We start from the raw sequence: 142,818 nt of genomic DNA, 5'->3' as shown, positions 1-142,818 counted from the left end.
GCTACATGGATGTAGAGGTGATGGAACTGGGTGGCAGACTCCATCTTGGGAGAGGGGTCATATCCGCACCTCCATGTCTGCCTTCTCTTCCTGTGACACTGGGCTTGGAGAGGTGGCAGGAGGAGGAGTGGTCTGGGTAGATCAGCTGCTGGCTGAGCTGCCTGGGGTTCACTGGTTGGTCAGGACCATGCTGAAGCGCCTTGGGAATGCCCAGTCTGGCCTGAGCCAGGCTGATAGAGTAACAGCCAGGGCAGCTGAACCAGTTAAAATGCGGACGTAAATGTTGCATGTAATTGCATAAATGTTAACAATTTGGTGAATAGCCACAGTATCCCCCAGTATCCCATCGCTACCCCGACTTCCTTCATTGCTCCTTTGGGGCTTCCTGGACCTACCCACAATCCAGTAATGAAAGATTTTTGGCACAGCAGGGGTCTCTGGGACTCTCAACCCCACAGCTATTCTATCTAGTCCTCACTTACGCTGTGGTGTTGATAAGTATTTTTACTATCCCCGACAAAGACTTCTTTATGCAGTAGATTAAGTTTGTATTAGATGCCAGGTATACTGGCTCCAGAAACCCCAAAATAAAACATGGGCCCTACTTTCAGAAAGTTCCCCATTTAGTAGTGAAGATGAATTGGTTAGAAAGTCAGGAAGCATATCTGCAATAAACAGACGTCAGTACAGGGTGATTTCAAGCTGGGCTCTGAAGGATGAATAGGGGTTTTTCAAGAACCCCAACCTTGACCGAACTTTGCTTGCTTTTGCAGACACTGGAAAAGTTGTCTTACCAAGCTCCTGCCCTGTTTCCTGGAGCATGGCATGGGAACGGGTGAGGACGCCCCCAAAGCTGCCAGAAATGGGCCTTTGCAGGGCCCTGGTATATCACCACTGCGTCCTGTGGAGGTCAGCAAGACCATTCTCTGGCCAGAGAGCATAAGCGTGGTGCGGTGTGTGGAGCTGTCGGAGGCGCCGGAGGAGAGGGAGGAGGAAGTGGAGGGAGACAAAAGGAGCTTCTGCCCATCATCCCACAACAGCGGGGGCAGCTTCCTGGAGGGCAGAGAGGGAATTGCAGCCCGGCTGACAGAGAACCTGTTCCTAGATCTTCTGGGAGGTGAGGATGGGGACTTTCACCCGCAGGGCCTGGAGGGGTCCTGCCTTCCTCCCTCTTCAGGAACTGTGAGTGCTCAGATGCCGTGGACGGGGGTTCCCAGGGAGGGGCCCCAGGAGACCTGCCAGAGCGAGGGGCCTGAGTCAGATCTGTGGGCCGCTCGGCCCCAGCGCCCAGCCAGCCCGACTTTCACAGAGATGCCCACCGTCGTCACGGACAACCCCGCCTACCGCAGCTTCAGCCCCTTCCCCAGCCCGCCCTCGGGTCCTGGTGTGCCCAACCCAGACCCCCAGCCGTCTGTGTGCCATGGGGGAGTGGGCCATGGCACCCCCTCTGCCCAGCAGCCCTCGGAGCCACTCCCCACACTCCATCCAGAGCCGGAAACCTGGGAGCAGATCCTTCGCCAGAGTGTCCTCCAGCACAGGATGGCCGCTGCCCCCACCCCCCTCAGCGACTACCGGGAGTTTCTGCGGGCAGTGGAGCAGGGCGGCACCCAGGATGGTCAGGGGGCAGGCTGCGGCCCCACCCGAGAGACGGGCTATAAGGCCTTCTCCAGCCTGCTCGCCAGCAGTGCCATCTGCCCAGGGACATCGGGGGAGGAGGGGAGCAGTGGGGACAGCGCCTACAAGCCCCTCCAGAGCCTTGCTCCTGGCTGCCCTGAGGCCTCTGCCCCAGTCTCTCGCCCTCTGCTCACCTTTGGACTGGACATGGAGCCACCTCATAGTCCTCAGCACTCACTCCCCCCAGGCAGCTACCCAGAGTGCACCCAGCTGGAGCCTGTGGACAAAGGGGAGGACAGACAGAAGCCCCTGTGTGCCCTGGAGCAGGCCACAGACCCCCTCCAGGATGACCTGGGCAGCGGCATCATCTACTCAGCCCTCACCTGTCACCTGTGCGGCCACCTGAAGCAGTGTCACAGCCAGGACGAGCAGGGTGACACCCACGTAGTGGCCACTCCCTGCTGTGGCTGCTGCTGTGGGGACAGGTCCTCACCCCCAGTGAGCCCCCTGAGAACCCTAGACTTCCTGCCAAGTGGGGTTCCTCTGGAGGCTAGCCTCTCTTCTGACTCCCTGGCACCCTTGGGTGTCTCAGAGGAGGCTAAGCCTTCCTTGCTCTGCCAGCCTGCCCCAGGCAATGCTCAGAGCTCCAGCCAGACCCCCAAAATGGTGGCAGTGCTCTCCACCAGGCCCGCCTGCATGACCACCTCCTAAGTGTGTGCCTTCGTGTTGCTGAGGCCTGCAGGTGAGCACCAGGCCTCACCCATGCCTGCGAAATGCATCGACTGCATTGGCAGCCAGGCTGGCAGATTTCCAAGACTTGGGGGACCCTGGTATAAAGTCCCGCTGGGGCTGCAGAGACCAGATACCCCTACTCCCCACATTGGCCTGGACTCCTCACATCCCGTGTGAGTGGAGGTTGCTGGGCAGCTGTGCCCACAGCAGGTGCTGGGAGAGCCGGAAGTTCCTGGGCACCTTGGCTTGTTCATCCGATCACAGCTTCTCCTGTGTGCCATCACTGTCACGCCTGCCCAAGGCGTGACTTGTTATCTAATCACTGTTGCCTGTGTGTAACCAGTCCTGGGTTCACTGCGCCATGTTACTGGATTGGATGCTGAGCCAAGAACCAGCCACATCAACCAGGAGCAACTCAGGAGGCTTTTGGGAAGCCAGTGGGAAGCCGAGGTCATCCACCCGGAGAGGCCCATTTACTCAGATGGAGCTTTGTGAGGCTACCACTATTGGAGGCAGGATCTGGGCGGTGGAGGGTGCTGAGTCAAGAGGATGCGAAAAAGAGTGACTTCCAACCAGTGAAATTTGCTGTCAGGTTCCCCCCTCAAATGTAAGACTTGGGTTCTTGTTACACTTGGGATCCCCATAATAAACTTGCCCAGCTGCCTTGGGATTTGTGCCCCCACGGACACCGTGACTGGAGCCACAGGAGACCAGAGGAAGTGGTTTTTCCCAGGATCCAGCCGGGCCAGGCCCTCTAGCCGGTGACGCGGTGACAGTGAGGGCTGTAGCCTGCGCATAGGCCGGACCTCAAGTTGAGTAACACTTGTTTGCTTTTCTAAGATTGTCTTATCACCTGGCATTTGTGTTTGCTGAGGATGTGGAATGGGAGGGGAGGAGGTTTTGTATCCTCAAAGGCTCTTTATCTCCTTCCCCCCTCATTCATTAAACACACACTTCCAGGCCCTGTTGTGAGTGCTTTGTCCCTGTTAACTCGGTGGAGCCCTCCACCAAGAAACCAGGCATAAGACGTTCAGTCATTGGCATTGTCTCGGTTCCCCCAGAGTCTCTAGTGCATCGAGTTGATTTAGGAGATGATCCCGGGAAACCCCACTGGGGGAGCAGGGAAGTGAGACTGGGAAATGCCGCGCAAGCGATCAAAGAGGCGTTACTGAACATGCCCATGTGGGCAACCGGCCTTCTATCCCACCAGGTTGCTGCGCACAGCACATGCTTGGAGGTACCCCGCAGAGGGGGGAGCTGGAGTGTCTGTCCACTGACTCCTGTGTGTCTGATCGAGGACAGCTTGCAGCTGCTCTAGGAAGAAGGTTCTCGGGACAAGGGGTGCCGAGGTTTTATGCTTTTGGAGGAGCAAGGAGATGTGGACAGGGCTCTGAGGGCAACCTCTACCTTTTACCAAGGTCACCGCTAGCCAGGGGCAGGCAGAGCTGAGCCCAGGCTCCCGAGGTGACCTGTGTTTGACATCCAGGCAGGAAGTGTTGCTCCAGCCCGACTCCCTCCACCCTGCAGAGAGGAGGTCCTGTCAGCAGCGACTGGGGAGTGTAGCATGAGTAAGGCACAGAGCAGGATCTCTGTGAGCCAGGCGGATGGAAAAGAGAGTCCTGGAGCCCTCAATGGCTTTCTCAGGATTTTATTGAGCTTTTTACACCTTTTGTAGTGCAGCACCCAGGTACACAGCAGGTAGGGGCTGGGAGCCCAGGTGGGTAGCAGGCCTCCCGGGCCCCTGGGGAGTCTTCACTCTTTCTGGGCTCTCTGGCCTTCTCTCTTGGTCTCTGCTTTTCCTTTGCTACTTTGCTGGTGTCCCTGTGATGGCGTCCTTATAAGCCCAGTCTCTCAGCCTAGATGTGCCCACCTATGCATGCCCACACCCTACTCCAGGTGTCTTCCATCAGGCACATGTGTAGGAAGGACTGCATGGGCCTGTCATTAATGCTAATGGCAGGAGGGTGGAAAATGCTGATAATTTTCACTTACCCTGCAGGTAGTTAGGATCATCTTTGCAGAAATTCTCACTCAGGAGCCCCAGGGATAAGCAGCTTTGCCTGGGGGGATGGGTGGTTGCCACAGACTTCCTTGGAGGGTTTTTCTTGGCTAAAAGACTTTCCAAAGTTCCCTTGAAATTTGGTCCTTGGGGCCTCCCCTGGCGGCGCAGGCGGTTGAGCGCTGCACTGTGAAGCTGTCCGCAGCCTCTGCAGTGCGGGTTTAATCCCGGCTGACTGCTCCCCTCAGCAGTGTACTTCGGTCCTTCTGCCTGTTCTGTTCCCCGCTCTGGCTCTGGCGAATTCTCTCACCCTCCCGCGCTTCTGGCCTGTACCCTGGTTCTTGTATAAATAAATTTAAAATAAAAAAAACTTTAAAAAAATTTTAAAAATAAAAAATAAATTTGGTCCTTGGCTCCCAAGGCATCATCTCCAAAGTAGGCAGGAACCTCGAGGGTGCATTCATTTCTCATCTATAAACAAGGGAGGATACAAAATGTGTGTTGTCGGCCCTGAAGATAGCCGACAACACCCCATTATCACCCCATTATCTGTCAAGTTTCCTCCGGCCTGCCTGGGGCACAGGAGAGAGAGGTAAAAGCTACAAACAGCTTAGAATCTGCAATCCTCAACCCCACTCACTGCTCTGGCTGCCTCCAAAGCTTCCTGATTCCTGCTACCTCCTGCTGCCTCTGATTCCCCTGACCTGGGAGCACCAGGAGGTGGGGAGAGAGAGAGGAGAGAGAAAGAATTTTGTGTGCGTGCGTGCGTGCGTGTGTGTGTGTGTGTGTGTGTGTGTGTGTGTGAGAGAGAGAGAGAGAGGATTTTCCGAGAGAGAGAGAGAGAGAGAGAGAGAGAGAGAGAGAGAGAGAGAGAGAGAGAGAGAGAGAGAGGATTTTCCGCCCTCCCGCCATTAGTATTAATGATAGACACCTGTGTTCTTGTACATGTGCCCGATGGCGGACATCTGGAGTAGGGTGTGGACATGTGTAAATGGGTGCAGCTGGGCTGAGAGACTGGGCGTATAAGGGCGGTATCAAGGGGACATCAGCAGTGGTCGATGCAGCAGCAGTAGCAGAGAAGCAGAGATGAGCCGGCAAGAGAAGGCCAGAGAGCCCAGAAAGAGCGAAGACCCGCCGCCCCCCGACCCCCTGCCTGCCGTGTACCTGGATGCCGCACTGTGAAGGATGTAAAAAACTCAATAAAAGCTTGAAAAGCCACCGAGGGCTCCAGAAGTCTCCTTTACCCGTGTGCCCGGATCATTGAGAAGCTGCTCTGTGCCTTGCTGGCACCAGAAGAGCCCTGCCCTAGGGAACTCTGTGCTGTGGTGGGGAGGCCTCCAGCTGTCCAGCACACCCTGACCGCTAACCACTGTGGCTGTGCAGCACATGAAATGTGGGTAGTATGACCAAGGAACTGATTTTTAAATTTTATTGAATTAATTAGCATTTAAATTTCAAAACCCACATGTGGCCAGCGCTTATGGTGTTGGCCAGAGCAGGACTAGCGGATCATTCTAGTTGTTGCTTTAGTGTGGAGGAGAGAGGAGGTCTAGAAAGATGAATGGAAGAGGAGCCGACAGCACCCAAAGCTTGTGCCAAGAGCCACGAGGGGCAGAGTCTAGTGGATGAAGTGGGCCCCGCTCAGGGCCGCCCCACCAGGAGCTGGAAATTGGGGGCTTTAAACACAACCCTTGATGCTGGTGGGAGTTTCCCAGGGACCCCTCTTGGGGCTGAACAGGGTAGGGTGGCTTAAGCGTGCGGGGTGCAGGGGGTGAGGAGGTAGGGCCGGGGCCTGGCTAGGAGTGCGGGCTGGAGAGGCTTGGCACCTCCACAAGAAGACCCTGGGAAACTGGCAAAGGCTCTGATTTCAGGGTCCTGCAGCCCCAACCCCACATGCAGTCCCAAATGCCACGTTTACAAAGACTTTTCCCAGGGATGGCGGGCGATCGGTGTGTCTGCTTTAATTTTTTTTTTAATTAAAAAAATGCTTTTTTCTGATTCTAAATTGGCACGTGTTTCCAATTCAGAGAAAACCTAAAGGTATAAGGAGGAAAGTGAAAACCACCGGAAAACCCATCCCCGCCCCAGCACCTGGTACCTTGTGGGTGGTCACAGAATGAATGTTTGTTTTTGAAGGTAAAGCTCCCTTAACATCCTGTTGAATAAACTTTCTGACATTGTTTTCCCACGAAAGTTATTGAGAGGGAGGGGGAAATAGGTATTTTAGAGCCCACTGCATGGAAGACTGACCTCCGGCTGCCCTCCCAGCCTAAGGGGGACGCTGTATAGGACTTGACCTGTGCGTCCTGACCCCCACCTGTACCCCATGTGCCCAAGTCTTCTCCACTTTCCAAAGACAAGAACATTGAGACTCAGCGAAGCAAGGGCCTGCACTCAGCCTGCATCAGCTTTGAACCTACCTTACCCCATGGAGCTTTGTGACCCTGGACAGGGACTTGACCACGCCAGGCTCAAGTTTCCTGGTTGATAAGAGAAGTCGTTTAAAGTGGGGTGAGCAGATGTCACAGTGGGGTTTGTGCCCAGCTGCTCTAACGTGTCTGAAATAACTGCCAGCAGCAGACACTGCCGGTTCTTCCTCAAAACTCCACCCTTTTCCATTTTACTTTTTACCAAGCAAGAAGCACCTGGCCAAGGAGGACCGACCTGGCCACATCAGTTTGGCTGGTAGCCAGCTCCTTGGCCCCTGCTGCCCCCTGGTGGCCCATGCTGGCCCTTGCGCCTGTCTAGTACCAGGGGCTCAGGCTCCAGGTCTAAATCCCGGGAGGTGCCACCAACAGAAAAGTAGGACTGGGAGACTCCCACCCCTCACTCCTACTCCCCACTCTTCTCAGCATTTCACCCACATCCTCCCCAGTACCTGGCTGAAGCGTCAACATACATTAGGAACCCAGGATGCTCCCATACCTGCTGTGTGGCCTGAGGTCAGTCATGCAACCTCTCTGTGCTTGCATGCTCATGTGTAAAATGGGAACAGTAGTACCTACCGCGGGGAGCTGCTCTTAGACCTAAGTATGTGAATGCAGCGAGGATTAGCACATAGGTAATATCCGGGTGTTTGCTAATGTTGCTACCACACAGATTGGGCCCCTGGGAGTTGTGGAGGTGAGGGTAGACGACAGCATAGAGGAAACCATGACATTGTGATTTCAGTGTTACATGATCACGGAAAGTGTTATAGGGCAGCCCCGATATTGAACGGGTTCCTGGCTGTGGGTCCTCACCCGCGCGCTTACAAGGGACTTAATACTCCACTACAGGCACACACAAAAGGTTCATAAAAGGTTTATTTACAAGGGAAAGGGAAATAAGGAAATGTACAACTCAGGGAGAAAATAGGGAAATAAAGTCTTTAATGCGTCCTACCCGATCCGCCGACCTGGAAACCCAAAGGCACTCTCAGAGCTGGCTGGACGCTGCGAGCTGGCTGAGAGTCAAAATGGGGGACCCCTCCAAAGCCCACGTGTCTGGCTTTATACCAACCTGGCTGCTTAACCCACCCTCAGGTCCCAGCCACCTTCCCTTGGGTGGTGATGGGATGTGGAGTTCCCAGTGTGTTTGGCTTTGGCCTGGGGTGGGGGTGGAGTCCACAAAGCCTGTATGGAATTAGCTTTAGGACATCCTTTTCCCCCTAACAAAAGGACTGAACGGACATTAGACATCCAAGACAAAGATGCTCCCAATGGCATCGTGCCCTCAACGCATGACTGTATCTGTCTGTCACTCCCTCCCCTGTCCCACCAGTTACAATAGCCTTTTCCTCTTTCCCCTTACTTTCTTCCATACCTTTCCTCACAGGTCCTTGCCCAGACTCTGCTTCTCTCTTCCCCTTAAACCCAAGAGGAAAGCGGATAGATGAGGGCGGGGAGAGAACCAACCTCTGATCCCAGCTCCTGCTGGATGCCTGGCCCCAGTGAGCTCAGCTACATTGATTCCTGACCGTGTGGGCCTATGCATGCTCCTGACTGCAGACTAACCCCAAGCCCTGGCCAAAAAATAGTCTTGATTCCAGCCACAGACTGATCTCTGATTCTGGCCATCCAGACTCTCCCTCCTACATGTACACTGACAATTCACACCACCCATGAACTGGTATTTCCTGGTATTTCTAGCTGGTAAATTCAGTTAGAATTTGTCAACATATTTAGTATGTCTGCCCTTCCTCTCTGCAATGAGACTGCAAGGCAAGCTACTAGTTCTCCTTTCTAATAAAGAGACCAGCATTAGGAGAAAGTCCCTTTGCCATTTTCCTTTCTGCTTTACATGTGATGGCAGGTGTTTGGCAGCCATCTTGTGATCAGGCGGGAACAAGCCTGCAGATGAAAGGATAGTTTTTTTAATATAGCAGAGCTGAAGAAGAAAAGAGTCTGGGTCCTTGATTATATTGTTATAGAGCAGCCCTGATATTAAATGGGTTCCTGGCTGTGGGTCCTCACCCGTGTGCTTAAAAGGGGCTTATGAATACTCCACTACAGACACACACCAAAGGTTAATAAAAGGTTTATTTACAAGGGAAAAGGAAATAAGGAAAATGTACAACTCAGGGAGAAAATAGGGAAATAAAGTCTTTAATGCGTCCTACCCGATCCGACGACCTGGAAACCCAAAGTCACTCTCAGAGTTGGCCGGACGCTGCGAGCTGGCGGAGAGCCAAAATGGGGAGATTTCCCCCCAAAGCCCACGTGTCTGCCTTTTATATCCACCTGGCTGCTTAACCCCACCCTCAGGTCCCAGCCACCTTCCCTTTGGTGGGGATGGGATTTGGAGTTCCCAGTGTCTTTGGCTTTGGCCTGGGGTGGGGGTGGAGTCCACAAAGCCTGTATGGAATTAGCTTTAGGACATCCTTTTCCCCCTAACAGAACTGCAGCGGGTAAACCCTCAGTTTGTCTGGGCAGTGAGTCTGGGTGGCTTAGCACCCGTGCTTGCCACTTTGGACCTGCATTTTCTTTCTAACAGTCTTCAAAGGCTCTCCCCATGTGACCAGGGCAATTTCTCTGACCTTGTCCTTTTCCTGCTCACTGTGCCTCTTGGTTCCCATTAGTCAAAAGTGTATGACACACGCCCTGGGTCCCTACGATGACTTTAGGTGGCACATGGATGTCAAAAGGTCATCAAAGTGAGAAAGTGATTCTGTAACAGGGTGGTCCCCAGGAAAGGGGGAGATTCCCTGCCCCACCCAAGGGAGGGTGGAGCTGAGCAGGAAGAGGAGAAGCTGCAGAGGAGACTGAGGGAGGAAGCAGGATGGAGCCAGAAGGAGACCTGGAGGAGGCGCGTGGAGCCTAGAGACACATGAAGAAACTGCACTTGTCTTTTGGTCGTGGACTGGGTGACACAGATGTGGGTGAGACCCGTGGGGAGGTGACAATGGCAGCTTTTATCTTGATGTTGATTTTGCTCTTTTCCTTCCGGGCTTGTCTTGTTGTTTCTGGCCCTTTTCTGTGGGTCCCCACTGGAAGATGCTTTAGACTCGTGGCAGGCTTTGGGGCCTTGCTCTGGGCCATTCCCATATGGATGGACTTTTACCCACAAGGGGATGGGTCACTTTGGGTGCTTGATTTAGAAACTAGACTCTTTGCCTCACCTTTATTGTTTCCTAGTTTTATTAAAGTTCCTTCCCATCAAAGTCTCCTATGTTTTGTGTTGATGCGGCGGATGGCAGAACCCATTTAGAATAGGCAGGTTTGAGGGGTTTGGGCTGCCCCTCTCCCTGCCCAATAACAATTCCTTTCTCAATTTGTTGTAGAGCAACCCCGATACAAAACGGGGTGCCTGACTGTGGGTCCTCACCCGCGCGCTTAAAAGGACTTATCAATGCTCTACTGCAGGCACACGTGAAAGGTTAATAAAAGGAAGGCCGGAAGGAAACTGAAAGAACTCAGGCTAGGGATGAAACTGTATAGGCTCATGGTTGAGGCCATATTTGAGTCAAAACACACCCACAAGGGCTGTACGCACAGGGAAAAAAACAGACTTTTCAGGACTAGAGACAAATATTATACTGCTAGTCCTGCAGAACTAGTGCGCTTATGGTGACCAATGCAAGGAATGTTACTTTGGGCTGGTCAACCGCGGGTGTAACTTGGAAACCACGCTGGGCGCCAAACTGTTGTAGAGCAACCCCGATACAAAACGGGGTGCCTGACTGTGGGTCCTCACCCGCGCGCTTAAAAGGACTTATCCATGCTCTACTGCAGGCACACGTGAAAGGTTAATAGAAGGTTTATTTACAAGGGAAGGGGAAATGAGGAAATGTACAGCTCAGGGAGAAAAGCGGGAGACAAAGTTTTAAATGAGTCCTACCCGATCCGCCGATCAGGAATCCCAAAATGGCGCTCTGAGAGCTGGCCGCCAGCCAGGAGCCGTGAAGCCGGGAGGCGAGCGATCGCGAGCCAGAGAGAGAGCCCAAGGCCCACGTGTTTGGTTTTTTATATCCAACCTGGCTGCCCAACTCCACCCTCAGGTCCCAGCCACCCTCCCCTTGGTGGTGATGGGATTTGTCTTCCCCAATGTCCTGATGGTTTTAGTCTGGAGTGGGGGTGGAGTCCACAAAGCCTGTATGGGATTAACTCAGGACATCACTTCCCCCTAACAAATTCTCTTTCTCTTCCTCTGACAAGCCTTCCACTGGCAATAACTTTAGCTAGAATTTAATAATTCAGTTTTGATTTCATTGTTTATGTTTTTACATAAACGTCTATTTGTGATAAAGGATGCTGGGTTTTTGCTCAGAGTGGTGACATTTCTTTTAAAAATCAGGTTATTTTACCACCCCCACCCCAAGCGACAAGCGCTGGAGATGTCAATTGGTACGACCAGTTCACCTCAGAAAATTAATCCCGTGTGACCGAGCAATCCCACTCGTGGGCTTCCAGTCACAGAATGTGAAACCATTAACACAAAACTATGTGCTAAGAAGATGTGGTTATCCACACTATGGAGTACTATTCAGCCGTAAGGAAAGATGAAATACAGCCATTTTCAGCTCAGTGGAGGGAGTCTGAGGGAGTTATGTGCAGTAAACTAGTTCGAATGACAAAAACAAATCCTGGACATTTCCACAGCAGATGATGTAACAAAGTAAAATACTTACAAAGCCAGCAGACATTAATAAATACCAGGAGATCTCTGAGGTTAAGAGGGAGGGGTGGAAGAAACAAGAACACACAAAGGGGTGTGAAAGGTCCATGCAGGAGGCCAGAATGCAAAAGCCTACCCGGAAGCCCACCTGGGGGGGGGGGCAGGAATGCGGATACCTGCCTGGAGGACTCAGACAATGAGCCTCCCCCCTCCCCATACAGTCTCTTCTCAGACAAAGAACCTCTACCTGCCCCAGGAACCTTTTCCCACCCTACAAACTTTTCCCGCCATATGAACCCAACTTCCCACCTGACCTCTCCTCACCCTATAAAACTCTGCTTCCCCCTAACAACGTGCGCGGCTTCACGGACCCCCACCTTGGGTGCGTGAGGTCCGCCCGGGGTGCAATAAACTTTCCCTCCCTTTGAGAAATGTAGCCTGGCTCTCCTCTCCTTTACCGCGCTGAACCTTTCAGGGTGGTGGTGGAGAAAATAAAAAATAAAGACAAACAAACTTGACGTTCTATTATTAAAAGAATGATTATTTCAGGGCATCGTGCAATCCTTGCCACAAGGAAGGACGTGACCCAGGGGGACAAAAAGGTCTTTTAATAAAATATTTAATAATGATGGCAAAAAAAATATAAACATGGAAGTGTTAGGGGGAAATGATGTCCTGAGCTGATCGCATACAGGCTTTGTGGGCCCCACCCCCACTCCAGACTAAAGCATCAGGACATTGGGAAAGACAAATCCCGTCACCACCAAAGGGAGGGTGGCTGAGACCTGAGGGTGGAGTTGAGCAGCCAGGTTGGATATAAAAACCAAACACGTGGGCCTTGGGGGCTCTGGCGATCGCTCACCTCCTGGCTTCACGGCTCCTGGCTGGCGGCGAACTCTGAGAGAGCCATTTTGGGATTCCTGATCGGCGGATCGGGTAGGACTCATTTAAAACTTTGTCTCCCACTTTTCTCCCTGAGCTGTACATTTCCTCATTTCCCCTTCCCTTGTAAATAAACCTTCTATTAACCTTTCACGTGTGCCTGCAGTAGAGCATTGATAAGTCCTTTTAAGCGCGCGGGTGAGGACCCACAGTCAGGCACCCCGTTTTGTATGGGGGTTGCTCTACAACAGTTGAAGTAACTCATAGAAGTGTGCAGGAAAGGAGGCAAGTCTGGGAGACACCACGGGCCAGAGTCCAGTCCCTTCGCATCCTACTTCCTGGCTCTTGCCTTCTCATTCCTTCAGCCCATACCACTTCCCATGTTGGGAGAATAAATTCAAGGCTTTTACCGGGGTAGGGGAAGAACAAGCGGTGCTTCAGGAATGGTGAGATCAGGAGAAGCTTAATCACTCATGCATGAGGTCCCAGACCTGGGCAGTCCCCGTAAGGTCTGAGCACGGCCCAGAGACAAAGGATTTCTTTTATACGTAACCATATTGCATTGATAACGTTGGGCAGTGATGTAAAAGTTCTTGACAGAAGGGGAAATATCCGAGGATGGCCTGGGAGATCAATCAGCCTGGCCCGTGGTCCGAGTGTTAGAGTGTTCTCTCCTTTAGATATGCTTATTAGGGAAGCAAACTTGTTATTTACAATTGCACTGGATTATTTACTGTACCAGGCCTAAGACCCTTTAGCAGGAAACAGGAAAAATTTATTTGCTTAGCAGTTCCTTTTTACCCAGACACTGAACATGCCACAATCCATGACCTAGGCACCCCAAGAATCCATGACCTGGGCACCCCTAGAATCCATGACCTGGGCTCCCCTACACACCATTACCTGATGTTTATTACCATCTCTAGTAAGAAATACAAATTGGGTCCCTCTTTCTGATGCAGATCTAAAACCCTTGGAATTTCCACAGCAAAGAGAACAGTAAGTACCTTTTGTTGTGTTAATGAGCTGATCATTGGGAAGCCCCTAGGTAAAGGTGGTTGCCAGGGGAACCAACCACAGGACTAGAGGGGGCTGGAGGTTGAGTCCAAACACTAATGGCCAATGATTTCATCAGTCTTGCCCGGGCTATGAAGTTTCCATAAAAACAAAGGGTGGGGTCTGGGGAGCTTCCCGGCTATTGAACACGTGGAGGTGCAGGGAGGGTGGTGTACCTGAGAAGGCCGGAAGTCTGCTGCTCACCCTGCACTTGCCTATACACCCCTTCCATTTATCTGTCCTTGTAACAGGGTGGTCCCCAGGAAAGGGGGAGGTTCCCTGCCCCACCCAAGGGAGGGTGGAGCTGAGCAGGAAGAGGAGAAGCTGCAGAAGAGACTGAGGAAGGAAGCAGGATGGAGCCTAGAGACACGTGAAGAAACTGCGCTTGTCTTTTGGTCGTGGACTGGGTGACACAGATGTGGGTGAGACCCGTGGAGAGGTGACCATGGCAGCTTTTATCTTGATGTTGATTTTGCTCTTTTCCTTCCGGGCTTGTTTGGTTGTTTGTGATCCTTTTCTGTGGGTCCCCACTGGAAGATGCTTTAGACTTGTAGCAGGCTTTGGGGCCTTGCTCTGGGCCTATCCCATTTGGATGGAGTTTTACCCAAGAGGGGACGGGTAACTTTGGGTGCTTCATTTAGCAACTAGACTCTTTGCCTTACCTGTATTGTTTCCTAGTTTTATTAAAGTTCCTTCCCATTAAAGTCTCATATGTTTTGTGTTGATGCGGCGGATGGCAGAACCCATTTAGAATAGGCAGGTTTGCGGGGTTTGGGCTGCCCCTCTCCCTGTCCTATAACATCCTGAGTTATCTCCTGTCATAATAAACCGGTGATCTGGAAAGCAAAATGGTTCTGGGGTCCTTGGAAATGGTGGCAAAAAGTGAAAGGGGGGAATTGTTAGGGGAAAAGGCTGTCCTAAAGCTAATTCCATACAGGCTTTGTGGACTCCACCCCCACCCCAGGCCAAAGCCAAAGACCCTGGGAACTCCAAATCCCATCCCCACCAAAGGGAAGGTGGCTGGGACCTGAGGGTGGGGTTCAGCAGCCAGGTTGGTATAAAGCCAGACACGTGGGCTTTGGAGGGGTCCCCCATTTTGGCTCCCCGCCAGCTCACAGCGTCCAGCCAGCTCTGAGAGTGCCTTTGGGTTTCCAGGTCGTTGAATCAGGTAGGACGCATTAAAGGCTTTATTTCCCTATTTTCTCCCTGAGTTGTACATTTTCCTTATTTCCTTTTCCCTTGTCAATAAGCCTTTTATTAACCTTTTGTGTGTGCCTGTAGTGGAGTATTAATAAGTCCCTTTTAAGTGTGCAGGTGAGGACCCACAGCCAGGCAACCCGTTCAATATCGGGGCTGTCCTATAACAAAGTGCCTAAGAACTGTGACCGTCAAGTGCCCAAGAACCATGACCTGACACTCTCAGACACTATGACCCGTCACTCCTAGCCATGATGACCTCTCATCCCTAGACATCATGACCTGATGCCCCCTAGTCACCATGCCCTGTCACCCCTAGACACCATGACTGTCACCCCAGACACAATGACTATCACCTCAGACACAATGACTGTCACCCCAGACACAATGACTGTCACCCCTAGACATCACGACCTGACAACCCCTAGTCAACAAGACCTGTCACCCTAGACACTATGACCTGTCACCCCAGACACCATGACCTGTCACTCCTAGTCACCATGACCTGGTCACTACACCCAGACCACACTTTACAACTGTCCTTCCCTCTACGCCATGCCCCACCCCTCACATCTCCATCAGGCACCTCCTTCCTCAGGCAGAAGGACTCCGTTCTGCCCACCCGGAGTCCATTCCCTCATCCTCTGGAAACAGCACCTGGTCTCCTTGAGGACACTGTCCCTTTCTTAGTTGATGCCATTTCCAGAAACTGGTCTCACTCCCAGCTCTTCAGGAGGGTACATGACGCAGACTAGGTCAATGGAACCTTCCTTCCCTGTTCATACAGCGATTGGTTCCAAGACAGGCACATGATTAAAACTGACCAATGAGAGCATTCTCGCTATGATCCTTGGAACCACTAGAAAAAGATCCATTTTTTCCTTTGTGCTTCCTAAACTGGTAGGTCATAAACCTGTACGTCTGAGAGCCATTTTATCTTTTGAATCTCACTTAGCCTGTTTGAGAATGAAGGCAACACAAAAGAAAACAGATCCCAGAGATGGAGCCTTCTGATCTGAAGGAATCTTGGGAGCACCTCAGTCCATCCATGCCTGAACCAATTATGAGACCTAAAAACTGTTTATGAGCCATTTTAAAAAGCTAGTCCTGTCCCTTGCAACCACAAGTCTCCTAGTTGAAGCAATTTGTTTTTTAAGCGCCATAGGTTTTACATAACAAAATTCTCCATTTTAATCATTAAAAAATATACAACTCAGTGGGTTTCAGTATATTTACAATGTTGTACACCATTACCACTGCCTGATTCCATCACCTCTCTCCGCAAAAAAAACCCTGACCCATTAGTAGTCACTCCCAGGGCCCTCTCCCCGGTGCCCCAGCAACCACCAAGGAAATGTCATCTTTTAACACCCGGTGACTGTGGGCATTTTCACTGTGAACCGGTCCCCAAACACAAAATAATTGTCAGCTTTATTTTTTATTTCAAACACAGAAATTGCTATTCCTGCATCCCCTCTTTCTGGACTCTTTGAGGGCAGGAATTTTAGTCTATCTCTTCTTGTGTCTCTCAAACTTCAGATGAAGTGATAGGTGAAAAAAACAAGCAAACAACAACAACAAAAATTATAGAGTGAGGGAAGCTCACGCTAAACATCCTAGCCTCAAGTCAGCAAGACAAATGTGAGAGGGACGTCGTTGGTAAATGCTCCACGAGGAGACCAGGCTCTGGCTTTGTTTGCTTGTAAAAGGTGGTGGGGAGTGTGCTCAGGGGAAGGATCACTTCCCACACTCTGACATTTACTTAAACCCAAAACTAAACTTAGAGTTAGATGCAGTGTCTGGGTACCCCCTAAAATTTCCCCAAGCCACACCCACTTCAGATGTCCAGGAGTAGCATGGTGGGGAGCCAGGATGTGATGATGGGTATGTTGACTTGTCTCATTGCTATAGGCAACCCCGATATTAAACGGGTTCCTGGCTGTGGGTCCTCACCCGCGCTTTAAAGGGACTTATGAATACTCTACTACAGACACACGCAAAAGGGTTAATAAAAGGTTTATTTACAAGAGAAAAAGAAATAAGGAAAATGTACAACTCAGGGAGAAGATAGGGAAATAAAGTCTTGAATGCGTCCTACCCGATCCGATGACCTGGAAACCCAAAGTCACTCTCAGAGCTGACCGGACGCTCCGAGCTGGCTGAGAGCCCAAAAATGGAGAGACCCCAAAGCCCACGTGTCTGCCTTTTGTATCCACCTGGCTGCTTAACCCCACCCTCAGGTCCCAGCCACCTTCCCTTTGGTGGTGATGGGATTTGGAGTTCCCAGTGTGTTTGGCTTTGGCCTGGGGTGGGGGTGGAGTCCACAAAGCCTGTATGGAATTTGCTTTGGGACATCCTTTTCCCCCTAACATCATCTCAATTGCCTCAGCTACACAATGGGGTTAAAAATAGGAAGCACCTCAGAGAGTCATTTGAGGATTTCATGAATGAAGACTCAAGCAGGACTTAGGTAGTGCTGGCTCATTTATGAAGTCTGTTCAGCAGAATGCTTTTCGCTAAGCCATTGCACAGGTTATTTCCTCGGCTTGGAAATTACTCTTTTTCTACCCCATACTCACTGCCTCACTGTTTCATCTTAGATGCTACTTCCTCCAGGAAGTCCTCCTGCTTCCCATGCCTCAGGCATCTCTCTCTGGGCTCCTGTGTTTCCCCATCAGTACAGGTGGGGATGGTTTGAAACACCCTGGGGTGGCCAGTGTCTAGCACAGGGTGGGAAAGGACAAATCAGAACATGCATGGAAAGATGGACATGTACCTGTGTTCTTGTCCCTGATTTTTCTGAGCGTTTTCTTTCTTTCAAATTTAATCTTTTAAATTTACTTTTAATTAATTATTCGTATATAAAATACAATTGACTCTTGTATATTACTTTCTTGTCACTGATATTGCTAACCTGAGAGTATCTTTTCTAACATTTTTTTTCCTACCACCATCCTTCCTCCCTCTTTTTGTTTAAAAGATTTATTTATTTATGCAAGAACTGGGGTATAGGCCAGATGCACGGGAGGGTGAGAGGATTCACCAGAGACAGAGCGGGGAACAGAACAGGCAGACTGACGAAATACACTGCTGAGGGGAGCAGCGGGCGAGACAGGAGAGGTCTACTGTGCCATGTGGGATTCTCGCCGGCTGGCTGGGATCGAACCCGCACTGCAGAGGCTGCGGACAGCTTCACAGTGCGGCGCTCAACCACCTGCGCCACCAGGGAGGCTCCCTTCCTCCCTCTTAACTTTAAAGTCCTCACAGAGTTTATTGATATCCACTGATTTCTGAAAGTGTTTTTATGTTATTGAATTATCTACTTTGTAAACGTCCAATATTTGTTTTTATTGCTCTGACCTGCTTTACTACACATAATTCTCTCACATTCCCTCCATTTTGCCGGATATGGCTTCATTTCAGCCTTTCCTGTGGCTCTATAGCACTCCATGGTGTGGCTGTAACACAACTTCTTGATCAATCTGTGCATCAATGGACATTTAAGCTGCTTCCATGTCCTAGCTATTGTAAAAAAATGCTGCTATGAGCACTGTGGAGTATCTGGACTTTTGTATTGATGGCTTCATACTCTGTGGATAGATGCCCAAGTGTGGGCTTTCTGAATTCTATGGTATTTCCATTTTCAGTTTTTTAAGGTAAATGCAGGTGAATTTTCTTAATGGCTGACCACAGTGCAGTGCACTAGGGTCCCTTTCTGCCTGCGTCCTCTCCAGCACTTGTTGGTGGTTGTCTTTTTAATATGTACCATCTGTTGGGGGTGAGAAGGCATCTCACCATGGTTTTAGCTTGCATCTCTCTTACTGGAAGTGACAGTAAACATTTTTTTTTCATGTTTTCTGGATAGCCTCTTAGATAATTCGTCTGTTCATGTCTGCTTCCCATTTATTAATTGGCTTGTTTATTTTGTTATTGTTGAATTGTATGGGATTTTTCTATGTCTTGGATAGTAGTCCTTTCCTGAGACTCTTGCCTTGTCCTGGGCACCAAGGCTCTGACTTGGTCTTCCACATGTCCCTGGGAAGAGCAGGCTGGGGTCGTGGTGTGCTGAGCCTGGCATGCACCAGCTCCTGAGCATTTTTTCTCAGTCTGGGTCCCCTGACATTGCATCTGTGGCTTGAAATTGGCCATGAAGGGCAAATGGACACCCTGAAAAGCAGTATTCATACCAGGTTTTTGTTCGTTGGCTCACCAGCACACTGCCAGTTGTGAAATGGAAGCCACCAGAATGCTTGTTTCAGTCTGACCAGGGTGTGTGCTTCCACACCCAGGTTTTGTGCTGCAGCTCCCTCTGCCTAGACTGTGATGCCCCCTCCCCATGCCTAACCTCAGCGTCTTCATGACCTTTTTCAGGACAAGCCTGTGCTTATCCCTCCTCTCTTTTCTCCACACCCCCTACCCTACCCATCTTTGCAAGTTCCCGCTATCAGCAAATGCTTGTTGATTGACTGCTGGACAGCTCTTGGTAAATATTTTTGTGAGTTTGTCGTTTCCCCTATGTAAATGCGGGAAACCACAGCAGCCTGAACTTTCAGTAAAGAGGAGCCTCTTTGAGGAAGGGACTCTTTGCAGAAACTCAGCACAGCTGCCTGGAAGCCGAGTCATTGCAGCCCCTCCTCCCTGTGTGTGCTGCCTCCTGTGGGAGACCAGACGACTTGGGGCCATGGCTCCCTCAGGTGAAGATGGGGAAAGAGAAGAGGTGGAGGACTTAGGAATGGAGGCTCTTGATGTGCGGGAGACCGGGGGAGTGCTGAGGGTCTTTCCCACACGTGCACACCCATGAGCACACAAAGAGGTGTACACGTGTCCAGAAATGCACGTGGTATTTAGCACCTGGATCATGGTCTAGTCCCAGGGGTATTGATGGAGGTTCAGGATCCTCAGACCACAGGGCTGCTGAAAATAACACTGATCTCTGTGTCCCAAGCCCCTCTACCCTGCCAACACCCAACTTATGCCTCATGGCTCCTGCAGAGAGGGAAGTGCATATATGCACATAGGTGCTTGTCATGACAGTGGGGATGGTGCTCCCAGGGCCACCTAACACACGGGAGGGCTTAGTCCTGCTTCTGACCATAGTGGGCACTTGATGACCAGGACGTGCCTGATCTGACCACTGCGCACACTTGTCTGTGCATGCGTGTGCCTCTGCTACATTATATGCACTGGGAAGGTAGAAACTGTTTTCTTCCCCACTAAATCCCCGGCAGTGCCTGGCATAAAGTAAATACCTGTTCATCTGTAAGTGCACACTTGCACACTCATACATGCCTGAGCTTGCATAGTAACGTGCGTGTGTGCTTGCACTCATGGGAATGTGGGTGGATGGGAGTGTTGCATGCTCTCTGTGCAAATGTGTGAGCAGGGATATGAATGCAACATATGAATGTGCACCAAGAGTACGTGTGAGCAAGCAAACTCTTAGTGGGGTCATTTCCTGTGATCATACATGGTGAATCTCATGCTCCATGGAGGTCTGTGTTTATGCTCTTCAGTTGCACAGGTACATGGGTGCATGAGGGCTGTGGTCTCCTGTGCGTGTGTGTGGGTTATTCATAGGTACAACGGGAACTTGTGTGGACACTTGTGAGGAAGATGAGGGTGTGCAGTTTGCAGCTCAGGCTCTGAAGCCAGCCTGCCCAATTCAAACTCCAGTTCCATTTCTTCCTGTCTGTGTGGGTGTGAACAAGGTACTGAAACACTTGGTGCCTCAGCTTCTTCATCTGTGAAAACACCTGCCTCCTAATGCTGTTTTGGGAAATGAGATCTCGTGTCTGGCACACAGCGAGTGCTTCGCCATGACAGCTGCTGTCCTTTGAGTCCACATCCCTGTACATGTATGTCTTTCTCTCCCCACGCCCCCATGCAAGCCCTAGAGAGAGAAGTGCCCTCTCTGATGTGCACCAGGATTCACACACGGGGTCCATGAGAAAGAGATTTATTTCTCACAGTTCTGGAGGCTGGAAGCCCAAGGACACGGAACTGGCTGAGTTCTCAGTGAGATCTGGCTTCCTCGCCTACAGAAGGTTGCTTGCCTGCTGTGTCCTGTGTCCACGTAGAGAGAGGGCCAATGCTTGTGCCTCTTCTCACAAGGACCTAATCTGGATTTTAATGACTCCCTTCAACATCTCCACATACAGCCCCCCCCGGGGGTTACGCTTCAACATACTTTGGGCTATTGCTACTGGGAAGAGGTGCTGTTGCCTCCAGCGGGTGAAGGCCTGGATACTGCAAACGCTATCCCCTGTCCCACAGCAAAGAATTCTGCAGCCCAAAAGGCAGAGGCACTAAGGGTAAGCCACTGGCTCCCCTGAACTTCCAGGGCCTTCCCAGACACCACTCAAGGGAGCGAGCCTGCCAAGGTGTTTCTCCATGACAGATAGAGCTGGTTCCTGGAAAACTGCATTTAGCATCTGTGTGACTTTTTTTCACCTTTTCAATCAGCCCTGTCACCTGGGCCGCAGCCCCTGATCTGCAGACAGAGTCTGAGGGCCAATGACATGTCCCCAGACCATTACCTTGCTGAGAGCCTTCCCTGGCACCCATTACCCCTGAAGTGGGATCTTGGTCCTGTGGGGCAGGGTCCTGCCCCGTTCCTCTCCAAGGAAGGGCTTTGGGTTTTGGGCACCACCTTCCTCTCCAGTCTGTGGTCTCACCACTTCCCTCTTGGTCTCTGGCCTCCTCTGTCCGGTATCCCCCCAACCCCACAAGGGCACTCTTTCCCAGAACTGTCAGTGCAGTCAAGCCCCAGCTGGTTCACAAACAACCCACTTAAACGCCCTAGGGCATGTTTCCTTCCCTTTTCGGTCTGTTTTCTTTATTATTTCCCTTCTTTTACTCTCTTCTGTGTTTATTTCAATGCTCTTTTTCTAACTTCTTGACAGGGATGTTTAGAAGATAGTGTAGTTCTTTCCTTTCTTCCCTTTTATGAACTATAAGGCTACAAATGTTCCTCTAAGTATTATTCTAGCTGCAACCCACAAGTTTTGATAGGCAGTGTTTATATCATTCAGTTCAAATGTTTTCTAGTTTTTCCATTGTGACTTTTCTCATTGCCCTTTTGGTTATTTAGAAGCAAGTGTCTTGATATTTGGAAAGTTTTAGAATGATATCTCTATCTTTTAGCATCTTCCTCCTTCCAACTCCGGTTCAAGTGGCTCCTTCCTGTGTGAAGCCTCCCCTGGACGCCCGACACCCCCTCCACCCCACTCAGTAACACAAACAGTAGTTGCCTGCTTCTGCTCCTGTGGTATTTCACACAAGTGAACCTCATTGTAGCCCTTCGAAGGACACAGTAAAGGATCTGCCAAAATCCTTTCAATTTCAGGTGAAAGGAAACAGAACCTTTCTGGCTGAAACCAAAAGGAAACTGTCTCATTGCACTAAAAACCCTGGCTTCAGGCACACAAGGATCTAGAGATTCTGATTCCTGATGACTCAGTTCATGTCTTATTTCACTTCCTATATGCTGGCTCCACTCTGAGGCAGACTCTCCGACTGTGGTCTCGAGATATCGATAGTAGCTTCAGATAGTTCGCCCTTTACATTTCCAGTCTGGAATCCTTGCTCAGTTGTCGCCTCACACGTTCCAGGACATTTTATTGGTTTTGATTGTGTCTCATATTCCAAAAGAACCCACTCATATGGCCTGGCGAATACAGTGGATTACGACAGGACATGTGGTTCCCTGGGGAAAGAGACTGAGCCCATATGGAGGAGGGTGAATTCCCAGGAAAAATCCGACTACAATTACCAGGAAAAGAGTAGTAAGCTTGGGAGCTGGAAAGCCAAAACATGCAAACACAGCTACTAATAATGACAACTCTAAGTTGCTCATAAAAAAGGTTTGAGGGATACAAAATACAATAATAAGTATCAACACCGAACAAAAATGCAGTAAGTAAAAGGCCTCCGTGGTGGTGCAGGCGGTTGAGTGCCGCACTGTGAAGCTGTCCGCAGCCTCTGCAGCACCGGTTCGATCCCGGCCGGCCAGCAAGGGTCCCACATGGCGTGGCAGACCTCTCCTGTCTCGCCTGCTGCTCCCCTCAGCAGTGTTTTCGGTCTGTCTGCCTGTTCTGGTCTCCACTCTGTCTCTGGTGAATCCTCTCACCCTCCCATGCATCTGGCCTGTACCCCGGTTCTTGTATAAAAATAAATAAATCTTTTTAAAAAAGGCAATCAGTAAAACAATTCTATAGAAAAAAAATAAGTCACTTATACATGCCACATGCCACTAGCCCAAGTGCTTTACTTTTCATCCTGTGTGTCCCTGCTGCATTGGACTGGAGACCACAGAGAAGGCCTAAGGTCTTCAGAAGATTGAAGAAAAGTCTGTTCCACTAATCAAGACAAATGAGGCCACAGTAGAAGAAGGAGTAGAGCAGATCCTCCTCTGCACTCGTTACTGCTCAGGACCTCGGATGCTAGCGCCCCAATACTGAGGCCAGGGCTTCAGATACAGGACTTATCAGAGGAAGCTGGCAGAGGTGTTGGCTACAGTCTCTCTGTGTCTTACTCAGCTTGAGTTGCTGTAACAAGATACCACAGAGAAGGAAGCTTCAACAAAAGACATTTATTTCTCACAGTTCTGAAGCTTGAAGTCCAAGGAGACAGAACTGGCTGAGTCCTCTGTGAGAATCGGCCTCCTCACCTACGGATAGTCTCTTGCCTGCTGCGTCCTCCTATCGCCTTTCCTCCATCCACATGGAAAGAGAGGGCCCACATGGAAAGAAAGAGGCACTGGTGCCTCTTCCTGCAAGGACACTCCTCTGGCTCTTAACAACTCCCTTCTACATGTCCACAAACAGCCACCCTGGGGGGCTTATATTTCAGCATATGAATTTTTGGTGGGACATGAATATCAGTCCCTAATACTCCCCTCCCAGAGTAAGCCCTAAACCCATCTTTCCAAAAATCAGAGTCACAACGACACTCAGCATGAAAGGAGCCCATACAGCCCTGTGGTCCAACCACACCCTCAATCAATCCGCTGACACCCACATCAATGAGTGGCCCAGCCTTGTTTGCATATCATCAGAGCCAGGAAATACATCATCTACTCCAATTAGGCAACTTTGACTCACTGATCTGCACGTAAAGGTCAGCTCTCACCCCCAACTCTGAATCTTCTGTACGTCAAACTAAATACCATTGCTCGCTCATGGTTTTCAGGCCTTTTCCACAACACTCCCTGACCTTCCTGATTGCGTCTTCCGGTATTTTTTACCAATATTCAAAGAAAGGCCGGAACTGGCTACATACTGCAAGTATGGCCACAGCGGTGAGCCTACCCTCCCTTGTTCTGGGTACCACACCTCTGTTAATGCAGCCTTCGGGAGCTTCAAGTTTCTCTTGGCCATGACACACCTTGACTTAGGGAAAAACTCTCAAGTTCATGTTGCCACAGTGGTTCTAATTTCATACACGTGAAATTGGCTGTTTGATCTGAAGGAAAGAACATGACATTTGCTCTTGATCAGTGTGTCTGGAAGAACTATTTCTCACATCTCTATAGATTTTTAATACTTTTTTTTTTTTTGGCTGATCCCCGTCCTCAGCATGCTGATGCTTTGTGAACTTTTTTTGAATTTCCAAAATGGAAATAGCTTTATTTTTCCCCCCAAATTCTAGAAGTAAAATACCATTAAAAAAAAAATCAATTCAGAAATGTACAAAAAATAAATAAAAATCCTTACCTTGCACCTTGGAGCTAGACAGCCCAGTTTCAAATCCCAACTCCACCACTTACTAGCTCTGCAACTATAGGCGTGTTGCTTCATCTTCTGCACTTCCCGTTGCTCGTGTCTAAAATGCAGAGATTATAAAGTGATTGTTTTAACTCAGAACAGAGCCTGCTAGACGCCAAGTTCCTTAAAAATGTAAATAATTTTATTAATAATTGTACTTCTCTGGAGAACTCTAACAGAAATAAATCTGTCTTAGCCTGCTCAGGCTGCATTTTAAAGCAAAATATAGGCTGGACGGCTTATGGCATTTTCTCACTGTTCTGGAAATCTAAGTTCTAGATGTCAGCATGGAGGTTTTCTGGTGAGGACTCTCTTCCTGGATTGCACACATCCACATTCTTGCTGGGTCCTCACATGGACAAGGTGGAGAAAGACAACTCTGGCCTCTCTTTCTCTCCTTATAAGACCAAAGGGCTTCACCATTATGACCTCATTTAACTTGAATTACCTTCTAAAGTTCTTGTCTCCAAATAAGGATGTTAGGACTTCACCATATGAACTTGGGGAAGGGGACACAGTTCACTCTTTAGCAATAATATCAGTATATGTAGTGGCTATTGTCTCGGCACAGCACGCCCCTTAACCTGCTCCCCTCCAGCCTGTTCTTTTGTGATAACCACAGGAATAGGTTATTCGTTTATTGATCAAATACCTCTGGGCCACTGTGACTGGTCCTGGTATTGCCAGGGTATGCATCACTGACCCCAGCGGGTTGTACCTGGTGATTCAGTCCAAGCCAATACAAAGCATTCCTGGGACTTTTCTAGCCGGAGTCCATGGGGACAGTACCTTTCTGCTCCACAGAGCAGACCCTCACCCATAGGCACTCAAGTCTCCAACAAGGTGCTCTTCCTTGGTGCGTTGGGAGTTCACAGTTTCCAGATGTTGCACCGAGAAAGCCCAACTGCAGGAGAGGATGTGGCTAGGAGACAGGGAACTGGGGGCCAGAGGCAGGAATAGACAAGGGGCTCCTCTTAGCCTCCTGAGCAGCTCCATCATTTCTGGACTTTGACTACTTGATGCAATAAATTCCCATTTTTCCTAAGCTTTCTTGATTTGATTTTCTACATCTGCAACTGAAAGACTAGTGTTACTACTGGGCCCTGAACATTAAAATTCATATTACATTGTTTTCTGAGATTGTGACAGAGATTGTTAGTTGTCTCCCAGTATCATTTTTATCCTTCCCCCTCAGTGACAAGCTCCTGATAGCCATTGATCCACCCATCAGATTATATCTACATGTCTATATCTACTTCTGTGTCTGAGTCCACATCCATTCCTCGAACTGTATCTATGAGTATTAGCACAAATTCAGTTTCAACTGCATATAATAAGACTCCAGATTGACAGTGGCTGAAATAATGGTTGTTTCTCTCACCTGCCACCATGTGGAGGCTGGTATCCAGGACTGAGTGGTGCTCCACAAGGTCATCCAGGGATCCAGGCTCTGTCCACCTTGCTGCTCTGCCATCCCTGGGATATTGGCCATGTGTGCATTTCCACCACCAGCCCCACACCCTAGGTTACAGAAAGAAGGAAAGGGGTGGTAGGAAGTTATACTTTACTATTTTTTTTCAGTAGTTTAGAACAATCATTTTGTCATCATCATGGATTCTGTAGTTCAGGCATTTGGACGGGATGATCCATCTCTTCAATGGTCTGTGACCTCAGCTGGGGAGAATTGAAGGTTGGGAGTCACTTAACAGCCAGGAACTAGAATCATCTGAACACCTTTTCACCTTCAGGTCTGGACCTGGGTGGGCGTGATTCAGAGGCAAGGCCAGATGACCAGAGAAGCTTCCTATGACTTCCTATGCAGCTTGGCTCCCTCACAACATGGCTGCGTCAGGGTTCTGGGACTTCCTGCAAAGCAGCTCAGTGTTCCAGTGCTATTTAAAAAAAAAAACAAAAAAACTTAAAAAAAATTACAACGTATAAGAGCCCTCTATATAAAGTTATGACCCTGAAATCATACGTAACACTCCCACTACATCGTTTGATTTTCTCACTGAATTTATGATATATTTTGGTTTAAAATAATGTAGGACATCTTTTTCTATAGTACCTGTATTAATATATAAATCAATCATTCCTTTTTAATATCTAGAGGGTATTCTATTTTATGGCTATTTTATAAATTATTCAACCTCTTCTTCATGGTTCATTTAAACTCTATCAGAATTTTCCATGTACCTAGGATAAATGCTTCGCCAGTTTGGGTATACAAATAAGCCCATTTTCCTTTTTTGATAGTCACTCAACCTCCTTGTGTGGTTGAAAGTTACACACAGATACTACAATAGAGACCAGCCATGATGGCTGAAATACTTAAGAGCTTATCTTCTTGTATAATACGAAGCCTGGAGGCAAGTGGCTGCTGACATTGGTTCAGGGCACATGATATCAGAGCCAAGACCTCTGATTCTCTTGATCTTTCCCTCTGGTTTCAAGTGGCTGCTTGGTTTCAGCAGCCATCACAGGTACAATTTAGGCTGGGAAAAGGAAGAAGGGCCAAAGGGTGCTGCAGAAGCTCCTCTGGACAACCCCTTTGCTAGCTGCAATGAAGGCTAGACAGTGGTCTGCTAGCTGGGTCTGTCGCTGTCCAAAATTACACTGTGATTGCAGTGCAAGGAAGGACAGGATGGAGGCTGGGATTCAACGGCGGTCGCTGTCATTTGCCCCGTAGCAGATGTTGGAGCCTCAACCTAGGCTGTATACACCAGTTCCCATGCATGCCTGCCACCCTGCCTGAGACCTTGGTTTTTGCTGTAGGTACCAGCTGGGCAGCTAGACACACTAGACACTTATGCCCATGGAGATGGGGTCATAGTGAAGAAACACCCCAGCTGGGGCTTTTTGGGGGAATGCTCAACACTGTCTCCCAGAGGTCCTCAGTGGGATTAAGCCCCAGTTACCCACAGCAGTAACCTGGTCCTTAAACACTCTTAATGGTTCCCTCCCCTTTCCTGCCTCAGTTCCCTGTTCACTGACAGTGTTTCTTGGGATCACCTTCCAAACCTACTGCCAGTATTTGAACCCCTGTCTTCAACATTACTTCTGAGGGAACCCAGCTGAGACACTCCTCAATGCCTCTAGCAGCAATCATGTGATGATCATGGCTGGGGACCTGGTCAGCCCACCAGAGAGGCTGATATTTACAAACTCTGAGACTTTTTTTTTAATTTTTGCATAGAAGAACTGGGGTATAGGCCAGAGGTGTGGGGGGTGAGAGGATTCACCAGAGACAGAGTAGGGAGCAGAACAGACAGATCTACTGAAATACACTGCTGAGGGGAGCAGCGAGCGAGACAGGCGAGGTCTGCTGCACCATGTGTGTAGCTCTCTGGCCGGGGATTGAACTCAGGCCATAGGAGTGATAGCGCTGAGACTTATCCTTTACGTCAGCAGGGGGGCCTGTGAGAGATTCTTATGCCTATTTGAATGATATCCTCATTGGTCCAGAGCCTGATATAAACTAAGGTGCTTCTTGAAAGTAGGATAATCATATCCTCTGTGATACTCAGAATGGAGACACTATTCCTTAGTTTTCACTTTATGTTCAGCCATTGCTCTTGAAACTGACCCACCGAATCAGGAGAGCTGAGTGTAAAGGGGGTTTCCGATCTCAGCCTCATGCATCAACCCAACCCCCCTCCATGACCCCACAACATAGCCTGCCTTTGTGGTGAGTCTCCAGAGAGACACCCCCACCCTTCTTGGCTGTGACTCTCAGCAGGTCATTTTGTCCCCAATATGTTGGGGCTGCAAGAGGGATGGCATGCGGAAAGGGATTCCTGAGCGAAAAGTTAAAAGATCTCAATGATGTTGAGTTAGTCTATGTGCATGGGTCGAAAGACTCAATGTTTTTAAAATAGCAAAGCTCCACAAACCGATTTATAGATTCAACACAATCCTCGTTAAAATCCCAGTGGGTATTTTTGCAGAAATTAGCAAGGATACTAAAATTTATATGGAAATGCAGGATGACCCAGGATCACCCAAACAATTGTGAAAAAGCAGAATAAAGTTGGATGACTTTCATTTCCCGATTTCTAAACTTACTACAAAGTTACTGTAATCAAGGCGGCGGGGGGCTGACATGGGTGGACATGCAAAGCAACGGAACAAAATTGAGAATCCAGAAATAAACCCACACGATTATAGTCTACTGGTCTTTCAAAGTAGATGCTAAAATAATCCAGTAGGAAATGGTTATTATCTTTTCAACGTATCAATGCTAAAGATATCCAATGCAAAAAGATAAATTTAGATCAGTATTTCACACCATATAAAAATTAACTCAAAGTGAATCATAGCTCTCCATTGAACAATTAAAACAGTAAAACTTCTAGAGGAAAACCTTGTCACCCAGGTTAGTGCTCTTGGATGTGGTGCCCAAAGTGTGAGCTGCTCTTTTCACATCTCTGAAGTTTCTAGTGAAATATCCATGATCATCTTATGGGGTTTTCCTTGTTCTTTGCCACTTTTAAGATTCTCTTTTTAACTTTTTGCCGTTTGGTTATAATGTGACTTGGTGTAGATCTCTTGTGGTTCTCTTATTTGGAATTCTCTGGGCTTTTTGTTCCTGTATGTCTATTTCCCTCCCCAGATGATGGACATTTTGGGCCATTATTTCCTCAAATAATTTTTCTGGCTATTGTCTTTCTTCTCCTCCTTGGATTCCAATAGCGTGAATATTATTCCTCTTGATGTTGCCCGGAGGTCCCTTAAGGTGTCTTCACTTTTTAAAATTCTCTTTTTCATTTTGCTGTTCTGTCTGCAAAATTTCTATTGCTTTGTGATGAATTCTCCTCCAGTCTTTGACCAGGGGCATTTTTAAGTCTTTTGTCAGGATAGACAGTTATTATTTGACCCTGCGAAAGTGTTCTTCTTTATAATGAAGATCCATTTGCTTTCACGTGGGAGGGACAACAAAGGAATTTTCCAGTGCTGCCCCAAAGCTACCACACAGCCCATGGTACATCATGAAATGGCCCCTGAAACCTCTCCCTGCTCCCTTCCCCCACATCATTACATGAGTGATGAATGTTAACGTGTAAAGACTTGTCTCTGCTGCAGGACACACTGTAGGCTTTGCAGGAAGCTCTGCCAGGGAGAGGAAGGGGCGGTGAATCTACAGAAAAGCCCAAGCCCACGGGAGTAGTTTGGTTGGGTAAGACATGCGTGCCCCAGAAGCTGTATGTACCTGATAAGGCACAAGCCTACCCAACCCCGAGAAAGTGACAGAGATGCAAGGTTTTGTAGGGGTTGGGATTTTGGAGGACTTTAACCCCTGCCTGGCACAGTGCCTTGTCCCTGTGACGCTGGTGGAGAAAGAGCACATGTGAGGTTGGGGATCAGAACACCAGGCCGCACTTGAGGAGAAGGTACTCGCAAAACAGATGAAGGCTCAGGGCATTTGCCAAGCAGGGTGGCCATTTGAATTAAATATGTCTGTGACCCGGGAGGTGTGGGCCAGGCACTGTGACAGAGACAGGGCGGGGAATTCCCTGAGATTTTGGTCCCTGCTTTGGAAGGGGCCAGAATCCAGATAAACCCCCATAAGCAACAGCTCCTTGCACTGTCCTTGGCGGCCCCCTGGAGGAACTCTTTAGGAGGCGTCAAACCGATAGGCCAGTGGGTTGAACTCTAGCGGTTTGGCTGGCGACCACTCCGGGGCCCTGGCATTCACCCTTTTCACTGACAGTTAGGCTGTTTTAGAGAGATTAGCCCTATGGCTTGGACAGTGGGAACTGTGCAAGGGGTGCATGGCATAAATAATCCTTTGAGGGACAGGACTTGTGAAAAGAACTTTGGGTTCGCCTGCCAGAGCCTGAGGCAGTTCTTGCTGTTTTCCACGACCCAGCCCAAAAGGTGCCCACACTCCCTGGCAAAAAGGAAGCTGGTGCCCAACCTGGATATGACCATTCAGTGGATGCAGCAGATCGGGTGCACAGAGAGAGCAGCTACTTCTGTGCCCGGCAGGCATGGCACCTTGCCAAGGATGTGGATGCCTTTGAAATACAGCCACTTGACCAATGCAGTAACAGCTTGTCCTGTGTGTTCTCAACAATGCCCAAGGCAGATAACAAAGGAATCTGGGTCCGTTCACCAGCATTCCCCACCAGGGAGAGACTGGCAAATTGATGCTATTGCCCCTGCCTTCTGGGTGAGGTTCTAACTGTGCCCTGGTTTGTATGGACGCTGCATCTGACCTGAGCTGTGCAGAGTTAACAGGGTCGGCAGCAAGGACAATGGAGATTAAAGCAGCAGATTGAATTACTACAGGTAACACCTCTTGGCTGGTGGACTGAAATACTGTCCCAGGCTTTAGGACATCTGAGTCAGGAACCAGTAAGGCCGATGGCCCCACTCAGGCACCCACACGGTGAGGGTATGGAAATGACAGGAAACAGCACTGCCCCGATTCTCACAGTGGATCAACAGGCTGTGTCAATGAGAACACACCCAACCCCTCACGCCTTGAAACAGCATCATCTACTGGAACTTGCACTGAGATGTCCCACCGGGATGGGTAAGTTGCTTTGCACCCCTGGGTGAGGGGGAACTAACTACCCTGTCCACTCTGGTATTCCATTGTCCTGTTGCAACGTGGACCTGTTGAAATGCACTGTGCCTGGAATAGAACATAAACCACTGAGAAAGGGGAGGGGGAGGGATGGAGGCGGGGTCCTGACCAGCCTTGCCCCCCAGTTCATCTCCAAACAGAATGTTGTGTATATTCACACCTGCTGAGCCTGCTGAGGCATCTTTATTAAATCAAGCAAGACACAGGTGAATGCCCTGAGTGATCTGACCCCCAGCCCAGCTTACTTAGTAAAGAAGTGATTACAGTGCAGGGGTCCTTAGGAGGAGCAGTGGTCACTGAGTTTTGGGGAATCATGGCCTTAACCCCTGTTTTCTCTTCCATGAGCCTGAATTTTTGCTATGGCATCTGCTTCCCACACAGCCAGGGAGCAGCCAAGGGAGCAACCTCCCTGCTAGCACAGCCCCATGCCATTGTCTGGGGCACACTGCGAAAGAGGGGGCATGAGATTGTTAGAGCCCGGAGGAGGACCATCAAGAGGACTTGACTGTCTATTGATTTAAGAGTTAGAGGTCAGCAATTGCAGCTCAAGGCTCCAGCAGATCCAGTATCTGGGTAGCGTCTGCCTCCTGGTTCTGAGATTGCCGAGTCTTCACAAGGTAGAGGGGGCAAGTTCTCTCTCTGGGTCTCTTTTGTAAGAGACTTAATCACCTCTCAGAGGCTCTGCCCTCAGAATACCATCACATTGAGGGTTCGGATTTCAGCATATGAATTTGGGAGAGAAGAGTCCCAGACATTCAGTCCTTACCACAACCCAATTTAAACATCACAAAGAACTTGAATTAGACATTTCTGCAAGAAGTTAAACAAATGACTACTAAGTATATATACAGATACTCAGCACCCTTAGTCATCGGGGAAATGCAATGCAAAACCACAGAGAGCGATTGCTTAGTGCCTGCTGGGACAGCTGTAAGAAAATAAATGGAGAATAGCAAGTGTTGGCAAGGATGTGGGGAAGTTGGAATTTGCGTTCATTGCTGGTGGGAATATGAAATGGTGCAGATGCTGCCAAAAACATGTGTCCCTTGCTCAATAAGTTAAGCACAGAATTTCTATATGACCCAGCAACCCACTTCTGGACATCGACTCAAAAGAAATGCACGTCTACACAAAGACTGACATGGAAATGTTCACAGCAGTGGTATTCATAAAAAAGAGAAAATGAACACCACCCAAATATCCATTGGCTGATGAACATGACATATCCATCCAATGGAATATTATTCAGCAATAAAAAAGAGAGAAGTATATGCTACAACCTGGATGAACCCCAAACACAATATGTGAAGTAAAAGAAATCAGACACAAAAGACCACATGTCCTAGAGTTCCATTTATACACCACACCCAGCAAAGAAAAAGGAAAATCAGCAGAGACAGAAGGCAGATCAGGGTTGCTGGAAGTAGAATGGGGCTTACAGTAACCCAACAGAGAGGTCTTTTTGAAAATATTCTTAAAATCAGATTGTGGCGATGGCTGTACAACTCAGTAAACTTTTGAAAAACCACTGAACTTGCAGCATTTGTAATGCTGAAGGTCATGCTCTGTAAGTTATGCCTCGGTAAACTGTTAAAATAAAAACAAAAAAGAGGAAATGGGTTGAAAGAGAGGTTGTCTCAATTAGCCTCCCTCACCAGTCAGCCCCTTGGCTGAAATGCAAAGTCAACCACTTCCTCCCCATTGACCAGTTCTGAGCACTAAGGGGTGTTGGGAGGGTATTGAGAGATTCTATTACACCCACCTTCGGAGTCCATGGTGTCCACACTCATAAGACATGTACAGACAGAAAGGGGTGTCTCAAGGGACCCTGCACTCAAGGCTGATCTATTTGGGTGGACAACTTGCGTTCACCCCAGTGGACATAGATCTGGCAGCTGTTAAGTTTCCACCTCCAAATTTTCATTTCTTCAACACAGGGGGTTTTATGTGGCCCTACTACATCCTACCCTGTCCCAAGGTCTGACTCAAACACTCTTTTGAAAATGTAAATTGGATTAAACCTCTTGTGATGATTGGCTCTAATTTCAGGTGGCTCTAATTTCCCTCAGACCAAATCTGCCCTCCTGGCTGCGTCCTGGAAATGCAGCTCCCGGGTCCCTTTGCTCCTTCACTCTACTCGCCCTCTCTGCTCCTAAGCTCCTGGAGCAAATCACACCCTCTCCCACTTCCAAGTCTGCCCCTTGCTGTGCCTTCTACCTAAAATGCTTTCCCTCCAGCTGGGTCCTTCTAATCATCGAGCGTGCCCCTAAGTGTCTCTACCTTGACCTCTCCCTGGTTTCCTACAACATGACACTCAGCACAACTTGCGCTGAGTTTGTCCATCCCTCCTTTCGCCTGTCTCTCTCCGCTGGAATACAGGCTCCATGAGGGCTGTCACCTGTATCTATTTCTGTAGGGGTAGCTGCAATCCGTAACCAGATACCTGCTCAGGTTTGGTGAGTACAAGGCAGGAAGGAGGGAGCGGGTGGGTGGGTGGATGACAGAATGGGTGAGTGGGGAGGTGGACAGAAGGGGAGTCAAGCAGGCAGGCAAGATGGAGGGAGGAGGGAAGACTCTCCTTATGTTAACACGCATCCAGAAGCAGTGTAGTCAGTGTAAGCTCAGGAACCCAAAACACAATCCAAATGCCAACTCTGTCACTCACCAGCTGTGTGACCTTGGAGAAGTCACCTAACCTCTCTGAGTCTCAGTTTCCTTATGTGTAAAAAAAAAGGGGGGGGGATTGGGTGGGGATGATGAGGGTGATGGCAATAAAAACTATCTTTTTGTATCATTCTGAGGGTTCAGTGAGATGAAGCATCTTTAAGGTCCTTTAAACCCTAGCACAGATTAAACTCTCCACAAATATTCACTCCTTTCTACTATTCCTTCTCTTGATCTCTCAATCACTGCAAATTCCTGATCAGAAAACTCACGCAGTTCAAGAGAAAGAAAAAGAAACCAGGCTCCCCTTCTACGATTCATTCTTTGGAGAACATGAGACAGTTTGGTAGTGGGCAGAGAATCACTGCAGAGAAACAGCCTTCAAATCGGCCACAGGGGAATTTGTACCAAGTTCCTTAAACAGAGCTAGATAAAGAAAGACACAGAAGAAATAAAGAGCAAGCTGCTTTCTCTTTTTCTCTGGAGCTGTCATGTGGGTTAGTGCATATTATTTCCCAAAAATGAGTCAGCAGGGAGAGACAGCTGGGGCGCTGTGCCTCAACACAGCACAGAAGAGCCCATCCACCTGGGAACATTTCATACTGAGTTGGATATTTCCAAGCTGCAGTTTTAGGAGTTGGATGCACTCAAGTTCAAATCCCAGCCCTGCCACTTGGCTTGGGGGACATTTCACCCCTGAATCTGCAAATGGGAATAATCTTGTTTGCCTCATAGGGTGTATGGGGTAAACTAAAAAAAAAAGGTCTCAAAAATGCAAGACGAAAGCAGTCATCTAGCAGGTCTCTTGCTCTTCCTTTGAGTCTGAGTTTGCTGAATTTTGTCCCCCACTTTCTTAAGCATCCTCTGAAGATGTCTGCCCCTCTTGTGGGGTGCTTGCTAGCAAGATGAAACCTTCTTGAGAATTTTTTGCTGTGGTTCCCTGCTGAGTCCTGTAAGTCTGTGACTGCTGGTCCCGGACAGCTCAGTATGCCCGTCTGGCAGATGGGCAGCGAGCCGTCCAGCGGGGAACTGGCCCAAGGGAGGCTCTTCTCCCAGGTGTCGCAATGGGCCTGCTCCCGGCGCTGCTGCAGGAAGCAGGCAAGCTGGGTCCCAAAGAAAGAGGCCGGGCTCGCAGGTGAGTGAGGGAAGCAGGCCAGGTTGCAAACTCTGCAAGTGGGGGGTGGTGGGGTCACAGCCATACCTCCCCAGGGGAGCTGGAGCAAGCCCCTGGCCCTGCGTCCTCAGTCTTCACCAGAACCAAGTGGGGCTCTCCAGTGGGGAGCCTCTGGGTCCAGTTATGCCACCTCTGCACCCCCTGAGGCTCAGTTTCCCCACAGATGAGATGCATTGTCTCCTGCTGCGCTGCCTGTCCCCGGGTCATGACATAACGCCTGTGGGGGTGTTGTCAGCCGTCTGCCAGAGGTAATGTCACCCTGTGGCCCCAAATGTCTTCCTAGCAGGTGACCTTTGCTGAGCAGCAGACCTGCCAGGGGCCTGGGTCCCCTCCTGCCTCTTGTCATTCACTGGGGAGGAGCCTGCGGCCTTGTGGGCGGAGCGGAGCGGCGGGAGCCTCACCACATCCGCCTCTTCCTCCCCACCCTGCACATGCAGCGGGACAGGGACGGCAGCCACCAGCGCTGCTGCCTCCTCCTCGGACTCTCTGCTGAGTGACCCATGGGCTTGGGGTCCTACTGCCTGCCTGCTTCCCCCCGAGTGTGACTGACAGCCCCGCGGTCATCTGCCCTCCAGCCTGTCTGTCCATCTGTCTCCATGTGTCTGCCTGGCCAGCCACCTGCCTGTTTACTTGACTTCTGTCTGTCTGCCTGCCCCACCAGTCCTTGCCTGCTGTCTGTCCAGCCCTGCCGCCGTCGGTTGGCCCTGCCCCCCACCTCCATCTTCTATCCTATGTGACCTGTTGGGGACATGACTATCCCTTGTCTGTGCACTCGCCTGGCTTTCTCTGTGTGACCTGCCTCTCCGGAACCCCGCTGCCGTCTGTCTGGTGACAGGTCACATACTCCTCTGGTTAGTGACTCTGGGCAGGTGGCGGATCCCACCCCAGGCCCTTGTCTCCCACCCCCAAGCCGAGCTCAGCTGCCACCCCCAGGAGTCCCATAGATCACCTGGTGCACACGGGATGGATTCCTGAGGATGACGCAGAACAGCAGGTATCTCTGCCCCAGCCGCCCATCTCCACGGGGCCTGGCATGTTCTCTGCCGGGAGAGACCCGTTCCTTGCTCGCGGTGGAGGACGCGGTGAGGTCCTGTGCCCTCGACACCTTTGGGAGCGCAGAGCCCGTGGAGGGGAGCTGGTGTCTCTTGTCCAGCCCATCTCAGGACAGAGTGCTTTTTGAGGAGTCCGCTGGAGCTCTGGGGGGCAGGGGCACGGCAGAGATGGGCTGTCTGCAGAGACCGGCCTCCAGAAGGTTGAGGGCAGGGGGGATACCAGGTGGAAACCAGGTCCAGAGTAATTTTTTTTGTTTTTTAAAGCGGTTTATGTCTTAATACTAAATTCTTTTTTTTTTAATTTATTTATTTATACAAGCACTGGGTACAGTCAGAAGCACGGGAGGGTGAGAGAATTCACCAGAGCCAGAGCGGAGAGCAGAGCAGGCAGAAGGACCGAAGTGCACTGTTGAGGGGAGCAGTGGGTGGCAGGAGAGGTCTGCGCGCCATGTGGGACCCTCGCCCGGCGACCGGGGATCGAACCAGCGCTGCAGAGGCTGCGGGCAGCTTCGCAACCCAGCGCTCAACCGCTGCGCCACCAGGGAGGCTCCAGGTCCAGCGTATTTGACAGTCCCCGGGCTCCTGGGAGCCAAGCCTGCCGGGGTGGGCACGGTTGGAGACGGCGTGACGCTGCTAGTGGGCCATTTGTCAGGGAAGGGGGCATCAGCTGTGTGCCAGGCTCTCCTTCACCTCACCTGACCGTTCAACACCAGGTTGGTGTCCTCATTTCCCAGATCAAGGGCGGAGAGGCTCGGAGGGGAGTGTGTCCTCCCCCAGGTGACTCAGCCAGGACTGGCAGGTGACCAGGGGGCGGGTCCTGCCCTCCACAGGCTGTGCCGCGTCTTTCTCAGTGAAGCCCAGGGCTGGGCCGAGGGTGAGCAGCAGGCGGCTGTGCACACGTGCGCGGGAGCGGCAGTGCCCCGATGGGCGCCTTCTGAGGCCCGGAGGGTGTGCTGCTGCCGTGTGATAAAGAGGGAAAGGAAGGCGCGGGCACACACTCCAGGCAGAGGAGGGGGAGGAAATGCCTGGGGAGGGAACTGCAGCCCGTGGAGCAGAGCACTGGGGCTGGGGCACAAGAAAGTCAGGGGCTGAGCTCCCCCACCCAAGGAGGCTTGGAGTTTTAGATGCACGTGGTGTGTGTGTGGGGGAAATCTGGCGGTTCAAATCCGGCCGCGGGACTTCCTAGCCGGTGAGCTGGGGTGTCTGCTTCTTCTAGCCTCAGTTTCCTCATCAGCAAAATGGGGTGAAGAGAGCACCAACCTCGTGGGCCAACCTCGTGGGCTGGGTTGAGGATTCAAGGCAGAAAATGTGAAAGTGCTGGCTGGGCTCTCTCACCCTTCCCATTAGGAAGGGAGTTGCTTCAGGAGGAACTGGAGCCTGAGGAGGACGAGGGCCAGTCTGCAAGAGTTGTCAGAGGAGCAGGGACCCAGTCGGGAGCCCTCGCCCCCTGGGTTCTGGTCCCACCAGCACCAGCGCCCACCCTGCTGCAGGCTTTCTAGGGTATCTCCTTATCCTTGAAATACCAGAGGAAGCTGGTTGCCTGGTCCAGCCACCCTTAAAACAGTGTGAAAGAGTTTTAAATATTGTTTAGGTGAACATATGTGTGTTTTGAATGTGTATATGATAAGCATCAAGCTTCACATCATATAGAAATGGGGAGGGGTGACGAGGAGGGGTACATTCCACAGATGAGGGTACTGAGGCCCAGTGGGGAGAGCTTGCCCTAGTCTGCTGTGACCATAACATGCAGAGCTGGGTAGGCCCCCAGGCTGTCTGGTGGCAGGGACACAGCCTGCCGGACACGTAGCACAAAACGAGATTTTCCATCCTGGGGTGTCTCTGAAAGGGCCATTGGATCAAGGGGTCTGGAATGATCCCAGAGAGGCAGCCCTGATCTCTGTGGTGGGCTGAGTAGAAGCTCTGGTCCTGCCCACCCCACAGCTGGCAGGGAGTCTGGGTGCTCATGATCCCACAGTGCAAGAGATGAGCCCAGAGCTGGAGGTGGCCAGCATCCAGTAACATCTGGGACCAGAGGGGCGGGATGAACACCACAAAGGTTTTGTCCCTAGGCACTACGACTCCCACCTGCCCAATGGGGAAGAGAGGGGGTTGGAGGTGGATGCTGGAGCCCATAAGGTGCCTGTGGGCAGGGGGTGGGGGTGGGCTGGAGGACAAGGCTGTTCAAGAGCAGATGGACAGAGGCTTGAGTTGGACCAGAAGTTTTGAGAAGCACCAACTTCTCTGCAGTGTCAGGACTGCCCTGGTGCCTGATAAATAAATTGAATAACAGGCAGGACAGTCCTTCCTTCCACAGTCAGGGAGGAGAGCGGTGGCTCAGCCCTTCTGCACACAGCTGGGAGGTCCACCCTGTCAGGTGGGGAGAGCTAGCCCTGCTTATCAACATGCAGCTGGTTGTGATTTGGGGCTTTGAAATAGCCAGACCTGGGTTGACCCCCAGCGCCACAACTTAGCACCTGTATCACCTTGAGGAAGCCGCTTAACCTCTCTGAACCTCAGTTTCCTCATCTCCAATATAGAAATAAGTTCTCCTATTCAGATTTAGCTCAACATGTATTTTTTTTTTAAAGTCAGTCTCAAGCTTAATTTCTTTTATTTTTTTAAAGATTTATTTATTTATTTATACAAGCACTGGGTACAGTCAGAAGTACGGGAGATTGAGAGAATTCACCAGAACCAGAGGAGAGAGCAGAGCAGGCAGAGTGACGAAGTACACTGCTGAGGGGAGCAGCGGGCGGCAGGAAAGGTCTGCGTGCCATGTGGGACCCTCGCTGGCAACCAGGGATCGAACCAGCGCTGCAGAGGCTGCAGGCAGCTTCGCAACCCAGCACTCAACCACTGCACCACCGGGGAGGCCCTCAACATGTATTTATTGAGCAACTACTGTATATCAGGCACTATGCCAGGTCCTGGTTGCACAGACAGAGCAAGGTGTTGATGCAGGGAAAGACCTTAAAAGTGGCTCATGAGAAATGGTAGCCATTGTTTTACTGCAAATATCACTGCTAATAGTCATCTAGTTTCCAGCTACACACCTTCCAGCATATACTAAGTTTCTATCAAAGATGGATCTTACGTTGATTCCACCCCCCTTTTCATAGATGGGGAAACTGAGACTCAAGAGGGGGTGGCACCTTCCTAGAGTCACCTGGGAGTCATAACAAATGGAGGGAAGAAAACTATGAAGAGATGGGGGAGAAAACACTTACCCAAGAAGAAGGGGCTTCACCCCTCACAGCCCTTCCTCACATGTTTCTCTGCCCATGATCCCCAGTACCTCCCAAATTTGAGGGGCAGGGAACAGGGACCCCCCACACACTCCCAGGGCTCACAGGTGCAGCCGCCCCCACTACTCGGGTTGACGCCTGGCCAAGGGGACTTTCTGCGACAGCTCAAATCAGAGCTCTGAGTAAACTTGGAACTTCTGCAAGACCTGAGAATATTCCCCGGTGCGGGCAGGGGCCCTCAGAGGCTCTGAAGGGGTCACCTGCCTGCTGGTCCTCAAACTCGAAAGAAAGGTCTGTCACACAGATTGTCCCGAGGGAGGGGGCAAGTGCACCAGCCTGGCTCTCTGCTCAGTCCCTGGCCTCTCCTTGCTATGTGACCACAGGCAAAGCTCTGGGCCTCTCTGCGCCTCTATTTCCTCATCTGCCAAGAGGGCTTGATGACGTAGACTGAGATGAGGGCCTGCAAACTTTCTCTGGAATGAGTCAGCCACTCTCAGTCTGCTTTGGCCAGGGCCAGAGCAGGCTGGTGAGCGCCTGTGGGCAAGAAGGGGATGGAGGGCAGCTGTCAGGCTGGTCCCAGCCCCCCACCTCATGGCCTCAGGTAGTTGTGATTATTTCTCTGTCTTACATCTAACCCCACCTGGTCTGGGGCCGCTGGAGTGAGGTGTGAGAGGTTGCACAATGGGACAAGTTTGCCCTACATAGTGGAGATTGCAGGGCAGGTAGTAAATGCACACAGAGTGATTGCTGGCCGTGAGACAAGCTTCTCAGCCAGGAGAGGCTGCACAGGTTGAGAAAAGTTCCAGTAGAGAAAGGGTGTTCAGGCCAAGGAAAGACTGCATAGAGAGATATTCATGGCCCACCTGGGAAGACAGAGATTGAGAGGTTGCACAGGCTCAGAAATTGTACAGGTTAAGGGGAAGGACAGGCCATTTCCCATAGCCTAAGCTCTAATCCCAGGGAGCTAGCACACCTGTCCTCAGACACCCACAACCACCCCCCACCACCACCACTGGCAAAAAATATTTTTTAAATAAAATGCAACAAACACCCCCTCCTCCCTCACACACCTACCTCCATTGTGCCCACTCCCTGCCTCTTGCCCCCAAAGAGAGGCCCTCACACTGCCCTCATTCTACAGATGAGGAAACAGGTTCACAGGGGGGAAGAGATGTCCTACTGTGAGTGAGCAGCAGATCCTCCTCTCTGTACTGGGGCCTCTAGTTTCCCCAGCCTAGCGCTCAGCTTAGGTGGGAACTGGCTGTGTGACCCTGGGCAGCCCGCAGTCCCTCTCTTGAGAGGTCCACAGTACTGATCTGATGATAACAGGATCACTCAGATCTTGAAGCTGAGGGTGTTGCCAGGGTGAGGGGAAGTTCCTAGAGACAGTGACAAAGCCGATGGGAAGACCAAGACCCCGGGGGCTGCTTCAGGGCATGCCCCTAAGATAGCAGAGGCAGTGGTGCTTGGCCTCATTGGTGCATTCTCCAATCTTCAACCAGTTTTCAAGCACCTACTGTGTGCCAGGCCCTATTCCATGTACCCAAATACAGTGGTGAACCAAACAAGTCAAGTCCCAACCCCTGGCACTTATGTTCCTGGACAGAGACAGGTCATAAACACAAAAAACAGGAGCATTTACTAAACTAATCCTAATATTATGAAGGAGACAGACACAGGGGTGCAAGGCATAGAGCACCCCAGGGGACATCCACTTCAGAAGATGGATTCCTTCTAGGAAGGCAACACTAGAACTTGAAACTCAGGATAAGAAAGCAAAGAAGCAAGAGGAAAAGTATTCTGGGCAGAGGGAATGGTATTTGCAAAGGCCCTGAGGCAGGGGAGAAAAGTTGGAGCATGGATGCTTCTATCTTTATCAACTACATAAAGTCCCCACTGCATTGAATTAAAGAGAGAGGCATCCAAAAAGAATAAGAATTAACTCGGGAGTGTACAGTCTATAAAGGTTTAACATTAGGGTAAATGTTGCAGTCTGTTATGATAGAAAGCATTCTCTTCACTTAGTGGCTATAAGCATGTTTTGCGCACCTACTGTGCGTCAGATCACTGGGGATTCGGCAGTAATCAAGAAACACAGGAGTCCCTACCTAGACTGCTGTGGGTTGCCTAGATATTGACTGTAAATATCGCTGGCAATAGTAGTCTTGTAATTAGCCAACATGTAACATATGATAACATACAACACACAAAAACCCAAGAGCATGGTGAGCAGTGTGCTCTGGTGGAGTGATGGACCCCAGAGGAAGGAGTGACTCATACCTTGGAGAGGTCAAGACTGACAGAGATGACATTTGGACTGGATTTTGAAAGACTGAGGAGGCTGATGGTTGACCAGGGAGCGCAGGGACTTGCGGTGACTGAAACAGCACGTGCGAGGGTGTAGACGCTTTGTGCACGGGCCCTGGTTAAGCTGCGGGAACCTGCTGTAGGGGCGTCCACACTGAAAACTAGAGGGCAAGAGGGGTGTCAGGGGGGCAGGTTCTGAAATGTGTGTAATGTGGGGCTAAGGAATTTGGGGTTTTCTCTGAAGGGCAGTGGGGAATGGCAGCCGGCACAGTGGGAATGGAGACCGGGTGGGGGGGGGGTCACAGCTGGAGGTGAGGAGATCAGAGCAGAGGCCAGTGGGAGGTAGGTGGGCAGCAACCCTTGGGGACCAGAGGTCAGCTCAGATGCTCTTTCTTCTGGGTTCCCTCTCGGGAAGTCCCTCATTCTTGACACTTCCCCTTCTGGTGACCTGTTGGCTCTTGTTTCTAGCACTCCTGGGGAGTCCCACTCGCCCACCAGATTTCTTCTTGGCCCCTGTGGGAAACGGGCCATTTTACTTTTACCACAAACCTCACCTCTCACTTTCCAGCCCCAGCCCCCCGCTGGGCCCCCCTGGAGATGACAGCTGCCCTGAGGAACTAAGTGGATCGCATTCCCGAATCATCACTGTGCAAAGAAGATGCAGGGACGCCAAGAACGTGGGTTCTTTCCAGTCCAGCGAGGCTGTAAATGATGCTGCTCAGAAAATGGAGTGGAGCCGGTGCGGCTCGGTTACTCCACGCTCTCCGCGGCGCTGGGAGTTGGCCTCTTTTTCACCCAGCCATTTTGGGTGCTGTGTAGTCGTAGCTTCTGGAGATGTAAATTTGCATTCTCTTGATCAGTAGGGATTTTGAGCACCTTTTAATACGCTGTTGGTCCTTTTTGTGAAATGTCTAAGGTTTTGTCCATTTTTAAACATTGAGTTCGGTGTCATTATTGCTTGGTAGAAGTGAGTTCTTGAGATATTCTTTGTAGGTGTAAATTAGGCTATATATAATTATAAATGCATATACACTGTATGTATCATTTGTATTATGAATGATGAATATATATTATATTTATATAAAATACAGTTATATAATATGTTACATACATGTGTATATGTGTCTCTGTGTTTATATATGTACATACATATTTATATAAAATCTCTCATTTCTGTTTTTTTCCCTTTCTCTTAATGGATTATTTTGATAAACAAAAATTCTTAATTTTAATGAGATGCAAATGTATCAGTCTTCGTTATGGCTAGAGTTGTCTATGGGCTGTTTAAACAGTGTAGCCTGCCCTAAGATCATGAACATATCATCATGTGTTTCTTCTAGAATGTAGTCTTGGCTTTCACATTTAGGACTACAGGTATCTGAGGATTACTTTTATGTATGATTGATGTAAAGTAGACGGTCAAAATTTATTTTTTTCCATATGACTATCAATCTACCTTCATTATTTTTAAACCAGTCTTTCCCCAGGCCTTTGCAGTAGTTACACAAGTGTCTATTTCTGCATCTGCACTTTTCCATGGGCCGATTTGATTTTCTTTGCAATAGTATGCAGAAATTGTTATTTTTCTTGATTTTCAGAACTATTCTCAGCCCTTTGCATTTCCATGGAAGTTTTAAAACTAGGTTGTCAGTTTCCACCAAAGAAAATCCTGCTCAGATTATTTTAACCTTGGGATTTCATTGAAACTATTTTGGGAAATCTAACTTTTTTTTTTAGGATTTATTTATTTATTTGTACATAGAAGAACTGGATTGTAGGCCAGAGGTGTGAGAGGTGAGAGGATTCTCCAGAGACAGAATGGGGAGCAGAACAGGCAGATCTACTGAAATACACTGCTGAGGGGAGCAGCAGGTGAGACAGGAGAGGTCTGCTGCACCATGTGGGTAGCTCCCTGGCTGGGGATCAAACTCAGACTATAGCAGTGAGAGCATGAGAGTGCTGAGACTTAACCCCTACACCACCAGGGAAGCCCAGAGAACAAACATCTTTAAAGTATTAATTTTTCCAATCCATGGTCGTAGTATGTTCCTCTAGTTCTATTTTCTTTATTTATTTCTTACAGGTTTCTCTGAAGCATCTTTCATTAGAATTATTTTCAGGCATTTGATTTCATTAGAATGTTTGATTTTTTAACGTTAATACAAATTTTATAATTTAAATTTTTTTTGTATTTTGGTTATAGAAATACCATAGATTCCCCCACATACTTTTATTAACTTCATTATAATACTTGTATTATAACTTGTTGTATATAATACTTGTAACACTTTTCAAGCTGGACTTCTAGATATACAAAAAATGTCTGTCAAATCCAGCCCCCTTCAACTGAACACCACTCCTATCTTTGCTCTTGTAATATCTGTTGACCTCTGTAGAATCCAATGAGAAGGAGTTTTGTGGTGCAAATCAGAACATCTCAGCCTTGGATTTCATAAACCAGTAAACGTATTTTACCCTCTGAGGGTAATCCTCAGGGGATTAAAACGTATTTTTAGTGTATAGTAGAGTATTGTTAACTATAATACACTGTTATACAACAGATCTCTAGAACCTTCCATCTTGCATGTTTGAAACTCCACTCATCAAACAACTCTCCATTTCCCCCTTCCTTCAGCCCTTGGCAACCACCATTCTACTTCCTGTTTCTGAGTTTAATAACTTTAGAAATGTCCTATAAGTGGAATCATACAGTAATTGCATTTTAGTGATTTTTTGGTTTATTTCACTTAGCTTAAAGTCCTCAGGGTTCATTCATGTTGTGACACATGGCAGGTTTTCCTTCTTTTTTAAGGCTAAGTAATAGTCCACTGTGTGTATAAACCCATTTCTTCATTCATACTTCAGTCAACAATCACAAATAATACTGCTATTAACACAAGTATAAAAATATCTCTGAGAAATTGTTTTCAGTTCTTTTAGTTACATATCTAGAAGTGATATTCCTGGATTATATGGTAGTTCTATCTTTTATTTTTTGAGTAATTTTCATGCTGTTTTCCATATGGCTGCACCATCTTGTAACCCCACCAACAGTGCACAGGGGATCCAGCTTTTCCATATCCCATTGGCACAATTTTCTGTTTGCTTGCTTGCCTTTGTAGCCATCCTAACAGGTATGAAACGATCGCTTGTTGGGGTTTTGATTTGCATTTCCCTGATGGTTAGTGATGTTGAGCATCTTTGCATATGCTTGTGTGCCTATTTGTAGAAATATCCATATTTGGATATTTGGCCATATTTGGAGAAATATCTATTCAAGCCCTTTGCCCAGCCCCCTTTTAAAAAATGGGGCTTTGTTTTTTGTTATTAGGTGGTAGGAGTTCTTTTCAGATTCTGAATTTATCCAATATATATTTTGTATGATCTTCAGGTTATTCTATATATAAGATCAGGTCATCTGCAAACAGAGATCATTTTACTTCTTTCTTTCCAGTTTGAATGCCTTTCATCTCTTTATCTTTTCTAAGTTCTTTGACTAGAACTTCTAGCACTATGTTCTATGGAAGTGGTAAGAATGGGCATTTTCCCCTTGTTCTCACCTTAGAGGAAAAACTTTTAAGGTTTTTGCCATTGAGTATGAGGTTAACTGTGGGCCCTTCACATGTGACCTTTATTATATTGAGGTCATCTACTACTATTCCTGGTTTGCTATGTGTTTTTATTATAAAAGGGTGTTGAGTTTTGTCAAATGCCTTATTTTTAATTGGTCTGGCTTTTGCATCAATGGAATGTTGGCCTCATAAAATGAGTTTGGTGATATCCTCTTTGATTTTTTGGAAGAATTTGAGAAAGGAAAAAAAAAACAATTTGAGAAGGGTCAGCATTCAATCCTCTTTAAATGTTTGATAGAATTGAACAGTGAAATCACCTGATCCTAGAGTTTTCTCTGACAGAATTTTTATTATTGATTCAATATCCTTGACTATGTAGGTCTGTTCTGATAATCTGTTTCTTCATAATTTAGTCTTGATAGGTTTCTAGGAATCTATTCCTTTTTCTAGGATTTACTGCAATGACTAGGCCCTTGGGTACAAGATATTCCTGCGCCTCAGAGGTAAACTGTCAGTATTTGACTATTAGGGAATGTTAGCTGTGTGTGTGTGTGTTCCTTATCAGACCAAGGATTTTCTATACCTAGTTTTCTGACAGTGTTTTAAAAATTATGAATGGATGGGTTTGTAATTTTTTAGGGCTTTCTCAAGCTACTAAAATCATACACATTTTCTTCTTTATTTGGTTAATGTGGTGAAATAGACCACCGACTTTCAGATGTCAGACTAACTTGTGTTTCCGCAACAAGCCTCATGTACTAATAATAATGTATTATTTATTTGGTATAAAAATAATTCCAGTGGTTAGTTCACTTACATTGAATAAAGTTCAAGGTTAAAATCTTGCTATTTTTTTTCCCAATCTACTCTTTGTTCCCTTTTTCTTCTTCTTTTTCCATCTTTTAGAAGAATGAAGTTTTAAAAACTGGTTATCCTAGGTTTGTTGTCTATTAGATTGTTAGTTATACTTTCTTTTATAATTAATTGTCTTAGTGCTTATTTACATGCATACATGTTAGAGATTACAATATGCATACTTGATTATGTTGCAATCTGCCTTATACGAGTCCTTTTATCACTTGCCAGACAACCAGTGACTTTTAACTTTACTCACCCCTTTTTACCACTACCCATCAGGAAAATGCAAATAAAACCCCCAACAAGTGTTTATTTCATACCTGTTAGGATGGCTACAATCAAAGGCAAGCAAGCAAACATTAAACAGTGACAACAGGATATGGAAAAGCTGGATCCCTGGTGCACTGTTGGTGGGGTTATAAGATGGTGCAGCCATATGCAAAACAGCATGGTCATGTATTTTAATTTTTTATGTCAGTTAAACTTCAGAAGACATTATCATTATTATTTTAAGCAATTGATATTTATACTCTATTGTTTCTCATTTCTTCCTGTATTACTTTGCTTCCCACCTGGGGTCTTTTTTCCTATTACCCAAAAAATTCACTTTAGCATATCTTCTGATGCAGATCTCCCAGTGACAACTTCTCTGGTTTGCCATTTTTGGCCTGAAAAATATCTACACCTTCATTTAAAAAACTGTAATTAAGGGCCTCCCCAGTGGCGCAGCGGTTGAGCGCTGGGTTGCGAAGCTGCCCGCAGCCTCTGTGGCGCCGGCTCGATCCCCGGCTGCTCCCCGGCCACCGGAGGAGGGTCCCACATGGTGCACAGACCTCTCCTGCCGCCCGCTGCTCCCCTCAGCAGTGTACTTCGGTCCTTCTGCCTGCTCTGCTCCCCGCTCTGGCTCTGGTGAATTCTCTCACCCTCCCGCGCTTCTGACTGTACCCAGTGCTTGTACAAATAAATAAATTAATTAATTAATTTTAAAAAAAGAATTTATTAAAAAACTGTAATTAAGACCAAATTCTTACATCATAAAATTCACCCTCTTAACGTGTACAACTAGATGGTGTTTAGTGTAGTCTCAAAATTGGGCAGCCATCACCATTATCTAGGTACAAAATTTTCATCAGGCCAAACAAAACCCTTTTCTCATTAGCAGTCACTCTCCCTCCCCCCCACCCCGCCCCACTAAGCTCTCCCTTGACAACCACAAATCTGTCTTCTGTATGTGGATTTAACTATTCTGGACATTTTGTATGAATGGAATATCGTACAAAATGTGGCTTCTTTAGCTTAAATTCAAGGTTCCTCTATGTTTAGCATCTATTGATACTTCATTTTTATGGCTGGATATTATTTCATTGTATGGCTGTTCAACATTTTATTTATTTATTTATTTTTTAAAAAAGATTTCTTTATTTATTTATACAAGCACTGGGTACAGTCAGAAGTGCGGGAGGGTGAGAGCATTTACCAGAGCAAGAGCAGGGAACAGAACAGGCAGACTGACGAAATACACTGCTGAGGGGAGCAGCGGGCGCCGCAGGAGAGGTCTGTCGCGCCATGTGGGACCCTCTTTGGGGGCTGAGGATCAAACTGGCGCTGCAGAGGCTGTGGGCAGCTTCGCAGCCCAGCACTCAACCGCTGCGCCACCAGGGGAGGGCCTGTTCTACATTTTATTTGTACATTTACTAGTTGATGGACTTTGGGTTGCTTCCAGTTTGGGGTTATTATGAATGAGGCTATGAACATTTATGTAGAGGGCTTTTGGGGACCTGTGTTTTCAATTCTTTTCACTGTAAACATAGGAGTCAAATTAACCAAATACGTTGTGACACTGGATGAACACAGTGGTGGCACCATTTTGCATCCTCTCCAGCCATGTATGGGGATTCCAATTTTTCCACATCTTCACCCATACTTTGTATTTTCCTTTTCAAAAAACAGTAGACCTTCAGCAGATGTGAAGTGATACCACAGTGTGGTCCTTTTATGCATTTCCCTGTTGACTAATGGTGATGAGCATCTTTTCAGATGCTTATTGGTCATTAGTGTACTCATTTCTCCCTAACCTTTATCTAAATATTTATTTGAAATGATGCACTTCTATGGGGTTTAAAAAATAATTATATTAAAAGAAAGGGGATTACCCATATGATTCTCACATTACAGCTAGTGTCTTTTATTTTTTTCATATTGTAACTAAATATGTCAAGCAATTCATTAGTGTATCTTCTCTGGATAAGTGTTTATTCAAATATTTTGCACATTTAAGAATTGGCTTATTTAGATCTTGAGTTGTAAAAGTCCTTTAGATATCCTGAATACTGGACCCTTAACAAATATATAATTTAGAAATACTTTCCCCCATTTTGTTTGTTGTCTTTTCATTTTCTTGATACTGTCTTTTTTTGTTGTTGTTGATACTGTCTTTTGAAGCACAGACATTTTAAATTTTTATCTAGTCAATGTGTCTATTTTTTCTTTGATTGCTTGTAGTTTGGGTATCATGTCTATAAAACTTGCTTAACAAAAGTTCATGTAGATCTGTACCTTTATTTTACTTTAAGAGTTTAATACTCCCACCTCTTTTAGGTCTTTGATCTATTTTGAGGTAATTTTTGTATATGGTGTGAGGTAGGAGTGATGTAGGAGTCCAACTTCATTTTATTGCATGTGGATATCCAGTTATACTGGTGCCAGTTTTTCTAAAAACTAGTTTTTCCCCACATTGGGAAAAAATTTGGGACTTTTGTCAAAATTAATCGAACTTAAATGTTTTGGTGTCTTCCTGTACCCTCACCTTGACTCCACTGATTTATGTCTATCTATAAACCAGTACCACAGTGCATTGATTAGTGTAGCTTTAGTATGCTCTGAAATGGAGAAATCTGAGTCTGACAACTTTGTTCTTTTTCAAGATTATTTTGTCTATTCTCTCCCCTTACCCCATATGAATTTTAGGATCATCTCGTCAATTTCTGCAAAACAGCCAGCTGGGATATCTATAGAGGTTACTATGAATTTGTAGATTGTTTTGGAGGTGTCCAAACATTAATACTTTCTTCATGGTATTAATTCTTCCAATCCATGAACATGGGGTATCTTTCATCTATTCATTTAAGTCTTCTACCATTCTTTCAACAATGTTTTATAGTTTTCAGTGTATGCATCTTGTTATATTCCTGTTTTATTATTTTTATATAATTATAAATGAAATGACTTTCTTAATTTCACTTGTATATTGTTCATTGCTAGTATATAAAAATGCAATGGATTTTCTATTTTGCTCATTTATTCTGTAACCTTACTAACCTCACTGACTAGTCCTAATAGTTTTCTTTGTGTGAATTCCTTAAGATGTTGTATGTATGAGATCATGTCATCTATAAAAGAAATACTTTACTTCTTCCTTCTTACTCTAGACACCTTTTCTTTCTTTTTCATGCTTAGTTGCTTTGGCTAGACCCTCCAGTACTGTATGTAATAAGAGAACAGCCTTGCTAGTGCATAATCTGAGAAGGAAAGCTTTCAGTTCTTCACCATTAAGTCAAGACTGAACTACTTTTGATTTTTTCTTGTTTCCAGGGCAGAACTTTTTTTTGGGTATTTGCCAAGGTCCATCTTTCTTGCCAGACCTTGAATTCCAGTTCTTCATTTAGCATTTTGAAATTTCCAAAATCTCTTCCTACATTTTTAGCCTATTATCAATTGCTTTCTAAGTTTCTTGGCATAGAACACATTTGCAGTGACTTGGCAAATCATTTGTGGGGAAATTGCATGCAGAATTTCAATGCTCTTTCCTTCTCTCTGGCACCCTAGCCTCTCAAGTACTGTCTAACTTGCTTGTTTTCGCGTGCCTTCTAACAGTGTTTTTTTCTTTAGTTGCTTAGTTTTGTTTTTAATTGTTCCCAGTATGAGGGTTAGTCTGATAACAACTACCCCATCACAGACAGAAGTGGAAGTCCCCTTCTATATTTTATCTTACAAAGCTAAGATTCATTTTTCTTAAATTCTTTTTTTATTTTTTAAAAATTTTATACATTTTTACATCATTTTTCCTTTTTGCACAATGTATGTGTTTTCATCTAGGTTACAGTCCCCATATAATTCCCACCTCCCTTGTTTTGATCCTACTCCCTCCTCCTCATCCCCTCCCTAGTGTGTCGCTGGTTTATAGTTATTTTAAAATACTATGAAATAGTTTGAACATACAAAAAGATATAAGAAAGCTATAATCAACACCCTTGGTAACTTTACTCAGTTTTACCAAACTGTTGAGTTCCCAGAGTATTCCTCTTCGTCACCCCTCCCCCTTTCTATATGATGTGAAGCTTTATGCTTATCATCTACACATTCAAAACACACATGTTCACCTAAACAACATATAAAATTCTTTTACACGGTCTTAAAGGTGGCACAGGCAGAGCTGTTATGCATGTACTCCTTCTAACTTTGTTTTCACTCTGCATTGTGTTTGTGAGAGTCATCTGCTTTGTTGTGTGAAGCGATGATTCATTTTCACATTGAGTGATTACACCACGATTGATCTTCCCATATGCTTGCTGATGGACATTTAGGTTGTTTCCAGTTATTCACTGTTCATATCTGTGCTGTTATAAACAGAAAACAGACATCATCTATAACCTGCTTCTTGCATACATATGCTGGAGCCTTAGTAGTGTACTTAGGAGTGAAATTTCTGGGCTGGGGAGGCACTTGCTCAGGTTTCTTAGTCCATGCCAAAGGATTTCCCAGGCCAGTTGTACTAATTTACATTTTTTTAGCTGTGAATGAGAGTTCTCATTACACCATGTCCTCAGCAACATGTGATGTTGTCAGACTTAGTTTCTGCCCATCTGCCAAAATTAAAATGGTATGTCATTGCGGTTTTGATTTGCATTTCTCTGTTGGCTGTGGAGTCAAGCATTTTATGCTCTCCACAGCACCTATTTCAATCTGATTTCCTACCCCTGCACTTCTCCACTTCCCCTGAATCTCCTGAGATTTGGTCAGCGTTTAGTCTGAATTACCACAAACCCAGAAATCATTTCTTAACACTGGAGCCTACTGGATAAACACCTCTGTAGGGCTCCGCCACATCCTGCACTGTGCTGGAATACTTCAGTGCAGCGATACCTGCCGTGCTTACAACAAACCTGCAACACAGCATCATCAGCCCTGTTTCACAGGAAGGAAAGCAAAGAATCAGAAAGGTCAGGTAACTTGCCTAAGGACACACAGCTGGGACCCTCTGCCAGGTCCTCTTCACCCCTCTGTAGGAGATTGCAGATGTAGGGGGCTGCAGGGACTCTCACAGTGGGAAGACCTTGGGGCCCCTCCTGTGCTTCACTCAGAAACACAACAGGTGGTCTGGTGTGCCTCTGGGGAGATGGTGCTGTTGCCTATTTCATACTAGTTACCTGTCAATGGTAGTGATACTGTATTTTCTTTTGAGATATGTTTATTGGAGCAAAAACTGGGAAGCATGCTAAAGATAAACAGCAAGGAAATGATAGCACTGGTGAAAACTTTGAAGGCACTAAATGACAGGAATTCTGGAACTTTCCAATGTGACCTCACGGGCACAGAGACAGAGCCTGTGGCCCATGAAGGCTGAGTTTAGAATGACGAGAGGGGAAAAAATATTTAAGAAGACTCAGCAGTAGAATTTGCCTTGTGCAAAGCAAGAGATGCATGACAGGACCTGAGGTGCTAGGGGGATGGCGAGAAGCAAGAGTCCATCACCGTCATATGGTACTTTGTAGTTCACAGAGCACTGTCATACCTGCTTCCTCACTGATCCTTTTAGCTGACAGGTGTAGTGGGCTTCTTGTTTCCATTCTAAAGATGATAACTCATGTCAGAAAGCAGAAAAGCAGAGAAGAACTATTATTTACACCAAGATCCTTGGGCTTCTAATTCTGGGCCCTATTTTATAGCATCAGGTTTCTTGGATGGCAAGCAACAGAAACATAATTCAGCATGTTTGTGCAAAATGGGTGTTTTGGGCTTATGTAAGTGAAAAATCCAGGGATAGACATTAGATACGACTGGATCCAGGTCATCAAATGAAGCTATGGGGACTCCGGATCTGTATTTCTCAGTATTGACTTTATTTTTAGGCAAACTGTAAGAGGTGGCAAACATGGCTTCTGCCAGCTTCTCGTAGGTGTCCCAAAACACCTCCTTAGAAGAATTCTGGAAAATATCCTCAGGACTGCTGTCATTGTCCTTGTCTGGACTGGTCCACTCACTGTGGCCGGGCGAGTGGGTGCTTCTCTGGCCAGGTTGGGGTCGGGTACCCACCCTATGGAGCAGAGCTCCTGTCAGCTCTAGTTTGAGTCTTTTGCTAGAGGAGATGCCAAGCAGACAGAAGCAGCAGATGCACCCCTTGTACCCCTAGGGACCTGTGTGTCATGTGCGCAGAGTTGAGGAGTCTGAGGGATGAGGAACTTGGATCTGGGAGATGAGTCTGGGCTTTCTGCTGCGCTGTAAAGTTGGAGTCGCTGGGGAGTGACACAAACCGCTATGCCAGGTTTCATGCTGGGAGTGGGGTCATGGAGGTAGACAGGCACCCTAGTGAAGGGGGGGCAAATCCTCAAAATGTGGTAACTGGACTTGAGGCCAGATGAGATTTTCCCAAACATGAATTTCTTTTAATAGTGATACGATTTATTCTTAAATGTGTCGGGAAGAAATACATAGTTATAGATATTGCTTAGGACAGGTTGGAGTCAAATTTTTAATTGAATTCACTTATAGAAAACATAGTGAATAAATAATGGTGCACATGACTTACAAAGTGAGAAATTTTGGAAACTCTTAGCTACAGCTCTCTAGTATCCTTCCATTTCAGGTGCTCTAAAGTCCTTAGACGGTCAGTTGTGACTGTCTGTGGGTGATTCTGTGTCAGGGGTCATGCCTAGGGTTTTCTGCAAATCACCTCCTTGAATTCTCACCAGAATCCTGGAAGCAGGTGCTAATGTTTCTATGTCACAAGGCTCAGAGAGGGGGAAGTGACTGGCCGAGTCACACAGCTGGAAATCTGGTCCTCTCCGTGCCCTTCACCCATGCCCACTTGGTGACTTGTATTTGGAAAGCTTCTCCTGGAGCTCCCTTTGAGTGGGATCCCAGGCAGGTGGGTTCTTCCCATTGGGTTCAGGGATGGTGTCCGGAAGAAGCCTGTATGTCACTTGGTCCCTGGATGCGAGGCCATCCCTCCGGGCTCCAGTTCTAGCTACACTTCTGTGCACGCTGTTTGGGCAGGGGGCCTGGGCCTGGGCAGGTGGACCCACTGGCTTCTGACTGGCACCTCCCCAAGCAGACACAGAGCTGGGGGCACCAGCCAAGTCCTGGCATCACCACCCTGGTGATGGAGCTCAAAGTCCACTCTTCCTTGATGGGGCCCTGCAAAGAGGTCTCCCTCCATCACATCCAGGGCCAGGGCAGCCTGGCTGCCAGTGTGCTCACTCGTGTGCCCTCTGCTTGATCACCTGGGACAGCCTTCTCTTGGGCATCCAGTGTGGGTCACCTTTATGGGGAATCTTGGATTTGTTATTCATTAAGGAGCCAATTCACTGGGCTAATGGCAACATGGATGCTTCATGGAAGGAAGACTCTAGATCCTGCTACTCAAATACCACTTTCCCAACCAATGTCCCCTCCCCACTCCCACACCCCACCCCTCTTCCCCCTTCCGGCCTCCCTCCCTCTTTCTGTGCTAGAAGGATGAATGCCCACGTTTCACTGCACCACCAGTCAGCTGGGTTCATGGGGGCAGAGGAGCCGTGAGCAGTGAGCTTCTCCCTCTTGACACCCACCCCTGGCTTGTCACCTGCTCAGGGAACAGGAAGGAGGTGGGAGAAGCAAGGGCCCACCAAGCAAGTCCGTCATTTCTAAGGGGCAGAAATCCTTGTGGGGACCACAGGCTCCTCCAACTCCTGGGGCTTTGTATTCTTGTGGTTGTTGTTTTGAGACAAATCCAGACTCTGAGGCAAGTCTCCCAAGGGAGGGATGGGGCGAGAGGGAGGCTGTTCAGGGTCTGATGCTCCCCAGGCCCACCCTCAACCGCGCGTCTCTTCCAGGCTCCCGGGAGTCAGCATGCTGTGCCGCTGGGCCCCCCTGTTCCTGCTGCTGCTCCAGGGCGGTGAGTAGCTGCTAATGGCATGCAGGGGGAAGGGGAGGCTGGGTGGCCTGTGGGCCCCGGTGCATGCTGGAGGCCACAGGGGCGGGCCCCATGGCGTCTGCCCACTCAACACCAGCACAGGTGGTAGCTCCCTCCATCAGCAGAGCCCCCCTCAGCAGAGGGCCAGCAGCCAGGAACTCACGCATCTTCCAGGTGGCCAGGCCATATGAAGATAGTCTTCCCCTCTCATAGGAGGGTGAGAGACTCCATCCTTCCTTTCCACTGTGCTCTCCTTGGCAGGCTCCCAACCTTCAGAGTGAGGAAGTCCTGCCTTTGGTCTAACCTCAGTTTTCCCTTAAGCAAGACTTCTCTAGGAGATATTTTTCAATATATAGGATCCTCGGCAGGCACTGACATTCCCTGGTGTGGGGAGAGAGGCATGGACACCAAAGTGACCAAAGCCAGAGATGTTGCAATCAGAGGTCGAGACGCTGCAGACCAGAGCTGGAGAGGCCAGGTGTTAGGCTGCAATCCGGGAAGCCTTCCTAGAGGAGGCGGGGCGTAATGCACAGGTTCACTTGAAGATTGCACTGGAGGCTGGGCTGGGCCAGGGGCCCTGAGCCACCACTCTGCTGACTCATGGGCATTTCTCTCTGGTTTTTACCAAAAGACCCAGAACCTCAAGTAGCTGCTTCAGGAAACAGATGTTGTCCTTTCTGAGTGGTCAGCACACCCTCCTGGCTCAAAGGCCTGGGACTCACCCGCTACACTCTAGGTGCAAATCCAGAAAGAAGCCCTGCGGCATCCTGCCAGGGGGCAGCCCCCTCCTCCGTTGCCCCCAGGGCCCCGGGGGTCCAGGCTGTGGTGACAGTCAGTCAGCTTTCAGTGAGGGCCTGAGGTCAAAGAAGATCAGGGACAGGGCCACTGCCACATAGCCAGGCAGTGACAGAGCCAGGATGGGGTCTCAAACCCGCCCTAGTCTGGTGGTCTCCACCACCTTGCCTTGCTGCTTGTCACGTGCAGGCAGCTCGGGCAGCACCCATATGATGGCATCAAAATACTCACCCCCTCCCAAGGGGCCGGGACAAAGGGGGCTTTGGAGAGTTCATGAGTCACGTGCCCACTTTCCTGCCTCTTACTGGCCTCCTGCACACTTCAGTAACCCGGGAAGAGGGACGGTCCCTGGGCTCTCTGTCTAGGGCTTGGGGACTGGCTGGCTGGATGACTCTGGTCCCTGAGGCTCCCTGAATGCGAGTTCAGGGACCGCCATCCTCTCCGCAATGTTCACTCCAAGTTTGGGGCAAACCTTGTCCCTTGGTGGCCTTGAGCGTACCCAAGAATGGCAGCTCCTCTCCCCATTCTGGAGCCTGGAGGGAGAGTAACCAGGATACAAACTGGGGGAAGACACAGCCACACATTAGCTCCTACAGCCTTGGGTTGAGGGACTGTCCAAATCAATGCTCCTTTCTCAGTCCTCAAAGTGCTTCAGGTAACTCTTGTTGCCCCACCTAAGGGTCCTGATTTCCTCCCTGAAGAAAGCTTCCTCCTAGAATAGAAGTTCATTTCTACAACTCAGATCCCATGGTAGTGGCCTCTGGGAGAACTATATAGAGAAGGACTCTAAGGAGATTCCCAGGAGAGAGTGTAGAGATCGATTAGCAATGCCTGTCAAATATGTGGCTACTGTGCCATGATCGATTAGCCATGTCTGCTGTGTGTGTGTGTGTGTGTGTGTGTGTGTGTGTGTGTGTGTATTGGGCAGTGGTGGCAAAGAACTAGCTCAGATTAGGTTTTGCCTTTCCTGAGAGAGCAGCTCAGAACAGGGAAAACAAGAGGTCTTGGTGCCTCGGTGTCCTCATCTATAAGATGGGTGAGAGGGTAGACTAAAGAACATTTCCAGCCACAGTATCCTCAGCTCTGAATCCAGCTTCTGACCCTGAGTTATAGGCCAGGAAGAGAATGTGCCACCACTTGTTGGGTCTTCATTAGTCAAGGAAAAATAGGGAAAAGCCAGTAAAAATGAATCCACTTAAAAAAGAGGAACACATTTCTGGTAAATAATGAGGGGGTGGAAATGGCAGTAGTAGCACTTAACCTTACAAAACAAAGCAAAACTAAAACTTATCCAAGTTATTTTGTCAACTTTTGAAAGACATTTAATTATGATTGCATCTATATTTTTAGAACAAAGAGTGAAGCAGTACTTTTGGGAGGGTGGGGTGGATGGGAGAGTTGGGGGGTTGGAGGGCATTAAATCTTCTAACCAAAATTGCCTGAGAGGGCAGTCCGTGCCTCCCTAGTGGTGGTTGGGCAGTCGGGTAATACAGATATTTTGACAAAATTGTTTCGGTTTCTTAGTTTTCGCAAGTTTTTTGGCTCTTCAGAGGGCTCCCTGTGTCACTGAGGTCAGTGTCCTGCCTTAGACCAGCTGCGGTCAAACTGAGACCCCTCCTTCAGAGCTTCCAGTATTTTCAGCAGTGTTGACTGACTTCTCAGAATATGTGGGTTCACCTGAATCTGGGGAGTTCAAGATAGCCACCCTGAGAGGGAGCCTGGCCAGGAGGGGTGCTGGCCTGGTGGCTGGACTGGGCTCACAGGGAGAATGTGGGGTGGGGACCAGTTCAGTTTATTATAGTTCACATTAAGAGAGTCTTGTTTCCAGAACCAGCCTTGACAGTTGGGGATTCAAAGGATTTTTCAGGTGGCAAAGGCTCCCTTGCTCTCCTTTCTCTAGGCCCATATCTTAGCAGCCCCCAAGTCCCCATAGTCAGTGGGTCCTTGAACCCCTGTATCCACTCATCCTCCAGCCCTCGAGGGGGCCAAGGGGTAAGCTTCCCTGCAGCCTGCGGCCTCCCCGTCATGGCCTCTGTCTCTCTGACCCTCCAGCATGGGCCTGCTCAGATATCGACTGCTACACTGATTACTTCCAGACGGTCACCTGTACCATGGAGACAGTAACCTTCCAGCCCGGCATGCTCACCCTAACCTGGTAAGTGACCAGGCCTTGTCAGACCTGGGGACTCTACTAGGGTAGCCCCTGAAGGGCCAGAGTGGGGCAGAACTACCCCTGGTTACAGATTGGTAAGGCAGACTTTATTCAAGATCATCATGTTAGGGGTCATGCAGTAGAGGAGAGATGGCTCAATTCTGATCACAGAAAGGAAAACTGGGCATGTGCAGCCAAGGAGCTGGGTGGAGTCTGTAGATAGAAAATTATTGAGAGGAAACAACAGCTGTCTGGGGAACCCAGATGCTCCCTGGGGGTGGTGGAGGAGGATAAACCTGGTCAAATACTGAGGATGGAGGATTTTGGATAAACTGACTTAGCAAGATTCTTGTTCAAATTGGACAATGCAGAAACAGGCGCGCATACTCAAAACTCAAGGCCTCGATAAGGAAATAATTCAGAGAAGCCAGAATAGAATTTGATCAGGAGAAAATCTTGTTCTCTATGGTGCTCAGGATAAAGAATAGTTGGTTTTCCTTCTGTCATCATGCATCAATCATCCATCCATCCATCCATCCATCCATCCATCCATCCATCCATCCATCCTTCCTTCCATCCATCCATCCATCCATCCATCCATCCATCCATCCATCCATCCATCCATTACAGCTTGTTAAGCTCCTGCTTGCACTGGGGGTTCAGTAGAACCCAAGACCAGGAAGGTCCCAGATGTCCTAGAGCTGATGTTCTGCAGTGGGGTGTGGCTGGGGAGACAGACAGACATTTAAACAGCCCACACGTGCTTGCTCGTAACAGTGAGTGCTGTAAGGCACAGGAGTCTGGGCCGTGGGGTAGCGAGGAAGTGGCAAGGGGGAATGGTCAGGGCAGGCCTCTCTGGATGAAGAGGAGGCAGCCAGTGAATTGGGGAAAGGGTATTGCAGGCAGGGGCACTGCTAGGGCAAAGGCTCTGGGTCTGGGGAGAGGGGAAGAGCTGGTGAGTTTGAGGACTAGCGAGGAGGTCGGTGTGGCCAGAGCCGAGGGACCCAGCGTGAGGAAGGATCGCCAGCACAGAAGGCGAGAGGCAGGCAGGAGCCAGAGGTGACTGGATGGGTGGTAAGAAACCACTGGAGGATTTCAGGCCCAGGTGACAGGGCGTTTCTGAGGGTCCCCTAGTTACTGTGCAAGAGGAGTGGCGGCAGGACAGCAGGGCCAGGGGTACCGGCGGGCAGCCACCATGGTGCTAGGTCAGAGGCTCGGACAGCACTCAACTAGCTGAAGTGGCTATTTCAGCCAATGTTTAGCAGACAACTGAGTCCACACATCCAAGTCAGCACTGAAAGGTGGTCGTTTTCAGCACTTGAAGATGTACATGAGAAAACAAATAGCTGGTGAACTCCCGGAGAGACTTCAAAGCCCATCATTTCTCCCCAGTGAGAACTGAAAAGTCAGAGCATCCTCTCAACACCATAGCAACAGCCTCCTGGGAAGTCTGCTCAGAACAAGAAGTAGGGTTCCTCTGACTCATCTTGGCCATTGTCACAGACACTTACTAGGTGTTCGGAGGGTGATGGACAGAAGGGTGGAAGGAGCCTTGACAGGCTTAGCGCCCTTGACAGGAACCAATTTAGGCTCAGTCCAGGCAAGAATGACCCAAGTTTCCGAAGTTGAGGGTGATTCAGAGAGGGGGATACCCTCCCGGGAGAGGGGCAGCTGTGGTAGCTGCACCTCAGATGCACGGTCGATCCTTCCCAGTCTCACTATTCTGGCTTTTGCCTGGGTCCTGCCTCCTGAACCCCACCAGCCTCCAGCCATGACCGACCGCCCTGTCCTTGCAGGCAAGACCCATTTGGAGAGCTGACGGACGAGGTCACCTCCTGCAGCCTCCGCCAGTCCCCCCTCAATGCCACGCACGCCATGTACATGTGTCACATGGATGTGTTTCCCTTCGTGGCTGATGACATTTTCATCGTCAACGAGACAGACCCGTCCAGCGGCTACTCCCAGGAGTGTGACCGCTTTGTCCTGGCCGAGAGCAGTGAGTACCCTGAGCCCCCCAAGTTAGGAGGCTGGGCCGCACACCCCCTGGGTCGGCCCTCGCCTGCTGCCATGACCCCTAAACTCCTCTGAGTCCTGCTGGCACTGCTGTTGGCTCAGGGGAGAGGCTGGAGCAAGGGAGCCGCACCCAGCCCAGGGCTCACCCGAGGGCACACAGGTCTGCTCCTCCTGACCTCATGAGCGGTGGGGCACCCGATCTTGCCCTGCTGCAAAATCTCACCCGGTTTATCTTTCTGCCCTTTTCCTTGAAGTCAAGCCCTCTCCTCCTTTCAATGTGACTGTGACCTTCTCGGGACATTACAACGTCTCCTGGAGCTGCAGCGAGGAAGCCTCTGCGCTGAAGGGCAAGCTGCAGTACGAGCTGCAGTACAGGCTTCTGGGAGGCCTCTGGGCATCGGTGAGGCGGCAGAGAAGCTCGGGGAAGTGGGGGCCAGTGCACAAGCATCTGGGTGTCGGGGGAGTGGGCAGCTGAGCTTGCCACTCATAGCTGAGCTGGGAAGCCAAGGACACCCCTGGAGGAAGCTATTCCTTCCCTCTCACCCCTGCCCCTGCCCCTTTCTCCTGGGGAGGGAGGCCCCTTCAGATCTATCCCTTGTCCTCCCGTTCCCTCCCCCTCAGCTTGCCAAAGAGACTGTCCCCAGGCTGAGGACTGTCCACCGGAGGCTAGGATAGTCACAATAGAGGACGTCTCAGAAGCAGGGTCCTCTGGCACCCTCTCACTTTCTCAGGACGCCCACAGTTAAAGCGAGTATCCATCCTCGACAGAGCTCAGCGTTGCAGGGACCGCTGTTGTTTCAAGTGTAGAGGCCTCTACGGGAGTCCTCTGCTTAGCGTCTTGGAGACTTCCAGAAGAGCTCGCTACTTAGAACAATCTCAGCTGAAGAGTCTAGAATTACCCATCCTTTAAAATGGTCCCAGGCAAAGATTTCCACAAATGCTGTGCTTTGGAATGTCCCTGCTGGAAGACTTCCAGAAGCATCCATTGCTAAGATGCCTGCTGTGGAACACTTCCAAAAATGGGGCTCTCGTGCACACCTGCTGTTGAACATGTCCACTGACTGGATGTGCCTGTTAAAGAGTCCCAGGGCGCCCATTGCTGCTTCTGGGATGCTCACAGTCCCAGCAGGGAGGGTGCCCACAATTGTCTGGGCAAGTGGGATTCGACAGAAACAGAACCAAGCATTGCGACGCATCCGGCCCAGGCAGGCCGGCGCTGTGCTGCCACACTGGGGTGGCCAGAACTGGGCTCAGGCTGATTCTGGTGGCGGGAGCAGAGACTGCAGGAGAGAATCGGCCCTTTTCGTGGGACTAGTAGGCCGGTGACCTGGGCACCCCCAACCCTGTGCCTCGTGTCCCTGTGTTGGCAGAGTCCCGAGAAGAAGCTGATCTCCGTGGACGTGAGAAGCGTCTCCCTCCAGCCTGTGGAATTCTACCAGGGATCCAGATACGAGCTGCAGGTGCGGGCAGGGCCCCAGCCCGGCTCAATCTTCCAGGGGACCTGGAGCGAGTGGAGTGACCCCGTCGTCTTTCAGATCCAGTCGGAAGGTGGGTAGGAAGTGGGTGGACCCTGACTCCTTGTACCAAATCTTGGCCCAATGGTGCAACTGCCCCACTCTCAGAGATGCTCAGCCTGGCTGGAAGGAGGGGACAGTCCCCTTCTGCAGCATTTCTGGAGCCCCTGCAGGCCAGGTCCTGCGTGGGGTGCCTGCAGCTTCTCCTGGCAGGGCCTTTGCCCCTGCTGGTCCCTCTGTGAAGCAGGAATCCTCACCCCTAGTTTGCAGATGAGATGAAAGAAGCTTGGAGAAAGCAGGAGGGAGCAGGGTTTGCACCCAGAATCATCTTACTCAAGGCCAGCAGCTCCCCGCACATTTCCTCCCTGCCTGGACCCACTGCCCACCACACCCCCCGGCAGCCTCTCACAGAAGGTGGTTTCATTTCACCCAATATTCGCTTCCTTCGCAGAGATAAAGAGATACCTGATGGCTTGCTTCTTCTTGGTATTCATAGCCCTTGCCCTCTTCTTCTTAGTCCAGAAGAACCACCTGCCTGAGAGGTGAGCCCCAGGATTTGGGGAGGGAGTCAGCCTGGGCCACAGCCCCCAGGGGTGGGGACATGCCTGCCACCCTGACTGTGATGGTGCCTCTAGTCACCTGCACGCAGACCTCCAGGCCCTCACCGCAGCCTCAGCAACTCAGCACGGCTCTTGCCTCCATTTGACAAGGGGAGAAACCGAGGCCTTGAGCCTCAGTTACAGCCCAGTGGCCCCTATGAAGGGGGAGAGTGGGATTTGAACCCTGTGCACGCTGCAGTGCAATGCCAATGAATTTTGAGCTTTGAGTCCTGGGGTCATGGGGGGTCCCCAGGTGGGGGTGATAACTGTTGTTTCTGCTGAATGTTGCCACTGAAAAGCACTCCCCCCTGGTCTAGGCTACTGTTTGCCCAGCCCTCACTAAGTGGCTGGCTTGGGCGGGGCTCTGCCTCCCCAGCTCATTTTGTTCAACTTCATCTAGGGATTGAGGCCAAGGTGGGGGCCACAGGGAGAGCTCCTGCTACAGAATCTGGGCTGTCAGGGTGCCCCTGGGTGCTAGCAATGTGAAGTGGCCCTGCCTGCCCCGAGCCAGACAAGGCAGCCTGTGCCCAGCACGGGGCAGGCACCTACAGGAAACCAGCTGCTCCCATTTTATAGACATGAAAATTGAGACCAGGAAAGAGACAGGAGGTGCCCCAGGTGTCTTGGAAGGTGCTGAACCTCCTGCAGTACAGGGTTGGGGAGCACCTGATGGGGGTGCCAGACGGCCCTCCAGGAGCTGGGTAGCTCACTTGCTTCTGCCCTCCCAGGCTATGGAACAAGGTGTGGGTGCAGGTGCCTAGCCCAGAGAGGTTCTTCCAGCCCTTGTACGTGGGCCACAGAGGAGACTTCAAGGTGAGTGCCCCTGCCCCGTGACCACCTAGGAGCCTCACACCCTCCCTGGGAGCTCCCTGCACTCTCACGCCAGGATCCCAAGCCCTCCCAGAGTGCCAGCCCTGCAGCCAGGCCCAGGAGCAGATCTGGTGTGAGAATTAGCTTGATCACACAGCATTTCCCAGCCCCAGGAGCCAGATAGGTTAGGGGGGGAGCCACGCGTTCTCAGTATCTTGAGCCACAGATTGGCCTCCTAGTACTTAAAAGCCATAGATATGGGGGTGGGGTGGGGTCTGGGAAGGGTAGGGCGCTGCTTGCAAAATACACCAACCCTCCACCAGGCTGCCACCTCCGCCATCACCCCGGGCGCCCACGGCTGCTCTGTGCCCATTTACTGCTTGGCACCCACTCAGAGTGGGAGGGCTGCCCAGAGAGGATGTGGTGACGGTGGGAGGGGAAGCCACACACTAGCCCAGCCTGGAAGTCAGGAAGTGTGGACTAGAGCCCTGGGCGAGTGCCTGCTCTGTGCCTGGCCCCTGCTCTGTGCCTGAGCGCCCTCACTGTGGCCCCTGAGGACACACAGGGAACAAGGCTCAAAGCAAGAAGTGGTTTTTATGGGTCAGAGGAGGAGCCTGGACTCCAGCCCACGTGGGAGCCTTCCCACTTTCCCCTGTGGCTTCCCTGCTGCTCAAACACCACAGCTCTTTTGTGTTCAAGACACACACAGGGCACTGGCTGCGCGCCAGGCACTCTGCCCGGAGCCCCACAGACACAGGCTCACTTGCTCTTCACACAGCCCTGTGTGAGGGCCTTCTACAGATGAGGCACAGAGAGGGTGGGTAACTAGCTCAAGGTCACACAGCTACGAGTGACTTTGTGTCGGTCATGGTGACCTCATCGAGTTCTTAGATGAGTTTTTGAGGAAGTTGGCCCAAGTCGGAGGCTAGGGCCTGCAGGGGTGTTCTTGGCCAAATGGATGGAGACCCCATGTCATGATGGGACCCCAGCAGGTGAGGCGGGGGGGGGTCTCAAAGCTTGGGGGCTGCAGCCTCAGCTCCATCTCTTACCCATCAAGCACACAGAAGCCTTTCCAAGTGGGTCATTGGTTCACTCGGCTCATTCATTTCATTAACAAACACCTGTTGGGCACCTGCTGTTGTTTGCCAGGCCTAGTGTGCCCCCCTGTTAGTACAGCCCAGCTGAGTGTCCCCGTTAGTGCAGACACAAACAGGAGATTTCAGATTTACCTTAGAGGAAATGAATCAGCGGGCCAGGTGGGGGCTCTGGCACTCAGACCTCAAGCCCTCAGCCTACCCCGCCCCCACCATGCAGGACTCAACTCTGCATGGCCCTCGTACCACCAGTGAGCTGGCAGGCTACGGTGGCTCCCTGCTCCAGGTGGGAAACTAGGCCCAGAGAGGAAGTGCCTGTGGTGGAGACCATCCCTGGACAGGGGTGCCCCTTTTTCTTGACCCCTCCACCCCCATCTGCCTCTTCATATTCTGGCCTCTCTGTCCCTTTGCCTCTTTGCCTTATCTCTACTTTTCCTGTCTCTCTGTTCCCACCTTAATCCAGTCTCATTCATGACCCTTTTCTGTCACAGAAATGGGTGGGCACACCCTTCACTGCCTCCAGCCTGGAGCTAGGAGCCTGGAGCCCAGGGATGCCGTCCACCCTGGCGACGTATCGCCACTGCCCACCACAGAGCATGACCAAGGGGCCAGAGCACACAGAGCTGCCGAAAACTACAGAGCTGGTAGAAGCCGATGGGGTGGCAGAGCCGGATGCCCACGGCCCATCTGTGCCCCTGGCAGACAGCTTGGGCGGCTCAGCTGACAGCCAGGAGCGGGACCGGCCCTACGGCCTGGTGTCCATTGACACGGTGACCGTGATGGGTGCTGAGGAGGCCTGCCTGTGGCCCTGCACCTGTGGGGATGATGGCTACCCAGCCCTGAACTTGGACAGCAGCCTGGAGCCTGGTCCGGACACGGAGGACCCTCTCTTGGGCACAGGAACCACAGTCCTGTCCTGTGGCTGTGTCTCATCAGGGGGCCCTGCTAAGCTGGTGGGTCCCCGGGGCAGCCTTCTCAACAGGTTAACGATGCCCCTTGAAGATGAGGCCGGCTGGGCCCCAGGCCCGCCCTGGGCTGACCAGCTGACCTCGGGGGTGTCTGACAGTGAGGCGGGCTCACCCGCAGCCGGCATGGACATGGACACATTTGACAGCGGCTTCGCGGGCTCTGACTGCGGCAGCCCTGTGGAGTGTGACTTCACCGGCCCTAGGGACGAAGGGCCCCCCAGGAGCTACGTCCGCCAGTGGGTGGTCATGGCGCCTCCGCCTTCGGGACATGGGTCCCAGGCCAGTGAATGAGGCTGCCTGGCCCTCCTGGGTCAGGTGTGTGAGCCAAGATGGTCACCTGGGCCTAGCGAAGATGCTGCCCTTGGTCTCCGGGCGGCTGTTGACACAAATGGCTATGGCTCAGGTGCCACTGAAGTGGCCATGTGTGGGCAATGCAAAGCCCACGGTCACTCCACGAGCCCCAGGCCACACGTGTGTGAGCCTCCACGAGCTCCCTGTGCACACAAAAACGTGACTGTGTGCACATGACAATAGCCCCCTGTGTTCCCGGCATCTGTGGGCCCTGGGCTGAGAGGCTGGGACCAGGACCCCGCCTGAGACAGGCACCGAGCCAGCCCTCCAGGTCCTGCCTCAAAGTCCACACTTAACTGAGCAGGTGTGAGCCAGTTCCTAGATCATGTAAACAAATGTTACCTCAGAAAAAAAGATATGTCTTTAAGAAGTCTGCCCGGCTCCTTATTGCCTTCTATGGGGAAGCGGATGGGGCTGGAAGAGCACCTCGGCCTGAGGCTGGAAGATTAAGGGGTTGTGGGGCATAATCCTGATTGATGCCTCCTGGCTGTGCCTCCCTTGGCGGTCACTCTCCCTCTCTGGCCTGGAGTTTCCTCTGGACCATGGTGGGTGGAGCGGTGATTTGACCCAACTTGGGGAGAACCGGTGAGGGCACCCACGTGCAGCGTGCAGCCCAGAACAGACCCTCCTTCCTTGGGCAGGCCCAAGGCTTGTGCTGGAGGTGGGTGGGGGCGAGAAACCAATCACAGAGGCTGCCCGCTGGCCCGGCCAGCCCTGGGGGAGGGGCAGTTCCAGACTTGAAACCAGGGGGCCTTGTCTCTTAGAAACACCCTCCTCCCACTCCATTTCCTTCTCTGGCTCCTGCTGTCCGTTTTAAAGTTCCCTTTATGCACCTGTGAAAGAGTGAGCACCGATTGTGCTCATGGAGGGAGGCACAACCCCTCTGGGCCTCCCCTTGACACATTTTAGGGACCAGGTAGGAATCTACGCCCTTTCTCCTCCCCACCCCACCAGCATTTTATTTACTCATCCTGGGCAGCTAAAGGGAAGTCAGGTCCTCCTGGTGGAGGATTTGTCAGAGAACCTGTTGAAATATGGATTAAGAAGCTATGAAAATACTTCTTAGCACTGTTTTGAAGAAACCAAACACCAGTTTTGCACAGGAACTAGATATAAATGTACACAACTCAAACTTAAAAAAATCTTTTCCCTATAAGGGTGCTCACATGTACAGGTGCTTTTTCAAGACCACCAAACAGGGTTAAGGTGGCTGAGGGTGTGATTCGGTCACTGTTGCACAGAGCGCGAAGGGAAATCCCCAGCCTGGAACCACCACTGTTCTCCCCAGAGGCCAGGCCGCAGGGTGGGGCCTGAGAGGCTGAGTAAGTCAAGCTGAAAGCATCTCTGTTACTCCTCTGTAAAATGGGGTGACAGAGAACACAAGAGTCCTCAGTGCCTGGCACAAAGCTGGAAAGTTCTAGAACACTGATGGTTTTACTAGTGGGACTACCCACCTGGGATGAGGGTGTGTAAGGCTCAGGTGGCACACAGCTGAGTGTGAAACCACAGCTCCTGCCCTTGAGAACAGCCCTCACCATTCCCCTACATGGCCCTGGAGGCACTTCTGCACCCCAACCCCTGTGGTTTTTCACACCTTCCTGGGGGCAATAGCCTCCAGGTGTCACATGAGCCACAGGCAGGCTCCTGGGGAAGTGATCTGACAGAGCTCCCGGCCAGGGGGCAGGGGAGCAGTGGGGAGACTGACGGAGGCCAGATCTCGGGTAGATGAGGTGGGGGAGGGGCCCCAGCCTGGGCCAGGTGTGGCTCCTTAACCACTCCATCTTTGAAAGGGGCTCATCTCACAAACACAGGGCCAGAGACAAGAGATGGCCCACCCAGGAGGAGGGCTTAGCAGGAGGTACATGGGGGGCGATGGGTGCATCCGTATGGGTAGGTGGGTGGGTGGACGAGTGGTGTATAATTGGGTGGATGGAGGATGGAGTTAAACATGCTAGAGACAAAGATGATAGATCAAGCTCAAGCTCCATGAGGCAAACAACTTTGGCTCTTTTGTTCACTGCTTTATCCCCAGTCTAGTACATAGTAGGCCCTCAATAAATGAATCCTCTCACCCCACCGCACCTCTGGCCTGTACCCCAGTTCTTGGATGCATAAATAAATAAATCTTAAAAAAAAAAAAAAGGTGCGATTGGCAGTGCTCGCTTATTCCCAGGGTGTAAATAATCACACCGTAGCTATCAACCCGATGACCCTGACGTAGCTATCAACCCCGGACTTGGGAAGAGGTCAGTTCAACTGACCCTCCTGGCTGGTCTGAGGCAGGGCCGCAAACCCCTGGGAGCAGCCCAGGGGGTGTCAGGAGGGACCGGGCAGGGGGGTGCTTTAGGGAGGAGGCAGTGTCCCGCCCGCCGTTGAGAAATGAGCGGGAGGGTTTAGGCTGTGTAGGCAGCAGGAGGCGCTGAGCAAAGGCTTGGCAGTGCAAAGGAGTATCAAGCGCAGGAGGTGGTGAAAGCAATCCTTGCTCCCCAAATCCAGCCAGAATTGCTAATGCGCCTCTCCCTCGAGGCAGGAGGATAGACAGCAACACCCTCGAACAGACGCCATGTTCTCTCGCCCCAGCCCTCCTCCACGTAGGCTCCGAGGGGCAGGGACACCCACTGGACAACGAAGGTGCGGCGTGGACTAGTCCCAATTTCTGCTGGAAGGAACCCAGGTCAAGAGGCCAGAAACTCTCAGCAACCTGACCTGTGGATGCCTATGCAGCATTCTCGTGGGGGTGATGACCCCAGCTCTTGGAGGGGTGATCCCCTGGCACAGACTTGTGACCCCAGCTGGTGTGCACTGTCTCCTGGGCCTGCTCAGCTGTCAGGATGGACTAAGATGCCTCTCCCCACTCCCAGCCCCTGCACCCGTGTGCAGAGCTCTGGAGGTGCTAGAGAGAACCAAGACTATAGCCCCCTGGACTTTTGAGGTACATGGTACGGAAACCACTGTGCCATTCACCCAACATTTCTAGCCTTACCCTGCCTCTGTGTGTCGCTGGGCAGTAAAGCCAAGACCGGCTGGCGAGCCGCCCGCAGTGGTAGGCCTCACCACCTCGCCCACCCTCCTAGCCCAAGTCCCTCTCTGCCTAGTCATGTTGTTGCTCAAATGCCACCTTCTCAGGGGGACCTGCTCCGCCCTTTGTTCAGGGCCACAGCGGGCAGCTGACCTCCTCTTGTCTCTTTCAATCACAGTTATTATGCGCTTCACACACCTTCCCTGGTGTGTGGTGTTTGCCGTCCACCCACTAGCACAGTAAGTCCATCCACTTTATTCCCCGCCTCATCTCAGAGCAGCAAATGCCTGGGCCTGCCGGCCTGACCGCAGGACCAAGCTGCAGGGAAGCAACGGACAAGGCAGTGGGGGGGGCGGGGGAGGGCGGGACCAAGTCCAGGAGAAACCATCTGCCTGAGGGGGACATGCAGATGGAGCTGGGGGTCTGCCTGGAAGTCTTAAGTGGCGTAAGCGACGCCCCCGGCCCCATGGCTCACACCAAGGGGTAGTGGGGGCCTCCTGCAAAATGGCCACCAATTTGAGGGTTTATTTTAAAAATTGATGGCCCCAGAGAAGAAACCTTTGTGTTCTGCTACATAGGGGTCCCCCAAAGCAGACCCCACCCCTGAAAGTGGGTCTTTCCCACTGAAGGCAGGGCTCCAAGGCCCGAGCTAGAATCCCAGCAGACCCAGTGATCAGCTTCCAAGCCGCAGCGTTTATCTTCCTTCCTGTGTGGTTTCCTCCAACCTGAGATGCGCGCGCTGATGGGACAACTCCTTGGGCGCCTGTGAGAACGGAGTTAATGTGCTTACAGTGCTAAACGCAGCATCTGGCACACTGACCAGCAGCCAGAAAATGTGGTTTTGTCATCATTTCTATGGACAAGTCACTCCCACCCCAGAAAACGTTTGCTGGTCTCAACCTTGACAAGAAACAGACATCAGGAGACCGAGGTGAACCAGCAGGGAACGAAGCTGCTGGGCTGCTGGTGCCACCTTCTGGTGTCGGCTGGATCTGGGCAAGTGTGGGCTAAGGGAGGGAGGGGCCCCTACTCTGCCGTCCAGGATGCTGTCAGGAGGCTTATGCACAACTGTCACAGTGACGCTGTGTGGTGGGAATATGGTGATGAGGACACGGGTGGACTGGCAGGTTCTTTTCAATTTAACAAGGGCTGACTTCTCCTTGAGTGGGTGGACCTGACTCAGGCACTGGGCGGTGCCGGGAGATCACACACATGTGCACACACGTACGAACACGCACACCACACACACATCCACATATATGCCACACACACACATACTACATATGCACACATCTGGAAACCCCTGGCAGAGTGGACCAAGGCGCTGAGGGCGGGCCGTGAGGGGCAGAGGACAGACATCATTCTGAAGTGAGGCTGGATGGGAGGACGGGGAACTGGGAGGCAGCTGGCAGTAACAGGCTGAACAAGCTCTCAGGAAGGAAGAGGCAGAGCCCCAGAGGGCGTTGTGGGGTCCCATGGGGGAAACAGGAGGCAATTTCAGCGTGGTGAGCAGAAAAGGGGATGACCCAGGACACCAGTGCTGGAGGCTTCACCTGGTTAGGAGGCAGCTCTCTGTGTGCTGACATGGGTGTCTTGGGGGTGCCCCTAGGGGTTCAGCGCATGCTATATTAATAGGACCTCTTATATAAAATTGCATCACAGGTTTACATTTTCTGGTGGGGTGCATAAAATGTAAGCCAGTGCAAAAAAAAATCTGGGAGCTGAAGGAAACTGCAGGCTTCAGTCACAGCTGCAGTGTTTTAAGTGCTGAGAAAGGAACGAGTTAACTACGACTCAGGCGGTAAAAAGAATTAAGAGTGGAGGAACCAAATGAACATCGAGCCACACCCTTGTGCTAATTTAATTTGTTTAAAATCTTTCCTTCTAAGTGTGAATCCCTTTACACCCTGGGTAAGCACATGTTAGTCTTCTACAGTCCCTACCACCCCCTCAAATTTAACTCAAGACCCCTTCCTATCACTTGTTACTGCCTGGCCCCACAGGCATCTGTGCTCATAGTTTCTGGACTGTGGTGCGGTTCCTGAAGTCCTTGGTGCAGAGCTTTGAAGGGCAGAGTGCCCCTGAATGGATGGATAGATGGATGGATGCATAGATGAGTGGGTGCACGGATGAGTGAAGGATGGAAGGACGGATGGACAGACAGACCGGTAGATGGATGGGTGGGTAAAGGGCGAGAAGGGAGAACAGGACAGACATGCACAGACAAACCATGGGTTTGTCTGACATGGGTGTCTTGGGGGTATGCGGCCTGTGTGCATAGAAGCTCCATCTCTCCACTTAAGAACTGGGCATCCTATGTGCCATGTCTCACTGTAGGGTAAAGAAAATATCAGGCTTTTCTGCCCTTCTGCCATCAGGATAGATGATGGATCCTTGTCCTGAATGAATGCCTGATGGCGGGCACCTGGAATAGGGTGTGGGCATAGGTAGATGGGATTCAGCTGAGCTAAGACTGTGCTTTTTAAGGGCGGCGTCACGGGGGGACACCAGAAACAGCAGTAGAAGCAGCAGCAGCAGCAGCAGTAGAAGCCGAAGCCGAAAGAGAAGCCGAGAAGCAGCAGAACGAAGGCTAGAGAGCCCAGATAGAGTGAAGACTTGCTGGGGGCTGGGAGGCCTGCCAGCCTCCCAGCCCCCCAGCCAGCACCCCTGCCTGCCATATGCCTGGTGAACCCCAAATAAAAAACCTGCAAAACTACTGAGGACTCTGACTCCTCCTTTACCCGGTCTGCATGGGATCAGAAAACCTGCCCTGTGCCCAGTCCTGACCTTACACTCACCCACATGCCCAAACTGTCCTCAGCAAGGAGGCACAGACGTGAGCTGTGCTGACCTCCATTAGGCGCCTGCACTTGGTGTTCCTCAGCTCATCCTCCTGGGAGGGTGAGAATCTATCCCCATTTTTCAAACAAGATAACTAAGGCTCTGGGATGTAGGGTAAGTGAAAAGGTATCAGGCTTTTCTGCCCTCCTGCCATCACGATTGATGACGGAACCCTGCGGTCCTGAATGCAGGCCTGAGGGCGGGCACCTGGAGTAGGGTGTGGGCATATGTAGATGGGATTCACCTGGGCTAGGACTGGGCTTCTAAGGGTGGCGTCACGGAGACGCCAGCAGAAGTAGAACCGCGAGAGGAAAGAAAAGCAGAGAGACCACCAGGGAACGCCAGAGAGCCCAGACAAGAGTGGAGACTTGCTGGGGGCTGGGAGGCCTGCCAGCTGTGTACCTGGAAAATCCCAATAAAAGCCTGCAAAAGCCACTGAGGACTGTAGGACGCTCTTCTCCTTCACCCCATCTGCATAGAATCCTAGAGATCCTGCACTGTCCCCGTCCTGCCACCACATTTGGTGTAAGTCGGCAAGATGATCCACACAGACGGGTATGGAGCCCTCCAAAGACCTCTGGAGGGACTGACGAGTAGCTGACCGAAAGCCTGTGGCAACGCTGGAGGCGTCATGGCGGCACAGGAGGTGGACAAGGTCTGGGAGCTACAGGATGAGACCTCGCCTGGAAGAGGAGACGGCCTGGGAGGACCAGCCAAGACCCCCGAGGCAGAATCGTCAGGGACGAAAGGACCGCGATTCGGAGCTCACCAGTGCTGATGCAGGGAAACGGATGGACTTGAACTAATGGACTTGGACTGACAATCCCGCCAGAAGGCAGAGGACCTTGGCAAGTTAACGTTATATTTTGGGGGCCCTGGGGATGGATGGTATCATTTGTACACCCCAGGAGATGGGAATCTGGGGTGTAGGGTAAGGAAAAATGTTAGGATTTTCTGTCCTCCCGCCATCAGGATAGATGATGGATCCCTGTCCTGAATGCATGCCTGATGGCGGCACCTGGAATAGGGTGTGGGCCTAGGTAGATGGGATTCACCTGGGCTAAGACTGTGCTTTTAAGGGCGGCGTCACGGGGACGCCAGAAGCAGCAGAAGCCGAAAGAGAAGCCAAGAGAGAAGCAGAGAAGCAGAAGCAGAGAAGGCCAGAGAGCCCAGATAGAGTGAGGATTTGCTGAGGGCTGGGAGGACTGCCAGCCTCCCGGCCCCCCCGCACCCCTGCCTGCCATATGCCTGGTGAACCCCAATAAAAGACCTGCAAAAACCCACTAAGGACTCTGACTCCTTCACCCGGTCTGCTGGATCATAGAAAACCTGCTCAGTGTCCTTCCTGCCCTTACATGGGGGTAGCCAGTGGGCGTCACTGGCCAAAAGCAGCCTGTATACTGCCCAGCAGCCAGGCAGAGGAAAAGCCAACTGAGAAGGCAAAAGCTGGTGCTGAGATTTGGAAGCCATGAGCGGCTGTTACGCAGCTTAAATATGTTGAAGGCCAGTGAGTCTCTTAAAATCACCTGTGGGTGATGCCCTGTTCATTGTCGAGTGAGGGTGAGGAGCTGAGGAACCCGCCCGTGGGGGACGGGTGGGGAACGTGGCTTGTGGTGGAGCCCACAGCCTAAGAGGGGACCCAAGAGAGGCCGCATGTGGAGCTTGTATCCACGAATCCCCGACTCATGTGCTTGTGCAGTGGGTTGGCCTGAGTGCAGGGGTCTGCGAGTCTCATTGGCGGCTATGAAAGCCGAGTGTTGGAGCGACCACAGACAGAAACCCTGAGGATTGGGCGATTACCCCTAAAGTACAGAATCGCCAATCCCAGAGTGAGTGTATCCTGGGGGGTGGATGCGGTGTGTGGCTTGTGGCCGAGACCACAGCCGGAGAAGGCCAGGAAGCCTGACGGCTCCTGGCGTGTGATGGCAGATGTCTGAGTGGTTCCCCTCCCTCGCATGAGCACTGCCTTCAGCAGCAGAAGTGGTGGATCATCTGCTGGTGCCACTAATCTTGTCTTTTGCCACTAGGTTGGTGCCCTGCCTGGACTTATTTGTGTTCTGTTGTATTTTGTTGTTAGATTGTGATGTATACTATCTACTTTTATGGGCCGTGGCTGCAGTGTTCGTATTCGCCAAGAGAAACGTGTGTCTAACATATAAACTGTCCGCCAGAAAACCCTGAGGGGGTGGACTGTAGGTATGTAAAGTATCAGGCTTTTCTGCCCTCCTGCCATTAGGATGGATGGTGGATCCTTGTGGTCCTGATGGCGGGCACCTGGAGTAGGGTGTGGGCATATGTAGATGGGATGCACCTGGGCTAAGACTGGGCTTCTAAGGGCGGCGTCACGGAGACGCCAGCAGAAGCAGAACCACGAGAGGAAAGAGAAGCAGAGACCACCAGGCAATGCCGGAGAGCCCAGACAAGAGTGGAGACTTGCTGGGGGCTGGGAGGCCTGCCAGCCTCCCGCCCTGCCCCCCCAGCACCCCCGCCTGCTGTGTACCTGGCAAATCCCAATGAAAGCCTGCAAAAGCCACAGTAGGCTCCAGCACTCCTCCTTTACCCTGTCTGCTCAGGTCATAGAGAACCTGCACTGTGTGCCCTTCCTGCCCTTACAGATGTGAAAGTCAAGATGGATTCCCAAATCTGCTTGCCTTCCACCACACACTGCGTTCCCAGATAGAGGGTTTGCAACGACACTTGTTTATAAAGCAGATCACATTCATTTTCTACTTGATCTCAAAAAAATTCTCCCCAGGCCCTCCGAAGTCTTCCTGGGAACATCCATTCCTGCCAGTTCTGCAGCTAAAAGCAAGGAATCTCCCAGAGGAGCGAAGATTCCTTAAGAAACACAAAACTAAATGCGTTTTACTTCACTTTAATTAAAAAATAAATACATGCCAGGAGATTGTTTTTTTTTTAGTGAGGGGAAAGGTTGACAAAACAAAACCAACTAACTCTAAGCCTACAGGAACTCCTCGCTTCCAGCCAGCAGGTGCCTACTGGGGGGCTGCCAGGCGGAAAAAGGGCCTGCAGACTCCTCTTTGGGTGGCTCAGTTCTAGCCTGGGGTGAGCTTATCACTGAGGAAACCCTTGGCATCAGGGCACACCCCACTGTGACACCCCACCCACTAGGGCCCAGCCTCTCAGGGCACTTGGGCTTCTGGGGAGCACAGGGAGTCTGCCATGGTGGCTGTGGTTGGGAAGGTGAGGTATGCAAACCCCAGCACCCAGAGGTCCCTGCCCTGCTGGCAGACAATGAAGTACCGAGGTTCCTACACAAGGCTCCAGGGCTGGCCAGGCAGTTCTGCTCCCAAATGGCAGCCCCACATTGGGAGCCCTTGGAGGATAAGCCCAAGCTCAAACTCACCACAAGCCAAGTTCCACAGAGAACGCCAGGCAGCTCCACTGAGAACAGGTGACGAGGCTGAGCCCGGGAATGAGAGAAGAGCAGACTGACCTTGCAGTTGCTCTCCCCGACTCTAGGTTTGACAAAGGAGGGTCCCTAGGCCCAGGCCAGAAGCAGGCAGACGGGGGCTTCTCTTCCCCAGAGTTCCAGGCGGGAAACCACAGCAGGGACGGGAGGCTTGACACAGTCCTGTAAGCACCCAACCTCACCCGGCCCATGCACACGAGGGCACGAGCTCAGCCAGTGAAGCTGGCTCCCTCCTCAGGAGTCAGAGGCAGGAGAAGGGGCCTGGTGACCACCCGGGCCTCATAAGTGGACCCACTTGTTCCAGTTGACCTCGTGAGGGAACACACGGCCCAGCCGGATGGTGCAGTCCAGGGTAGGCTCGTAGAACACCGTGGCGCTCTCGTGCAGGCTGCAGGGCACATCTGTCCCCTCAAACTCCAGCTTGGAGAAGAGCGAGGCGGGCGCGGGCTTTCTCAGCAAGCGCTTTTTAATGCAGCCAAGGAACTGCAGGCCCTGGAGACACCACAGACAGGTTTAAAGGGGCATGTATGGTTCCTATTCTCTGTACCGGGAGCTGCTTCCTAGAACAGGGGACACCTGAACGTGGCCTCTAGGCAAGAGGAGAGAAGATGGTGACTGGCCTCTGTACGCTGGGACAGTGCAGTGCCAGGGCCATGGACTGGCTTCCCATGGGCCAAAGCTGGCTTCCAGATGGGGTTGTTTGACCAAACATGCCAACTTCCACACTGAACTTCAAGCCTCCAGCTCCTAGGAAGGAGCTGGGGTCCACGGGGACACTGAGCTGGGGGTGTGCGGGCCAACAATCCAGGCAAGCCAGGACAGCTGCCCTCGGGAGCCATGAGCTGGTCCCCAATTCCTCCACTACCCACAGGGCTCAGTGCTCACTGAATGGCTGCCCTTGTGGGCTCGGGAGCCCGAGTCTAGAGCAAGTGTCAGCATAAGGTCCTACAGACGCAGATACGAAGCCTGGGCAGCAGTAAGGAGCGTGCCGAGGGACAGCCAGGGGGCAAGAATTCCAGGGCAGGGGTTGGGAGGCTATAGGCTGAGAGAGAAATGTTGAGAACCAGGCCTGGGTGACCACAGTGCTAAAGGGCAGAGAGCCTGATGGAGGATGGACTGGTCAGCCTCTCCACAAGGCAGAGAAGGCAGAGAAGTTTAGTGGTAAGGGACAGCTGGTGCAGGGGACTCCTGAGGAGCCCGCTCTCTGCAAGGAAGAGATGAGCCAATCTCTGTATCTGCTGCCCTCTAGGCTGCACTCAGCAGAACCCACCCAGCACAGCAGGGAGCCAGGGAGCCTGGGGGACGCACCTGCAGCAGCTCGTGCACGGCAATGGGCTGCAGGACGCCCTGGTAGTGCTGCAGCAGGCAGCTCTCAGGGATGCCAGGCCTGGCCATGATGTGGTACAGCACCGCCTCCATCATGCCCTTGCACACCGGCGTGTTCAGGTGGCCATCCACGATGCGCCATGGGCGGCCGATGAAGGAGATGCTCTCGCAGTCCCTGTGGGGTGGGCAAACAGGCGTCCGGCTCAGGCTTCTCCAAAGGATGCCCATGAGCCCCGAGGACAGACTCCCCGGCCCTCACTGCCCCCAGCCCACCCCAGGCCTCCCGAGATGGGATCACACTCACTTTTCCAGCATTGCTTGGGACAGGCTGCCGGCCCCGGCGCTCTCCAGCACACCTACAGCAGGGCAGGATGTGAGACTCGCGGTGAGGGAGGCGTCTCCTCCTCTCACGCGGCCATACACGCTCTGGGCCTAGGGGCCAAGCGGTGGACCAGAGGACAGCAACCCCGACCCTCGCGGCCTCCCCCCTGCACGGTGGGGCCACAGAGGCCACTGATGAAACACAAGCAAAAAATTGGAAAGGACCTCATGAGCAAGTGTGGGGTGGGGGGGGTCTGGTTCCCAGGATGCTGAGGAGCCCCACACAGTGGGGGCAAGTGAGCACCTCATCTTACTTCCAGAAGCCCTGACCACAGAGCTGTGTGGGTAAAGTCCTTCGGCAAACCGCCCCAGAGCAACCACACTTTGGAGACTGAGTGAAGAGGCCTGAGAGTGCAGGTGAGTTGGCACTCCCCACCATTCCCTCAGAATACGACCCCGGATTTCTGCCCCTACTTCCTGACATGGGCTGCCTGAGTAAACCCAGCTTTCCAGAATAGCCTCTAGCGACTGCAGCCTTCTGCCCTCCACCGAGCATAACAGGCAAGACCTTTCCCCTCCAGGTTTAGGGAAGGAAAGCAGAAGTAAAGGCCCCTTTCCTGGCTAAAGCAGGTTCCCAGTTTGGGAGGACAGGGTGGGGTCAATCACTCAAGGAGAGATAATGGGTGGGGGGAAGGAAGCTGTGGAGACAGGGTTCTGTACCTCTGGGATCTTCAGAGCCCTCTGGAAGCTGGCCCTGACAGTTCAGGTGCTCGTGGGCTAGGGAGCTGGGTACCCCAACACCCTCTTGGTCCACCTGCCCAGCTTCTGGTGCTCCTTGGGGAGGGTCCCCTGTGCCCGCGTCTTCAGGAGCTACAGGCAGAGCAGGCAACTGGGTTTCTGCCCCCGCTTCTGCTCTGGGCTCAGGGTTGGGGGCGAAACGCACATCCTGGTACGTGGGCCTCTTTGCAGGGGGACTCTGGGTACTGTCAGGCTCTCCACTCTGACACGCCGGCTCAGTGCTGGCGCAGCTGGCACGCCTCTTGGTGCTCCTGGGACCCTGAGAAGGGGGTGTCTGCTTCTGAGAGGGGCCGCCCTCACTAGAAGACCCTTCTGCGGGTCTGGCCTGGGGGTCTTCTTTGTGAACGTCAACATCCTCCTCTTTTAGCCGTACTGAGTGCAGGAGCCAGGGCTGGGCATAGGCCATGGTCACCAGGCGAGCTGTGTTGCCGCCGACTTCCAGCACCTGGTGCTGCTCCAGGAGGTCCTAGGAAAAGCAGGGGGTACATGGGTCTGTGCAGGACCTAGGCGCACCAGGGCTGGCGTCCCCCACCTGATGAGAGTCACCTGTCCTGACAGACTAGTATTGGCTGCTTTCACTACCCGTGCGCAGGGCTCACCTGTATGTAGTCTGTGAAGGTTCTGGTGCGATCATCATCTGTCTTCTCAAAGGCAGAGAAGCGTCTGCTCAGCTCCACCTTGTCTACCCCGAAGCAACCTGTGTCCGCAATGGTCCCCTGGATCTCCAGGGCAGCAGATACGTCATCAGGTGTGTAGCCAGACAACTCCAGCTGGCAAACAAAGTCTTCCAGGCTGCAGGCGTCTTGGCTATTTATCAGCCTGGTGAACGTGTCAGGGAGGCAGGTGCTGCCCACAATAAGCTCTTCCAGAGAAGTGACTGCAGAGGTGAGGAAGAGGGTAGGGGTCAGTCCTGACAGAAGCCCCCTTCTCACACCAGAGCACAAGCGATACCGAGGCAGGAGATGTTGCAGCACCAAGTCACTGCTCCCCAAACAGTGACTGGCCTTCGGGGCGGGCGTATGGGACTCCCTGGGGCCGGTGGAATCCTGCTGCTGCAGCCTCGCACTGAAGAGCACAGGGGTGGCCTGAGAACCCCAGAGCTCCGGAGGGGGATCCTCAACTGCGGCTGCCGGGCGACCTGGTACCCATGCATCCAGTGCTCCTCAGACACTGAGGTACAGGGCCAGCTTTCCCGCTTTCCCTGTGGTTTCTGAGACCATGGCCTGAGGCAGTCACTGCTGCTGCCCGGCCAGCTTCCAGAAAGGGCACTGGTGTGCTTGTGAAGCTGCAGCAGCACTGCCCAGCTCACATGTGAGAACAGAGGTGAGTCAGACTGAGGCAGGAAAGGGCTGGGAGGGAGGGGAGCAGGGCAGGGCAGGGCAGGGCCCAATATTCTTATTAAACAGAAGGAAGAGAGACTGTCTAAAATCCAGGGTGCGGGAAACACGGTGCTACGAAATCTCAAGTCCCAAAGATAATCTACACAGCTGAGAAGTGTGGAAAGTGGAGCTAAAGGACATGAGAGAGAAGGGGCAAGCCAAGCGCTCATCTTCCACAGACAGTGTCAGCAGCTGATGCTTGACCATGTCACGGACATGTACCCTGGAGAGGTGTGGGCACCAAGAAAGGCTGGAGGGGAGCAGAAGGGCCTGGTGACAGGAGGGGGCAGCACTCACCAGCAGGCCCGATCTGGGTGGCCAAGGGGGTGCGGCGCAGCTGGAACTTCACCTGGCAGGAGTTCACCACGATGCTGTCATTGGGGTTGAGGTTGCGGATGCTGACGATGCCGGGGGCACAGTAGCCCCTCATCAGCAGGTAGTTAGTGTGGGAGGCCTGGGGAGCTTTCACCTCAATGTTCTGGCGCTTGCCCCCCGAGGCTTCATCCAAGTCTTCCTCTTCATCCTCTTCCTCTTCCAAGCCCCCATCCTTCCCTAAACTAGAAGAAGAAAAAAGACCTAGATGAGGAATACGAGCTTGTCTGCTACCCCGGCTACCCCTTCTGGGGCATACTTGTCCCTCCCACGGCAGCCTCTGGGTCCCCCTCAGCAACAGTCTGCGCCTCTGGTACCTGGCTGTGAATACCAGCCTGACTGCCTCTGGCTACTCACTCTCACCCATCTCCAGGCCCCCCTGTGCCCAACCTGTCCACACACCTGTGTCTCTGCAAGGGCTGCTCCTTCTACTTGGGAACCTTCCTAGTCTCTGCCCTTTTTTGCCCCTCTTTCCCCTAAATCCCACTTAACTCTTCTGAGCTCAAGGGCAATCCCACCTTCTGCACTGACCCATCCTTGCCACCCTGTACGGGGCCTTCCCTTTGGCACAGCCACATCAGCCTCTCCCATGGCTCCGGTGTGCAGTGGCAGCAACCAGTTGTAACTCCGGGCCCAGTTCCCACAGCTGAGGCCCCACCTGGGTGCTCTCAAGGTGCCTCATGCTGCTGACACAATGCACAGAAACTGCCAGGTTTGCTGTGTGAATAAGGACCAGATGGCACCACAGCCCCACCTGTGCCTTAGGCACAGAGCCCACCAGCACCTCAGCTCTTACCTCTTAATGACCTCATTCTCCACCAGTGAGCTGTCCACCACCACTATCTGCTCGGGGATCTTGACATCCACAGACACAAAGCCCAGTGAGAAAAGGGTCAGGGCGGCCACACAGTGTCCTCCCGGGTCATCCAGAGAAAACGCCACCATGCCACTTGTGGAGTCGTTACTCTCCTGGTCTTTGAAGGAAAAGTTATCAGGCTGGTCCACATGGTCGGCAGCCCAGATCCTATTAAAGAACTGGAACGATTCTGTGCAGACGGTGCTTGGAAATCGCCACGTGAAAATCCTACGGACGGAAAGAAGGTAAGGGCCTTGCTGGGGGCAGGACACGGAAAGCCTTCAGCTGCATGGGCTACAAGCATTTCAAAACATTCTGGTCAAAGCTAAACACACAGCTTCTTCCCAAAGGCCTTCTTTTTCATCTCAGACGATAATGTTGTACATCAATCTCTGGGTGCGTGTCCCTACTCCCTGGCCACTTTTAAGGAGGGTCTGTGTCTTTTCATCTAACCCAATGCCTGACCCTTGCAGGCACTCACTAAACACAGGCTGGGAAAGCTGAAGGTACTTTCTATAGTAATAATCCCTACACGAGGCAAGCCCTGAGCCCAGGTAGATCTGAGAGGACAAGGGTGTGTTCCATATCACCTCCATAAGGTGGCTGCGGAGGAAGCCTCTTTCCAACTGTGCCACTTCCATGATCCCGTATCAGTAGAGAGAGGGGCCTATGGGCTACAAGAGAGGAACCCAAAGGTCTTCCTGATCTGCTCGCCACTGCCCAGGGGTTCACAGATGTATTCAAGGAAGGGGCTCACGGTCAAATGGACTTTGTTAGACTTGAACCCTATCTTCTCCTTCCCAGGGCATGGTTCTTTTGACTATGTCAGTCACCATCCAGGAAGGCAAAGGAGCCTGAGGGTCACTCAGGATGGTCATCTAGGAAAAGAGTGAGTGTCTGGACTAATGGGCATAGAGATAAATAGAAGCAACAAAAGTCCTCATTCAGTTGTATGCAGATCTCAGCCTCAGTGCAGATCTGAGGACTGGCCGGCAAGGAGACAGCACGGAGAGGGGAAGCCAGTCTAGGCAGAGGGCTGTTAAGGGCCAGGAATTTTCTATCAGGCTTCCTCTGCATGTGGTTAAGGAGACCGGTGATGCAAATGCCAGCCATGTCGGCTGCCAGCGGCAGCGGTGCACCTTTGAGGAGGGGCCCAGGAAGAGGGTCCTCACCATTCCAAACCACCAGTCAGACTGCAGACTACATGATGGCTTTGAAAGGATGTGTGTGAGCCTGTGAGACTGGCTTGGGGCAGCTCTGAGTGTGAGGATTGGGGATGGGTGCTGTGTGGGGGTGCGCTTTGATCTGGACCACTTATTCAATTAGAAACTCATTTTACCCAATTTGATAGAAGAAATGGAAACAAACCACCTGCGAGAACTAGTAAATGTCCCTAAACCCAATATTACAAGTGTCTGGGATCTTGGCCTCCTCCGCCAGGCCGAGGGCCTAGAGCCCACACTTACCTGTAGTAGGTCTGGGACAGCTGGTAGGACATGGGCACGAAGGGCAAAGACCGGTTTTTCTTTGGGCCCAGCGTGTGGTTGACCCGGCGCCGGTTGACCAAGCTCCTTTTCTGGTATTCCATGAAGGCCTTGACAAGAATCTGCTCCTTGTACTCGCGGTAGATGCAGAACGTCTGCGACAGAGTAAGTCAAGCTGTGGTTAGAGCTCTCCTGCTGGCTGGAGGGGAAAGCTGACAAGTGGCTGCACAGAAGCTCTAACTAATCATCTACGGGGCTTAGGGAGGACGAGCGGTCACAAGGGGGCCAAGGGAGAGCCTGGAGGAAGCCACAGTCCTTACTCTCAACCATCATGTCACACCTTAGACAACTGTGAAGGCCAGACAAGTGGACAGAGGGAAGGCTCTGTGCCCCATACCACCTATCTGGGCACAAAGACAGTGGGAGTCAAGGCAGAGACTGCTGAGACCAAGCACGCACTAGGTCTCATGTCACCATTGTGATTAAATTGTTTAAATCAATATTCCCTGATGCTTTCCCCAATATACTGCCCCATGCAGCCATGTATGTCGCTTCCCACTAAGCCTGGAGGTGCTCTGCTTAAGCTGTGGACAAACCTGGCTGCTTATTCTCCATAGCTAGCTTCCCCCACCCCAACCCTTCCTCATGTCCCTTGGAACCAAGTAACAAGTGCCGCGTGGAGCGCCCACCCAGGTCTGCACCAGTGTCCAGTGTTTCCCCAAGGCGACTGCAATCTCTGGGGTTGAGCCTAGGTCCAGGTGCTAAAAGCTGCAAGCGGACTCCAAGGTACCCCGACATTTGGGACACCAGTTGTCTAAATTCACCAGTGGAATTAGAAATAGTATCAGCCCTTTGTTTTCTGATTTCTTCTCTTACCTTCCAAACTGGGCTGATTTAATAATGCAAGCCAGAGAGTCGAGGTCTAGGGTAAGATGATTAAATACAAGTATCAAGACATTCTACTGGGAGTATTTCCTGCCCACAAAAAGACAAGGGAAGCCCTAGCCTGGGGAGCAGGCCCCGTAGCTGCTCCTGGTGGGAGCCTGGTGGCCACACAGAACTGGGGAACAGCTGAGTAATCTTGGGCAGGTTTTTTTCTGAACCTCAGGTTTCCACACTTTAAGAGGACTAATATCCCACCCTCCCAGATTCAACATGGGGTTGAAAGAGCTATGTCTCCCTCTTTCATGCTATTTGCTCATGATAAGTTCTCAAGAAACAGACAAGACTCACTGCCCACTGAAAGGCAGCTTTCCCGTTCAGTCATCTCTAAAATATCCACACATGTTCAGGTTACAACATGGAAAGCCACAGAGAGCTCAACACGCAGCTCCTCTGTCCTATCTCATCTCCTCTTCTGTCTTAATTTTCTCCCTTTAACTTTAGGCGTAAAACTTCAGCACGGGGAGGATTCTGGAGGTCACTGGGTCCTGTGCCCACACTTCAAAGATGAAAGAAGTGAGGGCTGAAGTCTCGGGGGAAACTGGGTGCGTGGATGGTGCAGCTGAGAGGAGCACCGGCTCCAGTGCAGAGCGACCCACCTGGAATGACTGACAGGACTTCATCTGGCTGTCCGAGAGGGCCAGTGTGCTCTGGATCAGGTTCTGGAGCACCAGGAAGTAGATGTCATCCACGCTGAAAGAGGGGAGCAGAGCGACATGAGACCACAGGCCAGGGGATACCGCTGTTCACAGAGGACAGGATCGATTCTCATTAAAACAATTTAATCTCACAATGGTGACATCAATGCCAGTTACTAGTCATAAATCTAAACAAAATAAATGATGGTTTTTTTAAGCCTAACTGGTCAATTTTTATAGGAAAAAAGTTTTCATCTAGTGGGTAAAAGGTAACATAACCTTTTAATCCTGTGGACCTTAACCCTGTAAGGGTCCCCTGTAACAATTCCATGACAGGCTTACAGGACAACTAGCAGCTGTGGCTGGTCCTTATGTTTTCTTTCCATCCAATTCTAAACCAGCTTTTCCCCCAAAGATAATAGGCTTCTCACTGAACTACAGAACAAAAATCAAACTGAATATTAGTTATCCAAGGTGGAAAACATAAGCTGAGCTTTCTAACCATTTTGCTTGGCAGTTCCGGTTCCCCAAGGTCTCTGAAGGCCAGGTCAGTGATAAGTTTGGTTATTTGGTTAGGGGTGAGCAAACTTCCTGTGAAAGGCCCTGCAGTGAGCATTTTAGTCTTCGTGGGCTGGCCAGCCTCTGTCGCACCCTCTACCTCTCTGTGCAGAGCGTGAAAGCAGCGCAGACAACACACAGAAGGGAGATGGCTGTGCCCTGAGAAAAATTTTACTGCCCCAAGCTGGCAGTGGGCTACACTAGGCGCCGCCAGTCCTCAGCCCAAGCAAGCAGCAGAAGGGGTGCGTGCATGCAGCACTTGCCTGTTAAGTTCGTCCTCTTTCCTGATTTGGTCTTTTTCGTCTCCAATCGCCAACACTCGGTACCTGTATAAGAGACGACAGGGCACGTCAGTGGGATGCGGCCGAGCTCCACCAGCAGAGCCGACGCGCCTAGGGACGGCCATTTGTTGGCTAAAATACTACTCACTAAAGTTCAAACATGTCCATGTAAATTATAAACAAGAAAATACCCTGTTCTGCCTGTCAAATGGAAATGAGGTTGGGAAAATAATGGTCACCCAGTGACTGTCCTGAGGCGACCTGGGGGGATGTGAGCGGACAGGAGCCAGCGCAGGCTGCCGGGAGCAGCAGACTTGGGCTCACTGTGATCCAGAACAAGCCCCGGAGAGAAAACTAGAAGAAAATCCCCAGAAAGATAGTCACTAGGTATTTCCTCAGCTGGTGTTTGAGCATCCTATAATCTTGTTTTATTGTGTTCACACCAAGCAAATAACTTGCTTTTTTAAAAAATTGTCACTTAATTTGTAAGATCTTTTTTTTGTTTCTATGAAATTATAAAATCACCTTTGCAAGAGTAAATTCTTCCTAAAACTTATTAACAACAAAAGTATCTTTTAGAAAACACGTGAACTATATTGAGCAAAAGAAAAAAGAATTTGGAACAGTTTTCTTTTTTGCTTTGGCTGCCAGAATGCTATTAAAGTCTGTATGCAGCTATTACAAGGGACCTTTTCCTTAACTCTCGGTGATTTATGAACTCTCCTTTGAAAATCCTTCATTGGCTTCACATGAGGACTGAGGAGAAACACAACAGTCAAAACCAAACCAATTCTAGACTCTTAACATCTGCTGTAACCTGAGGCAGGGGTGGGTGTGGGTAGGGAGGAGAGGCCGGATGGAGCATTGGAGGCAGATTCCTGGGGGCACCAGGGATTGCTTCATACCGGGCAGGGGGTGAAGGTACACATTTGTAGAGCTTTGAACCTACAATCCCTAGAGCAGATACAAACATGTAAACCTACTTTATCTCAATAGACATATTTTGGAAAAATTAAATAAATCTTTGTCTTCTTTCATGACTAAAAGTTGCCCCACAACTTTACTAAAAATACATGGGATTACAAATTATAGACAGGTCAAAAGGCCATTTGAACATCTCTAAGACTAAATATATACCACACCATTTGGGAATTCTGGGGAGCAGTTTACTGCAAGAACAAAAGCCCACAAATTAGTTAAAGGATATTTACCCTGAAAATGACTACAATGGCTCCTAAGGCCTGGCATCAGTGGCCCACATGATGTGCAGAATGAATGAAAGGGTGAAATCTCCACTGCAAAGGCCCTGTACAATCTACAAACAGGAGCTCGGGGTGAACAGCCTTTCTTCATAGGAAGAAATTCAAGTTCCCCATGAGACAAGTTGAGGGGTCCTGAGTCAGGAGAGACAGCAGGCCAAGTGCAACTGCTGACCAGGGAGACACCGTGGTATCCTGGCTGGTGACGGTCTCCTGCCCCAGGAGGATCACACAGACCTTCCCAGAAGAACCTCACCTGGCAAACAGCTCCTGGAGTGTGTCTGGGATTTCAAGGTTAGGATTCTTCAGGGCCGAAGTGAATTTTTCTTTAAGCTTCTCCACAAATTCTTTAAACTCGTTGGCGCAAACCTTTCAACATAGAGAAGGAGATGTTAAGTCCTTCCTCTCCCTGAAGGGAGGTTTCATTGAGACACATGAAGGAAAATTCTGTAAGAAACTCCTCCGCCAGGGACCTCCCAGAAACACTGACCAGGAACCGCCCAGTGCTCGCCTTCCTGCCTCCCCAGCCTAGCGAGTCCACTGGGAAGGTGACAGATGCTCATTGTCACATGCAGGGAGGTGGTGGACCTGGCGTCAGAGGATGCCGACGGCCCCACACCTGCACTGCCAGCACTGTCTCCCAAGTCCTGGATGGAAGACCCAAACGTGTGCTGCAGAGGCCCCAGCGGGCCTTGGGTCATTGTGATTGTCCCCCATGCGCCCCTACAACGAGCAGAGTATGAAGAGAGCCAACAAGCAGCCTCCTTCCCCACTAGTCCCCATCCACCCCACCCCCTCAGAACGCTCAGAGAGAAACTCGCACCCTACCCGCAAGGCTCCCGCAAAGTCTAGCTGTTTGCAATTGCCGAAGGGCTGCCCTACTTTCTTAACAAAAAAGGCCCATGCATGCAGGACTGCAAAGTGGCATGTCAAATTCTAACCGCCTTTAAGAATGGATGCTGGGGTCAGATCAATTGAGATACAAAGTCAAAGAAATGATAAGTTGATTTCCCAAGTGAGCGGGAAAAAAGCCCACGTCTGCCTGGCCAGCAGAGGCAGCGTGAGACTAGAGGCCACAGCAGGGCAGGCCTAGGCCAATGGCATTGTGGGAGCCCACCTTTGGGTCTTCATAGTCACACTTCCGGTTCATGAAATCTCCAATCAGAGCCTTGTCCTGGTACACCTCAACTAGGCAAACCCTGCAGAGAAAGGACAAGAGTGAACCCAGGACTGCCATCACCTCTAAGCTCAGAACCACCATTTCTGCCCTAATGTTTCTGGACTGAACTAAGCAGCTGGAAGTATGACTTACTCATGTACCTGTCAAGTGACTACAGCTTTCAAACATGAAGGATTTGAGGTCAGTCAGAGTTGGGCCTCACTGCTCACACTTCACACCTTGGCTTCTCTGAGCTTCTCTCCTCCATGTGTGAACTGAGAGCAGTAATTCCCACCTGCCTCTCACTGGGACCTGGCCAGGACCAAATTGGATGACCTATGTGAAAGCGCACTGGATGTGTAAATACATGCGACAAGTTTGTTACTAAGAGCTCAAACGTCCCACAGCACTAACTGTCCACTCCACAAATCTTCCTATCTCCAGGATGTAAGGAGAGCCTGACTTGCCCAACAGGAAGTGAAGGGAAAGCAGTCAGCATTTGCTGGGCTCCCAGGTGCTGGCCACTTTGACCATAAAGGGCTTGCAAGGGAGAGGTCAGTGAAGTGAGGGCCCCTGAGGTCATACATATGCCAAGGGCTGGGCAGGTAGGACAGATGTGGCTCTTACTGCCACCATCGTCCTGCTCACCGCGAGGAAACAGCCTCTGAGAGAATAAACACCCTGACCCAGGTCCCGTAGTTTCCAACTTCTACAAGAAGGAGACCCAGGCCTGCCCACCCTGCAGCCCCTCACACTGCACTGCCCCAGGCTGCTGTGGGACAAGAAGCAAAGCATCAGGCAAGGGCCCAAGCTCCAGATCTCAATTCACTGCCAATCACTGTCACTGTGGCCAGTTGGGGGATGCAAGCGGATGGGTCTGAACATTGGAATCACCTTGTCCTGGAGTTAAGAAAGTTCAAATAAGGCTTACTTATAGTTCAGATAGGCTTGTGGATTTTTGACTATGTAGCGAGCTCTTCGTCCAACTGAATGAGATGTTTTGTCCAAAGACTCCTCAAAGGTGGCGTGCAGTATGTCCCGCACGACCTGCCAGGGGACAAACGGGCCCTTCACCTGGACCAGACACAGAATCAAGATGGAAAGTCAGTATCTCAGAGCCCACGTATGGATCATTAACACAAAGTGGGGAGATGTGTTCTGGGGAGCCTCGCTTCTCAGTGGACACGCAAAATTGTCACCTTTACTCAGTCACATTTACTGGGCATTGACTTTGTGCCTCACAAGAGTGAGGGTTGAGCAGAGAAGAATTAGACGCCTTCACTGTCCAGTGGGAAAGACTATCTTTAGGCAAGTAATAGAGACGCTCGTGTGTCTGGAAGCGCATGAGTTAGTGGAGGTTCTGAGGACAGCACAGTGGCTAGTTAATGGCTACAAAGGCCTGATTACTCATTCTGGATGCTCAGGAGCAGTGAGAACTCTGCTCGTGTGTTACCTGAGTGGAACTAGAATGCACTACATTCACAGGCTCAAGGGGCCTATCTCAGCCAAAGCACCCAGGAAGGCAGAGCTGAGCTAAGGAAGAGGCTTGATGACAAGGTTATTTCCTCATAGCCCCAGGAGGAGGTGCCAGAGAGCACGTGCAAGTTCGAGTCAGTAAGTGGGGAAGACTCACTGGCCCAGGCAGAACTCCCCGGCTCCTCCTACCTCTCATTCGATGAAAAACCATTGCAAAGGCAGGAAGAGCAACCGGGGCAGCATGATGCCGCCTCAAGGTTCTTCTTCACAGAAAGGACTGGGTTGGAATTTAGAGGGGAACTAAGGGTGAGTATCAGGGGAAAAGGTCAAGAAAAGGGATCTAATGAGCCTGCAGACAGAGAGCATGCTGGGAACAGGGCTCCAACTGCAGCTCTGCTCAATGTGCAGGCTGTGAGCAGGCTACAAACCTGACTCCTAGGAAGCTGCCTGCCCTGCTCCATCTGGAGGTACCTGGAAGGGCCTTCTGCTGAGGACAGAGCCCATTCCCCTGGGTGGCGTCTGAACACACTCCATCAGAAATGTGTCCATCTGGAGGCTCTCCCCATGCCTGGCTGCAAACTGGGGAGATCAGGACAGCACAACGGGGTGCACTCAGCCAGACCAGGGGTCAGTAAGGGTGCTCTGTGGAACATGGGGAGAAGAACTCTGGCTCGGGCTGTGTGGCCTCCTTAGAGGCAGTGACATTAGAAGAATGAAGCATTTACGAGAGCAAGCAGGTCCCTCCCAATGGTTGGGGATTCAGAGACCAGGCTGGAGGACACCACGAGAGTGTGGGGAACTGTGGCGAGGAAGGCAGAGGAGTGACCCATGAGAAAGGGAAGAGCCTGAGGCCACTGTCCCCACTGCACACCCACTGAGTGATCGCTGTGCAGTAGGCGCTGTGCTAGGGGCTGCAGCTGTGAATACAAACGAAGACTCTTTGCCCAAGGAGCAGCCACTCCAGTGGGCTAAGAGGTGCCAGAAGCAACAGAAGCTGTGTGTAAAGCAGATCTCCAAGGGCCAGGAAGGGGACAGTAATTACTTCCATTTGGCAGGATCAATGAAGCCTTGCCAGGGATGATAAGCAGTTTCTGGAAGACACATAGGAGTTTTTCAGGCAGATGAGGACAGGTAGAGGGGAGCAGGAAAGGGCTGGACTCATGGTGAGAGAGAGAGAGAACGGCTCTGAGCCATGCTGCCTGCAACCGGAAAGACCGCACATGGTCGCCTAAGGCTGGAAAGAAAAGTGCAAGCCGAGGCGCAGGGCAAGTTTGCTGGACTGGGGGAAACGCTCCTCCCAGCGGCCAGGCAGGAAGATGAGTGGCCCCGGCCAGCTGTCCCGTGTGGGGGAGGCAGGAAAGAGAGCTCCTGCCTGGAGGCAGCATGTCAGCTGGCCAGGCTGGGCAGGGTGGGGCAGTGGGCCCACCTTGGTGTTGAGGACGTTGCTGGCGATCCGGCAGAGCATGAGCAGCCCGTCTTCCTGCATGGACCAGGTGACGCGCAGCCGCGTCATCCTCTGTAGAGCACTCTGGTCAGCCTCGTCGTGGTAGCGCAGCCTCTTGTTCTTCTCTTCTGGGAGCTCTTCTGAGAACACGGGGAGGAGAGAGGAGGCCTCTGACACCTGGTTGGGAGCCGTCACTCTGCTGAGGGGGATGTCCTCACCCAGCGAGCAAGATCTGACCCAGGGCGCTAGAATCAGAATCTCAGTGCGCGGGAGGCCGCACAGATGAACCACAAGAGACTAGGCCCTTCCTGGCAGACATTTTTTTACCCCCTTTCATCATTTCTCTTTGGCAGAATTTCATAGCGACAGGCTGGGTGGCCTGAATGTAGCCTCTTATTAGATATCTGCCAACCTCCAGTGCTTCCCACTGGGGCACTGCGCCCTTTGACGGCACTGGCATGGCTTAGGAAGCATGTCAAGCTGTGTGCTGCATGGCGGGCCCTAGTGCTCATGCTCCTGTGCTGTGAGCATGCAGACAGTGCAAACGCTGCATTGGGGGGACAAGGCCCATCCCACAGGGCTGTCTGGAGAGAATGAGACTGGATATAAATACCCAGTGCTAGTCACAAATTAGCTTGTGGTTTAAGCAATACTTTGCAACATCCCTATCAGAAGGACACAATTACTCCCCCTTTCTGCAGTTGAGGACATCTGAAACGCAGTGCCATATGACAACTTGCCCGAAGTCACACAGCCTCATTAGCAGCAGGCTCTGGATTCCAACCCTGAGATGCTGAGCACCAGGTTTTCCTCCCCCTGCGGAAGACACTGGTGGCAGTTTCACGAGTCAGGCACCACATGCCACTGTAGATTCCAAAGGACTGTTTAGTGAGTTTCTTCCAATTAAGGCAGACGTGGGGCAAGAAAATTTAGATTCAAAGTGAAACCACCCACTTCACCTAGCACAAATCTCGTGTTCGTGAGCCACACAGCTCCTACAGATCCCGACAGGCAACCCGCACAGCCATTCCAACAAAAGGGAGGCTGTTTGTTCCAAACATCAGCCAAGCAAACTACAAAAAACTGGTTTCTGTGCAAGCATTCTGCTCTCCTGTGGAAAAGCAGCAGCTCTCAGGTTATTATTAAGACACAAAGGGCACTCAAGTGATTAAAAAATAGGTGGCCAGTTTCCTTACTGCCCTCCTGCCCTCCTCTGCTGCCCATACTGCCCAGACAGAGTCCAAACGGCAACCTAGAGGCCTCACACTTGAGGGGTGCACAAGGTCTGGAGAGATTTGGCAGGATGAGATGACTCCCTCCTTCCCTCTACTTTAAAATACAACAAAACTGAACTTGAGTTTCATTAGCATAAGTGCAAAAACTTAAAAGGTAAACCAACAGGATAATAGGATTTTGGCTGCTTGTGATGAGAAGTTTGCTCAGGCCCTTTGCTAAGGTTTTGTCGGTTGAGATGCAGTTAGCACCTGGACTAAGAGGGTTCTAATGTAGAAACCATAGGACAGAGAAAGCAGAAGGCACACAGGACGTTCAAGGATCTCTCAGCCTAACAGCTAGACTGGGAAAATAAAAAAGCACTCAGGCCACGGTGACACCTCGGGTTGAGGGACACAAACCCCAAGTCTAAGGAGCTCAGGCACAGCTGTTGTGGTCACTGCACCCCTTCAAGCCGGACCGGACCCAGACAAGGCCTAGCAAACGCAAACGAGCAAGTGAAACCTTTTTTCTTTCTCTTGTTCTTCTTTGCAGGGTCCTTCTTCAGACGTTTTCGCTTCTGGTTCTTGCCGCCTCTCACTCTGAGGTTTCTGTCCAGCAAGGGCTCTTGCTCCAAGTTAAGCTGCTCCGCCCTGTCAGCACAGAGCTCGGCTCCTGCTCCAGCTTCTCCCCAGATATTCAACCTGCCGTTGCCTAGAAATGACCACAGATCAGCCTTTTGAGATGAGCTCCGCAAAGGCCAGAGCCAAATGAGATGGTGTGGTGGTCTCTGGCTCTCACTGAAACCAGGGCTGTTTGGGGCTGAAGTCTTAGCACACATACCTCCAGTACCAAGTGGCAATGGATGCTTAGACAGAAACGTCTGGAGCCTCACTGTGAGCCCGTTCTCTGAAGCAGTGCTCTCCTGAAACACAAGCACACACTGGAGTATGGCAGGCGTGCCCATGAGTCCCCGGGGCCAGAGCATCAGTGCAGTGAGTGTGCGTGCCCGACTTAGTAGCAAAGACAGCTGTGGGGGGCCTGCCACAAAGCTGGGGTGTCCCCTTGTCGCCACTTTCTGACACATACACTCTCCCCTCTTGTATGACACTTGTCTCTCAAGCTTTCTGTTCCCCATTTAAAATAGCTGCCCATGTTACAGAACAAGTAAGGATCTAATGAAAAATAGTCATCCAGAAAGATACTTTAGGGGTCTGGTGTAGTTTCAATACCAATGGAAGTAAACACTGTATCTCTGGTCAATTCTGGCTTTACTAACTCAGAGACCATGAGCCTGGAATGGGAAAAGTGCCCCTGGCCCCCAAACTATGATCCACAATGGATGCCCGCACCCCAAAAGCCCACCTTTCTGGCCTTGATGATATAGCTGGTCCAGATCCAGTTGCGCTTTAGATGGCCATAGAAGCTGGAGTCAAGCCCAGCAGCGCCCAGGCCGTCTCCGGGGATCAAGCCTTCATCCACCACCTCTCGGCTGCCCCTGGCGAGATGGGAAATAAATGGAGTGAGCGTCACTCGGGAACTGAAAGAGAGCCACGAGTGACCAAGGTGTTTTTGTTAACTTTTACCTACTCAGAACAACACCTGACAGGCAGAAGTGAGGAATTTGTCATAACCCCAGATTTTAATGTAAATTCTCAATTTTTGAATGTTGGCAACTGATTTTTTTAAACAACATGTGGCCTAAATAAGTGTGGCTGGGCCAATATTTGGCCCAGAGCCACCAATTTGCAGCTTCTGCACCAGATTTGGGTCTACCCAGCCTGACCCAGAAGCCCGGCGTGGAGGAGCGGGGCCTGGGGCCACATGTGCAGGGACAGGCACGCACGTGGTGTACTCCAACAGGGCACACTTGCGCTCCAGGTTGTGCTTGTCCACGGCGCTCTCCTGCTCCTTCTGCAGATTGCCCTCCTCGTCGCTGCCCTGATCCCCGCTGCTGTCCTTCCTGACCCGCGGGCAGCGAATCACACCTGCAAAACCAAACACGCCATGCTGCTGGATCTCTGGCTGCGGCTCTGGCAACCAATGAGCTGCTGAGGGGTGAGAGAAATTTCTGGGAACAGGATGCCCAACCAGATGAAAGGGCCTGAAACTGGCAGAACCTCTTTGTACAAAATACCTGTCAGAGGGAGTGGAAGGGGGAGACCTATAGCCCTAGTGGGTGAGTCTAAGCAAAGGGTCTATGCACAGGCTCAGCTCTAGGGGGTACAAACAGGCAACCAGGGGGCCCAAAAGGCTCAGGGTGTCTGTGAATAAAGGACCCAGGGACCAATTTGCAGGTCCTTATAAGGACCCTTGGCTTCCTTTCTGCGGGAGGCCAGGGAAGTTCCAGGAGCCAGCACAGAGGAAGCATAAGTGAGAAGGGGTACCCCAAGTGCTGGTGGTGGCAGGCACAGGGTCGGCAGGAATCTAGACAGACAGTCTGAGACCGCATCAGTTTCCCTGGGCCTTCTGGTCTCTCGGAGCAGCCAGATGTTTCCCGAGTGCCCAACAGGTAGACTAATGTGGTTGAGAACTACAATCAGTGATTCCACAATAAGGAAAATTACTTTCTTACAAGAGAACATATTATAGAACAAAAACCACTGCTTGACTAAGGGAAAGGAAGGTTATGGGAATTTGCAGACCCCCTCCTAAGCAGCCCTACTAAGAGCTAGGCTGGTTAGGTGTGGCATGGGTGAGAGTGAGGAGCCACGGGGAGAGAGACTAGCTCTGGGCCTTCCAGCCGGAGCTTCACATGAGACAGCTTACTCAAGCGTCATGTGGGCTCCAAACGGCAGTGGTGGTGCGCCCAGTTTAGAAATGAAGAAACTAAGAGAGTACAAAGACCTAGAGCCAGACATTTAGAGGGACAGTTGAACCTAGAAAACTTCATGTGCTGTTCATGTGCACATCAAGCTGCTTGTTAGACTAGCAGATTTAGGACCTCCCCCACCTGCCCAATCCAAATCTCAGGACTGGGCCCAGTAATCCACATTTTAACGGGCTACTCAGGTGATTCTTGGGCAGACTCACATTTAGGGAATCCCAGCTTTACACATTTAAACCCCACCTTTAAAGGCTGCTCATGCCTTATTATATGGTACCTTCCCCTTAGTCTTTAGGCAGAACCACCGCAAATGTTTGTTGAATGAGTGCCTGATTCTCCACAAGGCGCCCACATTCTGCTCATAAACACTAAAAAATGAAAATTCTCCAATTGTCAAGCCTGAAAAACTCTGGTGCAAATAAAATACTGGTTCACAAGTTTTTATTTAGATATAAAATGAAGGACTATTAGGGAACTTAAAAATCTGAAATGGTAGAAGTGTAGCTTACTGCCGAAGGCAAGAGGATTCTATAAAACACACTGCTCCCAAATTTGTCTGGACTCATTAAAGGTTATAAACACAATTCTGTCAAATAAATATATGGCTCCTGCTTTGTAAAAGTCTAGATGTAATACTGCTCTTTCAGTCCTGGGAAAGGAGAATGCAACAAGATTCCTCTCCCAGTTGCAAAATAAATGTAGCATCCTATTTCTCCTATCAGAAGGGGTAAGGAAAGACCAAATGGAAACTGCCTCAGGGGAAAGAGAGGCAGACTGGAGATTCTACAGACTTCCACAAGCCCTCCATTCATTCAATAAACATTTATGGGAGGTCAACTGTGTACCGGCCATTTTGAGACTCCCTATAGATGGAAGTCAAGTATCCTGTGCTCAAGGACTTCAGAGAATGCCAGCAATGGCTGCTCAGAAGGCTTCCTCTAAGAGGTGATGCTTGAAATCGGAGTGGCTATTGGGAGGTGAGCAAGGCTGCCAGGAGACCTTCCAGAGGGAGGAGAATAACACAAGCAGAGCCCTTATCTAAAGGCCCTGCCATTCATCCAGTCCACTGGCAAGGCTGGTCAGGTCTTCTTCCAATATACCCCAAGCTGTCCTCTCCCTTCGTCGCACCAGTGCACATCTCCCTTGGAGACACGTCACAGCCCCTAACTGTCCTCCCTGCTCCTACTCTTGTGCCTTGGTCCATACTCTACATAGCCACCTGGGCAAGTTTTGAAAACTTGAGATCACTTCTCCTTGTACATCCATCCAGCGGCTCCCTCCCACTCAGAGTAACCCACACGCTGTACTATCCTGCAAGGCCCCCAGAGGCTGGCTCTGCCCTACTTCTCCATCTCAGCTGCCACCTTCTCCCCACCAGCTGCCTCTTCTGTTTCCCAGCTCCCAGGGGCAGGGGGAAAGGATGCTGTCCTGCTGTTTCCCTGGCCTGGAATGCTCTTCCCCAGGCTGGCCTGGTTCCAGCCTTTAAAACGCAGCTCACAGGTCTCCTCCCTCACAAAGGCTACTCCTGACCACCCTGTTAAAATGCCCTCGACTCATCACTCGAGCCTATCACACTCTAGGGGTGCATATGTGTGTGTGTGCACGTGTGTGTGTCTTTTCCATGAGCATGGCAGTCCCCGGCAGGCAGGGCTGGTGTTCTCACTGCTGCATGGTCAGCTCAAGGAGTGACACAAGGCACTCAATAAACACTAAGTGAAAAATGATAAAGACAAAATGGAGCTACTTATGCTAAATGGGGTGCCGCGCTGGGAGCACTCAAGAGCTACCTACTACTCTGCCTTCTAAGGGAGCTCCAAGGCCATGCTCGGCCCAAGAGCAGCCTGAAAACCACCAGACCAAGTGACTTCTGTCTGGTCTCCTCCAGCTACGCATAGAGAGCAGGGAAAACTGAGCAAAGACAGACGGTACCTAAGGGGGTGTTGAGGCAGACACACTGCAGATCCAACCAATAGCTCTCCACATCCTGCATGGAGTTCAGGACATAGGGACGCCTCTCGAAGGGCCGGCTACTATGCGCGAGGTTGTAGTGCGGGTCGCAGGTGGTGGTGTCCACGATGACCGCGTTCTTCTTCAAGAAAATAAAGACCTACGAGAGAGACATGGGAGGGGAGGGCAGTCCCTCAAGAGGAGCATGCAGTCAGCTGACTGGAACGTGTGCTCACCTACCAGACCCTCTTCAGGAGAGTGTGAAAGGCATTACCTGATCTTTATCCTGATACTTTTCCGTGGGACCAAACTGGAGCAGCCCCATGTAGCACAGCCTCTGGAGGTTCTCCACTACCGAGAAAATGTAGCGTCTAGAAAACAGGGGAGCATGGTCACGTCACACTCTTGACGGGCTCCGGGGGTCTGCAGCTGGAGTGGCAGCCTCGGGCCTGCACTGTACGGAGCCCAGAACCAGCCTTCCCAGCATCCACCCAGGGCAACACTCTGACCTACATCGGGGCTAGAGTTTGGAAAGTGACAAAGGAAAACAGGGCTCTAGTGCTTGCGCAGCAGCAGCAGATTTTACTTGAGAAGAACCTTGAAATCAAGTAATGAAACATGCTAGCCCATACTTCACTAGCCTGTGCTTGATGTAGCATACTTACAGGGGGCTGAGCTCATGGAAACCTTGAGTTTTTACAATCTGGAAGGCTGAACCTGTATCTTTCTGGTGAACAATCATTCAGAAACCCAACTTGAAGGGGGGTGCTGGGCCCTCGCCATACCGCAGCAGTTTCAGTAGGCTCACCTCTTGTACAGAAGCTGCTGCCGGATGGGCTTGGGGAGAAATCGGATCAGTGTGTGCTTCTTCAGAGGGTCGTCCAGGTACTCCTCGAGGTTGTCCACCTGAGAGGGGAAGTTCAAGTTCTACTTACCCTCATGACTGGAGTAAATTGCAAAAATTTTGAAAAATGCTCACCCCTACTTTCTGGGCTGTAGCCTCTCTGAATGTGCCCATCGGCTGCCCAGTAACTGCCCCTCCTCTTGCTCTCCTCCCCTTCGCCCCCCATCTCTGCCTTCAGTCACCCTCCCTTCCAGCTCACTGGCCACACTGCTGGGTGCAATAAACAGGTGTCCTCATACCCTGCTGGTGGGCATACAAATTGCTGAAATGTGTGCACAGAATATAAGGATATATTTATGTATTTTGCAAAAAGATAAAGAATGCTTATTCCCTTGGAAACCAGCGATTCGACTTCTATCTTTACCCCAAGGAAAAAATTCTGGTGAGCCTTCGTGGTGGCACAAAGGCTTAAGTCTCAGCACTATGAAGCTATCGGTAGCCCCTGCAGCACGAGTTCGGTCCCCTGACCAAGAAGCTAACCCACACAGCGCAGCAGACCTTTCCTGTCTCATCCGCTGCTCCCCTCAGCAGTGGTTTTCAGTCAATCTGCCTGTTCTGCTCCCCACTCTGTCTCTGGTAAATCCTCTCACCCCCTGCACCTCTGGCCTGTACCCCAGTTCTCGTATACATAAATATTTAAAAGAAAAATTTGGAGCTGCCCCAAAATAAGTCCGCCTAAATGTTTTTATCAATATGCCATTTATAATACCAAGAAATTGGAATTTAAATGTCTAAAAATAGAGTATGGGTTAAATAAATTTGGATATATATACAAGAAGGAATACTATAAATTTACTTAATATCTAGCTAAAACTCAAATTGCAAAATACAAAAAAAAAAACAGATAATAAAGGTAAATGTAGTATAGTGTTGAGTCAACTTTCTCTTAATAGGGAGATCTCACACATACACAAATATGTGGCATAGGAAAAAACGCAGAAAATCTACCAAAAACACCAGCAATGAAGGTATGGATAATTTTAACTTTCTCCTTTTTCTATATTTACCACATTTCAAGAACATCTATTGTTACACAACAATTGTCTTTCTGTCTGTTGACTGATCTACTTAAGTCTTTGAAGTATTCCCCTTGACCCACCAACCGACTGACCAAGAAACCACCCACGCCTCCATTCACCCAACCTTACCGCCCCTCTGGCATGCCTGCCATCCATCCATCCATCCATCCATCCATCCATCCATCCATCCATCCAGCCTGTCTTACCTTCTGATTGATCCACCTAGAACAAGTCTTTCATATGTTTTGTTATTGACTAACTGATCATCCGTCTATCAATTAGCTATCTGCCTGTCTGTCTATTGACTCACCTACCTAGAAAAAAAAAATCTTGCCAGAATCTTCCACTAACCATTCATCCATCCATCCATCCACCTGGGCAACTGCAAGACTTAAAGTATTTTTCCGTGCCCTAGTGAATGGGGCCCTCCAGCCTGGCGCCAGGGGTCAAGCCCTGAGGCCCTACAATGGCCCTGGAGCTACGAGTACCTTGTAGCTGACTTGCACGATTTGGACGAAGATGGAGAGGGGCAGGCAGAGGAGAAGGTCACTGACCAGGGCCCAGCCGAAACCAAAGTCCCGGTGGATGGGGATGGGAGGGATGTAACGTGTCCACGAGACTTCGTCCACATACACTAGGAGAAAACCAGAGTCAGTCCACAGTCAGGGTCCCCGGGCAGGAAGGCGACGCCCACTCCCAGTAGGTCCCTCTCACCAAAGACTTGGGCAAAAATCCTACTGCCGGATAATAAGCCCAGAGCTTAGGAAGTTTGGATTAAGACTTTATTTTGATCAGGGCCATGTGGGGCTGCAGCCAGTTGAGATGAGAAGGCCCACCACGATCCCTCTAGGTCCCACTGCGGCCTGCCTGCCGCAGGCATCTCACCTGTCTCTGTGGCGAGTTCCACTTCAGTCTCCCAGACGCCTGTGTCCCGGCCCTCCCTGGGTGGACCATCGGAGGGCTCCGAGTCATTTCTGGAGTTCTGAGCTCCCGTACGGCCTGGTTCCTGCCTTGCCAGTCTTCTCTCTCTGAGGACCGGCTTTTCTACCAGGTGGCTGGCAGGATGCCCATAGATCAGGTACCACAGAAACATGTGAATTGTCCGCAGGCGAGGCATTTTGGGCAGAAACCCTAGAGAACGCCCAAGTCCAGGAACTAAGGCAAGAATGGGAGAGATCAGTGCTTGAAAAACCCCAGATTCCATTTGATCCAATTCACTCAAGAACCAATGACTGCACTATGTCCCATGTACCAGGGAGACAGTAAATAGCCCTTTTTTTTTTTTGAAACAGTAAATATTCTCACCCTCTTGGAACTCAGTTTCTAGAGGGAAAGGGAAGAAAATAACAAAATACCTAAAATAATATATCACGTGGAAAGAGCTGATACAGAAAGTAAAGGACGGGGGAGGGAAGCCGTGATTGTACAGAGAGACCTTGCGTGAAGTCCTGAGAGAATCTGCAAGTCAGAGGCAGCCATGTGACGCATGCCGGCGTGCCTCCCCTGGCAAGCCAAGGTGCCTGAGATGAGTGTGTGGCTGGCATGTTCGAGGAAGGGCCAGGAGGCCAGGTGACAGGGTAGAACAAGGAAAGAGAGCACAGAAGGTGAGCCAGAGTATACCGAAGACAGGAGGGTGGAGGCCCACAGGCTCCACCTAAAGGCTCCTGCTTGATGGGACTAGACAAGATAGTCTAAAAGCCGGTTTCTCTTAAGCAGCTTATTTCTTTATGGACATAAGCAAGGTGCTCCTGGGCTTTCCCAGCGAGGACAGGGAAGCCAGGGCAAGCGCCCAAAGGCCCCTCCTGCACTGCCACGCCTCCCCCACCAGAGGACGTGCCACTGCCTCATCTACGCAGGCACGTGCGCCCAGCGGTACATGCTCAACACTCGTTGTTTTTCCTTCAGTCTGCACTTTCTAACTGTGAATGCTTGAGGGTAAAGACCACAAATGTGAGGCTGGAGTCCCTAGAACAGGAAGTCACACAAATGACCTCGGGTACTTGGAATTCCCAGGGCTGCTGTGTCCCCTACCAGGACATTTCCTGCTGGACAGAGGTCTATGCCCTGGTAAGTTGCCCTGGCCCTGCTTTACCAGCACGCACACCTGTGGCCAGGAGACGAAGCGAGCACCTGATTCTAAAGCCATGGCCACTGCCCTTGCCCAGCACAAGTTTCAACTCAGTTCAACCTAGTAGGGGAGGGGCAGGGAGGAGACCTGCCTCTGCTAACCTTTCATGACTTCTCAACCACGTCCATGACTGTCTGACCAAAAGGTTTGGGGGTCAGAAGAAGAGATTTTCTGAGTTTTATAGAACGTTCCAGGGATAATGAGCAGGAGGAGTTAATCTTGGTGAGTAACTCCTGACAAGGTAGCATAATTTCCTCTGGTTCTCTGAATAGCTTTGGAGAGGCTGTATCATTCCCATTTGGCAGGGAGGGACACTGATGCTGGTGAAAGTCACATGACCAGCCCCACATTACCCAACAGGCACTTAGGACTTGATTCTCTACTTACAGCCCAGAGCTTGAAGGTAGAATACCTGGAAACTGTAACATCGTGTACACGCGACAAAGGGAAGACAAAACTGACAAGAAGTTGCTTTTACCTACTACAGGGTTATAATTTTTAAGCTGGGTTATGCCCATCTTCTCATCAGTCTTTTTCACCCGTGGAGGTTCGGGTTTAGAGGACGCATCCGTCGGAGAGTCTCCCGATCCAGCTGGGTCCTCTTTCCCTTGACTTTCTTCTTCGACCTCTCCTTGAGGCACTGGTGGCTGGGACACTTTAATTCTGTAGTTCAAATCCAAGATCAAAATCAAGGGCTGAGAGAAAGGGCAGGTTCTGTCCTCATGACTCAGATAAAGTCAGCAAGCCCTGGCTTCCAACCCAACTGCAGGTGGATGACGCAAATGAATAAAATGTATCAGGTCACTAGACATTTGGGAATGGTGGGGACTGTGGTGACCTGGAAATCACACCCCCACTTATGACAGCTCTACCTTTTAAGAAAGAGAGACTGTGGGATACCCGGCCCTCTTATTCTCGGGGCTATTGTCTTGGTCCACAGAGTTCTTGCTGGAAGGCAAGGCATACAGTCAGGCAGTTCTCTCACCATGGACAAAAGTCCTGGTATGAGGAACATACTGGGAAATCAGTATCTGCCGAAAACAGCAAGCAGATATTATGGCCAGCTTAGCAAGACCGGCTAGAATACCTTGCTTGAAAAGATTAGCAGAAATTTAGGTAAGAATAGAGATAATGTGTTTTGACTAGCAGGAGCAATGGAGCCTCCCCAGGCAGCAGCCCCTGGTCACTCCACCACAGCTTACATCCCAGATACCATTCACATATATTCCCTTGTGCTTGCCCCACCTTTGTGCTTGATTCTAATAAATACCGCCCTTGGATGGGGCTGCACATTACTTCCCTGTGTAGTCCCTCCAGGTTTCTCATTGCTCTCCATGGACTTTGAGTGATCTTTCCCTCATCCTGTGCCACTCCCAATGCTGCTGCCCCCCAAGGCGACAGGAGCCCGAGATTCTGGGTCCCCTGATACTTTCATAAATGGCAGAAACTAGGAACTTGATGTGAAATTAAATGGCACCTGAGTAGTGTCTATGTGGCCCGCACGCAGCCAGGCCCACACACCTGTAAGTCAGATCCGGCCTCTGTCAGGCCAGGTGCCACTTCGGGTTTAAACTCAGCTAAGAACCTGCTCCCACTTCTGAAATTTCTCTTGGCCCATTGGGTGGTTATAAACAAAATTAGAGAAGACCTCAGAGAGGCAACTAGAATCACTCTGAACCGCTGGGAGACAGCAAGTATCACATACTGCAGGGCCCATGGCGTGGAGTCCTCCAGCCAGAATTAGAGTAGGACCAAGAATGGTAAGACTGTTTTGTTTTTTTTTAAAACAGTACTTCTCTCTCTTTTTTTTTTATAGAGGCATGCTTTATTTATTTATTTGTTTGCTTGTTTTGTTTATACATGCACTGGGTACAGTCAGAAGCGCGGGAGGGTGAGAGAATTCACCAGAGCCAGGGCGGGTAGCAGAGCAGGCAGAAGGACAGAAGTACACTGCTGAGGGGAGCAGCGGGCGGCAGGAGAAGTCTGCGCGCCATGTGGGACCCTCCTCTGGTGGCCGGGGAGCAGCCAGGGATCGAACCGGCACCGCAGAGGCCGTGGGCAGCTTCGCAACCCAGCGCTCAACCAGTGTGCCACCGGGGAGGCCCGGTAAGACTGTTTTTAATCAGACACCAGAAATTGATCCCTGTTTAGACGAGGGGCTCATGGACCACAAACCCCATATCAGTGGGTTTTCTTACCTCATACAAGTATAAATAAAGGGCATTTGCAGACCTGCCTCAGGTCAAACCCAGCCCCAGGGGACGCCACCAAGATGCGTAGAGAGCACTATCACTTGCCTGTTTGCTGTGCTTGAGTTGGAGATCCGGAAACGAACCTGCTCGATGGCACTTCTTACGAGAGGGTCGTTCTGGTCCATGGACGGGTGCACCACCAGGTCCACCTGCAGAGTGATGTGGAGTGTGTGTCCCAAAGGGCAGGGCCAAGGGAGACCCCCGCTCCAGAACTCAGTTCCTTGGTGGAATGCTGGTTATACCTATTTGCATAATTTTTTCAAAAGATACTCATGAGACTGGAGATAATTCTGTGGCTACACAGTCTGCCATTCATTCCAGAGACATGCAGCCCTGAGCAGGGGAGGAGGGCCGGCCTGGAGGAGAGCGGTGACCCCCTGCAGCATCCTCACTGGGCTGTCTCCCCCGATCTCTGCCACCTGGTGGCTGCTCCGGATGCCCAGCACCTGCTCTCTGAGAACTTCCCAGTTACCTATGAATCCTGAGGGCTTCCCTCTGGAGAAGGTAAGTGGCTTTCATTAATCTCTCCTTGCGGTGGTGAGTTCTGCTGTGGGACTCCTGCTGGGCAGGCTTCAAAACAACTGGCCAAGATTTAGAGCTGCTTTTGTTACCTTTCCCGAGGTACCAAAGCTGAATGGCTAGGGCGGCTATCATTTCTTGAACAGCATTAGAACGGCAAATAGAAACTGGAAGGGAAATAACCTGGTGGGTGGAGCAGGGGTGTGTGACAGCTGTGTAGGGGATGGCAGCACGGTGGTCAAGGCCCTGGAAAGCCAGGTTCTGTTTCATCTGTTGCTGGCAGAAGAGAGCCAGATCGGGGTCTCTAAAGGTGTGACTGACCAAGCAGGCTTCATGCCAGACACAGGCTGAGGGAGGAAAGAGGCAACAAAGCCCAGATGGGGACTCCAAAAGGCCACACTTGGTTCAGTCTCTTCTGCTCCTCATTTGTGAAGTGGGGACCTCGCCCCTCTGCCCTGCCAATTTTTTTTGTGGTTTTGTGAGGTTCAAATGAGGGACACATTAGGAAATTTAAAGGCGTCATGGGGCAAACACAGACTCTTCCCATTTCCTTGCTTTCGACAGCTAAGTGGCAAAAGCCAGTGGACAGGGCAAGATGCAGCGTGAGGGCCAAGGCTGATGGAGCCTCCAGCAGCTTAGCAGGCCGCCTACTTGCGGCACATGCTCCGGGGGCTGTGCGCACCTCCTTCACTCTGGAGGCAGACAGACAACAGCGTGGCCCTGTCCAGTCAGAAAACAGGCCACCGGAGAGGTGCCCTGAGCAAGAGGCCCCAGCAGCGGGGCTCTTCATTTGGGAGGTTGCGTGATCCTCAGTGTTTACCTGGCGCTTGCTCCGTCCAGTTCCACCGGGCGGGAATCCCAGGCAGAACTGGGGATGCAGCAGGTACATGGGCCAGATCACCCCTCTCCACTCCTGGACTGGGGAGATTTTCATTCCCTCAGTGACTGCCCAGAAAGACTGCATGTACCAAAGACCTGCTCTGTGAAGAGTAGTGGGGATCAGAGGCTGCCGGCAGGGGCTTCTGTCCGAGAGCGGGGTGAGCACAGGGAGCTCCTGGCACCACTCAAGGGACAAGTGGCTGACTGGCTGGGGACAGGGGACGGACGAGGCAAGGGACTCCAGTCAGAGCTGCTGACTTGGAATGGTGGAGACTGTCTCTTCAGTCATTTTTTTCAAATTTCCAATGTCTCAATAAAGCGGGTGAAGTAAAAAACCAGAAATGATCTTGCTAGCTTAAGAACACAAAACATCAAAGCAGAGATTTCTGAGGCAAAGATTTAACTGTAGTCAGAAGGGGCAGGAAATTACAAGTGACTGTCCCTACGGCACCATTTCCTCTGGTCCCAGGGTCCAGCTGGGCGCTCTCAAATTACTCTGACCCTGAAAAATTTATGCCTTAAAATGTGTGCCAGGCTGCTGAGCTACAGTTGCTATGGGAATGGCCCCAAACTTTAAATTTTACAGAAACAGATAAATTGCAACAGAAGAGATAAATCGTCCCCACTGGATTACCCCAGCAGTGCATCCTAATTGAGTCACTACCGTCACCTCCTCGGGGATACGTTTCCTCAGATCTCCGTGGAAAATGTTCTTGCTGCTTCGCCTAAATTTTCCACCTTCTAAATGCTGCTTAATTTCTCCCACCTGCCTCTGTTGAACGTCACAATGCCTCCACTTTCCTCCTCTGTCGAGGCGGCTGCAGGCAGCACAACCCCTCCCCCAACCACCCGCAGGGCTGCACAAGCTGCTGTTTGATCTGAGCAAGTAGCTCCTCTTTTTTGTTCCCAGCTTCCACAGATTGGGACAATCCCTTTTTCCAAATTAGGAGGCAGAGCAGGAAATTCTGAGTTAGTGGCAATAAAAGAACAACTGAGCTATGAGGCCACGAGACTGCCGTAGAAGAGAAAACGTGTAGCCACCCAGGGTGGCTTTGTGGTGTCAGGAGAGCCCGAGGTTACCTTCTTCTTGATGCCATCTTGAATAACCGTGGTGCGGTAGAGCCTCAGGAGACCTTCCTCAGACAGGTTCCGCACCAAGCGGATAATGGACTTCTTACAGCACTTGGTGGACACGCCTTCCTGTTTCTCCTGATCCATGATCATTTTCTGAATCCTGGGGCATCACAAAGCAAGCAGTTAATGTTTGCAGTGTCAGTGAAGACACTACCTCAACCCAGGCAACCAAGACGTGCCTGATGGCATCCGGCAGAAACGAGCAAAGAATTAAAGGAGATTTTACCAATGAAAGGGTTACTTTCAATATATTGAAAAGCATCTCTCTTGGAGATAATGGGTAGCTAGAGACAAGGCACCATTCACAGCAGCTTCACATTCTGAGCCTTTTGCCAGGAACTACAGCAATTACATGATTTGTGCCAGTAACGGGAGGGACACAGCACATGATGGAAATCTGTCTTCACTAAGTTTCCCTGCTAATTTAACATCCACCTAAGGAATGTGCCAGTTTACACTGTCAACAACCTCAGATGCAAAGCTCTCTTTTGAGCCCTCTCCTCAGGCACCTTCCTGAGTTACTATGGTGATGTTTCCAGATGACCAGTCATAGCATGGCAGGGCCAATAAGGGACTCCTACACGTTGCCAGAGCCCTCACTGTGCAGAAAAGGGGAGCTCAGCAGCAGCAGCCCCCACTCCCCAGCCAGGTAACTGGAAACCTTGACTCGAGGGTGAGGGTGAGGCACTGAATGGAGAGGCGCCCCCACTGGCTGCCTCAGGAGCTGGAAGATGCCGCCCAGGTGGTGCTAGTAGCAGAAGGAGCAAAGCCTCTACTTCACACACACCCAAGTCCTACTTGTGTCGCTTTTATATTTGCTTTCAGGTAAGATTCAAAAGGCTCCATGGAGAACTAAAAACAATGTTTATAAGCCTATGCTACTACCTGTTGAAGTCTCTTCTTACCACTTTCTAAGCACAGATCTGCAAGGAAGGAGAAAGGCAAATGCACTTTCCCCGGGGCCTGTGTGTCATGCTCATCATCCTCTCCCCAGAGGACGCACTGCTGTCCTCAATGCCTACACTGCTCGCATCAAAGAACAAACTCAGTCCTTCCTATCACAGTGATGCTCTGAAACTCATGCAGCAGAAGAGGGAGTCAAATGCCTCTCATGCGTTCCTGTGGCTGTGACTAAATGGCATGAACTTCACTGTTAGTGCAAAGGGGACAGACAGACAACTTCTTACGTGAACAAGCTCTCGATTAAGCGGAGGTTGGTGACAGCTTCTATGATGAGATTCCTGCGTTTCAGCAGTCTGTATGTTTCGTGGGGCTTGTCTAGGCCTGGGCCGTGCTTCCCAGTCTTCTGGGAACTACTACTCTCCTGGGACAGAGACCAGAAACAAAAGCAGCCCAGAGTGAGAACCACTCACCTAAACTGGCCACACAAAATTCCCTGTCAAAATTGATAAACTAAAAGGAGTAAGTTGTGAGAAATTAAAATACTGAGCACGTCACAAGTGGTGATACCAGAGGCCAGGCTGCGTGCGGGCTGGGATACACCAGCACAGCCCGTGAGGGCCTGGCCTCTGCCCGGCAAAGGTCAAGTGCCTGGCGTGGGACAGAGTCACTGTTCGTGACCTTGCGGCTGTTGTCATTCCTGAGCACAGAGCTGAGAAGGCTGCACAGCTCCCTCTGCCCCAGGAACAAGGCTCACTCCTCACCTTCGGGTTCTCAAGTCTGACCTCTTCAATCATGGCAATGTCACCACTGGTACTCTCCATGCAGTGGGAGCCGAAGGACACGCTGGGGTCTGAGGTGCTGCTGGTGTCCACGAGGCTGTCCCTGCCCACGGCGCTCCGGCAGGCTTTCTCTTCAGCAGCCCCTGAGGAAGAAGCCGGCTGCTTCTTCAGGGGGTGCAGGTTTACGAATTTCCACCCACCTGGGGGAGCAGGACCGGAAAGAATGAATCAGGTTCCATCAGGGGGAAAAGTGACAAGGACATTAGTGCTCAGACACCAGACCATCCACACAGGTCAAAGGATTCCATCTGGTCGACATGTATCACACTAGCAGTGCCCAGCCCAAATGTGCGCGCGCACACACACCCCCCCCACCCCGCCACAGCTGGATATCAAGTTGGGATGCACCCAATATCATCTAAATATAGTCTTCTATCACTAAACACCTTAGGAATTTCCCGAGTAGAGCAAATTTATGAAATTCCATCCCTTAAATAGTAAAAATGCAACAAAATAAACATTTGGCAGGGATAACGGGCGTGCAAGCAACCAGGAAACAGCCCACATGACAGACTTCTGATGCAGGTGACACCACTAGGTCCCAACTTCAAACAGCATCATGGAGATGCTCAGTTTGCTGAAATAAGTGGGCTATTATCTGAAGACACCCTGAGCAAGGTGGGGTTGGCAGTAGCTCAGACTGGAGGTGCACACACCCTTCCTAGTCCCCCCTCACTCCCTTCCATCACCCCCCACCTTGAGAGCGGCCCTACCTTTGCTTGAAGTGGAGTGATGTGGCTGAGCCCCAAGACTCAAGGAGGATTTCCTGTCCCCCTGGGAACCTCTGCCTCGCCTCTTGCTGCAGCTGCCACCCTCCTCCTCACTGTCCGACTCAGAGAGGAAAGTGTCTTCGCCCTCAGGCAACAGAGATTCCTCCTGCACCGAGGCCAGGCTCACTGTGGTCAGGAGCTCGCCCCGGGCCTTCTCCCGCTCATACTGCCGGCTGAGATCACTCTCCTCTGCAAACACGCAGGAGATGTACTTGGTGGTCCGCTGCCGCCCTTCGTCTTCCATGAATCCCTGCAGGGGACGAGGCTCACTTACTCACAATCAGAAAAGGGCATCGCAACTCAGGCATGCTGGTGATGGAGGCTGCAGCGCCTACTTCCTTATCATTCCTGCATTCATCTGCCTCACCTCCATTTCACTGCCCCAGGTCAGGCCTCCTCAACCTTCCCATCATAGGTCTCCTCATCATCCCTCGGGTCCTGAGTGCACAGGCAGATCAGAGCTGTTCTAAACCATCATCGTGGGGGTGTTTGCTCTAGAGGGCTAACAGTGCCTGGAGGGGAGCACCCTCCCAGATATTCCAGGTCTCCCTAAGGCCTGACCATGAGAAATGGTCAGGAAGCAGTGAGGATCTGTTACGCGTGATTTGATGCCAGTGAGTCAGGGCCTGAAGTCACCAGCTCCATTCAGTCACTGCCAAGGAGCCTGATGAAAGCCGAGCACCAGCCCATGCCCATTTTGTATTCTAAACCAGGCGAAAAGGGCCCTCCCAGAGCCCTCAGTGGCAGAAAGAGTAACTCTTCTACCTGCTGAGCCATGAGTTCAGGGCTGAGTGCTCTGTAATCGTGAGTTCAGTGGCTACACACCCATCGCCAAACAGCCAAGAAGTTGCAAGAAGAGGGCACTGTGTAAGTTGCTGAGAGAGCAAGTCTGAGATCCAAAACCAGCATGCAAGCCAGCCAGGGCCCGACCCCAGGATGGGGCGAGGGAGCAGCAGGAGGGGTGTGTCAAGAGTTGAGGAGCCCTGGAGAGCACCCCTTTGTCTTCAGGAGCAGATGGATGCCCGCTGGCTCTGCTGAGCCCGCACAGGAGTGTATCCCCAGCTGCCACGTCTCCTGCTGACCTTTCAGTACTGACAACTCATTTAATTTCTAAAAAGTGAAAACCAACAGAAGCCACAGGGAAGAGGAGATATGGGGGCTGAAAGCCAGCATTTGCTGCTCTCTGCTGTCTGAGACCCTCCTTGACAACCGCGCCGTGTACACCCAGAACAGGGGACTGTGCAGAGCGGCTCGGGACGTTACCTTGACAACTTTGAATCTTTGAAGAAGACGACACAGCATTCTTGCTTCCAGTTTTCCCACGTTCATTGCCACTCGGATTTCAGCTTGAGAAATTCCTTTCGTGCCTCTGCGCTCAACTGTGTGAAACAATACACTTGAACTCCAACTTCTGAGTAAGTCAATTCCACCCACCTTTTTCACCACAGACATTTTAGAACGCTGCCCGCTCTCCCCGGCCCTCCCAGGACTCTCCCGACACCACTACTGCTGGCTCACGTTCCAGGACTCACTACGTGACACCTTGAGCCAGAGAGTGAAAGTCAAGTGACCAACTACTCCTCTATCAAGTTCCAGTAACATCAATTTTACCCAGCAGCAGGGAGTCAGCTCTTTCACATGAATGAACTTTTTTATATAACTGAAATTGACCCTTTAAAAAAAAAATCAGAGTAATTTTTAATGAAGAGCTTTTTCATTACTTTCTCCAAGACTTAGACATGGACGTCGACATAGCTGCACTGCCCCGTAACAGCTGGGGGCCAGCCAACGCTATGCAAGCAAGTAAGGCCGTTTGTCCCTGCTTCAAATGGCCAGCAGACAACCACGCTCTGCCTGCAGTTTGTCAGCTCCTGTCCTGTTTCATGCTGTCATTTCTCAGGCTATTCCATATTTGCCTCTAAGAAGCCCTTTGAAATTTATTCAGTCACTCTGTGACTGGGAACTCCAGAAAGCAGCCTGGTGGGGAAAGAGTAGGGGACAGAGAGTTCGTCCAGTAAAGCCCAGGCTCTGCGGCAAAGCTCTGTTCAGGTATTTCTCCTACATGTCCTTATGCATCACCCACTGGAGGCTGCCAGGTACAACCAGTTTGGACAAGGCTCTATCATACATGCTAAAAAGAAATGTCAGAATAAACAGGTAACTATGATGTGTTTCCATATTGAACTAGCTAACACGCTCAAAGTGGGGATGAAAGGGCTAAGGGCAACTTTCCCCAAACCGTGTTAGGAGGAACCTATTCTAAGAGAGGCTAGGAGCTGATCAAAACTACCCAACAGCCCCCCAAAAAGGCCAGGTGGCTTCACACCTGTGGCTCATTCTGGTCTCCTGCAGCCCCTCCCTTTCTACTCTGTCCTCCCCCAAGGGCTGGGGCCATGTCGTCCACGGCACTGGGCCGCTGCTGTCCTGTGCAGATTTTAGGGATCCAGGGGAAGAGCAGTGAGATAGCTTCCCCCTGAGCAGCAGCACCTGCAGCCTGCGGTGACTCCGGCCCAATTTCAGAGGATGGTGACGGTGCTCAAATCTTTGAGTGGTAATATGAACAGTTCGTTTTCCTGGAGTGCTTCCAACCCCGGGATGGCACCAGCTGTTCTGAGCCTGCTCCTCATTGGGTCCCCACCTCACAGATGAGGGAATTAAGGCTCCGAGACCTTGCTAAGTCACACAGCCAACAAGCGGCAAAGCAAGGGTTCACTGAAGCCGGAGCCCTCAAGGGGACATTCTCAACAGCACGGGAGGTTGGACAGGAGGCAAAATATTCCCCGACTCTCAGGCCAGGAAGCCCGTGCAGGTGGGTGTGAGCGCAGGACCTACTGAGTTCGTAGGTCTGTGTGAGCATATCCCGCTCATACACGACATCCACCGGCGGCACGCCCTTGGAGATGACCTCCTCGTCATCGTCATCATCCTGGTCGTGGTCGTCCTCCATCTTCCGTTTAAATTCCTTCAGCAGCTTGAGGCAGCGCACCATGACGTCAGTCCCTAGGAACAAGGCACATATTTCCCACAAAGAGTGAAACAGGGGTGAGTGGGTTGGGGGAGATGCAGCAGACAGAGACCCAAGGACAGGTCATGCATAGCGCCATGCTCGGAACAGTTACAATTAGCATCCTGGGGCTTAAGACCTGAAAATTTGCTCCATAAAAGGGGTTTTTGTTTATTAAATCAACTAGCGAACAAGGACATACCAATCAAAAAAGAAACCAGGTGCCCTGTTAGTCCTGCTACATAAACAGCAGCTTCCGCCTGCTGCCATGGCAACAGGAAACGAGCCGCCCCTTCCCAGTGCCCACACACAGTTGGCACTGCTGAATGGGTAACACCATTTTTCCTTTTAGGCTGACACCCAATGCCAATAAGGCAAGGCAGCACTGTAACTGAGTTCTACAACCCTTCTAGTACATTCCAGGAAGGTTTTAACCCAGTGATCCCAAGGGTAGGAATTTACTCCTAGAAAATAACCCAACAAGAGGCCAAAGCTGTTGGTGATGAGAGGCCATACAGCACCCTTTACAGCCTATTTGATGAGGACAAGGGACCGAGTGGTGGCGTCCACTTGCAGGCCACTGCACCCCTGGCTAGCACTTAATGTAAACCACCACACAGGGCCTCTATGCAGCCACGAAGCTGGTGGAAGAATAACAAGTCCTGCCTATGTCTGCAACAAGAGAAAAGTGAGAGGGAAAGCGAGACACCTTGATGCCTTACACGCGCTAACTCAGTGATCCTGACAACCGAGGTGGCATTCTACAGGCGAAGCTGCTCATGCACAGAGGAGATTAAAAAAAAAAAAAAACCTGCCCAACAGCTTGTATGTGACAGAGGCACAGTCATCAGTCTCCAGCAGAGAAGAAATGATTCTGCACTAAGGTGTCCCATGACACGTGCAGTGTGGAGGCAGAATGGCACACAGTGGACGTGCTGCCTTCCATGGCAAAAGGCACCGGCAGGCAGGATTAGGTGAAGGTGTTCCATCATGGTGAGTGTGACCAAGGGTTCTGTTATTATCCTGGATGATCCAGGAAGAAGCAAGTTAAGACATAAGTCCTCAGGAGAGGGAGCAAGAGAAACAGAGTGAGAGCTTGGAAGAAGCTACACTGCTGGCTTTGAAGATGGAGTAAGGACCACAAGCCAAAGAATGCAGGTGGCTTCTAGAACCTGCCCAGTGCCGACAGGGGATTCTCTGGGGTCAAAGCACAGGGCTTGCGGGCGAAGCTCACAATAAGGTCTCTTGGGGGCCTGGACTCCGCAGAAATTTAGCCTTGGGGTAAGGTCCGGTCATGGCTGACTCACTGGCATCCTCCAGGAGTGCAGGCCTGAGACAAGAGGTCAGGAGTATGGGTAGCCACAGCGGCATTAGCCTGGGCTCATTCTCCTCTACTCCTCAGACAGAAAGCCCCCAACCCCCAACTTTTCATGGAAGGAACATGAAGTCCAAGTCATGGTGCAGGCCTCTCAGAGTTCCTGTTCCCACTCCCCAGTCCTCCAAGACTTCCTTCCTTCCTCTGGGCGGGCAGCTGCCCTGACCTCACCTTCCATGTCTCTCCCCAAGAAGGGAGCCTAAAGCACCAGGAAGTGGATGAAGGGATGAGGGAAGCTTGTGCACATCTATATGGGTGAGAACTATTCAGGGCTCAAGCAACCAGGACTGGGTCCTCCTTTGGGAATTCCCTCTAATGACAATGACAAGAGGCCCACGGTGGCCAGTATACCCAGTAGGCAGCAGCAGACTGACCACTGAGCCTTCCTCTCTGTCCTCTGCTCAAGCCCTTCTCAACCCCCATCTGGCCCCTTAGATGGTGGGGCTAATAACATGACTATCACCACTTCTCTAAGGTGTGCCGAGTCCCAGATGCTGATCTCAGCTCTCCACTGGTGTCTGAGTTAGTCCTCACCACAGCTCAGGAGCTAGGGAATTTGCCCACTCCACCAGCCACCCTCCCCACCCTTAAAAACTTGAAGAGCTGGGATTTACCAAGCACCCCGGAGACCAGGTCCTAAATGTTAGACGAAATTATGGCCTCCAATTCAAAGATGTCCCTGTGACTGGGACGAGCAGGTGACCTGTGGCCAGTGTTGCTGTCTTGAGTGGGGGCATGATACAGCACTTGGAGGAGAAAGATGGACACGCTCTCAGGAACAACTCAGCATTATCTCTCACCCCTTTTAACTTCCTTAAGGGGCTTATTAGCCAATAAAAGATGCACAATAAACACAAAATAAACACAAGTGAAAAGGGGAAACGTTGCTGGTACACTCAGGGGCTCAAAGGGTCAAACCGGGAACATCACTGAGGGCCTTCAAAGCCTCTGCTCCTGTCACCGTAGCCTCTGCAAAGCTTTGCAGGGCTGGGTGTGAACTGTGCAGCCATGAGCGAGACAACAGCGAACATTTCTTGACAGCTCTGAGCCAAGCATCACGTGGAACACCCACTTGCGGAGACACAGCCAGCTCTCCACTGGCCTCTGAGGCTAGACTGCCCATAAGGACGGCCGGTCATGTGCTCACAGCCCTGCACTAGCCGCCGGCTCTTCCGAGCCTAGGGAGCATCCTTTCTCAGTCCCCCAACAGTCGTGAGCTACACAGCAGAAAGGCCCGCTCGCCAGCCCTCAGAGCATCCCTTCAGGATTGCGTGTGCTGCCAGGCTATTTCCAGCCTGTGTCTGAGCCCCCTGGGGAGAGCTGCTTCAGCTCCTGTGTGGAGTTAATCAAACCAGATTTTACACCATTGTGGGTTTTTCTGTACATTTTAAAGCTCTCGCATTTAATAACTTTTGCCATATTAAAATGTGCTTTATTAATTATTAATGGTAGTACTTAACTTTCATTTTTTTGCTAGTGTCCTTTAATCACCTTTGTCGCTTTTCCCTTAAAGAAATCCTGCTATTCTTAGCTGTTTTAACAGTTTTCCCCTTAGCACCATTAATTTTCTACTAGACCTTTAATTTTCCTGACAATTTCTATTCTGTTTACGTTCACACTTTATCCTTTTTTGTGTTTCTGATCTTCATTCTTTTGCATTCCACTTTTCTGATTTTAAAGTTCTTTTGAATATTTATTTCACTGCATGTTATTCCTTAATATGGTTCATTTCTCTTTTTTCTTGGCTTGTATACTTTTATTCTACTTTACTTAACTGTCACCCTTTACCATTTTAATGATCTTAATTTAGTTTTTGTACCTTGGTGTTTCTTGGTTTGGTTTTTTTTTTTTTTTCCTTTAAAATTTTAACAGCTTGACTGTTACTTCACATACCACATGAGCCACCTACCTGAGGTGTACAAGTCAGTGTTTTTTTAGCATATTCACAGGTATATTTCCCTATTGTTACAGGGCAGGGTTAGGGGCAACCCAGGCTCCCCAAAACTGCCTGCTCTAAATAGGTTCTGCCAACCACCACATCAAGATGAAACATACTCTAGTGCATAGAACCTTCGATGGAAAGGAACTTTAATACAATTAGTGTGCAATAAAGAGAAGGGAAAGAATAGATAAAACAGTTTTCACACGATACACCCAAAGTTACCCTTCCCCTAGAGGGTAAATGCCCAGCCACACAGGGTTGGCCCAAAGCAGGACCACAGAAGCTCAAAAGTTGGCCACAAGTCGAAGGCACCTTCTGGTGGGGGCCCATAGGAAAGGGGCAGAAGGGCCAGGCAAGTCTGGGATGAAAGGAGCAAAATCAAAATCAAGACAAAGGCTGCCATTGTTAACCTCCCCACGGGTCTCTCACCCACGTCTGTTCCAAGTGTCTCCTTCTATGTCCCCCAAGTCCCTGGTGTCAGTCCAAGGCCAAGATGCAAGCGCAGCTTCTCACATGTCTCTGCCCCATGTGCGTCCTCCAGGTCTCCTTCCTCATTCCTTCCATCTCGTCCTCCCTGCTCCGCTGTACCCTCCCCTGAGTGGGGCAGGGACCCTGGAATCTCCCCTTGCCCAGGGGCTCGCCTTGTTATACTATGAGAATTAAACGTGTTGACGCATTTAAAGTGCTTTTGATACAGGGCCCCACGGCTACTAAAGCCCTCCAAGGACTGTGTCCAACAGAGCACAGGGCACTCTCTGAGTTCTTCACCAATGCACCCAACTGCAAGACCACTCAAGTTCAAGGAACAACAATAACGGGGTTTATTTAACAAACAGGGGAAACAGAGTTCGTAAGGCCAGCTATCTCACCCGAGAGTCCACAGTATTCAGAAGTCCCAAACCAAGGGCCATTCCTCCAAGATGAAATCCTTCCACCGACATCACCTGGAGGCGTGGCAGGTGGAACCATGCAGCTGCAGCTGCCCTGGGCAACAGTGCAGAGGTTGGGGTTTTGTTTCTATTTTAGGAGTCAGGGGGCAGCAGTGGTGGGAGAGTTCACATCTTACCAGGGAGGTGTGGTTGACCACCCCCCCAGGCCTGAACCGGGAACACCCCCTAAGTGGCAGCTCAGTCATTAGCCCCAGGGAGCTTCCCACTGTGGCCATTTCCCCAGGGACTGCAAAGCCAACTTCTATTTCTTCCCCTTCTGTTCTCAGCCCAATTTAATAAACACAGAATGACTGGTAAACACTTGAGGAAAATAATCCAGATTTGCAAAATAGATCAGTTCAGGGTGACTGTTTTCATTAACAAGATTTTTTTTTTTTTTTTTTTTTTGCTTTTTGCAAAACAGAACACTGCAGCTTTCTGAAACGCATCTGAAATATGCCTAAATTCAGACTCTTTGTTCACGGACTTTTAGAAACAGCTCACATATACCCAGGCACACCTGCAAATTTACAAGAAGTAATACATCATCTTTATTTATTATTTAAGTCTCTTCTATTCCATAATGCCTTGGAGGAAAGGTTTTATGTAAATTCTGCAAACTGGGAAGACAAAGCTCAAGGCAAAAAAAAAAAAGGCTCCAACTGTATGTTCATCCCTGGTTTCTTACACAAGTTAACTGAAGTGGCACCTAATTAAATAAAAGTGGCTAAACATTTACTTAGTGCCAACTCAGTTCCAAACAGACTCCTAAGGGCCCCCTGGGCGCCCCTCCCCCCAGGTGTTTTCTTCGTTTCTACACCTGTTGTGTGGTGGCCTCTTTGTAGCACCATATCCATTACGAGGCCTTTCTCAGATGCAGGGGCATCAGACAAGGTGGCAGAGGTAGCCCTTAACCTGAGAAGGCCGTTCAGTCACCAAAGAAACAGACTCCCCACCTGCCCCTGGAGCCACCGAGCTCAGAGCTGGGGACGCCCTGGGGCTGTCCTGTTCACGGAGCAGGTCTCCACAGGTCACTTGCTGTGCCCACCAAATCAAGCACACAGGCCCTGATTTTTTTATCTTACATACTCTTTGGGTTTCCTTGGAGTTACAACATTCCCCCCATTGCTTGCTTTACTATGCATCTGTCGCTAATTCATACTCAGACTCTAACAAAGCACAACTTTCCCGAGACACCTCAGCCGCACTAGGTGTTCCCAGCCTTTCTCGGCTCCCATTTCATGGCTCCTCTGGGGCCTTCATCACCTCCCTGGGACCCTCTTGTCTCCCTGCTCTCTGCATACCCTATGGCCTGTCTGTCTTAGTCTGTCACCACAGACTAAGTGTCTGTGCACCTCTTCCTGTGTACCTCTTCCTGTAGTGTCCTAAAATGAACACGGGAGATGAGAGAGGATCCTTTCAGATCAGCAAGTAAGAAAATGTCTTCATGCCGGGCACCGACAGGCCTTTTGATTTGGAAACTCACACCCTCAGATCTGAGAAACTCTGGGTGTCCTTTCCTATCACCTCCTCTCTGGGCCCGGAGCACATTCCTCACCCTCTCTCTGGAACCCCTTTTAGGCTCAGCATCTTATTTGCAACCCAGGTCTCCTATTTCCTATCTTTTTAAATTTCTGTTCTTTCAGGGAAATTTTCTTCACATTATCTTTACTATCTTCCCTTCCACTAAACCTTTTATTGCAATAGTCACATTTCTTTACTTTCCCAAGTGCTCTGTTTATTTCCTGCATGTCCCTCTTTTATAGCCTCTTGCTCTGGCTTCATGGATGCCACATCTTCTCTTCTTGCTGAGGCTTCTTTTAAGTTTTCTTCTGCTCTTTACTTTGTTCTATTTGATAAGTTCGCTTTTTAGTTTCTCTTACATTCATATTAGCATTCTCTTCAAATATGTGATGAAGCATTAAAATGCTGCCCTAAAGCCCTAAAGTGTTTTGGAGCATGGGGAGGCAAAAGGGGGAGGCTGCCCTTGTGTGGACTTCTGTGAAGGGTGAGCAGGCAGGAGCTCCTTTTGGTGGCCATCTTGGATGCCTTTTGTTTGGGACTTCAAAACACTGGACACTGCTTGGGGTGAGATACCTGCCACTTGTGGCCTCAGTGACTCTTTGTTTTCCTTTGTTTGTTAAATAAATCCCATTATTGTTGGGATTTAACCTGAACCTGAGTGGTCTTGCGATTGTGTGTACAGGTGAAGAACTTAGACAGTGACCAGTAAACCATTTGGGCACTGTCCGTGGCTGGTTTTAGTGCCTTATTGCCCAGTAACAAAAGCTCTGACCCTCAGTGTTTTAAATGACTTCAGTTAATCAAGAAGAGTTAAACAGAGTGGGATAAAAATACCAAAGAAAAATAGAGGACTAAAAAAGGTTCTTAAACATATAGTCTGTTGTTCTTAGTTTAACTTTCTTAGAAAGTTCAAATCTACCTGTTACTTACTGATTGTTTAACCTCATGTAAGATACTGAGCACCTCTTCACTTTGACTTTCTTATATGTCATATGGTGATAATATCACCCACCATGTAGCACAGAACAGGTGCTTGAAAGTGCTTCTGGAGAGTGGACAGTGGCTTAGTAAGAAGGAAGGTGAGCTTGTACTTTGGATACCACACATCTGAGATGCTGGAGGTACAGTCACAAAGAGATATGAGCTGAAGTTAGACCTGCTTCATCCAGCAAACACTTCCTAAGCACTTTTTACATCAAAAATTCTGAGTCAGACACTGAGGAATAAAGAGTTGAAAAGTATGTTGCCGGAGACCAGCACAGCGATGAATCATCCCATGAACGACAGAACGTGAAGAGAAAGGCTGGAGTTTAGGAGAAGTGAAAGCCATTCAGGCAGTCAAGGGACACAGGCTGAGACTGTCTTTACCTTTCTTTGTTTTACACGGTCCACATTCAGGATGAATCTCTTGTAAGGGAAGAGACACCACCTTTGCCAGCCCAGCATTCAGCATGTACTGGTAGAGACGCTTAAATGTCCTTTCGCACAGCCCCTGCCAAGACAACATTTAAAAGCCACTTTCAGTACAGGTACAGTGTCTAAAACTATTGGAGTTATGTAAGCAAACTCCAATATAGGACCTGAGTTAATTGATCCATCCCGAACGAGGAAAGCCTGTCAAGGACACTGTCAAGAAATAAAAGGTCCAGAGAAGACTACAGACAGACTTGTGATTAAGGGGACAGAGAGTTTCTTTATTCTATGAAATTTCAACAAAATGCTGATAAGTACTTCCAACTCATCACTCGTATTTCTGCATAGTGATGCAACCAAAATGATGGTAAGTGCTGCTCACTGGCTGGTCACTGGCAGCAGCCTCCAACACAGGCCATGTTCTATCATCTATGTGCCTGTTTTTTTTTTTTTTTTTTTTTTTTAGTACTTCATTTACCAACATTGAACACTAACAGATTTCATGTGAAAAGTCAGATTCTGGCTTCTCTTGAAAAACAAGACCAGGCCACAAATCCTAGGACTGCAGGGCTTCACAGCTGCAGTCAGTGGGCGCCGAGGATATGGCTCCCTCAGACAGGCCTACATGTGCAGGACGCCCCGGCTTCACCCCCATCAGCCTGCACACTGAAGCTAGACCCATTATCCATTCTCAACATTTATTTGTGTGCCACTTCTATCTGATGGCAGTTAAGAGGATACTGAAAAGAGTTCGCCAATCCACACCACTATGAAAACAACTTTTTATGCTTAACCTCGTACACTCATTTCCACTGCCCTCTTGCAACTGCTGGCATTTGATTTTGCAAACCCTGAATAATGAGGCAGGTTACCTCTGTTATAAATTAAAGACTGAATAGCAGGAGATGCTCACAACTAAGAGCCACTAGTTGAGTCTTACAGGTTCCTCCTACCCTCTAGGGGAGACGGGGAGCACGTGTGGGCTCCACTGCCACACGTATAATCAGCTTTCTGACCAGCCAAGCTCTCGAGGCGCTGGGAGGCGAGACAGATGGCCACCAAAGAAATACAGATGACACCCATATGGCTCACTGGAAGCCACTGGCATGGAAATGGCATCCATCATTCATCTAGCTGCACCCCCAGCAGCATGTAAAGACCCTATGGAAACTCATCCATCAAATCCTAGCCCTAAGCCCTGAACCATCCCAAGCCAGGGAGGATGACGTAGTCCTGCCTCTGGGGGCTGCCATCAGGATTTGCACAGTCTGCCAGCAAAACGAGAAGCAGCAACAGGAGCCTCCCTATGGCCTCCCTATGTCTGTATTCACCGCATCAACCCCATCGATAGGCTAATTACTCTGAAATCCTGGTCAGCAAACTCTGACCCCTGTTTTTACCTGCTGCCTAGACATCACCAGTGAGTGTCCAGAAGAACTTCACACTCAATAAATCCTAAATCAAGCTGACACATGCCTCATCCTCACTCAGACTTGTTCCTCTTCCTGTGTTTCCTAGTCATGCATTTATCCACAAGTACTAAACTGGTATCTACCAAGGGCCAAGCACTGCCCTCCTGTTTGGGGGAGGTGTTCGGCCATGAACAGATCTGATCCCTGCTCTCCTGAGCCTGCCCGGGATGGAGCTCTGGTCCACTTCAAGAGGGGCTCACTCAGACAAGTCACTCACGTCAGATAAGACCTCCTCCTTCATTCACCTCTTCTTCCTGGCCTCAGTCACTACCAAGTCTTCCCAGTGTGACCACCAACCTTTCAAGACCTCACAGTTACCCACCCAGCCCAAGACAAGAGCATCCACCTCACTGCCTGCTCCAGTCTCATCCACCTGTCAGATCATTTCCTAAACACTCTTTTCTTCTGGTAACTTTAGCTAAACCCAACTCTGCAGACTGGCACTCAAGACCTTTTCTTCCAGCCACATCTCCCACACCCAAGCCCACCGCCGCCTGACTATCCCGGACCACTGCTGACTTCTACAAAGTCCCAGGCAGGGCATTCCCCACCCCTGCACCTTATGCCCAAGCTCTTCACCTTTTCCTGAAATGCCTTTTTTGCTCTGTCTCTTCTGGGAACACCGACATCTTGAAAGGCCAGATCGACTGTAACTTGCAATAAAGGGTTCCCCAGCCCTCAAAAGAAATTGCACTTCTCTTTGCAGGGAGCTCACACACACCCTGTGAGGTGGCGCTGTAGCCAACTCGACTGCTCTGGACAGCCTGAGGCTGTCATCCTCAGGAACTGTTGTCATCTCAGTGCAGAACACATTTCTAACTCAAAATGGAGTCACTGAAGAGAGAGAGGAAACAATGTCCTGTAAAGTCAGATCTTGTTTCTTAGTGAGTCCACAGCACTGACCTGGGACCTAGCTGGGTGACCAAGGAAAGCAAAGGGACTTCACCTCCAGTGTCTGTATGGCCGCACGGGCAGGACAAGTAACACAAAACACAAAGTGGGCAGATACTCGTTTATTAAACATGTAGGGATATTTTCATCTCTTCTGGGATCGCAAGAAGAGGATTGTCAGTCTACTTTTTATCTTTTATTTTTCACTTTTGATATTTCTCTCCTATCACCAACAGCAGTGCACACGGTACCTAGAGATGACAGAAGTCGGGGTCGAGGGAGCTGGCCAGGGCATACCTAGTTCCAGCTGCCCCAAGAGAAGGCAGGCTCCTGATGTTTCAGGGAAGATGGGAAATCTCAATTTTACAAAATACTTGATCAGATTTATTTTTAATAAAGCATAGGCTCAATCTGACCCACAAATCTTGGTTCATAAACCTCCGTTCTAAAGAGATGCAGGTGTGCACTGAATCGAGTCAGAGGGAACCGCTCCCCTAAGCAGGAATGCAGAGACTAGAGCGTCTCCAGCATCAGTGAGGGTCAAGGAGCATCCCGGGGTTGAAGTCAGACTCTACGCCATGTTCCTCTAAGCCATGTTCCTCTGGGGACTATATGCTATAACCCAAAACATTTGACTTGAAATTTTTAAGTTTTAAGTTCAACTGTTTAACCTCCAGAGACCATTTGTTTTTCTCCCATTTCTAACACTGCTCATCCCTAACTTCCTCTCAGCTCAGATTGCAAGCAGCGCCGCCTCCACACTGTCTTCCTCATCCTCACCATCACTGCCCCGGCACATGGGCCAGAGATTTCTCCTGTGTCCTCTCACCTCTCCTCAGCACAGTCACTGGCATGTCAGAATAAAACCAGTGGGAACAAAATGGGAAGCTTGATCACAACAGCTAAACTTTATGCCAGGGTTCACTATTCCATGAGAATTTTCACAACAGGTCCTGGAGCAAACCCCAGGGGAAGATGGCCTCAGTCAAGAGCAAGAAGGATTCAAGGAAGAACTGAGCACGTTCCCATTCTATGACCCAAAGGAAAACTCCACTTGCTTCAAGCTCACGGATAATCAAGTCCATAACAGGGCTTTCCACTGAAATTTATTTATGATGCTTGACAGAGATCCTCACACTGGGGCCAGATCAATTCGCCCTGCACCCAGGAAGCCCACAGCTCACCAGCTCTTCCCGAAGCTTTCCCAGTGTCTCTATCTGGTTACTCCGTGTGCTCAGAACACCTGAAAGTTTCTCCATGAGGATGTCATATTTGCTCCTCCTGCAAGAAATACAAGAGTTCATTTTTTCAAAACCTATTGCTAAAGATAACTTGTTTTTTAAAGATGACAGGCAAGACATAAATGACTACATATCAAAGTAGAGAACCTTAGTCTTACGTCTCAGAGGCCATGCAGCCCAACTCCTGCACTTTACAGCTCAAGAGGCTGGGTGGACCCGGTAAGTCACACGGCCAAGGTCACCTAAATGGTAGCAGTGGACAGACTCGACTCTATGGCTAAAACTTTAACAAGTCTTACAAATGCCTTACATTTGCATAATACCTTAAAATTTAAGAAGCAATTACCTATTTCTTTATAAGTCATTTGGTGAGGAATGATAGGTGTGATTTCATACAGAACTTTACAGAATTTCTAAATCCAGGACCAAGACCTGAATGTAGGTCTTTTTCCTGTGAATCCAGTGCTCTCTTCCCTGCACCACAGGCCTCCAGTTCTGAAGCCTGGTTTTTGCTCTGACCTCTCTGGTTGATGAATCCCAACTCCTGCCTTGATTTGGAAGTGAAGTGGATGTCACAATAAATGCTTCCAAGTAATGCCACCAAGAGAAACTAGTAAATGAAGTAAGGGCTCCAGGCTGTGTGTGCCCCAGGGGTGGCGGGGAGGGTTAGGGAGGAGCTTGTAGCCATCATGACTGGGGGAGGACAGCTTGGCTTCAACTGCCCACGGGTCTGGGGCAGGGAGGGCAGAGGGATGAGATCCAGAGACTGCCCACTGCTCCATTTTCACTGCCTTGCAATGAATGAACAAATGAAGGCACATACTGATGGTGTGAGCTAGATGCCAGCACTGTCGTGACCATCTTACAGAAGAGGAAAGAGTGGCTCAAAACAGCTCAAGTGACCTGGCGCAAGTAAGGGGCAAAGATATAGATACAGATCCTGACTTAGTCCAGAGTCCCACTGCTGCCCATAGCTGCACCCTTTGTATTTTGCAGGCTACGCACTAGTCACGAGCTGGGTGATACAGCTATTTAACTCATGGGCCATATGGATAAGTAATTAAAATGTGAATTCTCAAGCATGATACAGGTTTGAAGAAAAATTTGGAGTTTTGACAGGAGTACAGTGATGTCTTGCTACCGGAAATCCTTACTCCATGGTCAGCCTGCACCCATATATCAAGGACTTTCTTTGGGTCACTCCCAAGCAATGCAGTGGGCACTATAAACTTTTAAACTTGTACCTAATCCTGCTCAGCCCTCTTCCTTTGGGGGAAGCCTGTGGAGTCATAGTTGTTCCCCACAGTCGAGGGACAGGGTCTGCCCACCTGAATCCCAACTCTTCCATGGCACTGCCCACTCTACTCTGGAGCACTGCTGCTCTGGCAACCACCCACGGGTGACTTATCCTCAGCCACATACCAGCTTGACCTTTCCGCATCCTGGCCCCTGTCCCCACCAGGGGAGGCGGCGGTGGAGTACAGGATGAGAGCTCCGCGAGGTGGGGGGACATCTTCCCCCCATTCCTAACCCAGATGATTAGTCACCCCCACAGGACGAAGCCCCTCCCAGAGACTCCCTGGGTATTAGAAAGGAATGGGCTCCAGCTTGCCATTCCTTCTGGAAGATGATAACATGTGGGAACACACAGCTGAACAGCAACACCATGCAAAGGAATCATTTAACAGAAGCTCACCATCTCCTCCATGTGGGCTGGTTATCATGGTTGGAGTTGCCAAAGAAAGCCAATTTGAAACTGATAAAATCCAACTTCAACTATATCACCATCACAAATCAAATTTCACTTGCTTATTTTCACACACTCTCCAAATTCACCTAAATGTTACCTGTCCCTACTGCTGGGCTGTGGGGTTATTTTTCCCCTCGTTCTGTGTAATTTCCTGTGTTCAAAGTGAGCACGACTTATTTTCATAATCAGAAATAAACGATAATTATCTGTTCTGAAAAGCTATAGTCTGTTCTGATTTGGCCTCTGGTTTTCAAAGGCGTGACACAGGCCGCAGCAAATGTAGCAGGTGCTCCGGTCTCTGCACACTGTACCTGTCCACGTGGAAGCGGTTCAGGAGGAGGAGGATTGAGTGCTGCTGGGCTCCGGTGGGTAATCGGATCACATGTGACTGCATCGTAATGAGGCCATTTTTGTTCAAAATTTTCCTGTGGTAGTGAAGCTTCCCGGCATCCACCCTGGAAGAGAAGAAGAATGTGGGCTGTGGTGTTTGGCTCTGCTGGCTGCTTTCACCCCACAATGTAGACTCTCGCCTAGACCTAAGACACACGCCTCCTACCCAGAAAACCTAAGGGAACAATTACATGAACCACGGCCTTGGGGAAAAAGCCATGTCTCAGCCTAAGGACACCAGGAGAGGATACCAGGATACCAGGAGAGGTAGGTGGGGAGATGGGTGGAAACAAGGGGAAATGAGGGAGGATGGCTGGGTGGAGACAACAGTAGCTAATGAGAGATCAAATACGGGTCTCATATCCCGCAGTAGTCAATAACCGGGGCAACCACACATCCTGGTTTCTGCATTGGCCTTGATTTATGCCCATTGCTTGGCATCCCTCCTGCTCAGCTCCACCTTCCTTCTACTCTCAAAATGTCTGGTTGGAGGATCACAGTCGAGCCCAAGGTCTCTTAAAAAAAAAAAAAAAGCATCGTACTCCCAGGCATCAAGGTGGCAGGAATGGGGAGAATGGGGAAGGTAAGTCACAGGCTACTGTGTCTGGGGGCAGGACACAATGACCAGGGAGCCCTATCATTTAAACCAAAGAAGCCAGCCATCCCCTCACTTGAAAGCAGAGCTGTGGAGGTCTCGCTGGAGCTCCCCTTGCCACCTGGACCGGCCCAGTCGCTCTAAAATGCAGTAGGAGAAGTCGGGGAGCTTCAGGTCAGGGTCGCCCTCTGCACCAATCAAGGCCCTGTACCGCATGTCCTGGGAGGCAACGATGATCAGCTTCTTCCCCCACCTGCAAGGCGGAAACAACAACACGAAGACATAACTTTAGTAGATTTTAAGAAAAATGAAATGAAAAAGGAGAACCTTAGAGAATTACTATTTTCTCTGGCTTCTTAGAGGTTTACAATCCCCCAAGGAAGCAGGTTCAGTCTCAGACAGAAGATGAACAGTGCTCAGGATGAACAGCGCTTTCTTGCCTAAAATCCTCCTGGGCCTCTGCAGCAGAAACCCCATCACTTGCTGACAACTTGGCACTGAGATACTCCCAAGCGCTAGAGCTCCCTCTCCAGGAGGAACAAGTCACCATGGGTCCATATAAAAGACCCCACAGGCTACCAAGCCTTCTCTTGAGTGGGCATCCAATCTTCCCAGGCCTGCAGTGCACAGATGCATGACCACAAAGTCTGTTTTCAGTCATATCACTCACCCTGACTGTCCACCCTCCTCCGGCCCCACAAGTGTTTCTACCACCAAGTAGGCAAAAATGAAAAAGAGAGGCTGTCTACACTTTAGCTGCAGCTCCCCTCACATTGTTTGGGACCCAGAGTTACTCTTCTGCAAAGTCATGCAGATCTGTATGGTCCACCTTCTGAAAGAATGCAGATTGGGATACATGTAGGAGACAGTCTGTGGCTGCTCTGTGGCTACATACCACAAATTTAAGACCTATGCTGTCTCATCTCAAAACAGGTCTCAGAGTTAAACTTGAAGAGGTGAGCTGGGAAAAGAAAATTTGAAAACAGGGCAATGGCTTGCTGGTTTGAAATTTACATGAGTTTACTAACCTTAACTATCCAGTGTTTCCAATTAGTTGACCTGGTGACTCGCGCTAGTCTAATTTGCTGACTGGTCATCATACAGGTTATCAAATACCCACTAACCCACCAAGCAAAGTATCAGAGATACTAAGATAAATAAACATGGTATCTACCTTCGAGGAGCTCATAGTCCACTGAAGGAAAAAGATAAGGAGACAATTATGCTACGAGGCGGGAGCTGCTCTGCCAGAAAGCCACACTTGAGGGGCCCCAAGTTAAACTTTCATGGGTGAGTAGAACATGTGACAGCACCTAGGGGCCACTCCTAAAGGAGGTGACTCGAGTTAGCAGTTAGCCGGGCGATGACAGGGAGGAGGGCAAGGAAGCAGAACACGCAGGTTCAGGGCAGGGGAGCGTGCCACTCTGGGAGGGGAGTGGTGTGGCATGGGCTGGAAGTCGGCTGTGTGACAGCAGGCGAGAAAGCAGAAGGAAGGAAAGCCCGGCAGTGGGCAGGAGTCCACATCCTGAGTGGCTTTGTGATGTCTTGCTGGGGAGCTTAGTTTACATGAAATAGGGTCAGTTAAATTTCAAACTCAATAATGCATTTTTAGGAGCCAACTTTGGGCTGGCTACATCCTGGATCCTAAAGATACAGCTATGATCAAGGCAGACAAGAGATCATGCCCTCGGGGAGCTCACAGTCGGTGAGGGAAGAGCCAAATAAACAGTTTTTAAAAATTTTTGGTACTGGGCCTCCCCGGTGGCGCAGTGGTTGAGCGCTGAGTTGCAAAGCTGCCCGCAGCCTCTGCAGCGCCGGTTCAATCCCCGGCTGCTCCCCTGCCACTGGAGGAGGGTCCCACATGGTGTGCAGACCTCTCCTGCCGCCCGCTATCCCCGGCTGCTCCCCGGCCACCGGAGGAGGGTCCCACCGGCGTGCAGACCTCTCCTGCCACCCACTGCTCCCCTCAGCAGTGTACTTCGGTCCTTCTGCCTGCTCTGCTCCCTGCTCTGGCTCTGGTGAATTCTCTCACCCTCCCGCGCTTCTGACTGTACCCAGTGCTTGTGTAAATAAATAAATAAATAAATAAATAAATGTTTAAAAAAAAAATTTTGGTACTGAATATAATGGTGCCTGATCAATGAGGGACACTTGATGAGCTGTTTAAAGCTGAATGAAGAAGAGGTGGTCAGGGAGAACATTCTAAGCAGAAGGACGGGCACGTGCCACTGCGCTGAGACTGAAATGAGCCCAGCACACTCAGGCTGACGCACAGCGAAGAGTGGGTTGAGCTGAGAGGCTTAGGACAGAAAAGGGGGAGGGCAGAGCTAGGTCCTCAAGTCCTGGGGGCCCCGCAAGGCAGGGGGAATCGTGCAGGAGCTCGCTTATGGCTCTAGCCGATACCGCCAAGTCAAACATCCGATCTCAGCACAGCTAGGCCTTGTGATTTTCTTTAGCGAAACTAGAAATTCAAATTTTTATATATTAGCAATGAAATAAAATAAAATCAAAATCAAATAAAAGCCCATGCTATTGAATAGTTAAACAAAGAAGGGGGGGGTGGAGCAGGTTTGGTGAGTTTGAAACCTCTGCCCAGAGAGGGCACTATTCTTGCTGTCACAATTCCAGCTTAGAAAACAACCCCCCACGCGGTGCAGAAAGCAGCAGAAAGGACACAGAAAATCAGAAGGCTGCTGTGTGAACGTGAGGCAACGGGAGTTTGAGAGAAGTCAGAGGTCTAGTCCACAGGACTTGGTGGCGAATTAAATATAGAAATCAGGAAAGAAGGGGACCCCTGACCACAAAAGGGGACCTCTGACCACAAAGAAAGCAGGTTTGGGGGAAGGAGGGTAAAGCTCTAATTCTGGGCCCACAGGGTAAGAGAGATTGGTTATGGAAATAGCACACAGGCACTGGGGAGGAGGTCTGACAGAGGCCTTAGAAAATCCAGCACTTACGGGGTGGGAGGAAGTGGTGGAGTTCACAAAGGAACTAATGAGGACCAGCCAGGAGAACAGAAAACAAAGTTCTAAGCCACAGAAGCAAAAGCTTCAAAGTCTCTAATGCGGTAGAGGGATAAAGGAGATTAAGGGTCTCAGAGTGTCCACAGGCTTGTTAATCTGGGTCTTATAGAGCAAGATTTCAGCGAAGCAATAAAGTCAGAAATCAGGACGGTGGTGGGCAGAGGGGCGACGGGAGGTGGTACAGGAGTGTAGCTATTTCTTGCAAGAAGCATGGCTGCAAGAGTTACAGTTACAGGCGAGATCAAGAGAAAGTCCTGTTGTACGGTGGACGAGTCACAGTCACGTGTGCGGGGGAGAAAGCACCAGTGGACAGTTACGTTGAAGACAAAGGAGAAATGTTGGCAGAGATAAGAAAGAGCATGAGGGAGAGGAAGCTGGGGAGGCGGAGAGGGACAGGCAGGAAGAGAAACATGCTAGTTAAGGCCATGGCTTCTTGCTGCCTCTGGGAGAAGGTAGAGGGAAGAAACGTGCAAGGGGCTGCAGAGAGTAGACGTCAGGAGAGCTCGTGTTGGTAGCTTCTCCCCGTTCTGTAAAGTGAGAAGGCAGGAGGGGGAATGGGGAAAGGGACTTGAGAAAATGACAGTCTAGATTAGCCACTCTGGGAAATTCGGACCCTGGTGAAGACTTACAAAAGGACCAGTGGGCAGCAGCACAGGCAGCTCTGAGAGAAAGAAGGGGCCATCCAAACGACAGCGCCTGCTCTGCCCAGCTGTGCCAGAACTGAGGACACAAAGGGAAGAAAAAAGCAGCCTCCTTCCTCTCCTTTCTCCCTCCTACCCTAAGCAAATTCAGCCCCATAAAGCAGAGTGAAGAGAGAGGGCTGGCTGACTGGGGGGCTGACTCTGACAGACACCAAGGCTGCTGACCAGTCCCAACATTCTGACCACATCCCTGACTTCCAAGCAGATTCCCGTGAGTTTCTGACAGCGCTAGACGGGGTACCTGTCAAAGGCCTCCACCACAGTACAGCGAGGCTGCAAACACTTGGTCCTGATGTCATTGGTGATGTTTTTCCTCTCCTTAAAGTACCGGCACGAGCCCTGGATGCCATCCTTATTCTCTAGGATCATGTGAATGGGGTAGACATCCTCCAACGTTACCGGGTCCCTCCTGGACTCCAAAATTCCAGTTTCCAAGTCAATTTCTTCGTACCTAAGGGGTAGCAAACAAATAGCAAACCACAACTCAGCTTCATAGACAACCCATGCTTTTGTGTTCTGGTGACCACCAGCAGGTCTGAGACAGAGGGAGTGAGATCACGCAGTCTTCCTGCCTCATGAATGCAGATCATCTTGACAAGTAGGGTTCCTGCCTCTCTATTCCACAATCCTCCAAATCCACCCAGAGCCTGAATGCTAGAACCAGAACCACCTTACTAGCCCTAGCGTGGCCTTCTGGTTTCCCGCCAAATCTGGTGCATGCACATTAGCAATTCTCATCTTTGAATCTTCCGTCCTGTCTTTTCCCCCAAATAATAATTCTGTATCTTCAAGTGTCACCAAGTGTCTCAAATTTGATGAGATCAAAACCAAAATTGTGACTGCCTCTCCCCACCTCCAATAAAGTCCCTCCTTGGTACCATATTCTCCCTGTTGCCTCATATCAACACTATGGAGACACCTTTGACCTGCTTATTTTATCCAGTCAGTCAAGTCTGTGACATTTTCTTTAGAAATTCTAATCACATTTTGGACTCATATGCAGTTGAGGCTAAATCCCAGATATACTTTTAACCCTTTCCTTCCTTGCCTTCTCTATGACCTCTGTACCACCCTAACCCTCCACTGTCATAGCACATCTTCCCCAGATTAGAGGACAGCACTCTGGACTGTGGTCCTCTGCCTCTCTAGCTACACTGGCCAGAACTCTTGTGAAGGTTCCCGCCTTCCATCCAGCCTTCACATGCAGAAACACCTCAGGGCATATCTGAAGGTCTCCAATCACACTACACTCTCTCTCAGACAGCACTGGCTAGTTCTCTCCTGGCCAACACCTTTAATTACTAACCATCTGGGGTGATTCCACAGGTCTAGCTTGCTCCCTCCCTATGGCCTGATTTTGCTCCCATGTAGCCAGATTCTTTATTAAACAGAATCTCCATTTGGATAACCCTAAGGAACCTCAAACTCAGTGTATCTCCAAGTACATTTAGTTCCACCCTCACCTCCCCCAGACTCAAACATAGTGTGCTGTTCTCTGTCCTGCCACAATGGAGAACACCAGTATTCACTCAGCTGCCCAAACATGAGGTACCGGAGGGCATCATCTGTGATTCCTACTTTTTACACCCCACATCCTATCAGTCATCAGTCACTCTTAATTCTCCTGTGTACTAGGTCTTGATTTCACCTGCTTCTCCACTTTATTCTCACACCTACCAAGCCAGGACTAGGTGTTTGTGACTGGATTACTACAAATCTCTCGACTTCACTCTTTGCCCCCAGTCTGACCCTCCCTTCAGTGGCTTCCAATTGTCCTTTTGATAAAGTTTTTAAATTGATTAAAAGATCACTGATTACCTCCCCAGTCCAATGTGGTATAAGGGCAGACTGGATTCAAACTCTGGGTTCTGCCCTTGCTACTTGATGACACCAAACAAGTCACTTCAGCTCTCTGTGCCTCAATTTTCTCTTCAGGAAAATGGGGGATAATCATACCCACCTCCTAAGATTGTTGTAAAAGTTAAATGACTTGCTCGATGAAGGCTCTCAGAACAGACCCAGCTTATAATAATCATTGTGTGTATGTGTGTGTGTCAACTATTATTCCTCCTTTCCCTGCACTTCAACCAAACTCACTTCTCTTCCTTCAGGTTTTCACTTTTGCTGGGCTCAGTCTAGAATACTCTGCCAACTGGCCAGCAAAATCCAAGCTCCAGGTCTACTTTTGGATAGCACTACCTCCGGGAATATGGCGAAAGAGCACAGGCCTGCAAACTGATGACCTGAGTTTAAATTAACCCTCTCTGGACAGGTTATGCAACTTCTCTCTCTCACTTAAGTTTCCTCTTCTGCAAAATGGAGAAGATAACAGCACCTAATGGGTTCACTGTAAGGATCAAGTGAGTTTAATCTCCTTAAGTTCCTAGAATGGGGATCTTAGAATAGTACCAGGCCAACAGCAAGCACTCGATAAACAGTATTAAAATTGCCAAGGCTGCTGTTACCTGGCTCTCTGGTTGTCTTCCACTCTTAGGCTCTTTGAGTTCCATAAAGTCCCATAAAGATTCAACTGAACTTAACTGTCTCCAGCCTTAACTCTGAACCACCTCCTGGTCCCATCCCACGTAAATACTCTTTTGAGTCCAAAAAAGATCCACCCACTCCTGCCCCCACCGCTCTAAACACACACAGGGACGGAGGTAATGGGACGTGGCCAGAAGCACCCCAATTCCATGTACCCCCCCCAAGTCCATCAGACGCGTGCGCCCTGCTAGGCCCGAGGGACCCCAAACCAGGCTTCAACTGCGCCCCCTAGCTCCTTCCGCCCCATCCCCCATCCCGCCCCATCCCCCATCCCTACCCCCACCCCAACCGGACTCAGATCTACTCCTTTCCCCGGGCCCCTCCCATCAGAACCCGGTCCCCGCTCGTTCGGCCGGGCCGCGGGCCTGGGCCCCGCCCGCGCCGCCGGGCCAGGCCGCTGACCGGTCCTGGAGCTGGAGGTCGGGTCTCTCCCGGGGCTCTTCATAAAAGCTGATGCCCGGATGCGTGGCAAGGGCCCGCCACAGGAACTCCTGCGTGTACGGCTCCAGCGGCAGCGGGAAGGGCGGCACTCGAGTCTCCAGGCGGCTCCACAGCGCGGGCAGACACAGGCCATCCAGCCCCTCCAGGGCCACCTCGTCCAACAACGACTCCAGCGCGTCCATTGCTACTTCGAGCGGCCCCGTCCCGGCGCCTGCGCACCAGGCCGCCGAGGACCACCCCCCCACCGGCCCAGTGCGCCTGCGCACCAATGATCGGTTGCCCAGGGAGGCGGGTCCGGCGGGGCGGTCGGAGGCGGAGCTCCAGCTCGCCCACGTGACGCCGCTCCCCGTGGGGGCGGGCTCAAGCCCGGCGCGCCGCCGCCATTGGTCCGCAGCCCTGCAGTAACCAGGGGAACTGCAAACAGTGCAGGGGCCGCTTCCGGTTCGAGCACCCGGAACCGCCGCCTCTGGGGATGGACGGTGAGTGTCGTGGGCCCCTTCGGGAGACCGGGCAGTAATTGTCTCATCCCTCCACTGGGCAGGATCCTAGGCTCAGACCCCTGGGCCACCAGCACCCGAGTGGTCTCCGGGGTGAGGACAGGGAGGCTTCGCGTTCCGGCTCGGGGAGAAGTGCTTGGGGGAGTGGCCAGTGACTGGGCCACTGTGCCGAGCTGGGTCTTGCAGGGAACCGGGGGCCGCAGTAAAAGTGTGTGAGGGGAGGAGAAGTGGAGTTTGAGGAGGACCTTGTGTGTCCCGGGATGTGGAACTCGTGGCATCTGAGAGTTGGGAGGAGAGTAAGCGTGGGGAGTGATCAGACACTGGCAAAAGGGGGTTCGTAAAGGGTGAAAAGGGGGGCTACGGGGTGAAGGGGGGCTGCCCTTTGTGGTCAGTGTTGTTATTCCATTTTACAGATGAGTAAACTGAGACTAAGAGAAGTTAACTTGCCCAAAGTCAAACAGCCAGCAACTGGCAGAGCGAGTTGAGGAGCCCAGACACCCTGTCTCTGGAGTTGAAGTGTGGAGTTTGACATTTGGAAGGGATGTTATTAAACACCCCTCATTTTATAGTTTGCAAATACATTTATCTGTGGACTGTGGTTGAAAACCAATTCCCCTTCTGAAATAGATACTTCTCATTCAACGCTGACCAATTTTTTTTATGAGACTCTTCTCAAAATACTTTGATGATCAAACAGTGTGAAGGCCAGATATGGCCCGTGGATCACCATTTAGGGATCCCTAAGAGAACAGAGTTGGTCATTGAAAGCTATCTAAAATAGGTCACTTTTTTCTCTCATTTGGTAAATGGGAAGACTAATGTCCAGAGAGACTGGTAGGAGCTCCATTCTAGAATGTAGGTCACTTTTCTCATTTCACCACTGTCCCTTGCTTCCAGGGAATTCATTCCTTTGTGAAATGAACATAAATGTGGGGCGGAATTTTTTTTTTTTAATTGAACAGTCTGTCATGTGCTTTAAAGATGCCTGCCCATTGTACTTCAGAGGTACTATAAAATGTCATTTGCTAGTTTGTCCTGTTAAAAGGTCAGTGTAATATTAGGGATAGAACAACAGTTCTCAAGCCTTTTGAATACATAGTCTCTTACCTTAAAAGAGATTTGCTTATGTATGTTATCTCTATGATATTTACCATTGCAGAAAGTAAAGCTGAGAAAATCCTAAAACATTCATTTACCAATTTATGTGACAATGGTATCTCATGACTTCTGAACACAAATAATATTTTAAATGAAAAACAACTTAATATCTTCCACACAGAAAAATTAGTAGACGAGTGGCATTGTTTTGCATTACATCAAATCTTTTCACTGTCTAGTTGAGTAAATGATAGCTAATTTCTCATTCTGCTTCAGCAGTCAAACTATTGTAGTTATTTTGATTAATGTATATGAAGAAAATCTGGCTTCATACAGATATATAATTGAAACAGGGTATATTTTATTAATAGCCCTTCCAGATAGCTGTAGACAATTTTCTTTGATACTATACCAGTTCTTAAAGGTTAGTTACAATGTGGCATATGAAATCACATTGGTGAACTTTTGTATTTTTGTGCTTTAAAATCCATTATTCTATTTCGATTTCGCTGTTTGATTGTGTATTTTATTATTTTTAAAAAATTTATTTATGCATAGAAGAACTGGGGTATAGGCTAGAGGTTCAGGTGGTCAGAGACAGAATGTGGAGCAGAACAAGCAGATCTACTGAAATACACTGCTGAGAGCAGCAGGTGAGACAGGAGAGGTCTGCTGCACCATATGTCGGTTAGCTCCCTGGGGGTGGGGGGAGCTAACTCGGGTCACAGCAGTGATAGATTGAGACTTAACCTCTATGCCAACAGAGAGGCTCCAATTGTGTATTTTATTCATGTATGTGGTCAGTGTTATTATCATCCCATTTTACAAATGAGTAAACTAGGAAGAAGACTGTTGGTCTCTTGAAAATTGTGGTTCACTGAGTTATGCAATCTTCCAAATGTGGCCATTTGAAATGTCATTACACAATATTTTTAAAAAGTCACATTGGCTAATATCACTACCTATCTCATTTTTTTGAAGAAAGTGAGTATTGAGAAACTATTAAATTCAAGGCAGTGGAAACCAGTTTTCTAATTGTTTTAACTGGAAAGTTTCAACTTTATCATTGGCAACAAATACTATCAATTGTTTGTTTGTTTCTTTGGGAAAAAAAAATGTCTGCCAAATACCAGTTGGTCTGTTATTTAGTCCAGTAAAAATGGCATTCTGTATAGTAAGTGGCTAGTTAAGCTAGCAACTCATACAATCACACAAATATTTTTGGGGATCCAACATTGTTCTTATAGAAAAACAATGGCTTATAGGAGTGTGTTGTGTGTATTCACCATATTCACACAGAATATTAAAAAAAAATGTGTACTCATGGATTGGGAGTTAGTAAAATTATTTTTGTTCCGTTAGGACATTTTCAGTGAAATTTACTTTTTGTTTGCTTTATTGTTAGTACACAGAAATAAAGAACACAGTGACGAGTACAACTTGGTGCCACAGTCTTGTAGCCACTCAGCCCATTATCAATTTTACCCTCTGTTGCTTCTTTCATCATCAGTGCAAATATCAACTTGGAAGTTTTGGAATTATGATGAAAACTGTGTTGTCCTGTGGACCCCTCCTCCTCCTAGGGTCTGTGGAACACATTTTGAGAAACATTGCTAGACCATTTTCAAGCAGCCTGCATCATCACTTCTAATTGTTATCATCTCAGTGCCCCAGAACATTATGATGGCCCAGTGGAGGAACATGTTCCTTCTCTCATTGGTTAAAAAAAAGGAAAACATGTTCTCTTTAAGAACATGTTTATCCCAAGATTAGATCCAGCGTTTAAAGGCTTCCTTATTCAAAAAAAAAAAAAATAAATAAATAAAGGCTTCCTTATTCTTTATTTTTTTTTTAAATCTTCGATTTACACACAATTTTATGGGTACGAATGATAATTTAAAGCACACTTTGAAGAAGGTGATTCTAACTAGATAAGACAAGCCCCACCTCTTTAGAAAGATGTTTACCTCCTAAACTTACAAGAACATAATTGCCTACTGAATATCCCCCAACTGGGTTGTGGTTTGGTTTATTCTGCATGTCTGAATCGCCCTAGCTTTTCATGATACTTTTCCTGGCCATTGTGACCTTGAGCAGGTCCTCTCTGGCTCTGTAATGTAGCATGTATAAGTACTGTTCATGGGCTTGGGGGGCCATGTATCCATACATTTTAATCCCTGCTGTGTACTCTTACCTCTCAGAGCTTCAGTCTTCCTGTGAATAAAATGGAAATGATGATGAAGTTTACCTGGCTTTGTTTGGAAATGCATTTTTGTGCACTCAATGAGACTATGCATGGGCACTGAACACCAAATCTGGCATTTAAAAAGCGCTCCCACGTGGTAGCTAGTGCTGTCATTTTTCTGCAAATGGGCACACTCCATCCACACTGTTGACAGAAGAGAGAGGAAATCTGATGACAATCTCTAGCAAATAATAACTTTTGTAATTAGCTTACTCTTTGTTTAAAAGAGAAGCCTGTATTTGACATTTGTTATTTTAATGAAGGTACATAGGCAATGTGAGAATGTTCTGCCTGTGAAAAGGTTCACCTTTCTGTTAAAGTCAGATTTCCCCCAGAGCTTTTAAAATATGAGATGATTTAGAAAAAAATATCCAACTCAGTTTCTGAGGAACATAATAATTAGGCAAAAGTTCAGCACATCAATATAATTAGAAGGGACTTTAAAGCTGTTCGTTTGCTTTTGCTTCCCCCAGAGCAAATATTTAACACTTCCCGTTTATACTGTTCATTTGCTTAGCAAACTTTCTCAAAGAATTAATAACGCCAAGATGAAATTTAGCCTCACTTATCTAAATAATCCCAAATTGCAAAACCAGTGACAGTTGAATTAGCAAGGTCATGCTGAACGAATGCTGTCCGCATGTCTGGTCTCCTGTTGTGTGTTGTGCGGTGTTTAGCTGGACTCCTAGTGATGTGTCTGTTTCTCTTACCGCTTAAAATAAACCAAGTAAAAATCAATCAGTAAAATAAAGTAAAACCAAGCCACATTCAGCAGGCAAAATAAATATGCGATCCATGCAGTCTTCATGTCAGTTCTGTTTTCCTTCCTTCTTCGCCCCATCCTTCCATCTGATTCATTTCTTTTCTCTTGATGTTTTCTATCATTCATTCCAACCCATGCTTTTAACTTCCAGGAACTTGGCCAGTGCTATACAGTGATGTCTCAGCATTTCAGTGCTTCAGTGCACTGAAGCCCAGTGATACAAGATGAGTAAGATTGAATCCGGGGGAAGGGTATAAAGGAATTTGTTCAAGTATTCTTGAAACCTAACATGCAAGTTTTAAGAATTGCTCCTTAAAACGAGAGACAATGGATCTGAAAATGAATTTTTCACATCCCAGGTTATATATTGGGAGCCCCTGGCTGAATTAGCACACAGGCATTGTTTATTTGGCCCATAGTGATATGTTTTTTAACTTTGGAATAAGTTGTCAACATTGAAAAATTGGAAGATTTCTCATAAATATCTGATTATGGTATTTTCTTTCAAAAATCAATAAAGTCTATTAACACCAGATCAAAATTCTGCATGGCACAATTCCCTCACAGTTGGAGCTGAGTGGAGACTTTTCATTCCACAATACCTACGTAACTGGCTCCCCTCACTACATCCGTCCCTGCCTGGGCCCTGTAGGCACTTGGAGTTGCCACCTTGCATAGTATAAATTGGACAATTTTGAAAAATCCCTTTGGATTCTGTGCCAAACTATGAGGCTTGCTCTTTTAGTTTTACTGTGGAAAAAAAAGGAGGGGGAAAATAAACTCTCTGCCCTTAAGAATGTCATAGTCTGGTAAGAAAGCCATCCACAGGGCCTCCCTGGTGGGGCAAGGGGCTAAGCATAGCACTATGAAGTTATCTGGAAGCCTCTTCAGCATGAGTTAGATCCCTGGCCTGCCAGGGAGCAACCGACATGGCGCGGCAGACCTCTCCTGTCTCATCCGCTGCTCCCCTCAGCAGTGGTTTTCAGTCAGTCTGCCTGTTCTGCTCCCCACTCTGTCTCTGGTGAATCCTCTCACCTTCTCACACCTCTGGCCTGTACCCAAGTTCTTGTATGCATAAATAAGTAAATCTTTAAAAAAAAGAAAAAGAAAAGAAAGCCAGCCACAAACAGATAATGACATTCTAAGGTGTCCCTGTAAGATAACATTTGTAAAGCTTTCACCATTCCCCAAAGCATTCTGGCCCACTGCCTGCTTTTGTAAATAAAGTTTTATTGGAACACAGCTATACCCATTTGCATACAAATGCACACAAGTAATCTGTGTTCGTGCTAATAGTGGAATTAACTGGTTGTGATAGGATCACAAGGCCCACAAAAGCAGAAATATTTACCATCTGACCCTTCACAAGAAAAGCTTGCCACCTCCTGCTATGGAGGATTTGATGGGATCTTGAGATAGCTCAATATGTTACTGTAATTGTGCCCATTTGATACCACACAGCTGGTAGGTAGCAGATCCAGAAATCAGTTGAATCAAGACTGCATTGGAGATGTCTTGACTCAACCCTTCCCTGCCAACGCAGGCCAGGTTCCCACACCTGAGGAGCGAGTCTGTCCATTAGGCTGGTGGAAGAATAAACACAGCTTAAAAAGTACCAACCTTGGCTGCCCTCTCAGCCCCATCAGGATCTGACCCTGTGGCTCCTCTTCTGTTTTCAAGTTGGGGGTGGGAGGAGGGTTTATGAGGACCAATGTATTTGGTTGGAGCGGGCACTTGGAGCTATTTATAAAGCACTTTATATGAGAATAAGAGAGTGGCTTCGATGGCACTGGACTGACTGTAGAGGCCCTGTGGGGTTTTCTACAACTGACCTTGTAGCCTTAACAACTGCACAGAACCCCTAACATCAAGGATTTAGCTGAGGAAAGAGCATGCTGACTCTGGGCTAGTTTGTGAGTTTCCAGCCTCATCTTTAGATGCCCACACACTCATTCCCAGAGGTTTTATATGGGGTTGAATGGGGTCCATACATGTATTTTCCCATATACCAAAAACAGTGATTTTCCAGAAAAACCTGGACTTTGTAGTCTCTTCATACTTTACCCCACTAATTTGAAAGGCTTCCCACACAGGCCCGGTCCTCCAGTACTAGACAGTAGCCAGCTACCCCTTGGACCTTGGACCTGTGATGTCAGTTTGGGCCGTTCTGGCTGGTGGTCCAGTCATCAAGTGCTCACTTCTTGCATTAAGAATATTGACCTGACCCTGCAAGTGTCTGAGGTTTTCACCACTTGCCTGAGCCACCTCAGGAAGCTAGCCATCTCCTGAGCACGCCATAGTCTCCCACCTCCCTGTCTTGCCCTCTCCTGCCACAGAGTCTTTCTTTTTACATTGTACCCTGCACATGGCCTAGGCATGTGAATTAACCCCTCTAGCATGGTGTTATCTCAGAGGCCCTCTTGCATCTCATGCATGGTGTTGGGCTTCATGCCCTCTCCCTCTTTGAGGGTAGAGAACCATTCTTGTTTCTTTGTATGCCCAACACTTGGTACAAGGACTGGCACAGGGAGGTAACCATGAACGTTTACTAGATTGACATTATAACCAGGAAAGAGTTGAACCATTGTGTCCCTTAGTGAATTGCTGACCGGTTTCCATGAAGCAGACAGAAGAAAAAGCCTTTGCATCCAAGCTTCCAGAAAGCTTGGCTGACTCCTCTTTCTCTGTGGACAAATGGTTCCTCCAGACACCATCCTTTGAAGTAGTTCAAGCCAGTCCAGATATTATGCCCTGCCCTAGCTCCTTTTGCAGCCTTTGTTTTTATTTTATTTTCCCTCTGCTTTTTACTTAGCATTCCTGTCTTCCCCCCATTTCCTAATCCCAGTAAAGCCACCTCCCACCTCGTTCTGGAGCGCAATGCTCATTTTGATTACCCTTCCTGATGGAGGCCCTGGAAACAACCCCTGACTTAAGCTGTCCTTTGGGGATAAGAAAATTGCGGGTGAATGCAGCACGTGGCAGGAAGCTGGGGAACCACAGATGTCTTGGTCATGCACCCCAGGCCTCTGCAGGTACCATGACACTTATCGCAATTCTAAGTGAACTTACAATGCACGTGTTTCCGTTTCCTGTTCAAAGTCCCAAGCCATTTAGATACTGAGATAAATTTTATGGACTCACCTAAAATTACAGAAGTTTAGAACTGGAGGGGACTTCACACATGTAGTCCAGAATCCGATTTTGGAGCCCCTGATGTGTTTCAGAGCCAGAGGGCACCATGCCATCTGGAAGGATCACTGTCCTCAGCTTCTGAGAACAGCTGCCAGGCAGGAATGTGGGCCCTGTGTTGCCAGAACGTTCAGTTTTTCAAAAGAATTCAGAACTCAGTCAAGATTTTTAAATGTGAAATCTCCTAAGCTTTAAATATTGACTGAAAAAAAAATTTTTTAGCATTATAGAGACCAGATAAATATCTGTGGGATGGATTTAGCCAGAGTGTGACCTTGGACCTAGTCTGAACGCTGACATGTATCAGATGTGGAGACTGAAGCACAGGAGTTAGGTGCCCACTGATGGCAGCCCAGGAGTGGGAGGCCAAGGCCTAGTTTGCCACTACAAAGCCTCCTCCTAATGCAGCTCAATGGAAGGTTCTTCTTCTGGCCTCCTTTGAGATGGCCATTTTATTTTTTTTTTTAAAGATTTATTTATTTATACAAGAGCTGGGGTACAGGCCAGAGGCACGGGAAGGTGAGAAGATTCATCAGAGAGAGAGCGGGGAGCAGAACAGGCAGAAGGACCGAAAGCACTGCTGAGGGGAGCAGTGGGTGAGACAGGAGAGGTCTGCTGCGCCATGTGGGCATCTCCCTGGCCAACCAGGAATTGAACCAGTGCTGCAGAGGCTGCGGACAGCTTCACAGTGTGACCCTCTACCAGCTGCACCACTGGGGAGACCCTGAGATGGACATTTCATTTTTAACCTGCAGATGGGACCAGAAAATACCAAGGCAGAGGATTAGATTCCCTCTATCTTCCTGGGTGGTGCCCCCCACCCTAGTCTTCCTTGGTCTGGAGGGGAGAGGCAGGCACAGATCTTGTGGATCAAAATGAGGGGGTTCGAATTCCTGATGACTCCTCTTCCCAGCCCTGCAACCTCAAAGAGCTTAGTTACTTCATCTTTTAGTACCTAGATTCCTATGTTGTAAAATGAGATTAAGAGTAGGTCCTTCCCATGGGGCCACTGTGAGACCACATGAATTCATGCATCTAAAGCTTTTAGAATGGTGTGCAGCACATCAGAGGAATGATTGCTCTTTGCCCTTAGAATTCCAGGGGGTTGCATTATACCCTTTTCCATGTTTCCCCAGGCAATTTGGCAGGTTACTGGGGGTGGGGGGTGTGTGTACAAATACTCAAAGGCACTTTAATTTGTATGCACACACACACATTTTCACAAATGCAATGTCCCAACTTGTTTCCTGTGGAGAAATGGGACCGGAGGATGGGGCTGTGGTGCAGAGTAGAATGGGATGGGCCTGGGAGACTGTGGGATGTGGGTGGAGGGAAAGCCAAGGACGTTTTAGCCTGGGAAGCAAGTTGTCACACAGGTCACTGATTAGAGTACAGAAGTGTGGCATTTACTTATCTTCACTATTTCAAAAGAAAAAAATCAATATTTTCCAATTATCTCCAATGGTGTATTCAACTTACTTTGTCATATTTTGTTTCTCCATCTGAGAAAGAGCAGGGGAGAAGCTCAGGAAAGCACACTGTGAGAAGGTGAAGTCTTCACAGTGCTCCACAATCATGCTTCCTCTCTCTTCCAACAGCATTCAATGTGGTCATTCACTCATTCAATTCCAGAAATATCTACTGATACCTATTCCATTCCAGGCACTATTTCATGTGTGGGAAATTCAATGATAAAAAAGATTGATGTCGGGTCTCCCTGGTGGCACAGCGGTTGAGCGCTGGGTTGCAAAGCTGCCCGCAGCCTCTGCAGCACTGGTTCGATCCCCGGCTGCTCCCTGGCCACCCGAGGAGGGTCCCACATGGCGCGCAGACCTCTCCTGCCGCCCGCTGCTCCCCTCAGGAGTGTGCTTCGGTCCTTCTGCCTGCTCTGCACCCCGCTCTGCTTTTTTTTTTTTTTTTTAAGAGGCATGTTTTATTTATTTATTTGTTTGTTTGTTTATACATGCACTGGGCACAGTCAGAAGCGCGGGAGGGTGAGAGAATTCTCCAGAGCCAGAGCAGGGAGCAGAGCAGGCAGAAGGACTGAAGTACACTGCTGAGGGGAGCAGCGGGCAGCAGGAGAGGTCTGCGCGCCATGTGGGACCCTCCTCCGGGTGGCCGGGGAGCAGCCGGGGATCAGCCGGGGATCGAACCGGTGCCGCAGAGGCCGCGGGCAGCTTCGCAACCCGGCTGCGCCACGGGGGAGGCCCTGCTCCCGGCTCTGGTGAATTCTCTCACCCTCCCACGCTTCTGACTGTACCCAGTGCTTGTATAAATAAATAAAATAAATAAATATTAAACAAAAAAATTAAAAAAAAAAAAAGATTGATGTCTCCCAGAAGCTGAAATTTAGTAGGGGACGGGGGAGGAGACAGACCACAAACACTTTAAGGAAAAGATCAGACAAACGCTAGGTAAGTGCTGTGCAGATTAAAATGGGGGGGGGGAGCGGGGGGCTGAAAGCAAGTCTACTTTGAGAAAGTTGGCTTCCTTAGATCTGTTTGATAAGAAGGAACCAGTTTGGGAAAGACCCAGGGGAGGAGGACAAAGACCCCGAAGCAGGAAGGAATCTAGGGAAAAGGCTGGCAGAGATGCTCGTATGAGCAAGGAGATGTGGTAAAGTCCCATGGGCAGGCCTCGCAGGGCCTGGTCAGCCTGGGCAAGGGTGGTCACTCTGGGGGGTCAAGCAGGCATGTGATGTGGTCTTACTTTTAGATGACTGCAGAGGGGGAAACCCAGCAATAGTGCAGACAGACCTGGTATGTGGCTACTGGAAAAGTCCAGGTTCTCGCAGAAGAGGATGGAGAAGAAGAAACATGGGTTCCAGAGTTCCACAGAATTCCCTGAGATCCAGGATCAGTCAGCCATTTATTGGTGAGGGAACGACTAAGAACCTGCTGTATTCAGGGTTCTCCTTTACAAATATCATCTTAACCTGAGTGAATGAGTGAAGTGACATTTGAACTCAGGATTCCCAAACAGGCTGAACCAAACCTACTGTAGGGGGAGCAGAAATCTGCCACCCCAAAATATGTCTTTTTTTTTTTTAAAGATTTATTTTTTTATTTATACAAGCACTAGGTACAGTCAGAAGCGCGGGAGGGTGAGAGAACTCACCAGAGCCAGAGCGGGGAGCAGAGCAGGCAGAAGGACCGAAGTACACTGCTGAGGGGAGCAGCAGGCGAGCCAGGAGAGGTCTGCGTGCCATGTGGGATCCTCCTCCGGTGGCCGGGGAGCAGCTGGGAATTGAACCATCTGCGGGCAGCATCACAACCCAGCGATCAACCGCTGCGCCACTGGGGAGGCCCCAAAATATATCTTTTTGGCAAGAGTTTTATTTCATAGAGGGGACTCTGATGGCTGGGTGGAGGCTACCTTTTGTGAAAAAAGGTAAAAGAGACACTTTCTCATGGGCTTTTCTCTCAAGGTACTGAGGAAGAACTAATCTTAACACTTGACAATGGAGAAGGCAGCATTAAATCTGTATCATGGTCTTAACTTTGTGTACTGTGCCTTCCTTGGTAACCCCCCTCACTGACCTTCCCTCTCTCCCCCTCAACCTCATGTGTCTTAGCGACATGACACAGATGGCATCTGGAGCCACGTGGGCCAGTTACGGGGTTTTACTTGGTCTCTCCCAAGTATGCAGGAGGTCTACATGTTATCATTAAACTTACTTTATCCACTTTCTCTTATCAGTGCGTCTGATGCTTGTTTGATTGTCCACCTAGAAGAACCCAGAGGGGTACAAGATGACTTCCTTTGTGCCCGGTACCCCCCTCTTAGGCACTGCACAGTGTTGTCCCCAGGCTCTCATCTAATTACCAATCCAGCCAAAGAATGCGTGGCTAAGCATTTCTAAACCAAGCAAATGCACCTAACGGTGTGCAGGTTATAAATAACCATTTCTAGCTGCCAGCTGCTGTTTGTGTTTGGAAAGGAAAAGAGGATCTTAGCGTGACTTGTTTATCTCAGGTAATTTGGCAGTAAACTGGGCCCTGGGAATTTGGGTTACATAGAAAATGCAAAGGATGAGTGATAGATTGTTTCAGGATTTCTGAAGACAGAATGTCACTTTAAGGTTCAGAACCTGCTCAGAGGCACACCTGGCAAGTTAGGTGGGGAGAGTATGTCCCAGAGCCTCCATTTACCTGGCTTCCCAAACGGTCATGTTCTTTGTCTAATAGATTTCTATGATAAGATGGCCTTTATTTGTGGCCCCACCCCACAAATAAAGAGGGACCGTGGTTTTATGATAAATAATGGGAGATTTCTCCCATCTTCTGCATAGTTACCTATTAGGTTGAAAACTAGAAACCTCTTTTGTTGGGCCTGTATAAAACTAAGCAAAACATTACTTTTAATTGTCAACATTTAAAAATTAGAAGATTCACAGAAAACTGGGCTTCTCTGGAAAAACCAAAGGCAACCAAACCGGCCCACTTCCCTGCATGTACACCAACAACTAGAGCCAAATTACCATTCCTGTGTTAGGTGCTCCCGGTTAGCTGGGCCGGCTGTCCTGCCCCTCTTCACCCTGCCACATTACTCCACCACTTTTGTCTTTGCAGAGGCTATAGTTGAAACCAGAGTCAGAAAGCTGGGTGGAGCTAAAGTGCATGAGGGTGGAGGTGGTAATGACAGTGGGGCTGGGGTGCTTCTAATTCCTGGACTTGGAGGGAGTGCAAGCAGGCAGCAGGTGTAGCAAATGACTGGTTAGTAGCTAGACTGAATTGTTGCTGACCCAAGCTCTTCCTCTTCTTTGCTGTGTGACCTTGGGCAAGTAACTTTGCTTCTCTGAGCCATGTGGCCTTATTATCTACCCTGATAAGAAATCCCAAGCGCGATCTCTTGGTAAAGAACTCACAGAAGTAGATACTCACTAAGTGCTAGGAAACCATGAATTCCAGACAACTGTTTTGATTTTTTTTCCCTTTCTCTTTCCTTTCTCATTTTGTCCAGCCATTTCATTAAAAAAAAAAAAAAAACTACCTTCCGATAGGTGAGCATGTCCCCAGTAGCTGATTGACTTAGCTAAAAAAATGTTGTTTCAATTTCCAGAAACTATATTTTGTCATCATTTCATTCTTATCTCTCATGCTTTACAGATTGATTTCTTAAAGGAAGGCAATTTATCATCCAAAAATACTGTGTTTTCTTTCTAGCAGCTTCAGAGTCCCAGAATTCACAGAGGGTATTCCATCTCCTTCGACAGACTACTCTCCAGGGCCTATAGCATTTCTTCTATATTTTATAAAAATTGGAATCAGTCTTTCAGACATCTAATATTTAGAGTTCAGTTTCTTGACTAAGAACTAGATCCAAATAAGTCATTCAAAAATACAAACAATAGGGCCTCCCCGGTGGCACAGCAGGTTGAGCGCCACACTGTGAAGCTGTCTGCAGTTTCTGCAGTGCTGGTTCGATCCCAGCCAGCTAGTGAGAATCCCACATGTTGCTGCAGACCTCTCCTGTCCCGCCCGCTGCTCCCCTTAGCAGTGTATTTCTTCAGTCTGCCTGTTCTGCTCCCTACTCTGTCTCTGGTGAATTCTGTCACCCTCCCACGCCTATGGCCTGTACCCCAGCTCTTTTATTTTTATTTTTATTTTTAAAGATTCATCTATTTATACAAACACTGGGTACAGTCAGAAGCGCGGGAGGGTGAGAGAATTCACCAGAGCCAGAGCGGGGAGCAGAACAGGCAGACTGACGATACACTGCTGAGGGGAACAGCAGTGGCAGGAGAGGTCTGCGCGCCATGTGGGACCTTCGCCCAGCAGCCGGGGATTGAACCGGTGCTGCAGAGGCTGCGGGCAGCTTTGCAACCCAGCGCTCAACCGCTGTGCCACCGGGGAGGCCCCCCAGCTCTTTTATAAAAATGAAATAAATCTTTTTTAAAAAATACAGACAATAGGGACCTCCCTGGTGGCACAAGGGGTTAATAAGCACAGCACTGTGAGGCTATCAGCAGCCTCTGCAGCAGGAGTTTGATCCCCAGCCAGGGAGCTGATGCACATGGTGCAGCAGACCTCTCCAGTCTCACCCGCTGCTCTCCTCAAGTGTATTTCAGTCAATCTGCCTATTCTGCTCCCCACTCTGTCTCTGGTGAATCCTCTCACCCCCCTCATCTCTGGCCTATACCCCAGTTCTTGTATGCATAAATAAATAAATCTTTTTAAAAAAGACAAAAAATACAAACAATATAAAAATAGGTTGAGAAGTCACTCTTGTGCTTGGGCCTTCCAGGTGGTTCTTTATACAAAAAGAACCAATGCGAGTGTCTATTCTCATTTTTCATCTTTCTTAGAGAAAAGATTGCATGTGATATATATACTTTCTGCTCCTAGATCTTTTCACCTAACAAATGACCCTCCTAAGACTATGTAAGGAGCTTGCCCTTTCTTTCTTCCAGTTTTTTAGTGTTTCATTCCCTTGTGTAGATTCACCATATTAATTCAGCATGTTCTTACTGATAGACATCTGGGTCATTTCTAATATTTGCTGATGTAAATGGTGACCCAGAGAATACCTTGTCCACATGTTTGATCCCTGCTTGTGGAGGTGTTTCTTCGTAGTAGATTCCTGGAAGTGATATTGCTAGCT

The 142,818-nt window shown here is 49.9% G+C and overlaps 3 protein-coding genes across 3 annotated transcripts in view; 2 read left to right on the top strand and 1 right to left on the bottom strand.

Annotated features, from left to right (window-relative positions):
- IL4R (interleukin 4 receptor) overlaps window positions 1-2,325 on the top strand; it is a gene marked incomplete at both ends in the record, with an annotated part of 14,699 nt that extends 12,374 nt beyond the window's left edge. Inside the window, one exon of the mRNA XM_084250211.1 lies at window positions 774-2,325. Coding sequence (XP_084106337.1) covers window positions 774-2,325 — 1,552 coding nt within the window. The remainder of the gene's footprint in view (window positions 1-773) is intronic.
- Window positions 2,326-34,659: 32,334 nt separating this feature from the next.
- Window positions 34,660-64,209, top strand: IL21R (interleukin 21 receptor; the record flags this gene model as incomplete). The annotated part of the gene is made up of 9 exons (XM_084250210.1): window positions 34,660-34,730; window positions 53,894-53,955; window positions 56,821-56,923; window positions 58,717-58,916; window positions 59,188-59,333; window positions 60,304-60,481; window positions 60,899-60,989; window positions 61,775-61,859; window positions 63,442-64,209. The coding sequence occupies 9 exons, from the start codon at window positions 34,660-34,662 to the stop codon at window positions 64,207-64,209; spliced, it is 1,704 nt and encodes a 567-aa protein (XP_084106336.1).
- Window positions 64,210-73,823: 9,614 nt separating this feature from the next.
- Window positions 73,824-128,605, bottom strand: GTF3C1 (general transcription factor IIIC subunit 1; the record flags this gene model as incomplete). The annotated part of the gene is made up of 37 exons (XM_084251052.1): window positions 73,824-74,054; window positions 74,871-75,063; window positions 75,193-75,244; window positions 75,930-76,473; window positions 76,607-76,884; window positions 77,684-77,943; window positions 78,555-78,842; window positions 80,081-80,253; window positions 81,640-81,733; window positions 82,500-82,562; window positions 84,033-84,145; window positions 84,894-84,975; window positions 85,867-86,009; window positions 87,838-87,995; window positions 89,593-89,781; window positions 89,911-89,992; window positions 90,433-90,565; window positions 90,914-91,055; window positions 93,824-94,001; window positions 94,116-94,212; window positions 94,650-94,747; window positions 96,253-96,398; window positions 96,650-96,919; window positions 98,371-98,555; window positions 100,190-100,293; window positions 102,623-102,776; window positions 103,864-104,000; window positions 104,341-104,558; window positions 105,132-105,438; window positions 106,452-106,567; window positions 108,021-108,188; window positions 115,331-115,454; window positions 118,923-119,019; window positions 121,041-121,184; window positions 121,791-121,967; window positions 125,680-125,889; window positions 128,385-128,605. 37 exons carry the CDS (start codon window positions 128,603-128,605, stop codon window positions 73,842-73,844), a joined length of 6,351 nt encoding a protein of 2,116 aa, XP_084107178.1. The 3' UTR covers window positions 73,824-73,841.
- Between the last annotated feature and the right edge of the window lie 14,213 nt (window positions 128,606-142,818).

Source organism: Talpa europaea, assembly GCF_964194135.1.
Source record: "Talpa europaea genome assembly, chromosome: 12".
NCBI classification, from domain to species: domain Eukaryota; kingdom Metazoa; phylum Chordata; class Mammalia; order Eulipotyphla; family Talpidae; genus Talpa; species Talpa europaea.
Note: the sequence above shows the minus strand (reverse complement) of the source record. Positions and strands in the feature narration are given on the sequence as shown.